At 35.8% G+C, this 126120-nt stretch overlaps 4 protein-coding genes across 5 annotated transcripts; 2 read left to right on the top strand and 2 right to left on the bottom strand.

Moving 5' to 3' along the window:
• Positions 1–27061: 27061 nt before the first annotated feature.
• LOC129261002 (uncharacterized) lies at positions 27062–43521 on the bottom strand. 2 transcript variants are annotated; one of them, XM_064114503.1, is made up of 13 exons: positions 43059–43521; positions 42229–42360; positions 41326–41541; positions 40373–40540; positions 39383–39493; positions 38666–38725; positions 37720–37876; positions 36900–37095; positions 35699–35777; positions 35213–35305; positions 31932–32004; positions 31092–31159; positions 27062–27771 (listed from the first exon to the last, which is right to left on the bottom strand). In XM_064114503.1, the coding sequence occupies exons 2-13, from the start codon at positions 42259–42261 to the stop codon at positions 27487–27489; spliced, it is 1539 nt and encodes a 512-aa protein (XP_063970573.1). In that variant the 5' UTR covers positions 42262–42360; positions 43059–43521; the 3' UTR covers positions 27062–27486. The 2 variants fall into 2 exon arrangements, with proteins under 2 accessions (XP_063970573.1, XP_054755002.2); XM_054899027.2 differs by having other exon boundaries at positions 43099–43521.
• Positions 43522–55541: 12020 nt separating this feature from the next.
• On the top strand, positions 55542–73726 carry LOC129261003 (transmembrane protein 185A-like). Its single transcript, XM_054899029.2, has 7 exons — positions 55542–55693; positions 62602–62778; positions 63579–63804; positions 64273–64356; positions 65259–65435; positions 65887–66010; positions 68402–73726. Exons 1-7 carry the CDS (start codon positions 55656–55658, stop codon positions 68611–68613), a joined length of 1038 nt encoding a protein of 345 aa, XP_054755004.1. The 5' UTR covers positions 55542–55655; the 3' UTR covers positions 68614–73726.
• A 1358-nt stretch (positions 73727–75084) lies between these two features.
• Positions 75085–87816, top strand: LOC129261004 (ras-related protein Rab-9A-like). The gene is made up of 2 exons (XM_054899030.2): positions 75085–75216; positions 84195–87816. Exon 2 carries the CDS (start codon positions 84396–84398, stop codon positions 85017–85019), a length of 624 nt encoding a protein of 207 aa, XP_054755005.1. The 5' UTR covers positions 75085–75216; positions 84195–84395; the 3' UTR covers positions 85020–87816.
• Positions 87817–96645: 8829 nt separating this feature from the next.
• LOC129261005 (uncharacterized aarF domain-containing protein kinase 2-like) lies at positions 96646–108215 on the bottom strand. The gene is made up of 10 exons (XM_054899031.2): positions 108112–108215; positions 107117–107893; positions 106758–106855; positions 105014–105160; positions 104278–104406; positions 103845–103952; positions 103104–103355; positions 101218–101346; positions 100051–100104; positions 96646–99347 (listed from the first exon to the last, which is right to left on the bottom strand). The coding sequence occupies exons 2-10, from the start codon at positions 107835–107837 to the stop codon at positions 99222–99224; spliced, it is 1764 nt and encodes a 587-aa protein (XP_054755006.2). The 5' UTR covers positions 107838–107893; positions 108112–108215; the 3' UTR covers positions 96646–99221.
• Positions 108216–126120: the final 17905 nt, after the last annotated feature.

The raw sequence follows: 126120 nt of genomic DNA, 5'->3' as shown, positions 1-126120 counted from the left end.
GTCATTTTGTACATGTATGTTATCAAGAAAGAGGAGTATTTCCGACCACCAAGCTTCCCTAATGTTTAGAAAGATACATGACCTACGTCCACCGAATGTCCATGTTTGAGCCCGAGTTTAATGTAAATATTAGATCCTAATCTCTGCTTTTTTTGGACAACCTTGATGATAGTTTTCTTCTTTTTTTTCTTTAATAGAACAAGAGAGAATGTTAAAAATGGATACCAGAGATTCAATATAGAAGGGATAGAGGCTTGGAGAGATATTGAGTTTATAAAGAGAGGTTATAAGATAAGAATAAGATAAATAGATCAGCAAGTCAGAGAAAAAGAGAAATCGGAGGATTCACAAGTCTGTTTCACAGGGTACTGTGAAACAGACTTGTGAATTGGTGATTTATTTTCTTTCTGAATTCAAGACATATGTGGCATAAATTTGAACATTTTCTGGAGATTAGCCAAAAACTACGTGAATCTTTTTTTTTCACTCCGCTGTTCGAAGAGGTCTGGCGCCCTCCACCGGAAAGCTCTGTTAAATTATCTATTATTATGTAGTACGGAATATTCCATGGAAGGGCAGATAAACTTGAAGAAAAAAAAATGTTTTTTTTTTATTCCTCTTATTCAAGTTTTTACGATGGCAATACATAAATAATTATTTTTAACAATATATTTGTTTTCAAATGAGCAATTAATAGAAAACACTTTATGAATATGAAACGCTCAATAGGGATTTAAAAACATCTAAATGGGTATCGAGTGTAGTCATTCTTTATGTATATAAATACATATAATCCATATATTTTCAATACGTAAAGCAGAGTTTTATTTTTTATTATTATGATCCTTGTCTAGATTATGTAATAAAGTGTAAATCAATAGAAATTAAGTAGGTGAACCCGTATGAAATTGGGTGTGTGTGTGTGGGGGGGGGGGGTGTAGGCCTATATGTATACGAGAGAAAGATACAGGGGATAGAAACAAATTATTGAAAGATCGGAGGAGATGGGGATTTCTCATTATTTCAAAAGTAAAATTGTGCAAATCAACACATCACATTTAGGCATACCAATGTTCTAAAAATTAAGACCCCTACTAAAACAATAAACATGAACTGAAGGAAAGTGTAGAGGTGAAAAGGCACCATTCTTCATAGGTAATAAATGGCGATGGGGCATTGATAGTCCTTCACAAGATTCTCGCGAAAAGATATTATAATTCAGAAGAAGTGAGCAAAGTGATAAAGGGGAGGGGAAATACCCAGAAAATAGAAATGATTTAAAATTGATATCAGAGTGTTGAGGAGTAACTTGATAGATTGTAAAATGAGCTTGCAATACAGGGGACAAACTTGTAGACCTGTTTAGCACATATCTTTCCCTGTGGATATTTACAACATGACTTTTCAACAAGCTTTGACCTATACGTAAAGCACAATATGATCCCAACTTTGGTATAGAAATACGACATGATTTTTCTTAATATGTGATAGGGGTAATAGTTCATACTATTTCCTCTTGGGATGGACACGATGAAGAGTCGATATAATGAAATACCTGCATTCGTCCCCTTTGTCGAATGTACTTTAAAATGAAAGGTGACAGTTTACGAATCAAGCCTATCACGATGACAGTTTAAGAGATGGAAACTTGGCATGCTACAACCATTGTCTCTGCTTTTGGATTGGTAATGTAATGATAGCTATGAATGTTCCCTAAGTTTCTTGATTTTTTGTAAATTGGAGGCTGATTCATTGGGGATTTAACCAGATGTTTACAGCAAACTGATTCTATGTATAAACAGACGCATGCACAATCAGATATATTCATTATTAAAAAAAATAAGATAAATTATTGAGTTTTGACTGACCAGTGAACCAACCCAAAGCTGTGAAAATAAATATTTTCCAGTTTTTCAACCATTTTGCCTTGTTACCACCCTAATATTCTCTTATCAAAATTCCGCGGAGAATAATTTACAATTTTAAGCACGCTACACTGCAGTGATACAAGTCTTCTTTTGTTTGAATAATTATGTTCAGTATACGTCAGGAATTTCACTTCTCTTACAACATTGTCGGAAATATTCACAAGTTGCCATAGATATTGACACTTGCTTACGCCTACTGATGGAAGGTTAGACAGTAAGCTCCCCCCCCCCCCCCCCGACTTATCCACACAAATCGTATTAAACAAAACTCATTTTTGTGAGTGTGTGTATTCATCATCATCATCATCGTTTTTGTCGATTTTTTTAAAGTACTGATGCACCCATATTAAAAAAAATAAAAACTGTATTCTAAAATATATTCTTTTAGTGTTAATAGACATTCTAAGGTCTATTGTTTCAGATGACACACACTGTAAAAACTGCGGTGTTAAAACTGACATCAGTTGGTGTTAATAGAGGACCACACCCCCAGGTGTTAAAATTACACCCTAGAGATTGAACATAACACCAAAGAGTGTAAATGTAACAACCAAAGGTGTTAACACCAATAGGTGTAAAACTAACACCACCAATTTAACACCGGTGTAAAATAACTGGTGTGGTCCTCTATGTACACCGGTTAACACCACAGTTTTTGCTGTGCGCATGAAAGACAAATTATCCAGGCTAGAACGAAAACTGTTAATGCATGTCCAGAGCGTCACACTCAACATGGTCAAAATGAATGAAGGATATTGGCACAATGCGAGCAGCCGTCTAGATTAAAAGTTCAAATCAAAAATATTAATTTGTCATTATTTAGGAGTTAATTATGCGCACATCATCATGATTGTATTCATATTTGCTTTTTTGCTCGAGTGAGTATTATTTTTTTTTTATGACCATGATTACCCTAAAGAAAAGAAATAAAGAATATGAATATGGATTTTACTAAATTTATAGCCCTTTTTCGTGTGAGCCTTTCATCGAGTAAGACTTTTAAAAGGCAGAGAAGTGTGAATAACTATTCGTATTGTAAAAAAATATATATTGCTTTTTTATGTAGATATTACAGGAATAATAATTAATAATTTGGAACTTTTCTTTTAGAATGAAATACTGGCATATTGATTTCGTTTGCCTAATTCGATTTTTTTTTTTTACTATTAACCAAAGATGTGGTGCCAATAGGCCACTGTCCAGAAAATGTCCTCTCCGAATTCGGCATGCATTGTATTTGTACGCATAGTTAGACAGGTAATTAAAAGATTGAACCCCTATAAAATCCACTATATAGGCGACCTCATGACTCATAGTTTTAATTAAATACCATTTTAATTGTTTGCACCCCGCCCCCCCCCCCCCCAAAAAAAAAAGCGAGGAAAATCAAAGTTAAAATGTTTTATAGTGAAATGAAAACGGCTTAATATTCGCTAATTGTAAAACAACCACTATCGTTCTTTTAAATGTCCTGCATATTTAGTAGCACAACATGCATCAGCTTTTATAAGAGTGAGACATTATACGCACATTATTATATTGTATTATTTCTAAACGCCAAATCTAAGAAGAAAAAAACAAATCGATAATTTGTAGAATGTGTTTTAAAATAGCTGTGTATCGACTCTCTTGCTTCGCTCAGTTCGCGATATCTCTCAATCATTCTTCCGACTAGTGCATGGTATCAAAAACTGCCCCCCCCCTCCTGTTCTAACCCCATTACGATATTAGTTATTTGCATGGTTTTTATTAGGCATTATCAGCAACATCATGAAGAATAATACAGGAATATGAGTATAGCAATGATCCTGGTGAGCATGTAAGGGGAAATAGTGTGACATGAGGCATTAATTTTCTTTCGTATAGAATTCAAGGTTGGAGTTAAAACAAGAATAATATTGTACCAGGGAAATATAACGAAATTAAATTTAGAAGGGATGAAAACTGTCTCACTCTCAACCATCTCATCTGCGCGGTAAGTGTAGTCGCCACTCACAAATCCGTGGTTCTACATTTGTTGCACAATCATTGACATATTTTTTTTCATTTACAAACAAAAAAAATCATTATAGCTTTACGATTGGTCAAACATATACCTTATAATCAATTGTTATCTTATTAGCTTATTAATCTGGTAGCATTTCAACATTTTGTATTTTTTAATTCAATTTAAATTTTCAATTTGTATGAGGAAACAAAATAGAGAATCCCGATAGTCGTCTTTCACCAATATAAAGATGAATTTCAAATTTCAGCTTTGCGCTCGCATCAATAAATAATTGTTTAGTTACATACCTATCTGCCTATCATGTGCATAAAAAGTGCTTAGAATGTCCAGTTAGGTCCTGATTTTTTTGCAGCTCGCGCTTCGGGCACTTTAATCTTTAAAAGGGCATCGACTAGTTTAAGATTTAGATAGCAGTATAACTAATACCCCCGTCACACTTATTCGAAATCAGCGGGAATCGGGCAGAACCAGCCGGAATGAAGAACTTTCAAAATTCGTGCCACATTCGGGAGGGAATTTGAAATTTTCACTACTTTTGCAAAAATGTCGTTCGAATACTAAGCACGTCCTTTGATCCCGCCTCGAATGATTCTTGCACATTCCGGGTGTATTGACTGTCGAATGCAGCTCGAATACAGTCGGAACACAGGAAGAATATTAAGAATGCTGTTAGAATGCAGCAAGAATATTTAGAATGCAGTCAGAGAGCAGTCAGAATGCACTTCGAATGTCGTTCGATATTTCTCCACTTCGAAAGTTTGGAACATGAGCAAAACATTCGGGCCGGTCACAAGAATGGACCCAAATGTCTGGAATGCACTCAAAATGCAGTCAGAATTTTTAGAATGCGCTTCGAATATCCAGGAATGTACCAAGAATTTTCATTCCGACGGCATTCCGGCTCATTCCGCCTCTAGTGTGACGGGGGTTTAAACAATTTATTGATGCGAGCGGAAAAAGTTTGAGATTGAGATCTAAAAACGGAATACTCTTTTTGTAATTGGGGAAAGAAAGAAAAAAAGAAAGGTATTAACTGAGGAGAGGGTAAAAAGAAGGAAAAATAAGAATAGATGAAGACGGGTCACGACTCTTTGAATAAAATGACGGGGGGAGGGGGGTCGAAGACTTTGAAAATAAATTGTTCATGTCAATTAATAAAAGTTGATAGAGCTTTAAAATATTCAATTTTAAGTCAATACACAAAACATATTCCATTTCAGACATAGAGCTTTCATTATTTTGTCTGATGCGCACTCGCATTATTTGAAATGTGAAAAGGAATTTAATTTCTTTTTGAACAAGCAAGAATACCATAGTGAACTTAAATTCGTAGACTGCTAGGTAAATCTGCAAAAGATTTCAGCCCGTGTTGATTCACCAACTTTCCATTTCATATTTTAGTAATAAATGACGGTATTTCACGACGAAGTGGAAATAGAAGATTTTGAATATGACGAAGAAACGGAAATATATCACTATCCTTGTCCGTGTGGTGACAGATTTGAGATAACAAAGGTTAGTGGAGGCTTCATTTTTGTTCGGTCCCATATTCTCAATTTGGTGTTATATGGCCACGCATGTCAAAGTCAAAGACAAGTGACAAAAGTCAGGTCGATCAACCAGTCCAGGCCCAGGGTTCCCCTCGCCCTTTTCTTTTCTTTTATTTTAATGTTGTATTTGATTAAAAATGTAGAACTAATACATCTATTATCTAGATTGGACTGTTTTTAAAGGGTGAATTTATTCACGTGGGCCCTGCGCTGCTGCAGTGCTGGCTGCTTTTTTTTTTCCTTTTCGAAAATATGAAGAAAAAAAAAAAAAAAAGATTTTAAAAGCCTTAAAGGCTTATGGAAATTCCATTAGATCTAGCTCCAAGTCATCATCAACAGTAGAGGCGCTGGTCAGAAAATTGGGATTGCCCTACCTTGAGGACTCCGTGATCATATTTTTTTAATGATTTTGATATTCAATTGTCATTTGATCACGAAGCCTTGAACCGCCTCCCATATAACTAAGTTATAAGAGACACATGTATTAAAGATTTCCCTAGGAAATCCATCACTGAAGATAGAAATAACGAAAACGTTTGATAATTATTATAATTATAATAATTATATTTAATCACGCATTAGATTTATTATTTGTTAAATAATAATTCTTATCTATAAATTGTTTTTCAAAACGGCATTTTTTAACATCGTTAATCGAAGGTACGTTATACATAAGCGGTTCAAGGTCAAGCCTATTGTATTTCCATTGTGTACAAATGGATCGAGCGATCTACACAAGATCAGTCTGGTAAGAAACCTCAAATTTTTTTACCTTTTTATTAACAAATTTTTGGAACCTTCATACGCATTAGGCGTATGAAGGTGTATAGATAAGTAAAATCACAAACATTTACGTGATTTCTATCTTCAAAGATGGATTTCCTAGGGAAATCCATCTTTGTTTACATGTGTCTCTTATATGTATATGGGATGGAGGCGGTTCAAGGCTTCGTATGAAAACATATCAGGTTTCATAACCAGATTATTGGAAGACGGCAAGTCGTGAAAAATAGACGGTGAAATGGGGGGAATTGAGGTCACTGAATCTATGTTTAGCACTCAGTCATAATCCCTGTAATTGCTGTCTATGACTATGTCCCGCAGGGGTAAGTGAAGAAAAAAAACTGTCCCATAAACAAGGACAATCTCAATTTATCAAGACATGATTTGTCTTGGTTTATGAAGATATCTTTGTTTTCTGGGACAATCCCAATTTTTGGACCAGTGCCTCTACTGATCAATCATCATCATCATTGACATCATCATCATCAATCGGGTTGTCTTGTCACCCCTACTATTTTTTTCTTATTTGTGTTATTAGGAAGCTCTATGTAATGGAGAAGAAGTTGCAACATGCCCAAGCTGCTCATTGATTCTAAAGGTTATTTATGACTTGGTAAGTATATACTACAGGATAACAGTCACTGGTTCACATTTTTAAGAGATTATCTGTAATAATCCATTCAACATCAAATATCATTTTTAAAATGAAATTGACAATTTTGATAATTGCAGAGAATCAAAATGAATGAATTAAAAATATATATATTAAAATTATTAAATATTAATCATTCTTTGAAAGTAAAAAATAGAATTCCAAAGAAGTGAAGAGAAGGCACTCATAGTTTAATTGAAAGATATCTTCAATTTTATTGTGACAATGAGCTTCTATTTCAGGACATGATCAAAAGCACCAGTGCTTGAGGGATGCTTTAACTGCAATACCCCCAGCCACCTCCATCATTCTATTTTTCAAGTTTTACACGATTTTTAATGTACAAAGGTAAGCGTGTATTTTTTTTTATTGCAGGAGGACTTCATGGAGGGAGAAGAAGTAGCTCCACCTTTGCAGAAAGGACTTGAAACGGTTTGACAGGAATTATTCTGAATAAGAATCTGCCGTCTGGATGACACAGGACCACTTAGATGGTATCGTTCATTGGGGGCTTTCTTTGGCTGATGATACTGGTTTTTCCTCAGTCTGAGATGAGACATAAATGGACATTGGATAACATCAGACAAAGACCAATTTGTTCGTGGTATTTTTGTTTGCCCATTCTTTTCGCTCATTCCCTATTTTCTATCAAAGCCTGCTTAAAGCATTAGTACAGGGTCAAGAATATGAATTTTATGGGTGTACAATCTTACAAAAGTTCATGAGCCATTTCCGCCATTGATTCTTTGTGAAAATTTACATTGTGATTAATTTATTCTGCCTCATTATTAAAATACACATATTTTCACCTTTCCTTTTATTGGATATTCGTTGTTTACTAAGTCTGTTCAATTAAGGTAGGGATATTAAAGTATATTACAACTTTGTTACAGATGTTTAATGTTATCGATGTTAACAAACTAATTTGCATTATAAAGCTAAAGCATCACTGGCCAACAATCATGGAATGCTATTGTTCCAATGAAGTGTAAGGGAAATAACGCAAGATTGCGAGTCTACTAACCAAAAGATGGGAGTTAGACTGCAGGTCCCTATGCTAATGAGCAAATGAGAATGATTTGTCGAAATCCTCTCGTGGCTGAATTCATCTCCCTGCAAAATCTCATGAATTGTGAGACTTTCTATCTCAAAGAATTTAAACACTTTTTCCTCAAGTAAAATTGATTATTTTTGTACCATAGGAAAGAGTAAATGGTACTCTTTTATATTGGTCATTTTTTTAAAATAAAATATTTTGATAAATAGTGAATTTCAGGTCTGAAAAGATGCCTCAAACAGAATTTTCTTCCTCTGTTTTCTCTTGCGAATTGTGCAAAACCTTTTTTTCCCCCAAATACTATGTAAATCATCAGAAAGCTCAAACTCTGTACTTTCTTACAATGTCACTCTTGATATATGTGGCACTTTTTAGATCGTCAAGAGCCAGCTTTTTCCATCAAGATACAAGACAAATTTTCTGAAATTTCTGAGTTGCATAAAATCCAGAATTCTGATTAGCTGAATAATGTTTTCATAACAGGAGCGAGTATTTTGAAGAGATTTTCAAATGGTGAGTGTGACCTTGGAGAGGCCCAGTGTCGAAACTGCTGGAATTTGTGTGAACTTGTGGTCTCTATGACCAATTAGAGCGCAGTATTCTTGTTTTTAAGCTGCTAAATGTACTTGGCCTATGAAAAGCTGGATGCTGACCCGTGTAAAATACATCTTCTTATAAAACCTATATCAGATTAAGCTTAGAGATCTTCAGCCTTATCATAAATATTGTGGGGTTGAAAATAATACAAGTCTTAAGGGGAAAATAAATGTTCAACTGAAGAAGGAACAGAAGCTCAGTCACACATCAAACAGAAGCAAACGGAGAGGAGAAGATGGAACTTAACTATGAAGACACGGGAACAAAATAATAAACTTAACTCGATGAAGTCTGGTAGTGCACTGCTTTATTTGCTGGGCTTCCTTGCCTCAGTAAAACTCATACAAATAAGCATATATTCAAATTACACAAAATCAACCAATGAAAATAAAGAGAATGGAGAAGCCAACTGAAAGTTGAAAAGTCTAATTCATAGAAATAACCAATAAGAGATAGAGGATGGAGATGAATAAGATGTTGGGATGATTACATAATAAGAATGTTGAACAAAAAGAATCAGATGTGGGAATGTAATGAATGAACACATCTGAATAGGAAAGGAATGACAGGAGAAGCAGGTTGAAAATCAAATGTAAATGGATGACAACAGAAGATGAAGAATGTAAGCAAAGCTGAACTAAATACCAAAGCTTGAACTATAAATAACTATTAAAGAAACCAAATGTCAAAATAACAGTCCTACAATACCACTTGGATAAAAGAAGCTACTTTTTGAGGACCTGCCGAATGACTGATGGTCAGGATGATGAATTGTAATGTTTGTCCGAGAATGACCCCACATCTTTTACTTACTGTTTTCTGATGTACTCTCACTTCAAACCTTAAAAACGTATCAAGGCTTTAATAAGGATCTTTAATTTTTATTAACTACACAGAATTGTGAGTTTCTACTTTACAATTTTCACAAAATTCCAGTAAAAGATTCATAACTGAATAGTAGATCTTTAATTTTCTTTAACACAATGTACATCTTTAGGATGATAATTACACTGATTTGTACTTTGCAATAGACAGTTGAAGAGGGAAATGTGTATCATGATGTGACTTTTTTGTTCAATTAGTGTTATGGCTCAATTTTTTATTTTGACCACAACTTCTCAAGTGCCTGTCTTCTTGATGGTATAACAACAGCTCAAATTTCATTCTAGTATCACATTATTTTTTTTCCAGATGTGTATGTGTGTGGTAAATGCAGGTTGATTTTACATGTACAGTGTATATTCCAAAAAATCTTCCATTGTTAAATTGAATATTGTCAATTAGTTTGAACAAACTGAATGTGAAAAGTTGTCAAGTTACGGTAGAACATGCATTGTATGGACAGAGGGTAAAGTAATTACAAACACATTAAATCATGAAGGAAAGTTTTGCTGTTTACCTTTGCACCATACAGGCGTTGTACATTTGTAGAGGGAGATGAAGCATTAAAATAACTTTAAAAACTCCTGAAAAATGTCTTTAGTGTAAGACTCACATTTACAAGAACATTGGACTAATTGCTTGACTTCCATTTGCTAAGCTCTAGTGAGCTCCATTCCTTTTGTGCAGTTGTCCCCCCAAATACGTGTGAATTGAATAAGTATTTGCCAGCTTTCACCTTTAATTGTTTTTTGGTGCTTTGATTTAGTTTTAATTCACTTCTTAGGCATGTACTTTGTCCTCTGGTGCGAGATATTTATCATGGCAATGAAATATAAAGTGATATATTGTGCAATTTTAAGTTAACTACCATGCTGTTTAAAGTTCATATTGTATTTCTTATTCTCAGTCCCCTACAGTTTTTAGGCATGCCTTTTGTGCTCTGGTGCAAGATAATTTATCATGGTAATGGAATATTACGTGATTGTGTAATTTGAAGTTAACTACCATGCTGATTAAAGTTCATTCTCATCCTTGATTTCCATTTTTTTTTACTAACAATCTCCAATAAATAGTCTCTTTTTACACTACTGGTTTAGCAGAGTACAAATTTTGAATTTTTCTATTTAAAATCGAATCTATGCATAGGAAATCTTGAGGTATTTAGCTACCTGACTTACTGTAAATGTGCATATTGTGTCAAGTTTTGGTCAGCCGAATTGCCATAATTTGACTTAAATCCCAATTACTTGGACACCATGTCAATGTAACAGCAGTATACAGTTTTTTTCAATCACTTCATAAAAATTCAGTTTGAATCGCTGTGGCGCTACAAAGACTCAGTGCATGTTTTACAGACATTAAGAATTGGTCCATACAGAATGGATTAAAGTTAAATGAACGTAAAACAGAATGTTTACACTTTGTGAGTAGGCATAGGACTTGTAGTCCGATTGGTGATATTTCTTTTGATGGTACTAATATAGAATGCTCTGCGGCTGCTAGAAACCTAGGGGTCATGTTTGATAATAATATGTCTCTAAAGACCCATGTGAACAACGTATGCAGATCTGCCTCGTTTGCATTGCATAAAATCGGCAGCATCCGTCAATTTCTTACAAAAAAGACCACCCAGAGGCTTGTTCAGGCACTGGTCATGTCTCGCATTGACTTTTGCAACAGTCTTCTGTATGGTCTACCTGATACACAGATTAACAAACTGCAGAGAATACAAAATTCAGCAGCTAGGCTTATTGCTAAATGTCGTTCACGTGAGTCTGTCACTCCACTGCTAAGGGAGCTTCATATGCTAAGGGTTCGTGAACGAATTGATTTTAAGATCCTCTTGCTTACTTTCCAATGTTTGATAAAATCAGCTCCAGTTTACCTTCAACAATTAATATCAGAATACTCACCCTCCCGCAACTTGCGCTCATGCAAAAAATCACTCTTAAAAGTTCCTGCCATCAACACCCAGTCTTATGGTTCCCGATCTTTTTGTTCAGCATCCCCTCAACTTTGGAACAACCTTCCTCAGAGCATAAAACAAGCAGACTCAACTGACAAATTCAAATCTATGTTAAAAACTCATCTTTTCGTTAAATAGATCATCCTTAGCATATGCGGCTTCAACTGTCTACTTTCAACTGTTAACATGTATAATTTGATTTTAGCTGAAATTTCTTGTCTTCCTATGTATTTTCCTTAAGCGCTTAGAGACATTCTTTGTGATAAGCGCTATATAAATGATGTTAATTATTATTATTATTATTATTATTAGAATTTCCAGTAAAATGTATGGTCTTAATACATAAGTAAAACCTACAAAAATAAATGTATACCATGGAGTATGATAAGTATTGAGTTATGCTGAAATGTCACAAATTGTGCCCCAATTATTGTCAAGTGTCCCTAATTTCTACCAGGTGTTCAGTAGATAGTGCAAGGAGCAGTGGCGTACCTAGGATTTTCCACAGGGGGGGGCAAAATCGGCCGCAAAAAAAAAAAAAAAAAAAAAAAATGTCTTCAATCAAAAATAAAGGTTATTGTTCCAGAAAAAAAATTGACAAGCAAAAAAAAAAAAAAAAAAAAAGGTCTTCAAGCTCGTCAGGGGGGCAATAAAGGTCTTTCAAGTTCGTCAGGGGGGGGCAGTGATGTGTACGGAAGACAAGAGTGTCTTCCGTACACTCTTGTCTAACTTGCAAGTAATTTAAATTACATGTAAATGAGTGTTAATAGAACAGGTTGCATTGCAAGCAAATATCTACATTATTCCAAGAGCACTATTGTATTTTAACAACACCTTGTCCCTTTTCGGATTTAATTGTGGCATCTCATTTGGTCTTTATGCCTTGTTTGATTGTTTGAAACAGAAAAATTCCAGCATAAACAGATAAATGACGATCCCATATAATCATGTTTCCGACACATCACATTATTGTCTACTGTGTTTACCATGCACTATAATTGCATTCTTTCGTACATCTTTCATCATTCCAAAGCAAAAATCTAGAGTGTTTCAATTACGGTCTGACATAAATACCTTTTTTTGTAGTTATATTGCATTCATTGATCAATTAGAATTGAATCGGTTTTAAAGTATATGTATAGGTGTATCGGAATCCCATGTTAATGAGGATCTCTTTGCTCTTTCAACGACTTCTTTTAAATCACTATTTGTATAACAATTGAGACGTTGTTATGTATATATTTGATCTCGTACCTTTTTTTTTTATTCACAGCAATGCCTGTATTGCCCTATTACATTATCAATCATTCATGTCTTGCTGACATAGAAGTAAATGCTTTTCTTTATGCATTCCAATCCCATTCACAGTTTGATGGCAATTTCCTATTTTTTTCTTTCTAACTCTGAGAGGCAAGAAACTTTCTATTCAAATTGAAAACGCCTGTTTATTCATGAACAATCACATTTTGCTCTTGATAATTGTATTTGTTGGAGTTTATGACTTTATAGATGGACTATCCCCTATTCACTGTATATACATATGGATATGCCTATGCAGAAGATAGGCCCGCTGTTAGTGAAGAATAGTATAATGTAAAGCACGTTAATCATTTAAGGCACTGTGATGTAATGAAATCGCCATACCGTCTGGAAAAAAATCCTTATTACCAGCTGTTAATTGTATTAAAAGGTTTAAAAAGTCATTTCAATTTCATATTATCTTTAAAACTTATTTTACCAAATATTGGACAAAGATATTTCAATATTTTCAAAGATCCATCATATAATTTATTTTAATGACAATAATGTAAGCACCAGCCCGAGTCTGTCAGATCGTCACACGTAAGTGAACATGTATAACACTTTCTTCAATGCTTCTGGCATACACCTTTACTTGCACTCACATGCACCATGCACCTCGGTTACTTCTTCAACGATTTCAAACAAAATCCTATTTATTCTTTTTCAATAGAGCAGATATATTAAACGGTGAAACCTTTTCTCCCCAGTGTAAATATTATACAGCCAGTGAATTTAATAAGGCTTTTCTTAAAGTAGCTCAAAGTGATATTCCCGACTACTTTAGTTTAATGCATTTAAATATAAGAAGTTTACCAAAAAACTTTGATACTTTCTGCGAATTTTTATCCACATTAAACACATTTCCATTTTCTATTATTGGTCTCACAGAGACATGGTTGCATTCAATGTCTCCTCCAATTTACAACATTGATAATTACAACTTCCTCCATACAGATCGAAAAGTTGGCAAGGGAGGAGGTGTCGCTCTCTATGTACAAAAAGATCTTAATTACAAAGTAAGACATGATATTGAACTTCAAAATATAGAATCCTTATTCATTGAAATTTCTAACGCTAAAAATAAGAATAAAATAATCGGTGTAATCTATAGACCCCCAACCAATAATGCTGATATATTTTTAAATGAATTGGAATCTAGTCTCGAATCAGTTTCTCGAGAAAACAAAAAAATCTATATCATGGGCGACTTTAACATTGATTTGTCCTCTCCCTATACTACAATAGGTCAACATTTTACTAATTTATTATCATCATTTGGATTACAACATCTCGTTAATAAACCAACTAGAATTTCTAACATATCAAATACAATACTTGATAATATTTTTTCTAATGCACTTGATAAAAATGATAATGGAATAATATACTATGATATTTCAGACCATCTGCCTATTTTTGCAATGTATCCAAATGATAAACGCCCTCACCAACCTAGGGACAAAGAAAACATAACCAGACGAAAAGAAACCCAACGTAATATAGAATCCCTGAAGGTAGATTTGGCTGAAGAAGATTGGCATGATATTTACCTAGAACAAAATGCAAATGACTCTTATGTAATATTCTTAAATAAACTTCTTTATTATTATGATAAAAACGTGCCATTACTAAGAGTTAAATCGAGCAAAAAGAAGAACAAACAACCGTGGGTTACACAAGGTATAATTAAATCCATATTTACTCGGAATAGACTTTATAAAATATCCATTAAATCGCCTACAATTCAAAACATAAATAAATATAAAAAATTCCGCAACAAATTAACTTCAGTTATCCGCCTAGCTCGCAAATCTTACTTTTCTGATAAAATTGAAAATAACAAAGATAATAAAAAATCATTATGGAAATCTGTAAATGAGATATTAGGTAAGAAAAAAGAAAGCTATGATAACATTAATTTCGTAGAAAATGGTCAACACTTGCGAAACCCAAGTGATGTTGCTAATGCCTTTAATAACTTCTTCAATAATATCGGTCCAAATTTAGCTTCAAAAATAGTATCTAATGATAATGACTTTTCGGAGTACTTAAACGACTTTCCGGAAAATTCTTTATTTTTTAATCCGACTAATACTCATGAGATCTTAGAAATTGTTAGGTCTTTGAAACCGACTAAATCTTCAGGGCATGATGGAATAAGTGTCTATTTATTAAAACAAATAATTCACTTTATAGCTTCACCGCTCATGCATATTTTTAACCTTTCTCTGTATCATGGCATTGTTCCCGATCCACTTAAGATTGCAAAAATAATACCAATATATAAGAAAGATGATCCATGTCTTACTTCCAACTACCGACCAATATCTTTATTACCGAGTATCTCTAAAATTCTTGAAAAAGTAGTTTACAAGCGATTGTATTCATTTTTTAACAATAATAATATATTAATTCCAAATCAATATGGTTTTAGAGAGAATCATTCAACCGATTATGCTATTTTACAATTATTCGACAAAATATCTGATTCTCTCTCTAAAAAAGAACACACTGTTGGGATTTTTATGGATCTATCGAAAGCATTCGATACAATGGATCACCGCATTTTACTTTGTAAATTAAAGAGATATGGAATCAGGGGGGTGGTTTTCACTTGGTTCAAAGATTATTTAAGTAATCGACGCCATTATGTTTCTTTCAAATCAAAAACATCCAATATTTGTACAATGAAATGTGGAGTACCACAAGGATCGATTTTAGGTCCCTTGCTATTTTTGATTTATATGAATGATATTGTAAATGCATCTCGAGAATTAACATACGTTTTATTTGCAGACGATACAAATGTCTTCTATTCCCACAAAGACTTAAATATACTCGTCCCGACACTTAATTTTGAATTAAAGAAATTATCAAAATGGTTTAAAGCTAATAAACTCTCCCTAAATATAAGCAAAACAAATTTTATGTATTTTAAACACATTCAAACTAAACATATGTTCCTTAATATATACATAGATGACATACCTATCATTGAAAAACAAGAAACCAAATTTTTAGGTGTATGGATTGACTCAAATTTAACGTGGAACAGTCACATTCACAATATTTGCATGATGGCATCCAGAGGAATAGGAATTTTGTTTAGATTAAAATATCATCTCTCCAAAAAATCATTATTTATGCTTTATAATTCGTTCGTTTTATCCCACTTATCTTACTGCAACTTAGTATGGGGGTATAGTAGTAAGGTAAAAATAGAAACGATTTTCCGTCTCCAAAAGAAAGCACTCCGCATATGTACTCATTCACATTTCATTGCACATACTGATCCAATATTTCACAACTTAAAGACATTGAAAATTGAAGATATTAACATTTATCAAACGGCCATATTTATGTTTAAATTTTCATCCAATATTATCCCGATTCCATTTCGCAATTTTTTTGTTTACAACAAAGACATTCACAAATATCCAACACGACATTCAACAGATCTTCACTTAACCAACCCAAGAATATTACTCGCTCATAAGACAATACGCCACCATGGCCCAGATATTTGGAATGCATTGCCACAGGATATTAAACAATGTACATCTCTCTATTCGTTTAAAGCTTCGTTGAAAAAATTTCTTATTTCTAAGTATACCTAATTTGATTCACCTGCACTCACCCACATGCACACACTTGCACTTTTTTTTACAATTTTTTCTACCAATATATATATATTTTTTAATCTTATATTTCGTGACGATCAATTTATCAAATATGATTTATGATGGTTTTCATGTAGCCCCCTCTCCTGGCTGCTATTGCTTCAAGCACCTCTGTGCTTATAATAGCTGGCCCCTGTATTTTACCGAACTATATCACATGCTTAGGTATGATTTAATTATCAGTCTTTTCTGTATTATTTACAATGTATCTCTTTAATTGTCACATTTAAATTGTATTCATTCAATTATGTGAACATGTTAATTTATCATTGATTTATGAATAAAATGCAGAAACTCCTGCAAAAAAAAAACAAAAAAAAATTTTGTATGGGTTGTGGCTCGTCAGGGTACGCTAGTGGCAAGGAGTCCTCGCATCTATTGTAAAGAAGAAGAACAAAATTTGTGTGACATGATCATGAAATCATGCTTCTTTCAACAAGTCTGTGTTTTCTGCTCTAGCTTGTTTCACAGCTTTCTTCATCTCATTTAATGATTATGTAATAAGTAATTTATTAACAAAGAGATTTGATGACTGAGTAAAACTGCATTGCGGCTGTTCAAATAGTTCTTTGGGTAGTACATATCTCTTTGTTTCCCCCCTCATATAAGCTGCAAATGGCACAAATTTTATAACTTTATAAAATTGTATATTATGAACTATTATGTATATTTTATATTGTCAAATAACTGTTGCCTTTTTAATTGATGGTAAATGCTACAGTATGTCAGACTTTGTCACAACTCTTTGATACAAGAGCCTTTTTTCAAGTAGTACTAGTAGTAGTGTAGTAAAAATATTTAAATATCCAGTTTTAATCTCTGATTAACGATGAGGGATGTGGAAACTTAACCTCTGCTTCCCCTCCAGACTCCCCCCCCCCAAAAAAAAAAAAAGATAATGTCATAAGTGATTTCTGTTTCAGTTTGCACATTCAGAATTAATGCTATTCCAGTAATGACTGTATCAACAATATACTTGACAATGTACTTTTCTTTATCATTGATATTTATTAAAGATATATTAAAGTGGAAATTTGAATAAATATGAGTGTTGCGGTATATTATTTTGAAAAAAAGCTGAATTCATATTTTTCTTATAATGCGTGTGAAAAGATGAGCAAGATACAGGTGAAATGAAAAGAAAGAAAGTTAGAATTAAGATTCATGTTTCTTTTAATCTCTGCTTAGGGTAAAAGCTCAACAGGAAAAGTAATATTTCTATAATACTAAACAATCAAAATTTCAATTCTTTTCAAGGGGAAAAGGGCCTCAGGTACCACTTTGAAAGGGGAGCACTATATAATAGGCAAAACTAAAAAAAAGGGAAGAAAAAAACTTACAGTTTCAATTTCACAAAGAAGCTACCAGCATCAAATGCTGGAAGGGGGACACCATGCCAACCCTAGCCCCTTGTTTTCTGATGTGGGAAGTGGTGCAATTTATCACTTTTCCCAGACACACTTTTTCCTATCTACGCCACAGAATAACTTGCCTTTCACATTGACAAGAGAAAGAGCCCTGGTCATGCCAATTAGCGACGATTAGTTTTGAACCTCTTAACTCAGCTTTTCGTGTAAGGTTTCTCCCTGTGATTGCACATGTTGAAGAGATGTTGTCAGGATTCAACCTTCTAGTGAAAGTGAAAACTTAAGTGGCCGATTGCATGAAAGGGTCTTTCCAAGGACAGTCTTTTGTGTCGCATATCTTTTAAGATGTGCTGTATACGGGATATTTCTGACACTTATGATAAATAAATAATATTTTAGCTAGCTTTAAAAGGTCAAGTCCACCTCACAAGAATTTTTATATAAATCAATAGAAAAAATCAGACAAGCATATTAAATGCTGAAAATTTCATCAAAATTGGACGTAAAATAAGCAAATTATGATATTTTGAATTTTCACTTATTTTTCACAAAATACATGTAGTTGCACAATTTAGTCATGTGCAAATGAGAATCAATGATTTCCCTCATTTTGTTTTTTATTGTTTGAATTACATAAATATTTCAATTTTTACAGATTTGACAATAAGGACCAACTTGACTGAACCATAAAATGTTAAATTATAAAACTTTGTTTCACAGGACAAAGGGGAGAAAATTAGAATATTTCATATTCCATATACATGTAACAATATACAAAAAAAATAGTGAGTGAGTGATGTCATCAGTTCCCTTATTTGCATACCAACTGGTACATGTATGTGCATAACTGTTTTGTGAAATTAAGCGAAACTTTAAAATGTCATAACTTTCTTATTTTACATCCGATTTTGATGAAATTTTCAGTGTTATGCTTGTTGGATTTTTCTCTTTTTATTCAAATCAATCGTTTGTTGGTATGGACTTGTCCTTTAAATAAATTTTTGCACAATTTCACAATATACATGTACAGTATCACACCATTTTATAACAAAGATTTTGTTTACTTTTAATGGATGAATGAAATATGTTAGCAGGTAAATTATTTAAAATGCGTTTACATGGTGCATTATAATAAATGGGCGATGAGGAAGACGGTTCTTGCCAAGACCCTTTCATGCAATCGCCCATGGTTTCCTTGAAAGTACATAAATCAGTTGCAAAAAAAATAAAAAACAATAATTAAGCTAATACTGAAATTGTCAGAGTATTCATTCAAAATTGGTTACAAGAAGGGATCAGAATAAGTTTTGGCGGACTTTCTTTCTCGCGCACCACGCGAAGATGATGTAGGAATTGACAATGTAGTTCCTATGGCATATAGTCTATTCTCAGAAGAAGACTTAATTGAGAGTGATGATTCACTTAACCCTGTACAACCCGCAGAGCGAACTGTTACTAGGGCTTATGCCAAGAAGATGGGAATTTCAGTCCCAGATTTGTTTCCAAAGAAACTTTCAGATACCAGACAATGTGAACAGACCCCAATAAATCCTAGCGAAATGTCACAGCAGACCACAAATGGCCCATTACCAATTACAAGGGATTTACCTAGATCTCAATCTCAGCATGACATTCCATATGGTCAGACTGAACTGAATAGTGACCCACCTGTTCAACCCAGGACTAGTAGACAGTGTAATGTTCAAGTCGAACCAAGATTAGTTGATAAAAAGAGAGAATCTTCTCTGGATGATAATTATAGGGAAGTACCAAGTGATTTGTACACACCTCCTAGACCCCTTACTACTAAAGTAAATAATGTAGTAGCCGGACATATTCCGAGACAACAAGAGGTAGATAAAATCATGGACGTAATCAAGAGAAAGATTATTAGGGATTACAATTTGCCAATTGATATGAGGACTTTGAAGACTGAACAGGAAACATCACCATTTTATAAGCCAGTCTGACTATTTGGCTTATGATATATTGCTGAGTGACAAGAAAGCAGCTAGAGCTGTACAGACCAAGTCAGAGCAATACATTTTGTGTGATGGTCTTTTGTTTCGTTTATTCTTTCATGACAATGACGACGATTACACCTTGCAACTTGCTATCCCAGAATCTTTGACAGACACAATCATATCACAGTATCATGACAATCTTCTTAGTAACCATCAAGGAACTATGCGTACGTACTTGACTGTCAGACGTAATTTCTATTTCCCAAATATGTTTGAGAGGATAAGTAATTATGTAAAGGCATGTCTTAGATGGCAACAGTTTCGTGGTAAACCAGACAAAGTCAGACCCTTTCATACTCGCGTCCCAGACTCATACCGCCCATTTGGTAGGATTAGCTTAGACTTTAAATCTATGCCAAATTCAATCACAGGCTACAAACATTTGATGATTGTATGTGATGAGATAACTCGATTTGTGATTTGTGCACCTTTGAAGACTTTAGACGCAGAGTCTATCTGTGAAGCTTTGATTCAGAAAGTTATCTGTGTATTCGTACCACCCTCTTGCATTGTAACTGATGCAGCCGCATCAATGACAGGCAAGTTATTGACATTGTTGTGTGATACACTTCAGATAGAGAAGAAAGTGATTAGCGTAGAGAATCATGGTAGTTTGCATGTTGAAAGACATATCCGTACACTTTCACAGTTCTTGAAAGTGAATTTGAACCAATTTGGAAATGATTGGGTTAGATATATTTCAACTACATGCTATGCTTACAATTCATTCTCCTCAGCCCAATTAGGGAATCATTGCCCTTATGAGTTAGTGTTCGGACGGGAACCTCCCAACTTGACTAACTTGACTTTCAATCCTATGAAAGGATTATCCCAGACCTATAAGGAATATGTAGATCATCTTAAGAAGAAATTTCAACAAATCTCTAGAACAATGCTTTCATTACAAAGGGAGCAACAAGACAGACAGAACTCAAACATTTCACAGAAGCTAAGTAAGAGCCCAATCCCTCAGTAGGACAATTAGTCTATTTGTACAAACCAAGCTCTTCTTCCCTGACAGCAAACTCTAAGAAAATTGCCGCTGAATGGTGTGGACCTTTGGTAATCCATGAGGTACTAGACAGAACTCACTATATTCTGGCTACACTAAAGGGAGAAATCCTGAGAGATGTGTTCAATTACAATAGGCTTAAACCCTGCTTTGTAAGAGCATCTAATGAAAGGAAAAATATCACTCACATCCAAAAGTTGAAACAAGCACTAGGCGAGAACAACCAAACACAGAATGACAAAGAAAGCTCTGAAAAAGAGACAGTACAATTCATCAATGAAAATGATGAAACTTTGTCAAAGTTTGATTGTGAACAAATCATGTGCTATCAACAAGCAGAACCAATAGATGAGTCTCTATACTTCATCTATGATAGATAACCAAGGTATAGCTACCCCTAGGAAACTGACACAGGACGAGTTAAGGAAACAAATTGACTTATTGTTGACTGCCCCTACTAGTGATACTATGACTCTTCATAGAGGACGATTTAAGTCAGGACACTTGCAAATTTTGGTTTCATTTGACAAATCACAGGTTGACAACAAACCTAGTAGACAAGTGAATTTTTGGTGGAATATAGATATGTACCCAGATCATGAACAGTTGATTCATAGGATTTTGTTTGATAGAATTAAACCAGTAACAGGCACTCCTAAGAGGATGTTGCAGAATTTGTTAATGTAATTTGATGTGTGAAATTGATAAAGGTTTATATCATGTATGAGTATTGGAGTTTTTCTCTTATGAACATACAAATTTAGTATGTATCAAGACATTGATAATTTGGCAGATGTGATAATTTGCTTTTAGATCATTATATACTGATTGTTTACAAGTTTAAATACACTTGTTGAAGAACCATTTTAAAGATTTATGACGTAGGAAAACTTTGTCTTATATGACTTATAACTTACACGAGTAAGATATGGATTATACAATATTCTGTGTTTACACTTCTTCATATGAAGTAAAATTGGTCTGGATTTGCACAGAGTGTATCCAATATCTTGAGCGCCCTCGTTTTATTCCAAAATCAAAAATTTTTAGATTGAAGATTATGGATCTATCTTCTGACAGAACAGTGAATTTCATATTTTGTGTTTTACGATTGTTGAATTGTATTATGTATACTTTGTTTAATTGAATGTATTGGCTTATATGATTTAATTTAAGAACTCTTTGGTTTAGTTGAGTTCAAATGTAGTCTTTTGTATGTAAGATAGTTTTTCAGGAATAGTGCATAAGTCTGCACATTATTGGAAACAGTTTTCTTTTATATTTTTATCGATGTATTTTCATACTGCATTGTGTGAGAGTTTGAGAGAAAGAGGAGGTAGAAGGTAAATTAAAAAGTTTCACAATATTATTATTTTGTTTTATATGAATTTTAATTGTTAACTCTATTGGACCATTATTTCAATATTTTTCTAAACAAATGTGGGAAAGCCATATTTTCTAATAAAAGGGGATGTTATGTGATGATAAGACATATCTCACATATTCAATAATATATCAATACATAATCAATACTTAATCAATGCTTCTGCAGGAAGTATAACAGGAAACTATATGTCTACCAATTCCAACTTTCTTAAGAAAGTATTACTCATCCATCTGTCAGCTAAACTTCTGACCACACACATTTTATGGGTTTGTTATTCACTACATTTCATGTTCTCCCTATAAGGTCAACTCCCCCAATTCAGAGTAAAGTTATGACGCACAGATTGTTTTGGTCAAGCGTCCAAGGTTGACCAACACCTGTTTGGTTGTAAAGAGTCTAGACCAGACCAATATAAAAGGGGTTCACTTCTGAACCCAAATCAGAATGCAGATTGCTTTACAGATTACTTTAGAGATTGTTCCAGCATACAGACAGCTACAGAAGAGTTTATATTTTATACTGCAGAATTTATATTATCTTCATCTTTAGAGTATAGTCACCATCAGACTTACTCATGTTCCTGTATTATTTGTTATCATCATCATCAACTTATTTATAATCTTCAATAAATGTATATATGAACTGTACAGGCTTTGTATTGCTTCGTCTCATTTAAGTCTGGTTGAAAGTAAAAGCGCAATCGATCCAACGACAACGCAACAATATTGCTGTACACATGCGTGACCAAAAAAACACATTTAAAGGGGTGGTTTTTTTCAGTTTTGGACGTGGGCTGCGCACGAAATCGTTAAGGGTATAAAAAACACCTATTTTCAAGAAAAAGGGTGGTTTTGAAAGACTGGTCAATGGTCAATCATGCCTCAAACATATTTGGGCAATTCCAAGCAAAAGTGGGCATTTTCCAAAAATTTATATTGGCTCTATTTCAAATCTGGATCAAATTTTTCGATCAAAACTCATATGGAATTTCATAAATACAAAAGGGGAACATAATTACCCACAATTTTTTTTCTTACTCATCTCCTTATAGGAGAATCCAAACTATACAAGAAATTCTATACATGGGACAACGTAGATTGATTTTTACTTAAAGGACAAGTCCATCCCAACAAAAAATTTATTTGAATGCAAAGAGAAAAATCCAACAAGCATAACACTGAAAATTTCATCAAAATCGGATGTAAAATAAGTTAAGACATTTTAAAGTTTCGCTTAATTTCACAAAACAGTTAATGCACATCCTGGTCGGTATGCAAATGAGGAGACTGATGACGTCATCCACTATTTCTTTTGTATTTTATTATAAATTATGGAATATTCTAATTTTCTCCACATTGTCAAGTGAAACAAGGATAATTCCTCCCTGAACATGTGGAATTAGCATCGTTTAATACTATATGGTTCAGTCAAGTTAGTCCATATTGTCAAATTTGTAAAAAATGAAATATTGTATAATTCAAAAAATGAAAAATAAAAGAAATAGATCAATAAAGATTGAAAGATAAAAAAAAAAGAATAGTTAATAGGCCTATTAATTTGTAATTACTAGGAAAGTTACACACACACAGCACATTATGGGCGCCAAGAAAGACGTTCCTTGCAAATGCAAATACCTGTAGTGACGAGCACTTTTATATAGTTTCCTCATTCGCTATCCATATGGTTACGTACATATTCCCTTTTGGCAAGCCATACCACTTCTGCCTCTTGTCATGGCTCACGGCCAAAGCCGAGTCACTGTGTAGCTTAGTTGTTGTTTTGAGTTGATTTCAAATGGATCCAACGCTGAAAGCGTATAGTGACCTGCAGAAGTAACATACCCCAGCAGAACAAACATGTACAGCCTCCAGCTAGGATCACAGAGCGCCCTGCAACGCAACGGCAGCTTCCCATCGCTTCAAGTTCTGAGCTCCAACCAGGCCTTCCAATCTCCAAGTACCTAGATATCCATTATTAAGTAGAGCTCGTAAAGCGACCAAGGACGTGTTTAAGAGAGGAGTTCGTGATGCGAAAAATGCAGGCAACATCAAGGTGCTTCATGAAATTTCACGAGAATATGGTGCCCCATTCAATGTAGTGGAGGACTGGATTTCCCATTTTAAAAGGAAGAGGAAAGGGAGGGCCGGACTGGAACCCGCTGCACATCTCATACGGTTTTCATGTCTGAATACATTGCCAATCATTCGGAAATGCAACAAGGGAGGAGAGGAAAACTAATGAAGAGGGCCCACAAGAAATGGAAGAGAATTAAAGGGACTCCAGATGAAGAAGTCTACAAAACAAAAGCTAATGAGCTACAAATGGCCATGAAAGGAAAGCCACTGACAGAAAAAGGCAAAAAAGACAGAGTAGCGAAAGTTCTAACTAAATTCAATAGTCTGGCAAATAAAGGCCAGAGTGTGGGATTGGAGACCCTAGTCCTCATGTCAAATGGACACGAGGTCCATGTCGTTGGCACGCCATAGGGATAAGGGCAGTATCCCGAGAGATGGAAGAAAGCTTTCACTGAAGCATCTGGAGAGGGGAGGAACCATTGCCAGCAAAAAATGACATTGAAACATGGGATATTCTGAGACAAAAAGTCATCCGGAAGTTTAACAAGGCATACAGGACATCCTTCAACCATGTCCGGAAGCATACAAACAGTTGGGTGGAAAACTCCGCGTGAATGGCCTCCCAAACGATATTGCCTTCAAGAAACCCTACTCATATGGTCGAACAGACTTATAAAAAATATTTTGGAGTACAAAAATTTGATGTTCTACTTGCTCTCGACATCTCAAGATGAAATAAGTATCGACTTGCCCTCGACATCTCAAGATGAAAGAAGTACTGACTTGCCCTTGAGAAGAAAAGTAAAGAAGATAAAAGAAAAAGAAAAGATAAAGAAAAGAATATGTAGTAGTGGAGGGCTGGATTTTTAAGAAGAGGAAAGGGAGGGCCGGACTGGAACCCGCTGCACATCTCATACGGTTTTCATGTCTGAATACAATGCCAATCATTTGGAAATGCAACAAGGGAGGAGAGGAAAACTAATGAAGAGGGCCCACAAGAAATGGAAGAGAATTAAAGGGACTCCAGATGAAGACAAAACAAAAGCTAATGAGCTACAAATGGCCATGAAAGGAAAGCTACTGACAGAAAAAGGCAAAAAAGACAGAGTAGCGAAAGTTCTAACTAAATTCAACAGTCTGGCAAATAAAGGCCAGAGTGTGGGATTGGAGACCCTAGTCCTCATGTCAAATGGACACGAGGTCCATGTCGTTGGCACGCCATAGGGATAAGGGCAGTATCCCGAGAGATGGAAGAAAGCTTTCACTGAAGCATCTGGAGAGGGGAGGAACCATTGCCAGCAAAAAATGACATTGAAACATGGGATATTCTGAGACAAAAAGTCATCCGGAAGTTTAACAAGGCATACAGGACATCCTTCAACCATGTCCGGAAGCATACAAACAGTTGGGTGGAAAACTCTGCATGAATGGCCTCCCAAACGATATTGCCTTCAAGAAACCCTACTCATATGGTCAAACAGACTTATAAAATATTTTGGAATACAAAAATTTGATGTTCTACTTGCTCTCGACATCTCAAGATGAAATATGTATCGACTTGCCCTCGACATCTCAAGATGAAAGAAGTACTGACTTGTCCTTGAGAAGAAAAGTAAAGAAGATAAAAGAAAAAGAAAAGATAAAGAAAAGAATATATCATACATGTATATGTAAATATACATGTATCCTTATCGGTACTGGAAAACATGAAAACATTCAAGAATGGAGAATAAACAAGGTTAGAGTGCGGTTTGATAACAATGGATAGATTAGTATGGACAAATATGGAGTAACCCAACAACAAAAAGCTAAGTGTGTAAGGAACTTAATGTGGCAGCAACTATCGAGCTACTTTACCCCGAGAACCTATCCATTTCTTTTTTCTTTGGGTTACCCAACATACGGGGCACATATAAGTGTTCATGGTCATAGCCTGAATCGGCAGTACATTAACACCTGCCCCATGATACTCAGGCACCTATCACACTGACTGTATCATTAGTCGCCCATCGACTGGCTTTCGGCAGATGCAGTAAGCATCGTTGGCGGGGCGGGAGCCACTAGATGTAGGCACCTCCTTATCTCGACATAATTTCATTCGATCATGATTCAACACCACGAGTGCTTTCATGTATTTGTACCAGGCCTTCCAATCTCCAAGTCCAAGTACCCAGAGATCCATTATTAATATTATCCACTGAAATTTTAATTTAAAAAATACATGTACATTTCAATAATGTTTATCTTGATTCTTTCATGATTTTTAAACATCTTTTAGATATGCTCTAAATAACAAAAATTCATTAATGAATCTATAATAAAAGAAGTTTTAGAAACGTGACATAATTAACAGTACAGTGCATCCATCGTCTCTCTCTGAGATGATAAAATAACAGAATCAAAATATAGAAATAAATGAATGCAAATATCAGCATTACATTTTTATACCAAACAGATAGGGGGCATGGATACAGACCAAAATAAATTACAAAATATTGTCACCAAAATTATTAATTTCATAACATCCTCACCAAAACAATTTTCAGATACGCACTCATAGAATACAGTAATAAACTGGAATAGTGAGCAATGTTTCGGGGGGCTTGAGCAGGCCTGCAAGTATTGCCGTGCTAATTCTATGCATATGCAGCAACTTTAAGATAGTGAAGAAATATACTTAACACATGAATACAAAGATTTCATGGATTGTACTTCATATACAGATGTATTGTCTATTGATTTATATACAGGATATGTAATGTAGATAGGTCGCTTTAACTGTATTGTTGAAAAAAAAAAAAAAAAAAATGATTGGTTGCTAAGCTGGTTGGTTGAATTTCCTTATGTGGCATAGGAAACAATAGTATACATTGGATAAACTATAGTATGCGCACTAGACTGTTGAATATGGTCTCATACTCAACAGCAAATTTTGTACAGGAGCCTATGGGATATTCGTCGGATTTCAGTCTTATTAAGGGATACGCTCTAAAACTGCACAGGCAATTGATGCAGACCAAAATATGCTAAAACACTCTATATAGATGATAATGCAACTTATCTAGAATCTATAATACCTGGCAATAAGCTATAACAAAATGCTCAGTGCCCCAATACAAGACTGGCGCAATGCTCTGCTGTCAGCAAACAGCTCTCAATGCATGTTGTGTCTCCAGTTTCAAAAAGTGAAGTCTACAAGGTCAAGTTCATGAAAATTTATAGATTGCTAGAAACAGGAGTCAGATTGGCAAAATCCAAATGGTTTGCAGCTCTAAAAGAGATGTTACTGTTCATATACGTTGTGATGAATTCTGGGAAATCTTTTCTTGTGACAAGCTCAAGGAAGATGTTTGCAGATACCCTCAATCTTCTGTGGCTGTCTGAAGAGGAAGTAGGTTTGTTATCAGCAAGGAAGGCTTGGATGAGATCAATGACAAGACGTCTTGTGACTGGTCGCTTGCTGTCTTCAAGGCAAGTCCCGTGACGTATCCATTGCCATACCTGAGAAAACAATTACAGAATAAAATGCAACTTGTTTGTACAGAATACCATATTCCTAACCATGTTAGATCTCACTCTTACATACCACTCCTGTGTAAGTGATACGGACCTATTTAAACTGTAGCAGAGATAATAGAATTGCAATATTGGTTGATTTCTTCAAAGCCAAACCAAAAACTTCCCCTTTTCACGAGTTTTATATTAATGAAACACTTCTGTATCAATTTGTTTTATGGAGGTAATAGGCTCCCCTGATTATCCTTTGCTCTGACTTGATTATATTTGTTTATCTAGTTAATTGTTGTTTCATGTTTTCACTTGCTATGTATTATTGTCATGCACAGTTGAGTATCCATACAGACAATGTGCAATATTTAAATTTATCATTACATATCATGGTTTCTCAGTGTCATGTCTCTATCCTCAACAAGGCCCTGTAACATAGAGAAGTACTATCAAGATTTACAATCAATTGTAATCTTCAGTGCATGATTTTATTATACTTCAAAGATCAGGAACACTTCTTTATATATCACAATTCAGGCCTCTACAAAAAAAAAATTCATCACTTGCCCTGTCGGGCAAGTGATAAAAAAATTTGCTTGCCCGATAGAAAAAACTGCTTGCCCGATTTTTTTTCAAAAATTCTTTTGCTCTTAATTATTCTTTTCTGTCCTGGCTGAACTTGATTTACTGGCGCTGCCCTTGGCATTTCTTTTTCTTGACTCTTGTTCAAGTTGTTCTGGTTGCCGATCAAGACGACAAAAGTCGCCTATTTCAGTCTGACGACTCATTGTTTATTTGGTTTGAAGTTGAAGCTGAATCCTGGCCAGGGTGACCAGATTTCACAAAATGAAATACGGGACAATCAACAAGAAAGAAGGCTACACAGTGTTAGACTTGTGAAAAAAATATACAGAACTGGAAGGGAGGGTGAACAAAAGAATGAAGGAGAGAACGAAAAGAGCTGAATTGAGAAGAAAGAAAAAATGAAGGGGAAAATGAAGGAAATAATAAAAAATATAAGAAAGTTCTAATAAAAGAAGGATGAGAGAGGGAATAAAAATAGATAAAAAGGTTTCCGTCATTCTTTGAATTGAATATAGAAAGAAAAAAAAAGAAAAGAAGGGAAGGGAAGATGAATAAATGTGTGAAAGTCAAAATAAAGAAGAGAAAGACAAAAATAAAGTAAGAAAAAAGGAGGAGGAAAGAAAGAATGAAGGAAAGAAAATGTTTCTTCATTCTTGGAAAGAAAGAAACAAAGAAAGAAAACAGGAAGGAAGGAGGGAAGGAATGAAGGGAGAAAGGGAAAGAAAGTATAAGGGAAAAGAATAAGGACAAAATGAAATAAATAATGAAAGAAAGAAAGGAGGAAAGAGAGTGAGGAAAGAATGAAGGGAGGCCAGAATGAAAAAAAAAGAAAATAATGGAAGGAGAGAAAGAATGAAAATAAAAACGAGTGGAAGAGAGAAGGAATGAAGGAAATAAAAAAAGGAAATGTAATAAAGAAGGCAAGTAAGAGAAAGAAGGAAAGAAAGAAAATGTACAGAGAGAGAGAAAGGATCAGGAAATAAAAATAGATATGTAACAAAAAAGGGCAAGAAGGAAGGATAGAAAAAAAAAAAAGAGGAAAAAGTTCAAACTTCAAGCAAATAAAAACAATCCAATCATATAACAAAAATCCTATTGATATTTGGTTTTTTTTTTTATATATTAAAAAAAAAAAAAAAAAAACTAAACTGTTTTAGAAATGAATAAAATACGGGACGTCTGGTCACCCTGGTCCTGGCCGAGTCAGTCTGAAGCTAGCATGCGTTCAGCGTGATCGCTCGTGTACGTCCGTACATGTACTGTAGCGCCGATGTATTAGAGCATGCGCTCAGAGAGCGAGAGAGGGGTTTCCCCAGCTAGCTCCTTCGTCGATTAGTAGCGCATGCGCACAGTGTAGTTTAGAAAGTAAGATGGCAGCCCCCAACGAACGGGACCGCTGCCGATAAATTGTCAGTAAATTGGCGCTGATTTGACATGTTTTCACTGTTTTTTGACTGGTATGACATTGTATGAGAGATAATTGGCTGATAATTGCAATTTATCAAAAATTATTAAACTTTACTGTCAATTTATCATTTTCATTTTCAAAACAACCACTTGCCCGATCAGGCAATTGACTTTGAAAAATGCTTGCCCGCACGTCATTTTCACTTGCCCCGGGCAAGCAGGCAAGCGGGTTTGTTGCACCCTGCACATATTCATGTTTTCAAGAGATTTCATTGGACATTTCAATAAAACTTATTATTCTAGATAAGCTGGAATTCAATTTCATCAAAAATTATCGTTGAGAAAATTCTATATCGATATCATGCTAAAAATATCTTACCGACATCGATAACTATCGACAAAAAAACATAATCAATATGCATTTTTTATGCATTATAGCGATGTCACATACTCGCGTTGGGCAAAATTTGTAACTGCCACTGCACCAAGAATGGTTTAAAATCAGCGTTCATTGGATGTAAATGACTACATAACATCTTTTTATAATATAAACATATTTAGCTGAGCATAAATATATCCTCACCTTTCACGTTATTAGCATTATTTTAGTGTTGGATGAAGTTTTGGGGCTTTTTTGACATTGTTCTGGGCAGTCAACGTCTTTCGCCAATCCGCCATTTTGATATTGTGCTGTACATCTTCGAATGTAGAGGGCAGCAACACATGGCTAGGCTGTGTGCTAGCTAGCTGCCTTCTACATTAGTTGGTACTTTGCTCAAATTGAGCTTGCGCTTGTGATGTTTTACGATTTTATTGAATGGAGACGAGTGCAGTCACAATGTTTGGATTGTCACAATCTCACCTCCACTTGGTTATAAAAATAGCGAAGTGGAGGTGAGATCGTGTTTTGTGGCTGGTATTTTGTAGAGATTTGGAGTAATTTCTGTTGCTGTTCTGTGCACTTTGAGGAAAAATACGTTTTCCGTGAGTTTCCATTTGAAAAGCCACTTTCAAAGGGCCGTTTCAGTGAATTCTGTGAAATCGCTGTGTCCCTACATAATTGCGGGTATTATCAACAACGAGAGAAAGGTTATCGATATCGCTAAGTGGCAAAAAACAAGCAATTATCGACAGGACTAGTGATAAAGACGTTATCATTAACAGCCCTACATCAAAATAACTATCTCATATATTTTTCAAATTCAGGAGTGTTTTCCTTCAGCTTAAAGTGTGACAAAAAATGCCAGAAGGAGGTAATAACATTGATCTTATAGGATTTAAATTTGGTCCATGATATCACTCTTGTGTACAAAGATACTGACCTGTGATCTTGATATTTCAGCTGTAGCAGAGTCTTCTACTGAACCAGAATGAGGAAAATGACCTCTACCTGAAAGCAGTATAAACACAGGACCATTACTTTCATATTCATAACAAATGTTAAATTATATCACATCTAAAGCGAGATAACCAGTGTAGGAAATAATAAGGGCTACGGGCAATTTTGACTCATGACTAAATTCCTAAAAAATTCATGCTTTGGGACGACCGTTCTTTCTAGAGTCGACCCAAGATCTGTAACAAACACTATCCAAGATTATTTAGAAATCAATATTCTAACTATGGCAGAATAACTATATTTGCTTTTAATGTATAATTGTTGTTGCCTCTCTAAAAAGGAAATGAAAGAAATAGCCCCAAAATTCTGCAATCGCCCAAATGTTAGCCCCCTAAAAAATAAAAACATTGCATCTGTTAAACAAATTAATTGATTATATATAAACACACGACTGCATAAAATAGCTTACCAGCACATTTAACATATATCAATGAGAATCAGAAATGGTTCTGTAACAAGTTAACTATAAATACAATTTTTTTTTCTCAATTATCTGAGGATTACATTGATGATAAAAGAGAAACAGAAACACATGACTTTCAATATATAAATTTTGACAAAGAAGATAAGGCTGTGAGAAATTCCCACGATGCAATGGCTTAGCAACGGAGCAAAAATAAGGATACAAGAGAAACCAAACACTATTATACTATTGATAATGGATGACAGACAGTTGGCAATCCTAGGAGCTCAAAAGAATCAAGGGCACACATGAGCTCAACTGTTACAAATTGTAAGAAAAAACAAGTTGATAGATTCTCACCTATAAGCCATGAATCTATGAAGAGGATTCCTACGGCAATGTTTGTCTTCAGTCCACTCAGTGTAACTCCTCCCTGCAGATATGAACAAACCAATAATGTAATATCAATCAAAACAGAAGACTAATGCTACCATTACACTGGTGAAACAGACTCCAAACTTATCAAGACTATCATGTTGCTTATAATGGCATACCATCTGTTGATTTGAAGTCAGTTTCCTTGGTGTGACTGTAGCGCTAATAATTTTTTTTTGCCTTATTTTATTTATTCTTTATTTTTCTTCCTTTCTTATTTTCCTTTTTTGATTTTTTCTTTCCCCTTTTCTCTCTTTCTTTCTTTTTTTCTTTACCTTTCTTCCTTCACTTTATTTTTTTGTAATCTTTTTATTTCTTCATTCCTTTTCTTTCTTTCATTCATTCTTTCGTCATTATGTGTTTGTTTTCTTTTATATTTATTAATTTTATTTGTTCCCTTTTTTCTTTCTTTCCTCCTTCCCTTATTTTTTTCCCCCTCATTTTTTTTCTGTCTCTTATAATTTCTTTCAATTTATTTTTTGGTTCTTGTTTTCTTTTTTTTTCACTCGTTCGTTTGCTCTTTCTTTCATTCTTTTTATTTTTGCTTTATGACACTAAATGTGTGCCTTATTTAGGCCTACTTTCTTCTTTCTTTCTTTATTCTATTTTATTTTTTTCGCTCATTCTTATTTCGTTCGTTCTTTATTTTCTCTTTCTTCGATTAATAAAAAAAAAATCCTTTTCTTTATTCTTTCCATTAATCTTTCTTCGTTTTCTTTTTTTTCATTCATTCTTCATTTTACCTGCCTTTTTATTTTCCCTTTCTTTTTCTTTCCTTCTTTGAATTTACCTTTCTTTTTATCCTTCTTTAGTTTTTAATATCTGTTTCGCCAGCGAAAAGATTGTTTGAATTTATATAATACCAATATTGGAAACATTAAATTATTTGAATTTATTTCCCTTCATTTATTTAGGATACCGTATAGAATGACATACGATTTTTGTTATGCAAATTAAGTCCACTTAGTGGAGTTCGGTGCATAGGTACGTTGACGTGTCGCACTCCATTTTCGAAAGGTTCAGGAGTCAGACGCCTGTATCGGCCTCCGCAGTTTGGGGGAAACTTTCTGTTGTTTAACGTGATTTAAACGTGGTTTTATGTCCCGCCAGAAAAGAGTAAGTCTTCTGGAATTCATTAAATCTTTGATATGTTTCATATTTTGTCTGACAAGTTAGATAAATTCAATTTATAGTGTCTCGATTTGCCCGGTTTAGGAATAAAAGCAGGACGTGTAGGTTTTTGACCCGGTTATCGGCCCGGTTCCCGGTTTCGGATTTCCGGTTTCCAGTTTTTGTCTAGATTCATTATAAATTATGCTAATTGAAAGCGTTGATCCACCAAAGTGAAATATTGTATCATTTGTATGATTTGTATTAAGAACTTAACATTTGTGAAATGAAAAGGAATATGATATTATGAATTTGATATAACAGAGCAAAATATTATTCGTATAAATAGATAAACATATGGACACTAAATCAAAACAAGTTTTGATCTAGAATCAAATCATTTCGGAATCAAATGAATGTTTAGCTTTATTGATGTATGAAGAAAAGTATTTGGTTATTGCGTTTATATTTACAAACGAAAAGACGTGTCGTATTTTAATTGCTGGCAAAGGAATTTAATGTAGTAGCCAATTGTTACTGTTTGTGAAAAGAAGTAGAAACCAATTCATATAAGCTTTGCCTTGTTATAATAAAGTAGAATTATGTATAATTATGTAAGATAAGCAGTCATCTAAATCAATATGTATAGCTAGACAGCAAATTGAGAGTTAAAGAAAGTTATGACTAATTTCAAGTAAAAGGATTGAAAGATCTCTGTTTATTATTTGAGCAAAAAGACGTGAATTATAATCATAATTGATTTCGATAACAATTCGGTTTCATACTAATTATGATTACATTGTTTTAAAAGACAATAGACAATGAGTGTTCATATGTGAAAACAATGAAATAATTACACGTGAAACAAGATGCTGTGTGATAACAATTTTATTTATAAACATGCTGTAAACTGAACCATGAAATCATTTATGTAAACAAAGACTTATTATTGTTTTATATTTTGTTCAAACAGATCGAATAAATATATGTTTCATTACGTTCTATATCGGTACGGCGGGATGTGACGGTTTGTGTTCCTTCTTTCGACTATCCAATATCCTTTCATCTTTTATCTTCTCTCTCTCATCTCTTTGTTTCTTTCTCTCTCTCTCTTTCTTTATTTCTTTGTTTCAACTTTCATTTTCCTTTTTTCTCTCTTCCTTCACTTTTTACATTTTTTTATTCCTTCTTTTTCTCTTTTTTATTTTTTACTTTCTTTCATTCGTTTTTTCTAACTTTTTGGGGTTCTTTATTCCTTCATTTTATCCTTTTTAATCTTTTTATTGTCCTTTTTCGTTTTTTTCCTTTACTTTCTTTCTTTCTTTATTTTGTGCACGTGACTCGAGATAATAATCAGTCATTGCATATAAAATTCCTATTTCGCGCAATGCGCCAGAAACAGTGTACGCGCAGCGCCCATGATATTCTCTTGACGCTTCTATTGGTTAAACTGCCAATATAAAGCGCATTTTGATTGGTAATATCTTAAAAATGGGCGTGTTGAACATTAGAAAGAGGCAGTCCTTACAGAGATATGAAGATTTTCAGAATACCGATTTGCAATGATTTTAGCGTCTTCTTATCTCATTGAGATAAGATAAAAGATAAGAACAAAGATAAGAACGTTTTCAGAATACCACCCCAGGATAGGATCTGAAAAACACACTCTGACAGGGTTTCCCATGTATAACCACTCACGATGTATGCTGCACGTTTATGGAGTTTTTGCACCGTATTGTAATTAGATTCAGATCTATACGACCACACATTTGAACAGATACATTGCCCGAGGGAGAACAAACCCTATGTATAATCGTTTAAGTTGTTCCACATTAAATATATGTTTGTTTCTTCTAATTAACCCAAGCTTTTGTTTCATTACTTTTACAAGCATTCATCCCTCCTTATCTGTTTTAGCCAACAAAATAAACTATTCAGTACAAATGAGCAGAAAAAACAGTATAACATAGGATATTAACAAGATCTTAATAGAGTCTGCATATCTACACACTGTAATGATATTAGGAGTAGCAGACAATTCACAACCATTCATTCATATCTGACATGAATAAAAAATGTTTTCATTTTGAACTTACTGATGGCATGAGAAGTAGATCCTTGGCTTGAACGTTGACATCTGACCTCAGAATGGCAAGTTGGTTAGGAGATGGGGCAAATTTAGCCCATAACTAGATTGGATGATTAAACAACAAAACAAAACATTTATCTTGACACCTGTTGAATCACAAATACCAAGTAATGAAATAAATAATATTCTTCAAACATTTAGACATCATACAACATCTAAAGTACAAATCATGCAGCCAAATGTTATTGTATGTATATATGAGAGTAAGGGGGGGTACCGTTAACACCAATCCCCAAGCATAAATTGAATAAACAAGAGCAAGATAATATAGTGAAAGTACATTTTCATTAGCATAATTTCACCTTTGAAATGCATATTAATGAACATATTGCTTTATACTTGCTTAAGGCAGCTTCAGCCAGGTTAAAACATATCATATTCATTTAATCTATTTTTCTTTAAAATAGGGTTAAAGTTTCCAATAAAGTAGTACCTGTTGCATGGGCTGTAGCAATCCAATATCATAAACCATGAAACCATCTACACCAGCTTTGATTTCACTCAATTTAGCTCTGAAATAATAAATATAAAACATAATCAAATGAGAAAATTAATATGTGCACTGTGTGATGTACATTACATTTTCATTATTTACCTTATAATCACTGGCTATCTGCGACCAACAAGAGTAGATGATCTTTACCTAGTGTATGGTATTGCCCCTCTCATCATATCCAAAAAGAGGTGTCAGTACAGGTGAAAAAACCAGCCAAGAAGATAACCCTCTTCATCCACTCTTCATATATGAACTTGCCAAAAAGAGACTCTAACCAAGACGTAGCTTTCTTCACTGGACTGAACCCCTTGATGGCTCTGCTCATAATCAAAGGGTCAACCTGTGGTGCAACCACCTCCAGTCTGTGACGCACAAAATGTCCTTTGGACCTAGCAAATCACTCCCACAGGTTCAAGTGACGAAAGGCCAACCTGGCTGTGTCTTGATCGCCTACGGACTGGAACAGGACGGTGCAAAGTCCTTATGCAAAAATGGGGCTACAGCATTGATGAAGACACTGGCTGCAAGTGTAGGGAAGATGAGACAATGCAACACCTTTTGGTCTGCCCCCCTCCTATCAGAGCCATACACTGCAGAAGATATGGAGTCTTTCAACATCAAAGCCAGATCTTACACCCTCCACTGGACAGCACTTGTGTAGTGACCCGAGAAGAAGAAGACCTTATAATGATTACATTGTTATTTTTACAGTTACATTATTTTTTTGGGCTTGATATATCACTGATTTCTGTATGCATAAAGATTTTTTTAATGATATAATGAACTTGTATATACCTACAAAAAAACTTTCTTCTGTTAAGTTACTTTTGATTGATGATTTACAGATGATTTTATTGGTAAGACGTAATTTTCAATACATAATTGTAAGGTCATCATTTGAACATAACAATTTTAATTTTTTTTATTCTATTACCAATGGAGTCAACTATATAAATAGCAAATGTTCTATTATTACAACATTACTGGTCTATATTATAAATTCATATTATCAAATCCTCTTAAGATAATTAAGAATCATTAAGCACATTATCACACACTACCATATACACATTAGACTACGGTAATACTTGGGCTTATTACATCATATATTTCAAAAAGAAATAATAGAATGCCTCACCTGCATGCCTTCTCGACTGCTGCATTGTATTCTAGGCCTTTCTTAGATGGAAGCAAGAGGGCGCTCATCCCACCAGTAGCAGTGCATCCTCGCTGGTGACAGGTCTTTATTGTCAAGGCCAGGTAGCTCTTCAAGAAGTGCCTCTCCATGTTCACATACTTGTGACGATCTGGAAGCACAAAATCTGGCCTATGACCTACAAGAGAATCAAATAAAGTGCTATACTTTCATATTGTTTTATAACAGTATATGAAGAACTGTTGCATGAAGAGAATTCAAGCTTAAAAAGTAGAAGTGGATAATATCTACTGGCATAAAGAGATTTCAAGAGTAATATAATATAATAAACAAGAGATTCTTTGAACATGAATCACATTATACTCATTGCATTTTCAATTTAAACACTTCTTTGATGAGCTCTGAGAAAAAATATTTTTGTTCAAGAACTACACTTCATACTCCCTTAAAAATGGAATTTATCAATTTCTCTCTTTTGGCGTCATGAATTTTGTTCATTGCAAGTATTATTTGCTATTGCTAGCATTCAGAAACAATTTTCATCAAAAGATGCTTAAAAATACCAGGGTTGTAACCAGTCACTAAATTTCTGGTCAAGTCAAATTCGAGACCAATCCATCAAGTCAATGTACAATTGTCAATGAGAACGAGTCGTAGAATACCGTTTGGATCACTGGTAGGTGACTAAATCATGACTTACATGTATACAACCCTGTCAAATCCTCTACAGCTGGTGTGCATGCAAATATATTATTCCTGAATTAAGAATGCCTCAAAATGCCAAACCATACATGAAACTTACCAAATTTATTGACAAATGAAGCAGAGTAGTCCCACAGGCCACAGTTGAGCCCTGCCGAATGCTTTCTCAGCTCATACAAGATCTCATGCATTTCAAAAGCTGCTAAGACATTCTCAATAAGGACTGTTGCTTTCACACAGCCCAGGGGAAGACCAAGCTATATGTAAGAAAAGAGAAAACAATGAATATATTTGTGGATGTGGAAGGGGAAGCTACAAACAAGGGGCGGGAAATTGGTTTTCAGGAAAAATTAATTATGGGATAGACATCGGATCAGACACTTTTTAAAAAGTTTTGTTTCAAATTACACCTCGGGAGAAAAAGTTACATTTTCTATTCATTTTTTAAAACAAATAATACTTAATATGATTGTGTTTAGAGGAGATGCAGAACACTCTAGGGTATTTACAATGGTGCAAGAAGCACAAGGCTTGCCAAGTGCTTTTGGCTCAAAATGGGAAATACCAGAGGTGCCTGCACATTAGCCAGCATTACAAGGTTAAACCCATGCATCATCTCTTTTTATAAAACGGGTCAACGATATGAATATATGGCAGAAAAATTTGTAAAAAATTTAAATGACTTGTAAGCAAGGTTGTGAATTTCCTTTATGACATCATCATTACTATGGCATAGAAGAAAGTAGATTTACATAAATAATGTCTTTCCACCATGAAGTCCTTGCCTCCAAAAGCCTCAGCATATGAAACCATGGACACTTTCTTTGTGTACAACTTTAGAAATATCATTTACAAATTTTCTGCTGTGCACTTGTTGCGCTGTGGTGCATATTACAACAAAAACAATGAGCACACAATTGACCCATTTATTTGTGTCAATGGGTATGATCTTTAATAATATGATTTATTTTTCTTCATTTCTTTGTAGGTAGGGAGAGAATGCCCTAATACCCAAACTGATTAAGTTTCTGCAGATTATATCTCACCTTCACCTCAGCCCATGTGAATATCTTGTCCCAGAGTCTGGCTTCTCTGTATCCTTCAATCTGTGATAAATTGACACAACGAAGTAAAATAATAAAATTTGTTTTATGAGACTAGACTTAAATTCCGACATTTTGAATGTCACTCATGCAACAGTGCAATTCTATAAAATATGTATGTCTTACCTCTATAACTCTGTCTCTGTTTTCTAGTTCTTAGGAATATTTGTAATACTCTCAAATGATCATGACGTGGGCAGTTTATGAAGTGAAGTAAGAATGGAGAAAAATAGGTGTTGGATAAACAAAAATGTTGATTATTGCAGTTTATCAAAATCATCTTAATATTAACTCTAAATAGACTGGGCTATTATGATGCCTAAGACTGGGGGGGGGGGGGCTGATTCATACTCATCTTAGAAGCAACTGAAAATACCTCCAACAAGGCTTCACATAATCCAAGGCAAGCCCATCATATCATCTAGGGCTATGACCACAGGTGCCATTTTCAACTGTCCAACACCCGACCCCCATCCCCCTTTCCCTCATACTTGCCTTCAAGATTTGTTCATTCCTTTAAAACATTTCTATTTCTGCTGTAATACAGTGATGAGTCCTATAGAAAAGTGGCCTTTCCCTATAAGCATATGGTAAGAATATCAAATCTTCGCCGACAAAATAACTATGATTGAAAAAAAATCAGAAAAAAAATGAAATTACCTTTGAAAGATAGAAGAAAGGTCCACAACCTTTGTCCAATAGAATCTTTGCATTGTGGTACATCAAGAGAGCAAAGTCAAAGAGTGGGCCTGGAACTACAACCCCATTTACCTGACAAAAGATGGATCAAGTTTGATATAAATGCAAATGTGAGGGTTTATGAATGAAACTTGCTCAGAGCCACTGCCACAAAACGTTATCAGATTCTACTTTCACACTAGTTCTATAGCCAAGCAAAAAAAAAGGGGGACACGAAATTTCATGATGGTGTAATGTCAATGTTTTTAAGACAGTAGCAGTATATACTGTACAGTGGTGCTCATAAGTTATTTAAAGTGTTCAAGTTCGTCATATTTTAGACATTTAATTGTGAAGTCATGTGATAAAATATTACATTCAATAAAGTTTGTTGCTCTGGGCTTACCGAACATTGTAGTGTTGTTGTCGACATTCAACATTCTACATGAAAGAGTTTTATTTTGTGGTGGGGTTCGCTAAAATTTTGAGCGCAACTATAGTCAACTGATAATCTATTAAAAAATGATTTTATTCCATTTTTCAGCTGGATAGTCACGTTGCTCACATATTGGAAAACATTCTGTGAAACACATTAGTATAAATCATATATTTTGAAAAACAGCATCCCTGAGGCATAGTTTATCAGTGTATCACTGAACAGATTATTAGTCAATTAATTCCAATAATACTCCATCATGATGAATAGGCCTACAATCAAACCTTCTTCACAAATTATTGAAATGTGGTCATTCATAGTGTCTGTGTGTGCTTTAAAATAAATATACATTGTTTATCATGTGTCAAATAAACAATCAATCTAAAAATATGTTATTATGATCTGTAATATACACACATATGTAGTTTGATGAAAGAGAATAATGTAAAGGTGGAACAAATACTTTCAATCCAATCCATTTCCAAAAAAATTGTCTCTTGATAATAAATGTGACAAAAAAGAGTCCCCTACTATACCATCATGTTTGGTTCTTCCATATTCCATGCTCTAGGTCTAAGCATCAGTATGGGTGCATGTTCAATGGAAGGTACGCCCGGTATCTGATTGTGGACTGCTCTGTATACGTTATAAAGGCCTCCAATCTGTGTGCGCCATGTCGGACAGTGGCCGTCATCAAAGTCGGTCTAGAAGAAATAACAGCATAATCCATTTAATATTCTACTTGTAGTAATATTGCTTGAGATCTATTAACCAGAGGGGGGGGGGGGGTTACAAACAGCACTCTTAAAACTTGTAGTCGGGGGCAGTATACAACATATGCTCAGGGAAAGCATGCTACTGTGCAGTCATCAGTTTTGCAAGTATGCATAAAATAAAAACTCTGGCAATTTTTTTTTTTCATTGCCGGAATTTTTTAGTAAGTTAACTGTTATGTGTCATTGGTATTATTTTGTTTGCCAGAGTTTTTGTTTATAAATTTGCCTTTGCCGGAGGTTTTTTTATGGCAAGTTTTAAGCAACAGGTCCCAAGGCTTTGAGCCAACTAAATTTTATAAAACAAACTGAATAATACCCTTGTTGTACATTATGAGGGTACTTCATTTTTCTAAGGTTCACGCTTTGCCTGATTTACTTCTCATAATTTTATTATGTTAGTGTACACACATTTTATTTTTCATTGTGTACTTATCAAATCACCAATGGCATTCATTTGATTTGATAGGTGACTGTATAATTCCAAACATTTGTTTAAAAAAAACAGTATTTCATATGTACACCAAAATCAGGGATGAAAACATTAATAAAAACAGTATCAATTTTTTTCTAGGAAAGCTGAAATAACAGTATATATTCACTTTTAATAGATACACATTCCTATGAGAATGCCAGACTTAGAATAATGGCTTTGTGAAACAATCTTTAACTTATCTTTCTAAAATGTTCATGGAGAATGGATTGGGGTAGTTTACCTGAATACCTTGAGCAGAGGACTGCAGGGATGTTGTAAAGTGCTCAATGTTTGCTGGGGACACATCACCAAGGTCTACATGCCTGTTGACAAGACATTTTGGTACAGGGTCTACAGTCCAAGACCCCTGTTGGATGTGCAGGGTGTCTGTTCTGAAGTCTGGTCGGGCATTCGTTGCGTCCACCTCTAACTTTCTCTGTTTCCTCTCTCTCAAGATCTGCCATGAAATAAAAATTGAAATGACTAAGTGCAAGATGTCCAAAGACAATACCTGTACATAAACATCAATAGTAATATGTGCAGGGAAAAGGGAGGGGAGTGTGTTGATGTTCTGTAACTTGAATACAGGTTTGCATATATTTTTTAGAAAAAATAATTTGTTTACCAAAAATAGGAGTGACAAGAAATCATCGATAAAGCGAAAAGAATATGATCAGGTAGATGAAACATGTTTTTATGTTCAGAAATAAGGAAGTATATATATACGATATGAAAAAGAAGATGGCAAAATATTTTTTTTTTTTTAAGAAGCAAACCACAACAGAAGAAGAGGTTCACAGTGAAATTAATTGCCTATATTTACAGCTATCCAAGAGGATTTCTCTTTAAATGTAAATTTTGTTAAAATTGTTAATGTTTACTTATGATATGAGCCACACTGTAAAATCTCGATCAAATTATAGGTCTCACTCAATTCCTTCCACATCTGACTATAAAGTAAAAATTAAATTCAACCACACACTGAACACCCCGGCCCCCCAAGTACTGGTGGCCTTTATGTGTGTTCATCTCCTATTTGATTCTGTCCGCTATTATCCTCTTGGGAAGGATTATATAGCATACCAACCAAATGTTTTGGAACTAAAAATTGCAACTATGTATGAATAAAGGAAGGAGATCTGACCTGATCTACTTTGCTGTTGAACTCTAGAACCATGTCAGCAACGAATCTGATGGCTTGCGGAGTTAGAAGAATTGAATATGCCTTCTCCTGACCACCGCAAGGAGGAAGCAATTCAACATCACTATTCAGCACCTGCAAAAAAGAGAAAAGAAATGGAAACATTTAAAGTTTTGTGGTGTCTTGTGACATCAAAATAATCTTGCTTGTGCAAGTACAGAGGGGCAGATCCAGGGGGTGGCGATATGCCTGAAATCTGAATGGCACATCCCGTAAATGGCGTAAAATGGCGACAGCGCGCAAATCGCACCATTTGCGCGCTGTCTCAAGCGAAAGAACATTGTCATTGAAATCAAGATGGCGACGTAAAAACGGTGGCAAGTTTTCCCCGTCTTTTCATAACATTTTTCTCGTTTTTTATTTATTTAAAAATGAAATCGATAGCGTAGAAATGTCAGAAATGAAGTTATATCCCATTTACATGATTTAGGGCTAGATCTTTTAGAAGGAAAGTAGAACTCTCGGGGGCGAAAGTTTCAGGTTTTTTGGCGCGGTACATGGAGATGAATGGGAAGGAATTCCTGGCTCCGTGGAGCTGGAGAGTAAACATACGGTAGTAACTGATTTTTACTCTCGACTAGGAGTTGGAGCCTCCTGCTCCTGGCCATGCACAATAGCGAGCCGTCTGTGTATGAACTATGACTAACGGTACCGAAATAAAAATTTAATTATAGGCCTACCGATTACCGGTACCGTATGTTAAAAATAAAAATCTCCTCGAAACAGACGGCTGCCAGCTGTCAAACTACAGCCCAAATACCATGAATACTGACCCTGCATTTTAATTTGTATAACTCTATACTTGCGGCGCACCTTTGACATGTTTTGTGCTGAGTGCGACTGGTCGATGACGATGCCGATGGTCTTCGCCTGGATGGACTCAGCCTTGATCACCCTGCTGCCCGCTGTTGCAAGCTTCACCGCCGGGTCCGGGGGAAATCCCCGGTCTGCCGGCCGCAGCTGGCGCTGGCTTGGCTGGACTCGGATCCTGTGGCGCGGCTGTGGCTGTGTGATGAGGCAGTCAGTGAAATAAATATGTTTCCGAATTACATCTAACGTTGAACGGAACGGACAGACGTTCTTATTGGTACATGCTTCATCTCCCCCAGTTTTTCTTCTTATAACTATATTTGGGGGATTAACTCAATATCCCTCCTATAAACACGCCCGTCGAAACTTCTACCGTCGCCACCAAATGGTAGAAATTAGCAGCAGATTATACCGTAGACGTAGTCCGTACGGTACCGTGTAACAACCATGGACCTATTTAGTCCATGGTGTTCAAAAAGAGGCTTGCGCCAAAATGGCAGAAATTAGAAATTTGATGATTAGAGTTTTTGCTAATCAGCAGGCTTCCTTTTAACCTTTTCATTATCTTCGCCATGATTTTCGAATTATGCTGTCAAATTTTATTTACAAATGTATTTATTTACTTGAATTATTTTGTTTTTTTATTAAAACTTCTTTAACCTTTGAATTTTCCTTCATAAGTAAGAAAAGAAGACTTTTGTCAACCCAAGGAAGAAGATTTGCGTTATTAATCATGTTAATTGGGAGAACTTGTAGTTATTCAAATCGTATTCTATAAGGTGAAAAAAATTACGTTATGGTACCTTTATAATAGAAAAACATGAATCCTATTTTCAAGGGGTCATTGATTCCTTGACCAAGTTTAATTAAGTGCCTGACAGGGCAAACAGGAAAGGATTCATGTCTTTCAATGGCAATGTATTGAGTAAATTTTTAAGGAGATAGATATGGCAGATCGGATAAAATGTATTTAAAAAGTTGTGAGCGAGCAAGCAAAAATTTCCACTTTTTTTAATATCCAATTCTGTGATAGATTTTGACAAAATATTTAGAAAATAAATCATATTTCACTTTCTATCTTTCCTTGTATTCCCTTTCCACTTTTTTATTGGGGGGGGGGTAACACCCCGAGCCCCCACCCATCTGTATGCCACTGTTCAAAAGCACCATAACCTTTAATTGTAACACACAATGGAAGGATTAAAAAAAATACACGCTTAATTCCCATACTTCGGTTAAAAAATTTTGTTTTTGCTTATAGAATGAATATTGAAAGCTAAAAGAGAACATATTAAAAAGAAACAACAGAACAATTCAGGCAAATAAACAGATTAGTCTCTGATAGTCTCTGATAATTTTAAAACACAGGCAACCATATACTTTCGCAACAAAGACTTAAGCAACAAGGACTAAGAAGAAACAAAGTGCGCACTCCCATTTCCTCCTCGGGTGGTTCCTGTAATAGGAACGTTGAGGAGTATCACCAAGAAGAAGAAGAAGTTTATTGTAGGCCTATTTTTAATTTATCATGTATTTTTTTTCTTCTTTTTTTCCTCAATATTTTTGTTAAGGAATCTGAACTTGGGGACCGAAAGTTCACCCTGACAAAAGTTAGATACGCCACGTATCGTATGCTCCTTAATTTACCTCTCAGTCATCTAATTTTAAGATCAATATGGGATCTTTAGTGAAATATAATTTCTCCTTTATATCTTTTGTTTCTCTTACTATACCCCCTTCTGGTTTTTCATCTCTTTATTTTTTGCCTTTCTTTCTGTCCCTGTTCATTTCGCCCCTTTTGACTCTTCTCCAGTTTCCTAACATTTCTGGCACATTATGAATATATCTGGGGCGTATACGCGTGGGTGTTATAGCACCAAAAAGGGAGAAATAGAAAGAGGAGGGAAGGGAGAAAAAATATATACGAGAAAATGTGGAGGAAATGATAATAAGACATATATAGGAATTTCGCAAATCAAGAATTTCATTTGCAGTGATCATTATCTATACTTCCCTTTAGAAAACTTATTACAAAATCCTGCCATTGTTTGCATTTATTTAATACTCTGTATCAATCATAATTGATGCATATTGTATCCAATTTATCCCTAAAATTGTGATAAGAAGGATTTAATAGGTATAAAATAAATTGAAAATGCATGTTTTTTATTACAAGACGTATCTTTTTTTTAAACAGTGCACACCTATATAGTTACCACTAATGCATATAGCATTTCCATTTATCTGAAAGCAAGATAAAAGAGCGTTGCAGATTAAATGCCTCCAGGCTCACGGGCATAGGTGCCGCGGCCGGGGATCGAACCCCGGACTTTCTATGTATAGCCAGGCCGCCTAGACCACTCGGCCACGGCCACTGGCGTAAATCCGTGTTGAGGGGTGGGGGGATGACTGAAATATTTTGGCATATTTTTGCAATCATGTTTTTAGATATGCAAGGAATTATCATTGATATGTCCACAGTGGCGTACCGTGGGTCACGGCATTGGGGGGCACCAGCAAATTTTTTTAATCACTGAGTGAGTGCGCTAGTGAGCGCGCGAAGCGCGCTCAGTTGCCAGTTATACTGACCTAATAGAGACATTAAGGACAATGTCATTATAAACGGATATGTATCTCACTGATCAAATAATGCGAGCGCGAAACGCGAGCTGAATTTTTTTTATATTCACACCTAAAAAGGGACATTATAATCAAATTTGTGTAATCATAATAGGTACCTGTCTCGCTTAACAATGCGAGCGCGAAGCGCGAGCAGAAAATTTAGATAATTCAGACCTGAAGTGGGGCATTCTAAGGTTTCTTTGTATGAATTAACTAGGACCATACGTATTTCATTAACCAAATGATGCGAGCGCGGAGCGCGAGCTGAAAATTTTTGATATTCAGATCAGGAGAAGGGACATTTTAAGGACTGATTTTAGGAATCATGAAGAGCAGACATATCTCACCAATCCACTAATGCGAACGTAATCACGGGCAGGAAATGTTTCATACATACGAAGACCTTAACATGGGGCAATCACTTTTTGAGTCATGAAAAAGAAGCATATGTCACTACATAAAACAATGATAACTCAATTGCTAGGAAATATATTTGGTTTATATTGACTTGAAAACGGGATGTTTTAGTACAACAGGATTATATATCTCGTTAAACAGACAATGCGAGCACCAGGAACAATGAAGACGTAGGCCCTGGGCAAATTATGTTTCATAAAGTTATGATAAAAATGTTTCTTATGTAATGTAACATAACATTATAATGAATAATATTTTCTTCTTTTCCACTACGTTTCTATTCCTTTCTCCTTCTTTTCTCCTTTTCCCCGTTTTTTTTTTTTTTTTGTCAGCCGATGGGAGGGGGATGTGCCCCCCATGCCCCGTAGTTACGCCACTGTATGTCCATATGGCAAACACCCCTCCAATATTATTATCTTTTTTACCCCATGATGGTTTAATGGTTTTATTAGAGATTACATTAACAAAATTTTGACATTCCATCTTATTCCCTTCCCAAAGACCCCAACATTGATGAATTGGAAGAAACGGGGGTTTCTCTTCAATGTTATAATAAGGACATAAGTATTTCGTTTGGAAATGGTGAACTGGCTCTTTGCATTTTATGATTCAATAATATTATTTTATATGTTAAGCGGTATTTTAAGAAGAATTTCACCAATAAAACAATTATCTCTTGTGATTTTTTTTCTTCATTTCTTTCGTAAAATGGGGGGGGGGGTGTTTGTACAGGCCATCTCCCCCTCCTCGAATAGTGGGGGGGATATATCCCCCCCACCCCCCCCCCCCCCGGATTTACGCCAGTGGCCACGGCACCTCCACGTATGTGAGTGAAGGATATCCCGATAGCGCAAGAACGATATCTTCCGAAGAGAGTGGCCTTTTTTGGTACTGAATCCGCCGGACTAGAACACGATCCGCCGGCGGATTTGGTGCCTAGAACAGTATCTGCCAGGCGCAGGATCCGCCGGTACACCAGCCGGATACGACGACGAAGTTAGAAAATAAGGAGCGGCTTGTTGATGCTTATTTTCGCCGAAATATGGCAAACTGCATGTGACAAAATTCAAAAACTAAAATTCAAAAACTAAAATTTAAGTACATGTACATTATAGCTTTGGTTTATTTTTAAATGAGGAATTTCGTAAGGGCTAACTCAATCATTCAAGCGTGAAGTGCGTGCTGATTTTTTAATCATTAAAGCCTTTGTTTTTTATAGGGCCTATAGATCTACAGTGCGTATAAAAAAAAGTTTACACTTTGAAAAAGCCCTGGGAATTCATAAATATACAACTTGTGGGTAATTTTTTCACATATCATCTTAGGTTTGGGTCTCATCTATCCAATGAAAGTAAAAGTTTTAACAGAATGTTACACTTGAGTGAGCACTGTCCATTTTTGTAAAGCTCGCAGAAATCTGTTTGCGCAGAAATGCTAGTTTTCACGCTGTGTCAAGGGGAAAGGGCGAAATCAAACTTACCCTGTGAAACATTTCTCATACATTTCCCTTGCACTTTTAGTCAATTTAAATAAAACAGATACATTCAAGCATTTTGTAACAATTTTGCCACCCAAATTGAAATTTTAACATTTAGTAAGCACAACCTTTACCCTTTTTGTGCCAGCTGGATCTGAGGACATAACTGAACCTGAACAAAAGTTTATATCAGACATCTCCAGCATTTTTTCACTGAGTTTTTATCATTTAAAGTGGGTTTACATTTCATTTTTTATGTAATACTTGTTTGTCCACACTTTTGCCAAGCTTGACAATGATAAACAAAATTAAAATCAAGCCTAAGCCATTTCATGTACTGAATCACAGCTCAGTGCAAAGCAAATATAGTCTCGATGGCCTCGGTGTGTGGGGGAGTGGGGTGGGGTGCAATGCACTCTTCAAAGTGTTTTGGGCAAGGAAACAAGTTTAAAAAGGTAAAAGATATCTTCAAATCAATTTTACTAGCTAAATTCCATGTTTTCTTCATGATTAAGGTATACTTTTATTTGCATAACTATTTCAAAGTTCTGCGCAATTCATTTTTCACTACATTTTCAAAAGTAAGTGGTGCTCGCTCAAGCGGAAATATTTTTCGACAGTTATATCGTCATTTGCTTAAATGGATCTGTACCAATGTTAAAATGTGGAAAAATCTTCAAGATATTACAAATGTATAATTTTACAGGATTTTTTCAAAGTGTAAACTTTTTTTTGATACGCACTGTATATACATCATATACAGCTGTTTTGATGATTTTAGAGAATTCTATCATATCGCTTATTCATACATTTTTCCTTTTCATTTTCTTTTTATTGTTCTTGGTAGTAGTTAAAGTTGGGGGGCTTGGGGGCATGATTAACCCCCCCCCCCCCGTGGCAGGGAATTTTTTCTGGGGGTCCTTGCTTTTTTCAGGGGGGCAACATTTTTTTCTGTGTGTGTCTATGTGTCACAAGGGCGGATCCGACTTTCGCCAATAGGGGGTTGGGCCTGAAATTATATCTTCACCTATATTTTCCCCGATCAGTCACTTCTTATCTTTATTCTTATAAAACAAGATAATTATTAATATGATATAATCTCATAAGCCCTATGTGCGAGCTCGAAGCGCGAGCGAATTTTTTTCAACTTTCATGTATTTTGTCCTGAAAATTTAACATTCTGGGCAATGTTTGGGATCCAGAAGAAGATGCGTATGTAACTAGATAATTAGCCTACTGCGAACGCCAAGCGCGAACAGAAATTTTAATAAATGTTCTAGCATGATCGAAACGGGACCGTTAAGGACTGTTTACAGTTACCCACAAAGACGGTACATATTTCAATAATGGGAGCGCGAAGCGCGAGCTAAGTTTTTTTGACATTCCGACCTTAAAAAATGGTCGTTCTATAAGCACTTTTTGTAATCACAATTGATGCGAGCGCGAGAGGAATAAAATTGAAAGCGGGACACTCTATTCATATTTTGTAAATCATGAATAGGATATGGTTATTGTTTATCATTAATAATGCGAGCGTGCAAGCGCGAGCAGACAATTATTGATATTCTGATCTGAAACTGGATAATTTAAACAATTAAAGAACATGCAGGCTATCGCGCATGTTTTAGAGATATAGAATCTGGGCATTCTGAATACATTTTTTAATCATGAAGATCAATAATGCAAGCGCGAGTTAAAAACATTAGATATTCCGATCTGAAAAGGTCAATTCAAACATTATTTCAAGCACTGTGTAGGAAAATTGTGAAGTGGATGTGGATCGCACTTAAAGGACAAGTCCACTTCAACAAAAAGTTGATTTGAATAAAAAGAGAAAAATCCAACAAGCATAACACTAAAAGTTTCATCAAAATCGGATGTAAAATAAGAAAGTTACGACATTTTAAAGCTTTGCTTAATTTCACAAAGCAGTTATATTCACATCCTCGTCGGTATGCAAATGAGGAGACTGATGACGTCATCCACTCACTATTTCTTTTGTATTTTATTATATGAAATACGAAATAGTCTGATTTTCTCCTCATCGTCAAGTGATACAACGATTAATTCCTCCCTGAACATGTGGAATTAGCATTGTTTAATGATATATGATTCAATCAAGTCGGTCCCTATGGTCATATCTGTAAAAAATGAAATATTGTATAATTCAAACAATAAAAAACAAAAGAAATAGTGAGTGATGGACATCATCGACTAACTCACCAAGTTGTGCATATCATTTTTTTGTGACAAATAAGCAAATTTTTAAAATGTCATAACTTTCTTATTTTATATCCGATTTTGATAAAATTTACAGCACTATGCTAATTTGATTTTTCTCTATTTATTCAAGTCAGCATTTACCTGGGGTGGACTTGACCTTTAATGAATGACATTTTTGTTATTATTTTTACAAAGAGCCGGTACATTCTAAGGACATTTTGTCATATATGATTATGACTATCTTCCTATTATTCCTAAGCTTGTCGATATTCCATTCTTAAAAGACCCAATTTAGTTATTAGGAATTCACGAAATAGTTATTTTCTTATTTTTATTTCTAATATGCGTATAATGACAGAGTGGAAGTTATTGTTTTTAACGCTTGAAAACTGGAAATTTTAAGCATTTGGTAATTATGAATACGCATTACAATGGATAATACATTTTAACAATTAATGCGAGCGCAAATCGCGAGCTATTTGAATTTTTTAATAAAATGTAATATGAAAAGGGGAGCTTATTGTTTGATTATAGAATTGATATACTGTATAGTACTCACCAATCGAAATGCGAGCGCGCAGCGTTAACTTATAGGCCTACGTTTGATGATCACATCTGAAAATTGATATTTTGAGCTCCATAGAGCAAGATATGAATCTCATCAAACAGGCAATTCTGGCGCGAAGCGCAAGCGAAATTTTATATAGTAACATGAAAGATTATTTTTTTGCAAGTCTTCTCCTCACATTATTTCATTCACTCGTCTTCCTCCTCTTATTTTCCTCTTCTTTTTTCCTTCTGTCTTTCTCCTTCTTTTTTCTTTTCTTCTTTCTCCTTTCTTTTTTTGCTTCGACAATTTTTTCAGGGGGGGGGCACCTGGGGGCACACCAAATCTCAGGGGGGCACGTGCCCCCCCCCCCGTAGCTATGCCACGCCGCCCCAAAAAATGAAAATTAGATACAGGTACAGAATAAACTTTTGATCTAATATAGCATTTAGACATAGGTGGGGCTTTTTTAAATAATCAGCTCCTCTGTGGGGGCTAGGCCTATATGGAACATTTTAGTTTCCAATATGAAACATGAAATGTTATACAGAACTAATGTAACGTCAATAATCAATTTCCGTATATGCGGAATTCTTATAGGCTAAATAACTGAAGTGAAAGGGAGCATCACAGTGCGTATAACGGAAAAGTACAGTGCAGTAAAAACGCTAGTTAAAGGTCAAGTCCACCCCCAAAATTTTTCGATTTGAATCAAAAGAGAAAAAAATCCAACAAACATAACACTGAAAGTTTCATCGAACTTCGGATACAAAATAAGAAATTTATGAAATTTTAAAGTTAAGTATGCAAATGCAAATGAGATAGCTGATGATGTCCCTCACTCACTATTTCTTTTGTTTTTTATTGTTTGAATTATACAATATTTTAATTTTTTTTAATTTGACAATAAATGGACCAATTAAACTGAAAAACAATGGTAATTCCAACTATACCTTCACATGACAGAGATGAGAAAATTAGAATATTTCAATTTTTTCATTGAATTTAGAAAATTTACAAAAGAAATAGTGAATGAATTATGTCATCAGTCGCCGGAATGTGCAAATAAATGTTTTTTTAAATTAAGCGAAATTTAAAAATGTCATAACATTTCTATGTTACATCCGATGTTGATGAAATTTTCAGTGCTATTCTAGTTAGATTTTTCTCTTTTTTATTCAAACCAATTTCTTGTTGGGGTGGACTTGTCCTTTAAAATGACTACGCGCTATTATGAACTTTTTAGTAGTTGTTTTAAAATCTTAAACAACAAAGTCTGGTTTAGATTATATAAGCATGCAGGAATATCGCACTGCTATATAGGGACACCCATGGAGGCTGCAGGGGGGGGGGGGCGATCGCCCCCATGCAACCTATGATGCATGGGCGTCCCTATATAGCTGTGCGATATTTCTGCAAAACTATTTTCATGACTATATAGTGAAAAGAAGAGGAACTTATTCGGAAAGAGGAGAAAAGCGAAGAAAAAAGGATTGAGAATATTAAGGAGAGTCAGTGCCCTAGCCTGGTGTTGCCCGATATGATCTCTCTTTAAAGGACAAGTCCACCCCAACAAAAAACTAATTTGAATAGAAATAGGAAAATCAAACAAGCATAATACTGAAAATTTCATCAAAATCGGATGTAAAATAAGAAAGTTATAACATTTTAAAATTTCGCTTAATTTCTCAAAACAGTTATATGCACATCATGTTTGGTATGCAAATGAGGAGACCGATGACATCACCCACTCACTATTTCTTTTGTACTTTATAATATGAATATTTTGATTTTCTCATCATTGTCATGTGAAACAAAGTTTTATTCCTCCCTGAACACGTGCGATCCATTATTTTAACATTTTGCGGTTCCAGCAAGGGGTTCCAATAAATTGTTATATTCGTAAAAATTGAAATATTGTATAATTCAAACAATAAAAAACAAAAGAAATATAGTGAGTGACTGACATCATCGACTCTCTCATACTCATTTGCATATCACTGAGTTGAGCATAGAACTGTTTTGTGAAAAATAAGTGAAACTTTAAAATGTCATAACTTTCTTTTACATCCGATTTTGATAAAGTTTTCAGCGTTATTCGATCATGTTTGATTTTTCATTATTTATTTAAATCAACTTTTTTTCGGGGGTGGACTTGACCTTTAATGTCATTTGTCATGTTTGTAATCTTACCTATATTTTCCAGCGTGAAAAGGCATGTGCGGCATATTGGAGCCCCGGGAATGGAGCCGCGGGGCCTTTGATTTTTTTTCTTCAGATAAAGTCACCGTGGTATACGTGTTACTCAAAGCGTACAGAAACATATATCTAATTGATTCCCCCCCCCCCCCCCCTCTGAGTGTCTCTCTTAGCATGTCCACAACCCCGGGTCTACAACACCCGCCCCCCCGGACCGGACCCGCCCACTTGCCCCCTCAAACCGTTTAGAGGCTCACTGGGGTGGCAAGGGGGCTTAATTCAATAGCTAGATTGCATGTACGTACAAGTCGATAACGTCAAACCATAATCGTTAAGGGGGAGACAAAAAAGTGTCATCCTACATTGATTTAATCTTATTGACCCCCGACCCTTAAAAAAAAGGAGGAACTGCATGAGATAAACGAGAGAAATAGAGTTAGGAGAGAAGGATTCGATGAGAGGGAGAGAGAGACAGAGGGGGAGACGGAGCTAGAGAGAGCGAGATGGTGGGGAGAGCTGGAGGAGGAGGAGGAGGGGGGGGGGGGGTACGGCTGGAGTGGATCAAGGGGACCGGGGGGGGGGGAGTGAGAGCTAGATTAGGGGAGAATATAGCCAGCAGTGGCGTTAATGAGCCAAATTTAAAAACAATAAAGTGGCGAGCAAGCAAAAATTTCAACATTGGCCAATTTTGTGATATATTATTTTGACATAATATCAAGAAAATTATCATATTTCACCCTTCTCTCCGTCCCTTTCTATTTTTTTCTTGGTCATATGAAATTTTTTGACCAGGGTAACCCGGCCCCCACCCCCCATTTCCACTGCAGCTAGAGCCGAGAATGATCGAGAGACAGAAAATTTTAAGTTGAATAGAAAGTATATAATAATAATACTTATAAAAATAATAATGAATGATGATAATAATAATACTAATAATACTACTACTACTACTATACTACTACTACTACTACTAATAATAATAACAATAATCCCTAAGGATTGAGATCGAGAGGATGTGGAACGCGAAGGCAGAGGTACCGGTCACGCCAGTCATCATTGGTCACTCAGGAATGGTGAAGAAATTAGGAATGGAAGCCTGCATAAACCAAGATCTCTCCTCACCTTCGGATACGTATGACATTCAGAAGGCACTGAGCTATCTTGGGTACAACCAGATTGATAAGAAATACTCTCGGACATTCAACCGCGTAGCCAGGATTTCATTTTGGAGGGGGCGGTAAATGCACGCAAAGCGCGCTCCCTAGGGTGTGTGTGCAGGGAGGGGGATTTTCCCCCTCCCGCGCGAAGCGCGAAGCTTTCGGTGTTTCATAAATTAAAATAAAAAGGAGCCGCCTCCCTTGTCTCTAGTACCTATATCAGCTCCAATTCATTTCACTATATTGTGATTTTGAACCTTGTTTTCAAAAGTGATTGTAAAACGAACAAAAAAGGGATGAAATGGAGGAAATTAAAATAATATTAACCCCGCGCAAAGCGCGGAAGCTAAAGCGTTTTATTTTTTTTTTGCAAAGAAAATGGTCCCGAGAAAAGGTTATTTTCTAAGTTATATTGAATACTTTCCTTGGAAAGATCAGATTTGATTACAAACAATTTAGCGACAGCTAGTGCATATCTTAACTCGCAAAACAGAGGAGAAGAAGGATATATGCCGGGAGGAAGATATTCCTCCCCGCGCAGAGCAATGAAACTCTGAAATTTCAAAGGGCGCGGACGTTTCATCAAATGCAGATATCTCTAATACCCCTGATCAGCTCTAATTCAATTAATTTTATAAGATTATTGAACTTCATTACAAGGAAAATAGTGCGCAAAAGTTGAAACTTCTGTGATTATTGAAATTATATAAAACAGGATGATGTATAATTTCTTTCACTTATCCTGATGCGCTTTACTTTGAATGATAAAGAAACTTAAGTGTCATTCAAAATTTCAAACTGAGGGCGCAAAACAGGACAGGAGATGAATGTGCAGGGAAATGACATGAAGTTGAATAGAATTTGATAAAAAAATATTGTACTTTTTTTATTTAATACGACGCGAATTTTATACCTTCCTCTTTTTAAATTAGGAACCTGTTTACCCCCAAATTATGGTTGTTTAGTAATGAGCTGAAAAGCGGGAGAAGTTGCCTATATGGAGGTGACGGCAGAAATTGAGATAAAGATTTTACCCGCCCGGAGCCGACCCGACCAGAAGTTGTGCGATCAATTAAAAAAAAAATTCATATACTTCGATCGGCCTAACCTTACTCTAATTCCATGCCCTAATGTATACATTTGAACTTTAACTGGCAAGAAACACATATATTAGCTGAGGTGGAAAAACAGGGTTAGAGAAAGGGTGAGGGAAACAAAGGAGAACTGCAATATTGTCATTTAACCGCGCGCAGCGCGGAAGCAAATTTCATATATAAATTTAGAGCAAGAGTCACGGAGTTTCTTTTTTGAGAAAAAATAAAAAGAAAAACCCACAAAGCTACCTTTCTTCCCTTTCCTCCCTTCGCTTTTCCTTTTCTCCTTTCCTTTTCCCTTCTTTTTTTTTTCTTTTTGGGGACGTTTTGGGGGGGGGGCGACCGCCCCCACCGCCCCCCCTGGCTACGCGCCTGCATGCGGACATTAGTAGTGTAAAGTTCCTAGTTGCATTTGAAATTACTTTGTGCTTTTTGTTAGAGCAAAGTTTATTCAAGAAAAAAATACGGACTTGATCCTGTTTAGAGGAAAAATAATAATAATGATATATAATAATAATGATAATAATAATAATGATGATGATGATTATGATAATAATAATAATACTAATATTGATGATAATAATAATGATAATAAATAAAATACCAATAATAAAATGTAGATCTAAAAAGAGGGCAGGAGCAGTTTTCCAGTCCATATAGCCTTCAACGTATCCACCTGCACATACCACTGACCTCTACGTACCAAATCCTTAGATTGGCAATGCAATGTTAAACAGGTTTCTGAATTTTCATGTTCAATTCGTGATCTTCGTTATTTGCGAATCGTCTTCGCATATCATACGCGCAGCAGTCAACTCAAAACAATGAATTTGAAGGGGTTATTCCAAGATTTCAATCCAAGGTACAGTATAATATTAAATGCTTCTCTTGTTGACCAAAGTGTGAATTCGATTACATAATACGCTTCTAAATTAGTAACTTGATATCGTACCTTCTAACGAGTTAATGGTAGATCTAATTTCTAAATTACTCCAACCAAGTTGAAGTTCAGCCCGGCCTCATCAGGATGCAGAAAGGTTGCTGCTGGCTGCTATCTGCCGGCGCGCCGCGACGGGGCACTTCGGGGGCCGGGGCGCGCCAGCGAATCGATCAGTGGTGTTACAAAAGATCAGCTACAGGCGTATCTATGCATGAGATTTTTGTGTGATTCGACGTGAGATCACTGCACTGGCATGTATAATAATGTGGGGATCGGCTTTGATTCATGTGTGAGAAAGAGATTTGAGGAGAACTCATAATTTATGAGCAAGACTCAGAGTCCTCAAATGCGGGAGTCTCGCACATACCGGGCTTGGCTTGGCAGACATGAAAATCATGAAAATTGAAATGAGTGACTGACATCATCATTTGCTTACAATAGACTAGAATCTTGGCCTAGTATCACTGAGTTTTGCATGTAGATCTACATGTAAGTGAAAATTAGCAAAATGGTAGCTTTAGTTTTATTTCTAGGTCTGATTTTGATGAAAATTATGCTTGTTTGATTTCCTTCATTCTTTATTCACTCCTTTTTCTTTCCTTTCTCCCCCCCCCCCTATTTTCTCCCCCACTTTTTTCTGTTCATTTGATTTATTTTGAAACATTTTTTTCCTGCATTCCTTCAATCCTTCATTCTTCTATTCATTCTTGACTTAAGTTTCTTTCCTTCTTTTTCTTTCCTTTTCTTTCCTACTTTCATTTAATGTTGTAAATCGGATCAAAAATCAGATCGAAAATCGGATCGGCAGTTAAGCTTCTAAAATCGAAATCGAATCGAAAATCGAATCGGCGATGTTTAAAAACAAAGGAATACATCAAAATGTTGTTCGCGGTCGCGCGCATCTTCCTGACAAAGTCACAAAGACGAATGCATTGGAATGGAAGTCGCCAACATGCGCGATCGTTTGGAACATGTTTTAAAGCCAGGGGTTTTGAGGTGTTATTGCTTTAAAATAAACCGAGTGATTTTTATTAGAAAGATAAACGAAAGACGCATCTTCCGAGCAAAGGCGCAAAGGAAAATAAAATGAAAATATTTCTCATAGATCACAGGTTAATGAACGATCGGCGGGACATCTTTTAGAAGTATTTTTAGGTGCTAGCGATTTAGAATTATTGGAATGATCTCTTACGACGCATCATCTTAAAGTCGCAAGTGCAATTAAAATGAAGTAGAAGACGCAAGCACGCACGATGATTTGAAATATGTTATTAAAATGTTTTGGGTAGCTAGCGTTTTCAAATCAATTTGAAGTTCACGGCGGGGTCCGCTATCACCACGAGGTTGAAGAGAAGATGTCTATCATCATAAAGGGGGTAAGAGAGTAGCGCAGTGAGCTCCGTCGGTAATACGACCTTTCAAAGTTCACGGCGGCATCCGCTATCACCACGAGATTGAAAATAAAATGTATATCATCATAAACGATGTAAGAGAGTAACGCAATAAGCTCCGTCAATAGTACAGTCTTTAAAAGTTTATGGCGGGGTCCGCTATCACCACGAGGTTGAAGAGAAGATTTATATCATTATAAACGGGGTTAGAGAGTAGCGCAGTGAGCTCCGTCGGTAATACGACCTTTCAAAGTTCACGGCGGCATCCGCTATCACCACGAGGTTGAAAATAAAATGTATATCATCATAAACGACGTAAGAGAGTAACTCAATAAGCTCCGTCAATAGTACAGTCTATAAAAGTTTATGGCGGTGTCCGCTATCCCACGAGGTTGAAGAGAAGATTTATATCATTATAAAGGGGGTAAGAGAGTAGTGCAGTGAGCTCCGTCGGTAATACGACCTTTCAAAGTTCACGGCAGCATCCGCTATCACCACGAGGTTGAAAATAAAATGTATATCATCATAAACGATGTAAGAGAGTAACGCAGTGAGCTCCGTCGGTAATACGACCTTTCAAAGTTCACGGCGGCATCCGCTATCACCACGAGGTTGAAAATAAAATGTATATCATCATAAACGATGTAAGAGAGTAACGCAATAAGCTCCGTCAATAGTACAATCTTTAAAAGTTTATGGCGGGGTCCGCTATCACCACGAGGTTGAAGAGAAGATTTATATCATTATAAACGGGGTTAGAGAGTAGCGCAGTGAGCTCCGTCGGTAATACGACCTTTCAAAGTTCACGGCGGCTTCCGCTATCACCACGAGGTTGAAAATAAAATGAATATCATCATAAACGATGTAAGAGAGTAACGCAGTGAGCTCCGTCGGTAATACGACCTTTCAAAGTTCACGGCGGCATCCGATATCACCACGAGGTTGAAAATAAAATGTATATCATCATAAACGATGTAAGAGAGTAACGCAATAAGCTCCGTCAATAGTACAGTCTTTAAAAGTTTATGGCGGGGTCCGCTATCACCACGAGGTTGAAAATAAAATGAATATCATCATAAACGATGTAAGAGAGTAACGCAATAAGCTCCGTCAATAGTACACTCTTTAAAAGTTTATGGCGGGGTCCGCTATCACCACGAGGTTGAAGAGAAGATTTATATCATTATATACGATGTAAGAGAGTAATGCAATGAGCTCCGTCAGTAGCACGATCTTTAAAAGTTCACGGCGGGGTCCGCTATCACCACGAGGTTGAAAATAAAATGTATATCATTATATACGATGTAAGAGAGTAATGCAATGAGCTCCGTCAGTAGCACGATCTTTAAAAGTTCACGGCGGGGTCCGCTATCACCACGAGGTTGAAAATAAAATGTATATCATCATAAACGATGTAAGAGAGTAACGCAATAAGCTCCGTCAATAGTACAGTCTTTAAAAGTTTATGGCGGGGTCCGCTATCACCACGAGGTTGAAGAGAAGATTTATATCATTATAAAGGGGGTAAGAGAGTAGCGCAGTTAGCTCCGTCGGTAATACGACCTTTCAAAGTTCACGGCGGCATCCGCTATCACCACGAGGTTGAAAATAAAATGAATATCATCATAAACGATGTAAGAGAGCAACCCAATAAGCTCCGTCAATAGTACAGTCTTTAAAAGTTTATGGCGGGGTCCGCTATCACCACGAGGTTGAAGAGAAGATTTATATCATTATATACGATGTAAGAGAGTAATGCAATGAGCTCCGTCAGTAGCACGATCTTTAAAAGTTCACGGCGGGGTCCGCTATCACCACGAGGTTGAAAATAAAATGTATATCATCATAAACGATGTAAGAGAGTAACGCAATAAGCTCCGTCAATAGTACAGTCTTTAAAAGTTTATGGCGGAGTCCGCTATCACCACGAGGTTGAAAATAAAATGAATATCATCATAAACGATGTAAGAGAGCAACGCAATAAGCTCCGTCAATAGTACAGTCTTTAAAAGTTTATGGCGGGGTCCGCTATCACCACGAGGTTGAAGAGAAGATTTATATCATTATAAAGGGGGTAAGAGAGTAGCGCAGTGAGCTCCGTCGGTAATACAACCTTTCAAAGTTCACGGCGGCATCCGCTATCACCACGAGGTTGAAAATAAAATGAATATCATCATAAACGATGTAAGAGAGCAACGCAATAAGCTCCGTCAATAGTACAGTCTTTAAAAGTTTATGGCGGGGTCCGCTATCACCACGAGGTTGAAGAGAAGATTTATATCATTATATACGATGTAAGAGAGTAATGCAATGAGCTCCGTCAGTAGCACGATCTTTAAAAGTTCACGGCGGGGTCCGCTATCACCACGAGGTTGAAAATAAATGTATATCATCATAAACGATGTAAGAGAGTAACGCAATAAGCTCCGTCAATAGTACAGTCTTTAAAAGTTTATGGCGGAGTCCGCTATCACCACGAGGTTGAAAATAAAATGAATATCATCATAAACGATGTAAGAGAGCAACGCAATAAGCTCCGTCAATAGTACAGTCTTTAAAAGTTTATGGCGGGGTCCGCTATCACCACGAGGTTGAAGAGAAGATTTATATCATTATATACGATGTAAGAGAGTAATGCAATGAGCTCCGTCAATAGTACAGTCTTTCAAACTTTATGGCGGGGTCCGCTATCACCACGAGGTTGAAGAGAAGATTTATATCATTATAAAGGGGGTAAGAGAGTAGCGCAGTGAGCTCCGTCGGTAATACGACCTTTCAAAGTTCACGGCGGCATCCGCTATCACCACGAGGTTGAAAATAAAATGTATATAATCATAAACGATGTAAGAGAGTAACGCAGTGAGCTCCGTCGGTAATACGACCTTTCAAAGTTTACGGCGGCATCCGCTATCACCATGAGTTGGAAGAGAAGATATCTATCCTCTTAAACATCGCCATAGATAATACCGCGTCTTTCTCCCTGAATAATGCGACCTCTAAATAGCTAGCACCTCAAAAACAATCTTGAAATATGTTCTGAGCGATCACGCACTGTAACCAGATCTACGCCGATTTTTTATTTTCGATTTTTTCCTTCAAGGGGCATGATCGAAGATCGGCAAGTGATTGCCGATTGTGGTGAAATCGAATGGAATCGGTTGCCGATTGCAAAATCGGTTACAAGCTTACTTTCATTCATTCTTTTTTTTCTTTCCTTCCCTTCTCCCTATTTTTTTTCAGTTTGTTCCTTTTTTTTCTTCTTTTTTTCTTTCCTGCATTCCTTCATTCTTTATTTTCTTTATTTTCTTTTCTTCTTTCTTTCCTGAACTTTTTTTTTCTTTATTTTCTCTTTCCTTTTTTTCCCCCTCATCTTTCTCCCATACTTTCCTTCATTCTTCTATTTATTCTTTCTTCAATTTTTTTTTCTCCTTTCCTTTTTTCTTTCCTTTCTTTCACCCCCTCCACCCTCTTTTCTCCTGTACTTTCTTCTGTTGGTACTTTTTTCTTTCCTGCATTCTTTTCATTCTTTATTATTTTTTTCTTTTCTTTCCTTCATCTTTTTTCTTTATTTTCTCTCTTTCTTTTTTTACCTCATCTTTCTCCAATACTTTCAGTCATTATTCTATTCTTTCTTTCCTTCTCTCTATTTTATTCCTTTTTCTTTCCTACTTTCATTCATTTTTTTATTTGCTTTTTCATTCCTTTTTCTTTCCTCTGCCCTTTCTTTTATTTCTCCTTTCTTTCTTTCTCTCCTTTCTTCTTTCAGTCACATTCCTTCAATTTTTCTCCCTTTCTTTTTTCAAAATGATCAAATGATCAACAATAGTTTTCAGTTAATGTTGCAACACCATAGAAGTCTACATGTACATGTGGACTACAGTATTTACCGATTGTAACATCAATCAGAGTTAAGAGAGAGCTGAATATTCTTCATTTTACTGATAGTTTTCAACTAAAAATAATTTCAAGGAATGATGGAAAATAGATGGCCATTTCATGGATTTAAAGATGTAAAATTTTAGCAATTTTTTGTACAATATTTTTAGTAATTTTTTTTTTTTTAAAGCAGGAGCGCGATATTTTGTAAACGTATTGACCCAGGCCTAGTTCACCACAGATTAATTAATAGCTACACAGCTATTGCATTTACAATTTTAAGAAAAATCTACAATTTATCATACATGTATTGAATTGATTTGAGCTCCTCAAGGAGAGCGATTGTGAGGAGCTCAATTGAGCTCTTCGAAAAAATAAGGAGAGCGATTTATTGAGCTCCACGAAAATAATAAAAACGTGAAGGACTGATGTAGACTATTATGTATGACTTTGCTTGATATTCAAGTGGGTTACATGTTGTAAAATCATGGAACAGAAATAAAACCTTTAATAAAAGAGCCCTCATGAGTCCACAATAGCCACCGCAAAATACATTAACGGTGACTATTCTTCAGGGGGGGGATCTAAAAATAGCCTTCGTGAAAAGAAAATTAATTTTTTGGTTAGTTGACTTGTCCTTTAACCTATGTGAGATCATGATGAATCCATGATGATGATGAGCCAAAACCTCTCACAACTGAATTGTTTTAAGTGAGAAGAGATGCTTGAGCTCTGCTGCAAAGTGTCCAGAATAATTTGGTTTGCTTAGCACTGTAAGCCGACTTTGTTTCCTTTTCTTTTACTTTCTTATAAGTTCTATATTTTCCTCTTTCCATTTTTTTTATTTTTGTCTTCCCTACATAGCAGAGGTCAGGTAAGACTATAGGCACGACAGCGGCTTTAATATTTGATAATAAATGAGGCCTGAGCCATCTCGATTATTTTGAAAATTGGTGGTCGACAGCTTTAATTCGATCGAACATCGATGCATCAAATTTTGAAGGCAGGAAAATCCAGTCTATTTTTTCGCTCCATTGATAGGCACGCACTGTGATGGTATGCACTGAGAGGGGGTAAGCGTTGCACAAGCAGATGACAGAGCAAAGTTCGTTTGTATTTTCCATGATCACAAAAAAGGAACCAATGCAGAATTCTTTTCAAAATATCTGAAACAATAATAATTGCAGATGACAACATACGTTTGAAATAAAATAATAAAAAAGACATGAATCACATAGAGTCGATTCAAACGATTCTCGGTCAGCTAACTAGCGCTCGCAGTCCAACCTCGCACACACTACAGCCCCGAAACGACAGGCATGCTTTCCGGCCAACAAGTGCTATACTAGCGGAGAGCACGTAACTTGCCTGAGATGTAGTTGGATCCAAAATGAGCTCCAATAGATGAGTAATTCCCTCCCCCCTCCCCTGAGTTCCTATGGCTGGGGTGCATAGTAGATCATACTGACACAGCATGACGACCTGTCTTAGCTTGCTGTAAGACAGCAAGAATTATTTCTGATCTTACATATTTTTAGTATAATTGTTTTATTGTATTTTCAGTAAATTCTTGGTGTACACATGTCTGATTATCTTCTCATTGGTGTTTGCACTGCGACTGGATGAGACGATACAATGTAGTTTTTGGCTGGTCTTCCTGCCCTTGTGGTTCTGGAAGAGTGTGGTGATCATGGGAGCCATTGTTGCAGGAGTCGTCTGGTGGAAGCATCCAGAATACAGGTAATCTATACAAGAATTAAAAGATACATGCTTCTTTGTTCAAAGTCAAATCCATCCCAATAATTAGTTTATATGAATCAAGAGAGATCAATCAAACAAGCCTCACACTGAAAGATTCTTTATTGGATGTACCAGTACATGTAATAAAGAGAGTTATCGTATTTCAAAGTTTTCCTGAATAATTTCACTTGTAGTATTGGGAAATTGTGCATTAATTGTTGAGTGGCGACCTCCGTCTATGGGAAGACACTGATGAATTCACAAGAAAATTTTGAAGAAATAAAACATGCTAATCCCACTTCTATAGATTGATTTCATTCATAAAACATTTGAATTGGAATATATAAGAAGAGATAAAATAACAATAATACCAAAACAATCAAAACAGGGCAAATTATTATTATCATGATAAATAGAAAATAGGAATAAGAGATAAGAGAAATGTTATCATTTTTGTTCACTACTAATTACATTTAGTGCATGTTTTTTGCTCTTGAAAATTCCCTGGATTAAAAACTCCATAGTTGATGATGGTTCTGTGGTTATGAACATGTACTAGTATGAGGTTTAAAAGTCTACATGTTTTTGCCTGATTTGGGGGCCCTGACAAATTCACATTTCAGTATTTTTCAGGCTTAATGTTGAACAGCACTATAGGGCACAGTTATGGTCCTGTCAGTCAAACTGACTGACATTCCTGATCAAGACTGTCGTTAATTAGTTTTTGTGCCATAACTGCAGTGCCAAATGAAAATATTCAGATTGAAAATCATATATTTTAAACTTATTTATATTTTCAGAGTCGAAGGGGAGGGCTATATCGATATGAAGGCAATCATCATTTGCCTGGCTCTCAACTCTCTACTCTTCATCTTTGAAATACTCACCTGTGATCAACTAGAAAGCGCTCATGCTTCCAAACCATGGAGACATCCTTGGCTTATTGTATTCATGCCTCTCTTCCTCACGTCACCTGTTTCCATTGCTGCCTGTGTATGGGGCTTCAAGCATGACAGAGGGCTTGAGGTAAGTCATTGCTTGTGTTCTTGTAAAAATTATTCCTAAAATTATTTTCAACATTCTTTTGCCACAAAGTACATGATTATACATATTGTAGCATGTCCCTGCTTTTCTTCTTTAAATTTGAGTGTAATAATCGTGGGTTTTTGATAGGTTGACTTCCTACAATTCCTACACAAATGATTACACTGAATGCTAGAAAAACTCGCCTTGAAGTATAACCAGTGTAGAGCACAAATCGATAGTACTTTTAATATATTTTTCAAGAAAGAATTTAGATTAGATATAAAGCAATGTTTTCAACTGATATAATGAGAAAATTATAATAAGGTAGATCTATCTCAATTCTGAAGTTACACTGACACAAAATAAATCAATATGATCACAGAACAACAAACAAACAGAAAAGTAGAGTTTAATGGGCATATTTCATTATGTAATAACTGTGCACTGTGTTTTTTTTTCTCCTAACAGCTGGAAGCGATGTGTTCTATCAATATTCTACAATTCATTTTCATTGCCCTCAAGCTGGATGAAATTATAACATGGAGATGGGGAGTAAGTATTATTTAAATAATAACAAAGCCCCTTCTTACAAAGAGTGACGATTGATCCGATCAATCGTAACTCTATGGAGTGTCATAATTTTTCTACAAAAAATTTGCACAAATTTCCTTTGTATGCAAAGAGAAGCGCAGTGAATTTTCAAGAAAACAATGAATGCATGAATATTCATAATAGCTCAAAAATATTTTGAACAAACATGCATGATAGATGTTGACGTTGCTGGCCGTCCATAGTTGCAATAGATCGGATCAATCGTATCTCTTTGTAAGACGGGGCCCTGAGGTTTGAATTATTCTGCTGTAATCATATTTGTTCAAAATCTTTTATGCTGTATTTGCAAACATATAGAGACCGTGTTTGTTTGTGGAGTTAAAAACGTCTGTAAATATCTTTTCTCCCTTTTTTTTCTACCTCAAAAATTGAAAAAGGAGCTTATTTTGTCTTGTTAAAGCAATAGCTTCATCACTCTACTGGATTTTTTCTTCATATAATTTTTTAAGGGCATACTCCTTTTTTCAGGCTGCATCCACCCATGCTTTAACATTTTACTCTCCTGCTCAATAATTACTAAACACTTGAGTGTTTGTTTGATAAATAAGAATTATTTGCAGGCCGAGATAAAGAAAATGCATTATATGAATATAGATATGAATAATGATATGAATTGACAGTGTAGAAAAAATAAATTTGGTACGAAAAGGAAAAAAATACAGATATTTGTCTTCTATTCTTTGTATGATCAAATGGAGGAGTGATGTGACCACATGTGAGTTATATATTTATAGGAGATATAGGCATATTCATCTGGTTTACTTTTAATCCATTTTTCTCACCAAGTGAGGACTCATTCTTGGAGTCTGCTAACTTAACAATTCTATCCGATCACGTGACAGGTTGTATTCATACCTCTGTGGATCCTGACCTGTTTGATGTGTCTCATCGTCCTTTACTACGTCATCTGGTCATTACTTATCCTACGTGCTACAGAGCTGATGGCAGAACAAAGAAGAGCTAACTTCATGACAGCAGTCACTGCTGTATCACTAGTAGCACCGCTCTTAACATTTGAGGTAAGGAATTCAGTGTGCCACTGACTGTTCGAATCCATTGTCCTGCATCTTGTGAAGATTTCATGCTTGATTTGTAATAACATGGATTGAACTCTTCATCATACAATATATTTTACAAATTAAATACATGTACATTTTTTTTAAAAGTAATTAGGAATTTGATTTAAACTTTCTATTATGGTAAGCTACTTTTCCATTTATGTTTATGTCCATAGAAACCTTTATTTTTTGTAAGAGGAGCAATGAGATACATTATTACTCATACTGTGAACCCCTCATTTTTTATGTATTTATAAATGCTTTCCAACATCCATGGATCTTTTGATGGACAGCTCTATTTTGTGATGTCGGGGACTTACAGACATCTGTTCTGTGCTGTGTATTATTTTCCCATCATTTTTTCAGTGGTAATTATCTTTGTTTTCTAAATCCCCTATTCTTTTGCCCACAGATTTTGTTAGTCAATAGGTTAGATGGCATCAATGATTACCCGGTGTCTGTGGTGTTTTGTCCTTTGTACATCTCTTTACTTGTCTTGCTGCCTACTGCCTTTGGTCAAAGAGGTGGAAATCAATGTGAGTATACAGAAATATTTACCAATCTGTGAAAAAGTGATAGCATATGAAATAGATTTTAAGCCAAGTTAATCAGAGTGATAATACAGTGCAGTTCATTAATATAAAATGCCTTTTACTGTGTGAGTAGAAGTACTCCTAATCCCTAGCTTGACTTTGATGTATCTGACAAATACGTATGAGGGAGCCTTCTTTCTATTTGTATCTTTCCATTTTTGAAAAATTATCTTCTTCTTTTTATTTATCTTAAATCATATGTTTGCCTTTTCAAATAATTAAAAAAGTCATTCAAAATTTTGAAAAGTCATGTCAAGACACTTGTGAGTTTTTTCATTCATTGTTTTATTATTCCTCCACCTGCCATAGGTGGTTTTAGGAGGCAATATATTTTCAATCATACACCCATCTTTCCAATTTTCATTCTCTTCATAACTTAAGAAAAATTGAAGGATCAGCTTTAAACTTGGTCAAAGTTATAGGAGTGATGATAATGATGATGATGCGATGAGTTTGGGGAGTATCATCAAAGGTCACAGAGTTTATTATACATTTTGTTCTTGTGAACCGTGCAACTAATCAACATGTAGGGGTGATGATGCTCTGCATAAAGAGTTGGCTGTAATAAAGTCCAAGGTCAAAGTTCACAGAGGATGTTACATTCATTTTTGGTGTAGAGCTAGACCAAGTGGATATTACACCAAATTGACTTAAGAAACATAGTTGGTTTTCAGACAAAATGAGCATAGCCTTAAAATGTTAAAGGAGAATGAAACTCTTGGAGCAAGTTAGCTTTTGTGAAAGCAGAAAAATCAAAGAATAAGATCAACAAAACTTTGAGTAAAATAGGAGTAGCAATAAAAGAGTTATGAGCATTTGAATGTCGAGATCACTAATGCTATGGAGATCCTCCCATTGGCAATGCGACCAAGATCTGTGATGTCACACACGTACAACTCTCCCATTTGGACACTGAAAATATACCCCAAAACATCTCTTTTTGCCCATTCTAATCATATGACAAACGATTCATCAATGATATAATGTTGTGAAACCTCTGTACTTGTCATCTCATAAAGAGAACACCTCACCTTGTGATAGACTCTATAAAAGTGAGAATATAAGTGAAATAAGTACTAAAGTAATGAGGGAGTTGTACGTGTGTGATATCACAGATCTTGGTCGCATTGCCGTTGGGAGGATCTACACGGCACTAGTGATCTCAATATTCGAATGCTCATAACTTTCTTATTATTCATTCAATCTTCCTCAAACTTTCAACAATATGTTTCTTTGATTTTTCTCTTTGATATGGATTCAGCTGGTTTCAAGGGTTTCATTCTCCTTTAAGTGAGATAAGTTGCAATAGACCTAATGAATATCTGGGGAGCGTTTCATGAAAGGACTTGTCGGACGTTTTATCTGACAAGTCCCACTTTATCCGACAGTTACCATAGTAACAGTACCTCTCAGCCAATCAACATCAGAGAAAGATGTCAGATCTGCCAACTTGTCGGATGAAAATGTTGATGAAACACTCCCCAGAGAAACTGGTCATATAGATGGAATGCAAAGAAGTTTCCATAAAATGGGAAGAGACCAAACAGACATTAAGATAAAAATTGATATAAATAAAAAAGAATGTTTTATATAATATTTTGCTGTAAAGATATTTTCACAAGTTTTTATTTATGAAGTATATGAGTTGTTATCACAATTCTGGTGCTGCGGATGTGCAGAAATGATTATACAGTGCATCCCAGAAAAAAGGGCACCGAGACTCACATGATTTGGTTTTCAAAGGGAAACAAATTATGATATTGTATCTACATCATCATGCAAATCAACGATTCTTCTATATTTTGATACCTATTATGAGACGAACACTTCATGCATTGATGAGCAAGACGAGTTCGAAATTTTAGTGTCAAAATCAGGTTGCGCAGAAAAGTTGAACAAGAATGGTTCCTGATACAACGACCGTGCTTATTCGACGAGTGGCTCATGAGCATTATTTTTGTATTCTTTGTTCAGTTTCTCTCACTGATCCCTGAGATAAGAGTGGATTCAGATTCACACAGGAGTTTCTGGGCAAATTATTTCTGACATGCCTCAATATTTATTGTATGTAATCTGCCATGTGCAAACGATTTGCTAAGATGTTGGTCTCATATGAACGATGAGATTCCACTCTTACCATAAATATCAAATTTATAGTAGAAACATTTATTAATTGTGAAATCTGTCTCTGAAAACGGGTTTCCGTTTTTGTGGTATGCACTGTATATATTCATGTATAGTATACAAAAGTGAAAACTTGGGTGAAGAAGGACATACAAAATGTATACAATTAAGTACTTTCAATTCACTGTAATATTTTTCATCCTGACACAGGGTGGTTTGGTATCAGGAAAGATTTCTGCTCTTTTCTGCTTGGAACCTGTCCGTTCCTTCAAGAGTATGGCAACATTGAAATCAACATCCATAGAGGTGACCAGGTGCCGGAGGAGGAGGAAATCGAGAGAGATATCTATACACATTCCAAACAAGCTATGCTAGATTATAAAATTGTTATGCCTGTTATATCAATTGACACACCTGACTAAGGTCAAGCCGCTATTCTACCATTGTATGAAAGTTGTACAAAAGTTATGTTCAGTGTATTTAAAAATTTAACACAGTAAGTCAGTATAGTTGGTACTTCTATATTTATTCCCGTAGTCATTGTTGAACTTCCACCCCAGTCATATCATTTGGCCATGAATTATCAGGGTTATTTTCACAAAGAGTTTGATTGTGACAGTATTAAGATTAATAATGTTCACTATGGTAATCACATTGACGTTTACAAATTAGCATGTGTCCTATGAACATTATATGACCGATGTGATGATGTGTTAAATAATGTTTACAACTAAGAATTCAAGTGCAATCCTGAGTCACACTTCGCTCTTTGTGAAACAGTCTCAAAGTTTTAGCCAGTTGGGATATTGTGTTTCAGTAATATCTCCCCAAAATGATAATGAGTATCTTATGAAAAACAGGAGTCTTGTTATTTTTCAGGTGTATCCCCATGCAAGTTTGGTTCCGGGGTAAATTTGGTAACAAACAGCTTTGGCTTTGCTTTTAATGTTATTTTCATTGGTTGTTTGACCTGGTTGTTTGGCAGTCCTATTTTGGTTGAAAATAAACAAGGTTATGACTGGGGTACTACATATAGACCCATTACCCTACATTAGTTTGCACATGCTGGTTCATGTATGCATCAAGACAGTAGAAGTCTTTTCAGACATGACATGGCGAAGCTCAGCAACATTTTTTTTTGTGTATAAAGTCAATGGGATACAAGGCATTAAAGAAATTCTGCAGAGGCATATGTGCCCCCCCCCCCCCTTTTGATCATGATCAATTTTCTGACCAATCAAAATATTTAGAATTGTGTGCATTGACTAGCAAAAATCATCATGATGCATAATGAAAGAATGAATGCATTATGATATCATTATCAAAAGATTAATAACATCCAAACAGAAGTATTATGCCATGAGTTTTCCACCCAATTTTGAACCCTTTTATTAAAGACAAGTTTCTTTGCGTTAGCGGTGTGATCTGTTTCCCCATATCTGAATACTATTGAAAATGTTGCTGAGCTCTGTAGCATATCTGTATGAGACTTGAGGAAATTATTTATTACTCTATCTTCATATCTGTAATGTACAGGTGTAATAAAGTAACAGTGTGGAGATATAGGATATTTGAATAATTGTTTCTTTTAGTTGAATCGTAACATTTGATCAATAGTTGTACTGTGGTAGGCAGAATAAATATTCAATTACAGCTTGTCATTACGAAGCTTTGTTATTCCAAATTAATCCACAGGTTCAATATTCCAAAGGTTCACTTTTCCAAAGATTATGGGTTAACATTACAACAGTCTTATTTGATAGATACTGAATTTTGATTCATATTTTATATAATTTTGTTCACATGTATGAAATAATACACTGAAGAAAAATGAAATCAAATTTGTGCAGACACTATCAATATATAGTCATGTGTCATGAGGTCACCTACTTTTGCATTACCTGGTGATTTTCGCTTTTGCGTCGCCTGTTAAAGAGAAATTCCAGTAGTTGCAGTAAACACTGATTTCATGAGAAAGTCTGTAAAACCAGGCTTAATTGTCAGTATATCATTGAGGATCTAGATCTGGTACAGTTACATAAACTGAACTTTGTGAAATCTTGAAATCTACGCTGAAAAATGTTCAGACTGAACTTCCCCAACACAGATAAGCGCACGTGGGACAGTGTATAATTATTGCTTTGAGCGTCGGGCCCGACGCTCTACCCGAATCCTGTGCTTATTTGCTGATTTCTCAGCAATTACACAATTTCTTCCAGAATCCTTTGGCACATGCGTTTTATTTATACAAACAGACACTTTGGTGGTCATTTCATTGGATTCTGTACGAACTCATTTTGATATCGTTACCAAAACTAGCACTTACCTTTAACTTCACAAGTCTCTCACTTACACCCGATGATAGTAAAAGTATATATTTTCTGAAAGGAATTCAAAGGATATTGCTCAATGAACCCAAATGTGCACTCAGAAATAGCAATAGGTGTATTAAAGGCCAAAGTGTTAAATTGTAATTTTGACAATTTTTCTATTTCTTTTTCGATCTTTTTGGCCTTTTCTTTTTTTGTCAATGACATTGCCGAACTTATTTTTCAATCAATTAACAGTAAAGAAGAATATTCTAGCTTTTATTTGATAACAAATTTGTAGTTGGAAGTCAAGTTTTCACAAAATTTTAATGTTTTACCCCAAATAGCACAAAACATTGAGAATCCCCATTGACTTTGTACAGATGGCACCGCTTCCGGCACCACCCCTGGCACTCCGTGTTTATAGATGTGTAAGTCAAGTTCTATTTATCCTAGAGCAATGAAACTTTATAGATTATTAGCCAATGGATTCAACTTTAAAGGGGAATCCAACCCAAATAAAAACTTTTTTTATAAGGAAAAGAAAAATCAGACAAGTTGATAGGTAAAAGTTTGAACAATATTGGACAAACAACAAGAAAGTTATGAATTTTTAAAAGTTGTAAATATTGGTAATCACTATACCCATGGAGACTTTAAATTGGCCGCATATGGGATGTCATAGTGATGTAAGGCAAGGACGAAGTTTTATTTCAAATTAAATTTTTCTTTCATGAGGACATAAAACAATATACTACCTGGGTTATATTTAGATTACTGCCCCAGGGGAATGGGTACTTAATGAAAAAACCACAAATCCCTGATAATAAAGTACATGGCCTATGGGAAAGTTGTCCTTGCCTCTTGTCATAATTTACTTACTCAGTTGCCAATTTGAAATCTACATAGTATTAGTGATCTCAATTTTAAAGCAGCTATAACTTTCTTATTGCTTGACCGATTTCTTTCAAAATTTCGCTATTCTGTTTAATTTATTTTTCTCCTTCTCAACACAACATTTTATGGCCAAGGCTGGATTCCCCTTTAAACTGATACCAAACTTTATGGCATAGCTCCTTTGGTTTTGAAAATATTTAGGAATAACTCAACAAATTAACCAAAATATGTAACAGCACAACCCCTTTTGGTGGGCAACCTCATGACACATAGCCATATATATGACTGAAATATCATCATTTATTGAATCTCCTGAGGAGATTAATATAACACCTGTTAGCGTGTGGGATGATATGAAGATGTTTCCTGCCACTTTATATTTCAATATTTTGAAGCACTGAATAATGATTTTGGGGCGAAATATTTATAACATTTAGCAGACAGGTGACAAGTGGAACCTTGCAACTCAGATTTTTTAAAAGTCTTATCAATGTTAAGGTTATTCCAATGGTTGGTCAGTCCAAATTAGAAATAAGGTTGGTTATTCCAATGGATTGATAGTCCGAAAGTGAAGGTGATGTTTGTATGGTTCATTACCTATTTTCATGGTAGTGAATGTTATTCCATTTTGTACTATCGAACATTCGGAATAACAAATCTCATATATTCTATTGTTGGATTAATAAACCTTTGGAATGATACCACAAATTTTCAGACAACATACCCTTTGTTCATTTTCAAACTAATGAACATTTTGGCTGCAATTTGCATGCTTTGGAATAACGAGCATTCAGAATAATGAACATCGGCCATATATACACCCGCGATATGCATTGAATGTGCCTTTGGATTGTGCATTTCATAAGTGAACATAAAACTGGTGCTTTTTAAATTAATGATTCTTTATTTTCATCAAACAGTGGTCACCCTTTCCTCTCCATTTCTGAATTTCTAATTGGACCTGTATCCATTTGTGTGCAAATTACTTTCAAAATATAATCTTCACCTGCCTGATAGGAAAATCTTCATCAGTGAAAGGTTATTGTAATTGGCTAGACATGGTTATTTATTTATATATTTACCAAGCTACATGTAGTTCATTTTGTTAACATAACAAATTTATAAATTTATGATTTATATTAGCTTATTGATTATTTTCTTATTCATTTTATCTACGTTAAATGATTTTCAATTGATGTATTTATTTGATGCATCATTTGTTCATTTGTATTTTCTGGTATGAGTTATTGCAATCTTTTTTTTATTTGTGTTTTGTAAACAGATGGTTGATGGGGAGGGGGTGTTATGGAAAACCTGGTTTGCATTCCATATATCTTAAAACTTATCTACCTGTACCATTCTATGATAGTGCATAAACATTTGCTCTGGTGACCATTGCTCCGCTGTAAATTCCACGCACTAATGGAATGACCAACTTCAACCATGGCATTAACACTATACCCTATCGGATCCTAATCCTAACCCTAAAGTAAAACCCTATTGCAACTCTATACCCTAGACCATGTAGACCGAAAAATCAGTCTATTTCAGTCAGGATATGCTCCGCTGAGACCTCGTCTGGCTTCGTGGTATTCCCTCAATAGGAGGAGGACTAAAGAAAAATCTGAAAATGTTGAAAAACACTCCTCCGAAGCAGCGGAATTTTCAGTCTACCCCCTCTAGCCCTACATCTTGGACGAAATAAAGCTCAAAGCAAATCTGTCACCGAATAAACAACTACTTATTCGTCATTCTGACCATAATCTATGAATTGAGTGCCAAATGTTCTTTTTTATTTGAAACTCTGTATTTTTGTATATGTGTTTCTTATTAAGATAAACCAGGGTGTAGAATACAGGACATAATGTTTATTGCAAAGAGGACATCAGATGACGGTTGAAATTATTACCTAATTATTTTTGTTGCCTATTTCAAAACCTGCATCTTTTCCTTCTCTCAATGGCCTTCTACTTTCTCATGAGAACTTGATTACTGGATATTTACGGTATCCAGAAAAAAGTTGAATTCACATGGTATTAAAAAATACTGTTATTTTTATTGATTTACCTCAATGCTAATTTAGTTTTATTGTAATTCATTCAATTCTGAATTTAATTTTCAAATTTATTCAGTTGGCAACTGCATTCATGATACTTGATAATTACTCTTATAATTTGAATGTACATGGGGGGCATTATATTGGTTTACTGCACTATTAATGTGAAATTATAATTGATATGTACATTGATTTATTGTGTTTGTTAGCAGAAATTCAACCTGAAATCCTGCCCATATGTATAAATATTAAATGAACATTTCCTATACAAATCTGTATTTGTACTCCTTTTTTTGTGTTTGTTTGTTTCTTGAGTTATCTATGACTCGGACTTGAATAGACATGGCAAAAGGGTACAAAAATCTGTTTGCTGCCAATCTATCTATCATGTGCACCAAATATATATATCGTAAGGAGTTATATGAATATGACAAAATCTCTCATCAGGATTTTGCTGTCAGTTTTATTTTAAAAAAAGGTCAAGGCCAATCCAATAAAAGTTTGACTTTATTTTAAGAAATAAAGATAAATCCAACATATGTCATCAATATCAGAGATGAAACAAGAAAGTTGTATTTATTATTTTTTGTTGCTTATTTTCACAATACAGCTATGCTTGATACAGGGGATATGTAAATTATAGATAGCTGGTGTCATGTACACACTCACTTGCTGTTTCCCTTTTGAATATTTCCATGTTAATATATGATATTAGGAAAGCTCTTCATTGACATGACAAAGCAATTCCACTTGTATTTATTTTTGTGAGGGAAAAAATGAATATTTCTCATAAAATACCTGTGATCTAATGAGTGAGTGCATGTTATTATTGGGTTCCTTCATTTATGTATGTGCATATACAGCTAGTTCGTGAAATACAACTCGAATAAAAATGTTTTTAGAGGAAAAAGAAAAATCAGACAAGTCAATAAAAAGGTGGAGGTTAAATACTGGACAAACATTAAGAGAGTTATGAATTTTCAAAAGTTGTAAAACTGGTAATCAACTTACCCATGGATACTTATAATTGGCCACAGTGGTATGCCATAGAAAGGATTATCCAATGGCTAAAATGTTAGTTTTTCAAAATTTTGAATCTGAATTATATTTTTCTATCATGAGGCCAAAAAAAAATATGCTAACTTGGTTATATTTTGATTAATGTAACAGGGAATAGTTATTTAGGAGAAAACCACAATCCCTTATCATAATAAGGGAAGGGGGGGGGGGTGTACCACTTGGCAATTTGAAATCTAATTTACGTAGTCTTAGTAATCTCAATTTTTGAAACATTTATAACCTAATAGCTTGTCCGATTTTTCCACTAAAGTGGATTTTTCTCAAACTTCCACCATTCTGTTTTATTTATTTCTCTCCTCTCTCACACATTTTAACACTTACCAAAAAATTGGGATTGAGTGATGAAGCAATTAAGCCCATTTTTTTCTTTCATTCTCCGAAAAAAATTATTTATATGTTTATTCTGATATCAATGATGTAAATATTTTGTCAAGTGTTTTATACTACGCGTATAATCATGGTAAACCTCGTGATAGGCTCCTTTAATTAAATATTGTTAAAAATAATCATGTGATATCATCATGATCATACCGTACGTACCGTACCGGTACACATTCGCGGTATACGGTACGAAGTTAAAGACTAAGTTACGTGTACTGTCGACCTAGGCTACCCTGCAGTCCGCTGACTCACCCATAATTTGCCAGATGCATTTATTTTGGAACAGGATTGGCGATTTGATGGTAAGTTTATTATTTTTAACTATCTAGAAATAAGGCAATACTTCTTATGCATCGAAATTGATGCTACGTAAATTTGAGTCAATTTGTTATTAGGAGGCGTAGCCGTAGCCGTAGGCCGTAGGCTTTGCCATGGCCTGTGTACAGTGTAGTCCCGTCTGTGTTTTTTTATGTTTGGAAAGAACGTTGTATGGTAGTAGTGGATCGTATTACCGAACACTTTTCATGAATTCAATCATATCAAACACTTCATACTCATAAAATTCACCAAACTTTCACCATAAATACACAATTACCTACAAAATATAAATATGTAAAAAATTTGCCGAAATCGTTTTTCCATTTCACGATATTATTATTAGCTTCCAATCGGACCCCTCTTGATCTCTTCGCATGTGATTGTGAATTATTTTGGTCACTTGAAAGGTATCGTATTACCGAACGTGTGTTTTCTATGGGAAAAGTTGAGAAAACAACAAAATCACTGATAAGCTATTTTGACCATATTTTATTATTTTTAGAATATTGAGACTGAATATATGTTTTTGACTTTTTGACCATTTTTCATTATCTTTCTATTCAAGTTTCCTTTGGAAGGACGTTGCAAAGCCCGCCAAAGTTTTGACTCTTTAGTTTGAGCGTAGGAAATTATTTTCTGACGCGTACGATGGCGATGCACGCGTTCGGTAATACCATGCACCTATTACAACTGGACATTCAACGAATCCCCTCCGTCACCGCTAATCCTTTTATAAACAGAGCGCTGGCAGCTGACGCCCATCAAGTTGGTCGTAAAACACGCTGTCACTGACAGTAGAGGCGCATGGCCAATATTGGAGACTGTCTCCAATGTGGGAGATTATCTCCAATATCAGAGACTTTTGTAAAGAATTTGGGTATCCAATTTCAGAGACAGTCTCCAGTTTTGGAGTCCAATTTCCTTTGTTTACATTTGCTGCAAAAGGATTACCTTGGCGACAAATAAAAATGTGATAAGCAGATTCCTCATGAAAAGGTACCCCTTTTCACCGTCTACTTAAAAAATCACCGTCTACTTTTATTTTGATAAGGAATTTTGTTGTCAATCACACACAAAACAAATGGGCTTCTGACCTCAGTGAGACAAAATTTTGGGTGGAAAAAATCATACTTTTTTTGGTGTTGTTTCTTTTGTCCGGCTTTTGCAAAGCAAGTCTCCAATGTGGGAGATTGTCTCCCCTATTGGAGAGAGTCTCCCATATTGGCCGTGCGCCTCTACTGACTGATGCACAGCGGAAATCAATCAGGCCTTAAATTTCGTCAGAAAAAAAGTGAAAAGAAGGATGAAAGAAATAAAGGAAAAAAAAAAGGTTTCCTTTATTCTTTGAAATAAATAGAGAAAAAGAAAAAAAAAAGAAGGGAAGATTAATGAATGTTTGAAAGAAAAATAGAGTTAGAAAAAAAGGATGAAAGAATGAATGAAGGAAAAAATCTTTCCTTCATTCTTTGAAAGAAAGAAGAAAAACAGGAAGGGAGGAAGGAAGGAATAGCAAAAAAGGAAAAAAAGAAAATAAAGAATGAAAGAGAGGTAGGAAAGAATGAAAAAAAGAAAGAAAATAATGGAAGGAGAGAAAGAATGAAAAGGAGAGGAAGAGAGAAGGAAGTACAGAAAAAAATTTAGGAAAGAAAGAATGAAGGAAAAAGGAAAGTAAGAGAAAGAAGGAAGGAAAGAAAAAAATGAGGGACTTAAAGAAGGAAAGAATGAAGAAAATAAAATGAACACATAAAGGAAGGAATGCTAGGAAATGATAAGAAACAAAGATAGATGGAATGGAAAAAGTAATTCAGGAAGGATAGGATGAAGAAAGAAGGAATGGAAAAAAAGAAAGAAAAATCAGGAAGTAAAGAAAGAACAAAGGGGGAAAAGGGAAGGAAAGAATAAAGTGAAGAGAGAATGAAAGCAAGAAAGGAATGGAAGAAGAAAAGAAGAAAGAAGGGACGACAGAAATGAAAAGAAAAAGGAGAGGAAGGGGCAAAGAAAATTATAAGGAAAGAAAGAAAAAAGAAGGAAAGTAAGAAAAGGAAGGAAAGAAAGAAAAATGAACAGAGAGAGAGAGAGAAAGGATCAGGAAAGAAAGCTAGGAAAGACTGAAAATAAAGATACTAGTAGATGGAACAAAAAAGGCGAGAAGGAAGGATATAAGGATGAAGAAAGAATGATAGAAAAGAAATAAAAATGAAGGGAAGAAAGAGGGGGAAAAAGTTAAAACTTCAAGCAAACAAAGAAAAATGTAATCATCTAACAATAATCTTACTGATATTTGGGGTTTTTAAAATATATTTTAAAAACTGTTAGAAAACGAAAATGTTTTAGAAATGAATAAAATATCAAAGGTGAAACATGACGGCATCACATGTACACAGGCATCTCTTCCCATTACAAGTTCGCACCGATAACAAAGAAGACGCAAAACAAAAGGTAAAACAACTCGATCTACCGATCTAGTAATAAAAACTCAAAAACTAGCTCCTCCCATTACATCACCAAATCAGTAATCTGAGAATAATTTCCCTCCGAGTTGTGATTATTTGGGTGGAAAAACTGTTAATCAACCAAGTATTGTTCACTCTGATTCCATTGTCTGCCAAAGTACCACTGTGATCCTGCATGCCTGCGCTGCCACACACAGGCAGGCCATGCCACGTGGTGGAGCAGCTAGTACATGTATGTATGCTGACTTTGCGTGTGTGTTTGTGTGTAGATCACATAATTTAGCGCAATCTGGCTTGCAATTTGAATTGAGGGAAGTTGTTAACTTTGTTTTTTCTCTCTCTCTTCAGTATTTTTGCTTGTGAAATATGGGAGAACTTTGTAAACTTCAATCTCACAGTGAAAAAGGGCACGTCGGCCAGCTTAAAAAAAGGGCACGGCCTTTTTGGACGTGAACTGTTCTTTTTTTTTAGGGCATCACGGCCAGTTATAGGGGCATCGACGGCCAGGCCGTCGATTAATTTAAGGCCTGTCAATTGTGTGCTGCTCCTACACATTGCGATGTTGTTCGTTCACTTTATCAAAAGCAACACACAGCAGCGAACATTAGCGCTATGAATATGATCGCAGAAACAAGAAAACAGGCGTGCATAAACTTATTTTTTACGTACATCGCTAACAACCGCTCACAAAATGCATTGACATCACCGTGCAGATCAGTATATCTAGTGCAAAAAAGCACTCAGAATTTGATGGAGAAATGTGCGGAAAGACGTTAAAAATGAATCTTTTTCGGACAGTATTGATGTCGATAGTCGCACTTATTTCATTTGGGCGTAAAATTCCAGAGGATTGGTGAAATTTAATAGGATTTTTTCTAATGATCAGACGACAATTGCACAATATTGACAGCATGAAATAATGTATTGAAACCCGGAAATAAATTGCGCATTGCATTATAGCTAATGCAGGGACTCTCCCTAATCGCTGCAATCGAGCTTACATGACCGCATCTGGTCGAAAGAGGGCCAGAGATCGGGCGGTGACTGTCAATGTCCGAGAAGGGATTGAGTAAACAATCGCCCCGGGCACTCGTCTTAAAAAAAGTGCAAAGAGAAAGTTAACTGTGTGACAGCAATTTTGACAGCTGGAAACAGGTGGTGGCCATAAAATGCTCTCGTTGAATGTCCATTTGTAATAGGTCCATGGTAATACTAATACAAGGCCGGTTGGTAATACAATCACTATACTCGTAGGTTGTTTGGACTTTTGGATTCTAAAGTTAGCTCGAGGGTCGAATCTTGAAACTGCACTTATTTTTAGGCAAGGTACAACTTGAGTTTTCCAAGTTTAAGCCCAGGAGGGGATGGAATAAGAAGTGTTCAAAGAGAAATGATAAATAGAGGAAGGAGAATAAAAAGCTAAACAGAAGGACAAGTCAAGAGAGCTTTGCATTTTGGCCAGCGTAGTCAACGTTAATAAAGAGAAAGTATAGGGGGGGGCATGTGTAAGATTGATCTATGTCTGCACACCTACAACTAAGATTAAACATGAATTTCTTTTTATCCACTAAAATTTTCAGATAATAATGTTCCTTACATTGTAATGAGTAGTCGGTGTGCCAATAATCTCATTAAAAAAACTGACAGAGTATACACTAACCCAGGGAGCAAAAACCTGACACAAAATGGTGAAAAATATTGAATTTCAGGCACTTCAAAATCGACGCAGATTATATCAGGTGTATATTTAACCCAGGGAGTTCAGGCCGGAGCCCAGGATCTCGTCTGTGTAATACTAGGCAGACATATACTCTCCAAAATGGGGTAGAATGGGGTCGCAATAGCACTCCAAATAAAAGGGGGAAAATAAATTACACAGACGAGTCCTGGGCTCCGGCCCGAGCTCCCTGGGTTAAATATACACCTGATATAATCTGCGTCGATTTTGAAGTGCCTGAAATTCAATATTTTTCACCATTTTGTGTCAGGTTTTTGTCTCACCTGCATAGCAGAGTGAGACTATTATAGGCGCCGCTTTTCCGACGTCGGCGGCGTCAACACCAAATCTTAACCTGAGGTTAAGTTTTTGAAATGACAGCATAACTTAGAAAGTATATGGACCTAGTTCATGAAACTTGGCCATAAGGTTAATCAAGTATTACTGAACATCCTGCCTGAGTTTCATGTCACATGACCAAGGTCAAAGGTCATTTTAGGGTCAATGAACTTAGACCATGTTGGGGGAATCAACATCAAAATCTTAACCTAAGGTTAAGTTTTTGAAATGTCATCATAACTTAGAAAATATATGGACCTAGTTCATGAAACTTATACATAAGGTTAATCAAGTATCACTGAATATCCTGCATGAGTTTCACGTCACATGACCAAGGTCAAAGGTCATTTAGGGTCAATGAACTTTGGCCGAATTGGGGGTATCTGTTGAATTACCATCATAACTTTGAAAGTTTATGGATCTGATTCATGAAACTTAGACATAATAGTAATCAAGTATTACTGAACATTCTGTGCAAGTTTCAGGTCACATGATCAAGGTCAAAGGTCATTTAGGGTCAATGAACTTTGGCCAAATTGGGGTATTTGTTGAATTACAGCCATAAATTTGAAAGTGTGTTGGTCTAGTTCATAAAACTTGGACATAAGAGTAATCAAGTATCACTGAACATCCTGTGCACATTTTAGGTCACATGACCAAGGTCAAAGGTCAATGAACTTTGGCCATAATGGGGGTATCTGTTGAATTACCATCATAACTTTGAAAGTTGATGGATCTGACTCTTGAAACTTGGACATAAGACTAATCAAGTATCACTGAACATCCTGTGTGAGTTTCAGGTCACATGATCAAGGTCAAAGGTCATGTAAGGTCAAAGAACTTGGGCCACGTTGGGGGTATTTGTTGAATTGCCATCATATCTCTATAAGTGTATTGGTCTAGTTCATAACACGTGGAAATAAGAGTAACCAAGTATCACTGAACATCTTGTGCGAGTTCTAGTAGTTTTCAAAATCAGCACTGCTGCTATATTGAATCGCGTGATGCAGGTGAGACGGCCAGAGGCATTCCACTTGTTTAATCAATAGACTGTCTTTACATGTATGTATTGCAGATGTAAATTTTGCGTTTATGTGTCTTTTATAAGAATCTTGCAGATACACGACTCTTCAGTTCTAAAGAAGAACTTGGATCAGACAGAGACTTGTCGGAAGAGAGGTTCAGGAGAAGGATGTAGAATGTTGATAAGGAGTGAGAGAGAAGAGATGTAGATGAAGGAGAATAAGAAGATCAAGAAAGGAGCAGTAGCTCCAGCTAGGAGGACATTAGTCTGTATACGAACCTCACATTAGTGTGAGTCAGAGTGGGATAAGGAATGGGTATATAGGATATAGAGGAAGGAAAATAAGGTAAAGAAGGAGAATTGGAGTCAGGAAAGGAGGTGGAATAAATTGAAGAGAAAGAAGAATAGGAAGTGGAAGGAGGAGACTGGAATAAGAAGTGGAGAGAAAGGAGAAGTAGATGAAGGAGATAAGAGGTGCAAGGAGGTGAAGTGGAGAGAAAGGAGAAGTAGATTTTGAGGAAGGAGAACAAGGAGAGGAAGGATTAGGAAGAAGATTGACAAATCGATAAAATTAATTAAATTGAGAGGAAGGATTGGGAATAAGATTGACAAATTAATAAAATTTAACTAAAGTAAGAGTTGACATAGTCTAGAGATAAATGAAACATGAGTTAAAGCACTTTGTCTGGACAAGATGGCTATTTGGGAAACTTGCAATCAATATTTCATTGATCTATTGAAATTATCATCATACAACATTACAAAGCACAAATATTCACAATTATTTTCTAAACTTAATGCATGACTTTTGAGAAAATTCAGAGCAATAGACGATGTTTTTATCTGCTCAAGTGTTTCTAGCTGACAGTATCCAAATATAAGAGCATCTTGAAATTCTAATGTCACCAGGGTATTTTATGCCATTTGTTTTAATGGAATGAAGTGTTGATATAAAGTGTTTGGATCTTGTTACTTTTCATTTCATCAGCATTAATAATGGCACTGTCAAAAATAGAGGTTTTAGGGTTAACTGGGCTAGCTATCTTGACCAATTTACAGTCATGTACATTTCTCTGAATTTGGTTAGTGGAAGGGAAAATGTAGTTCATGAGAAACCTATAAAGTGATTGTGCATCAGAGTTGGTTTGAAGATGATTGAGTAATAGTGTCTGAAGTACTAGAAGAGTAAAATTGGTAACATATTCCTGTTGATTTTTTTTGCAAGATGTCAGAAACTAAGGGAAAACTAAAATTCAGCTAGACATATAATAGATCCATGAGTGCATGCAGCATCAGCTGGGGTTCCAGAGATCTTCTACATGTAGCTTAATACCAGTGCAGACTTGCAATTACTGTCATTTTCTTTAAAATATTATTTATCAAAGAGAAAATTAGTATAAAAATATTAGATTTGTATTACCTTACATGTACATCTATGAAGCCTGGTGACAAAGGTACATGTATTTCAGTTTCACAATTGTTTATGGTTTTGCTCTAAAATCCATATTAGTGTCATGTTAAATTCTAATGCCAGTTGTATAAAGGGATATGAATGTACATTGCTATTGCCCATCCATGTCCCAACAAAGAATTTGGATTACAGCATAAAGCAAAACTAAAAAGTATAAAATGAATGAATGAAAGAGTTTATTACCAATAAAACAAACAAGATAAAATACATATAACAGAGATGAGTTGTATTACATTTGTTGGGTAAAAGGAATCTACGGAAATAGCAAGTTCTGCTAGTGAGATGTAGACCCTTTGTTAGACTGTTTACTATATAAACACACTTGAAGTATTTAGCATGATATAGCATGAAATAATACAACTAGAAATATCTTATACAACGTGAATAATTATATCTTACGGTTAGGTGCTTTCGGATAAAACTGAATACATATAAGTAAATTAAGCGCATTGTATAAGACAATCTTACGTGGAATACAAACTATAAACAAAGTAAATAAAATATAATATTATATCAATATTCTTGTATGAAGCTTTTTTTAAGCTCTGTGCGAAAAGACTGGACACTTTTTAGCTGTTTTGCATTCTCTGGAAATCTCTGGAAGATTATTTCAGATTTGCGATCCCATGAAAGAAATTGAGGTTTTACCGTGTTCTGTTTTCACTCTAGGCAAAAGTAAAATTTTTGACTCTTTTTGTCTTGTACTATAACAATTTTCAAAAAAATTATAATATTCGTACACTGATTGGGGAAGTTTGTTATACATGAGCCTATAAATGAATGAAATCCTGGATTACTGTAGTGACCATCTGTATAAAAGGACCACTTGTCAACATAAAGACTACAAGACATAGTTTGCTTTCCATAGAACAGTATACAAATATATTATATGACACCTAGATAGATCCTTGCGATTTGATTGGTTGTTTGATATCGTTCATTCAGCCCATTTTGCAATGACGTCCTCAACCGTGCAATTTTGTATCCATTCATCGTGCAAATTTGGATCCATACGATTTTGTCCATTGCACGCGCGCACCGAGACAAATAAATACGCATGTTGTAATGACGTAACAATCAACAGACCGAACTCGCACTGCATGAGCATGTTTTGCATCAAAATTCATAAATTTCACATGAAAAAAAAAAAATATTTTTATGTGTCATATAAACCAAATAATGAATGTTTTTTTCATTCGTGCAATGGACAGAATACTTCATTCGGTGAAAGATGAAATAATGATCCATTCAACTCGGCTGCGCCTCGTTGAATGGATCATTTCATCTTCCACCTCATGAAGTATTCTGTCCATTGCACTCATAAACATTCATTATTTGTATACTATATGACACTCGAGGATCTGGCTAAAACTATTCACATCGATGGATCATGGAACATCAATGGTACCCTTCTCCCAAGGGCTTGAGATGCGCACAATGACTAGTGCGGAAAAACGTATAGTTCCTTTTTTACCTAGGGAAAAAACGGACTATGCGTCATAATGCGGACTAATAAATGTCATTCCTATCAAAACTATTCGTTTCTCCTTAGTGTGCACTCTCAATGCAACAATCAAGGGATAATAATCATCTTAATTGAAACATGCATTAGTGAGCCTATCCACAAAGACCATAGTATCTCTTTATATAAATTTGAAATTAGCTGGAACACACATACTCTGTAGCAACCTTGCCATGAGATACCTGCCCTACATGTAGTCAATGGGTTTACATATCAATGGGTAAATGCCCAGTGCTCAAAATTACTCTAAAATTCTTTTAAAGGGTTATTTCCAGTATTTAACTCCATTCAAGTAGTATCAAAGTATGAAGAACATTAGACGAATTTTTCTGCATGTTATGGTAAATATGCATGAAGTTGACATTTGGGATATATCAAACTAGCTCCTTGTATTTCTGCAATTAAATTATGTTTCTGTTTGTTTTGTGTTTTATAGGTTCAGCTACAGAGAACCTTTGAGGGTTAGAGGACAGTGTACCATCATTTCTACAAAGATTGGCCCAGCAGATGAACATAACCATATGAGGATTATGAATTATGGAAATTGAAAGATTCCCATGGTAGACACTGGATTGTGTAATTCATTGATCCATTTTATCTACATATATGTGCAATGTCTTATTGAGAACACCTGAAGATGGCTGGAAGTCGACCAATGCTTCTCAAAGTTGTCATCCTTGGGGATGGGGGTGTCGGTAAAAGTTCTCTCATGAATCGCTTTGTGAGTAACAAGTTTGAGCAGGAATCCTTCCATACCATTGGGGTAGAGTTCTTGAACAAAGACATCGTTGTGGAAGGAGAGACCTTCACTGTTCAGATATGGGACACAGCAGGACAGGAGCGTTTCAAGAGCCTGAGGACACCATTCTACAGAGGTTCTGACTGCTGCATGCTGACGTACGGCGTGGACGACAGACAAAGCTTTCACAACTTAACCATGTGGAAGAAGGAGTTCTTGTACTATGCGGACATTGCTGACGGAGAAAACTTTCCATTTGTTCTCCTCGGCAACAAAGTTGATGTGGAGTCAGAAAAGCGACAGGTGGGTGTGGATGAAGCAAAGCAGTGGTGTGCAGACAATGGCGGTGTGCCTTATTATGAGACTAGCGCCAAGACGGCGGTCAATGTAGAAGAAGCATTCATTGCAGCAGTTCGGAGGGTGGTTGAGCTTGATCGCAAGAATGATGTCAGAGATGATGTCAATCCTATCAACTTGAATCAGAAGCCTAGCAATGCTCACAAGAGGTCAGATTGTTGTTAAAGCTTATGTTGATGGTTTTCAAAATAACCATGTATAAATGTAAACAGAGTGTATCAAGATTTATGCATATTGTTTGTTTCCCTAGTTCAAGAGTGTACAGTTATGATCTTTAGTTCTTTTGTAATACATTCTCTGGCATGTTATTTACAAGAAATACATTATTCAAGAGTATGATGGCTATGTGTCAAATTAAACGTAGCTCTGAATATTTAATCAACGAAACATGACTAATTCCATGTACATGTATATTTATACCTGTGATTTATTTGGAGATGTGCAAAGTAGCAGCATTTCTTTTTTTAAAAGAAAATCTCTGCCTGCTTGAATATTTTTGTCATGTTACATGAGTTTTAGAGTACATGGTTGTGTTTTACTTAAAGGGGAATGAAACCTTTGGAACAAGTAGGCTTGTGTCAAAACAGAAAAATCAAAGGATAAGAATAAAGAACGTTTGAGAAAAATCGGAAAAATAATGAGAAAGTTATGAGCATTTGAAATAATATTGCAATCACTAATGCTATGGAGATCCTCCTATTGGCAATGCGACAAGGATGTGTGATGTCACTCACATGTGAACAACTTTTCCTTTGATGGACTACAGCAGCGCTTCTCAACCCTTTTTTCCTCAAGGCCCACTTTGACTCTCAATTTTATTTCGAGGCCCACCTACCAAAATTTTAAGAAGGCGATACGACTACTTGTCTCGACTCAAAGATACGCGTAACTTTCAGTGGCCCCCAAATATTGTACAACCAGGACAACATAACAACTTAACAAAATGCTGAATATCTGCAACATTCGACACACATTGCTTTTGGTTTTGCATCACTGCCAGTCATGATGAATCCAAATTTAATGTATTCAGTGAGACTTTTCAATAGTAGATTTATTTCCTTCCTCGCCATTTTAAATCGCTTTAAGAAAGGTCAGTTTTGATGAAAGTATGTTTCTTGAAATTTGGACGTAAAGCTGTGACAAAAGCACGTTCGAAACAAACAGTTCAAGAACTAAACTACATTCGCAAAGGTCGGGTAAATGGGCGACAATTAACTACATTCTCCACAATACATGGTGAGGTTCACGTCAAAGATCGAAACCATCACATAATTAATGTGTATGCATATTGCAACATGCATATTCAGTTTTATTCAAAAACAGGGTAGTTCTTTCAGAGTCCAAAGGCCTGCTTTACAAGAGCCCTGTTGACATAGAAAGATTTACAAAATAAATAAAATACAATTAATATAAAGTAACAACAAAAACAGTACAATGCTATCACATTAAATGAATTTTGTTACCTAAGCATGCTTTAGCTTTGTTTGACCCACGTAGACCGATCAAATAAGTCATAATTATTCGGACTTTCGGACAGGTCCAGGTCTGTGAAATATACTATAGTTTTTCCCATATTTTTTTCGTCCTCTGGAGCCTCTCGCGGCCCACCGTTTGAGAAGCGCTGGACTACAGTATAAAATACCCCCCAAATGTCTCTTTTTGCTTTTTCTTATGGTGATACAAACTCTTTATCCATGATGTACTCTTTAAAAATCTGTATTTCATGCCCTCCTATAGAAAGAACACATGATCTACCGATAGATATGATAAAAGAGGCAGTTTAAGTGAAATATATAATAAAGTAATGGGGAGAGTTGTTCACAAGTGACATCAGATCACTAATCTTTGTCGCATTGCCAATGTGAGGATCTCCATAGCACTAGTGATCGCAATATTCAAATGCCCATAACTATCTCATTATTTGTCTGATTTTTCTCAAACTTTCGTTGATCTGTTTGTTTGATTTTTCTATTTTCACACAAGCTATCATGTTCCAAAGGTTTCATTCTCCTTTAATTACCCCATTCAAAGACTACCGGTACTTGAATTTGAATGGATTTGATTACATGTATAACCACGGCAATACTGATCTGTCTATAAAGATTACTTTAAACAATCAAATAAAAGAAATTTATTTGGCCTCATATGGCATGCATTTATTTAATGAGAATATATAAGCAAGGATATATAGTTACTTAAGATCATTCCTAAAGCTGGTAAAAATATACTGGAACAACTCATACATCTCTCATTGTTTCCATATTTCCCTTTTATTTGTCATAATAAGTCAGATACAGTGAATCTTGAAATTGGCAAAAGAGTAGATTTCCTTCTTCAGTCATTCAAAATTTACTGTGCAGCCAGTTTTGTAGCCTTTTATGTCTACTTGTCACAGATTTTTAAAGATATGGAATGCATAAATAATTTGAATTTTTGTGAAAAAATACTTTAATGACAACTTCCGAATGAAATTATTTGCTATTAACTTAGAATTTCATATCAGTTTTATAATCTTGATATGAATATATGTACTTTACAGTTTTCACATTTTTTTACTAAGACTTTGTAGAAGGAATTACATGTACTATTGAGTGTTGAATAAGGCCAATTCCGTATGGAGGGAAAAGAGACAATTTTTTTTACTCGGAATCTAATTTTAAACTAATAAAAAGAAAAGAAAATGAAACAAAACAATACATACATGAATTTCTATTATAATCTTAAGTTAAAAACATTTCATGCATGAGTGGGTAAAAACTGGGTATTAAGGCAAAATGATCATTTTTTAATGTCAAATTGTCATTTTCAGAATTAAAAACTTTGTTTTTCTTTTGAACATTCAAATGGTGTGGTTGGTTATCAACTGCCATTTGATTACTATAAAGGGTAACTTATATATAAATTCCCTCTCACTCTCTGTTTCACCATAAACTGAAACAAATACACTTTCCAATATACATACAAAAAAAAATTGAAAACTGTCTTTTATAGTCCCGTAGTACTATTTTCTAATTTATGTACCGGTATAAAATAAAATATGGATATGTTCAGAAATTTATCAAAAGGAAATTGATATACATGTAGAAGTAAATAGTTACTGTACATGGACTTTACATTCCATTTTATATAATTTTTGTCGATACATTTTATGAAAGAGGCATATACATTAAACTTTTCTTTCACAATCTCCCCCCCCCCCACCTCCCCTCAACATCGTATCTAGCCTTTCTCACACTCATGATACATTGTTCTGTAATTCTACAATCTATGTACCTTTAAAGAGTATTGTACTACTACTCTAATTAATAAGCAGTAGAGACTTTGTGTACAAATGTATGTGAATGTGACTCCAGATGCATTAAGTTTTAGCATTGTTTCTATGTGATCATTGTTCAAAGTCAAAATCTGAAATACATTCAAATCACTCATCTTTGGGTTCTATATGTATGTATTATTTAGTTTGTTAGACTCACACTATATCAATTTGTTAATTCATTAATTCATATTATTTGCATGTGTTGAACATTGTTGGAATGGAGTATAATGAGTGAGGTAACAAATATGATGACTCTGTTGAACCACTGTTCATCTGTAATCTTTTCAGAATGACAGATTTCTGAACAGTTCATTTTACACATACAGCATATGAAAGACATGTACATGTATGTTAAACATACATTTTGTAGAGACATTTTTTTTCTTCTATTATTTCTCTTCCTAGAAATGCAGTTCGTTTTACATGCCAAGTTGTCTCTCAGAGAGGGTTTACTGTACATGTATGTTAATGTGAAGTACTTAATAGTACACTGTTAGCCATACTAAATTGTGAAGTATAACAAAAAGTTGAGGGGAAAATGCATTCATTGATGGAGCAACATTATAGAAATGTGAAAAGAAAAATACTCAATACTGACTCAATCATTGCAGAGCATCTGTATTTTGGTCACTGTTACAAAAATACTGCAATTTCATTTTGAGGTTTTCGTGAATCAGTGGTTTTTAATTTTTGATAAGGTTTGATTAACTATGGGGATATTTATATAATATTGACTGGCCTTGAGGGGAACATGAAATAAATCGCCCGCAACAGAATCATATTGGCCCGAGTCTTTAGACTACTACACGAGGGCAATATGATTCTTTTAAGGGCAACATATTTGATATTTCCTGAAAGAAGCGTCAGTCAATATTATGACCTAAGGCTGTACAGTGTGTAATTCAGGCTATTATTTAGAACAATTTATATGCCTGTTTGTTTATCACTACTTCTGATTTCAGGTTATTCACAAACTTAGCAAAGCAATCCTTCCTAAGCAATTGTGACGTAAATTGTTACCTTGCAGTCGGGCATCATGCATGGCGTGCACGTACACTTGACGCATGAAACTTGCACTTGGGTTTGTGTATGCACTGGCCGGGACGCGCATTATCTACAATGCATTGGTTCATAAACTGGTTCCAGCCAGATTTCACAATACTGAAATTAGCTATCAAAATCGGCTCCTACTGCGCAAGTGCACTACCAGAAATATGGCCAATATTGCCCTCTGTTTTTGTAAAGGATTCCTATGGGCAAAGCCCGGGGAGGGCAACATGGCAAATGCTTACCTTGTTGTCTCAGATTGAAAGTAGCGAGTGAAATATATTTATTTATCTGCTAAAATGCCTTGTATAGGTAATAATTTGCATTAATTAATTTCACCATACATTGTACATATTCAGAAAAGAGTCCAATGACAAACCATGGCACTAAATTCACACTTGTTGATGTGGTTGGAGTATAATATTAGCCACATATAAATAAAATAATTTATATGGAAGATAAAAAGTTGCAGTATTTAAGACAAGAATACCGGTGATCATTGTAGACTACAACATGTACGGTAGTATAATATTGTTTCCTTATTTAGGTAGAATATCGTGAAAAAAGGTGTCGCTCTCCTGGTGCCCTCACATTAAAACTATTATAGCTGAAACTGTTGGGCTGGCAATTTCCTTTGGAAATATTGGGTCAATTACTATTTCTAGCAATTCCGTTGCTCTTCAGGAAACAGTCACAATCACTCAAGACAGTTTGCTACATTATTCAGATTCACAACCAGAAGTTAATATTAAATTGATTTATTCAAAATAATTTATATAAACAGTGAACTAAATTATAACAGCAAGCATGAGTTTAGTGCCCTGTAACAAAAGCATGTATTGGACCTTATCTTATTATACATGTATGAAGTTTTTAATGCATTAAGTTTGTATAAACCATGTTTGAAACTACAGATTCCAAACCACACGGCTATATGTGTATTTGCTGTCAACTACATGTTCAAACATGATCAGTATTGTCATATTCTGCATCTATGTGTATTAGGTCATTTTACGTACCAATGTGTATTTATGTGAAATGTTTTCTACATGAAATGGACATTTTTTATGGAAGTATCCACAATCACTTGATGGTGCAAATTTGATGAGTGAATAAAGCCACCTAAATAATTGAAAATGTTCTGTTATAGAAAGTTAACTCTCTAAGACACAAACTTTTGTTATGATCTTTATCATGTGGATATAGATGCTACCATTAATGCATGCATTATGATCTGACCAATTTCATTTAATGGAAATCTGTATGTAGCATTAAAATGCATATTAATTTAATGTACAACTATACATATATATATCATAGCTGTATTAAAAATGAAATTAATATAAATACATTTATGTCATATATGTGTCAAATGCTGAAAGAGAAAAATAGTCCTGTATAATATATTACCGTAAAAAGATAAGTTGTTTTGCTTACTTTACTTTTATAAATAACATTTTCTTGTTTCACAAATCATGCTCATTAAATCAAACTCGAGAATACGATGAAATTGTTTAAGTTTTCATTTCATTCTTTTATTGTACATCTTTTGTGCTTCTAGGGCATGTTATGAACATGGTGATTTCATTTCAATTTTATCAAGGCACAAATTGAAATGCCTTGGATGACATTTTAATTGAAAAAAGAGAGCAGTAGATGTACGTTAATATAGATACAGATAATTTCCTTTGAAAAAAACCTTTATAATATATGCAGGGAGCTAGAAGTTGTCATTGAGTACATAAATCTCAAATGTAAAAATTCCATTGAATTAGACAAAGTATTCAAGATTCTTCATGAACATCAAATCATAATTGCAATAAATGCACACACAATACATGTTTGTATCCATTTGGGAGTGAGGTACACTTACACTGAGTGATATTATGAATACACAATGAAATCACAGATAAAAAGCCTGATATAAAAAAGTCATATTTAATATTTTCCTGAGATTTTCTACAATCATCCAAAGAAAACTAACTCCTTGATAGGTCAACATTAAAACCATGGTAAAAACACCTATTCTGAAATCAATTGGAAGAGCAGAAAGAGTGCTAGGTGCATTCTCTCACGAAGTAAAATTAACAATATATCATTACAAAACCAGGGTTGTCGCCACAAAGGACAAGTCCACCCAACAAAAAGTTGATTTGAATAAAAAGAGAAAAATCATACTTGTAAGCAAAACACTGACAATTTTATTGAAATCGGATGTTAATGAAGTTATGACATTTTAAAGTTTTGCTTATTTTTTCACAAAACAGTTTAATCACAACTCGGTGACAGGCAAATGAGAGAGTTGATGATGTCCCTCGCTCACATTTTCTTTTGTATCTTTGTTTGAATTACACAAATTTTTACTGATTTGACAATAAGGACCAAATTGACTGAACCATAAAATGTCAAAACAATGGTAATTCCACAGGTTCAGAGAGGAATAAAACTTTGTTTTACAGGAAAATGAGAGAATTAGAATATTTCACACAATAAAATACAAAATAGTGAGTGAACGATGTCATCAAACCCCTCATTTGCATATGCATTAAACTGTTTTGTGAAACTAAGCAAACTTAAAAAAAGTCATAACTTTCTTTATTTTAAATCAATTTTGATGATATTTTCAGTGTTATGCTTGATTTGATTTTTCTCCTTTTATTCAAATAAACTTTTTGTTGGGGTGGACTTGTCCTTTAAATTGGTGGGAATTTTATTGTCCAACACCTTGCCTAGGAAGGTTCACGAGAAGGAAAAAAGGGGCAGTTTTCAGGGCTCTAACATTAAAAATACAATCACTCTCTTTGTCAGAGTGAAAAAATAGTGCCAGCAGGCAGGTGGGTGTGGAATTGCATCAAGTAATTTGAGTACCAGCCAGTAATTTGAAGATGAGGAAGTTTATGACTGGCCGGCCTGATAAACATTGGTTAGTCATGAAAATTGATAAATGCAAAGTAAATTACAAAAAACAAAAGAACAATACAGAGTTGTTTTGACCCACAAAGTTTAGACTACACATATGTATTCAAAATTTACAAATGATACACATACCTCATCTGTACATCAAGTTTCTCAATTTTTTTTTTTGTATGTAAACATGCTGTAGACAAGATAAACAAGTTCATAATCTATAGAGCAAATATACTTTGCCATTCATTCTTTAATGAAAAAAAAACACCATGCAATTACACTTGACTATACAGCTATATCAGTAAAACAAACAATTGCACTTTAATTGAAATCATACCAATAGATCGAGGAGAACCCATTCTTAGTACGTACAAATTTGAGTATGTCAGTCTAGTACTGTACATATTTCTGTGGTGAACTTCTATCTCATTTTAATGGTTTATTAGACAACATTAACTTATCAATGTACTTTGAACCCTTATCAAATATATGGTGGAAAAGAAACTATAAAAAGAGGAAGTGTGATTACATGTGACGTAGTAATATCAAAGATTCCTAATATAAATATTGACTGGTTGGTTGAAACTATTTCCAAAGGTAATTTTGATAGAAAATGCATGGTGGGGTGGCGTAGGTAAAAGAGACTAGGTATGGAATTTGTTATACTTCTTAGTAGATTATACAGTGTGTCCCACAAATTGAACCCTGGATCCCAAGTTATAATTTAAGGCAAATATATAACATCATAAAATTTATTTATTCTTCTTTATTTTCATACCCAATATGATATTAAGAGTTAATGCATAGATGAGCAAGAAGGGTTTTAAATTTCAATGAAAAACCAAGAGGAGCAGAAAAATTGGGCAAGATTTCTTAAGGATATGACAAAAGAGTGTAAAAAAAAATGGGTCATTGGCATATCTTTTTCATTCTTATTTCCCCAATCTCGAAATGACAATTGATTCAGACCAAAGCTTCTGCAAAACCATGTCTCTCATGTCTCAGTATGTACGGTTTGTGGCATGTCTTGTGTCGAGAATAAAAAATGAGAGATTTTACCTTTAATACAAGACATCAAATAAATTTTTTATGAAAAAATATTTAATGATTGTAATATTCATAGACATGCTCTTCATAAAAAACTACTGTAATAGCTCCTTTTAACACACCTTTTTGCACACATTTGATTTCAATTATTATTATTATTATTCAATGTAATAGTTAATTCGTTGGGAGATAATAAACAAATAAGTTATTCATTTGTCTCCAATGATATACCATGAGGGTAACACACATAACCGCTGTGTGAACTTATGTTTATTTTTATTAATACATATCATTTTTAATAAATATATCATTTTTTCCAGCTGCGTATGCACCATCTACATAAAAAACAACCTCAACATATGGCTTGCACCCCTATTTTCAACCAAAAGCTGAGCCAGTATGCCCACTGCAAGCCAAAGTGCCTCTATGTGACAGAATAGCCAATCAAGAGGCCATGTTGTTGGCATTTCTAGCAGAAAAATCTCTGCCATTCACTTTGGCACCTGAACTAATTGACTTAGGGAAGAAACTTGCACATGATCCCAAAGCTCTCAACCAGTTATCTATGGATTGTAACACAGCATCGTACAAGATGCAATATGGATTGGCAAAAACGTTTCAAGAAGAATTTATAAAGGATCTTTAGGAAAATGTGTTCTCAATGAATATAGATGAAGCAACAACTCAAAACAACAAAAAGGTACTGTTTTGGTGAGTTACTATACCCCATCATTAAATAAAGTTGTAATTTATCATTTCACTTCACTGAGTTTGCTTGTAGCCAATAGTGAAACACTGGAGAGGGAGATCAACTCTCTGCTGCAACTACACAACATTCCTTGGACAAATGTGATGTCAGTACCACTAGACTCTTGTAATGTCATGAGGGGGACAAAGAGTGGATTAGAAACCTGCTTAAGGACAAACCATGCTCCCCACCTGCTTGATATAGATGGGGATTGCTGTCACCATGTTCACAATGCATCTAAGCATTTCTCAAACGCATTTGATCATTATCTGGAGGGACTGTTCACATCAATATTAAATGATTTTAAATGGTCTCCAGATCTCCGCAAGTACCTCGAAGAGCTGTGTGACATCCTTGGTGTGAAGTTCACAGTACCAGAAAGATATGTCCCTACATGCTGGCTCAGTGTATATGATGTGGCCGTAGACACACTGACAATGTTTCAGGCTTATACAGTCTTGTACATTGCTTTTATGCCAATGTCAGATCGTCAGCACTATTCCCACTTGGTGAAAGGTGTCAACACATCCAAGGAGATTGGAGAGAAGGCAACAGAAACTATCAAAGCCACCACAGCCTGAGAGCAAAGAAGTTGACCAGAGGAAAGAAAGAATCACACAGAAGTTATTTATGAAGCGGAGTTATACAACATTACTTCTTTACTTCTACTCAAATGTTCTTCCTCTCCTGAAGAAGTTTGTTGTGTTCTTTCAGAAGAGGGAGACCCAGATACATAAACTACTCGATGAAATTACCAATCTGGCTAGGGATTTTTATACCTGCTTTGTTAAGCCAGAAGCACTCAAAGACAGAGTCAGCACTGTGGACATCGATTCTTCACTGCTCCCTGCAGAGGACATGTTTGTTGGACATGAAGCAACAAAGATCATGAAGAAGGACAAGGAGGTGAAGAAAGCCTTTCTTTCTAAAGTTAAGTCATCCTACATTGCTGCAGGCAAGTGTTTGCAATCAAAACTCCCATTGAAGAACAGACTACTAATTCATCTGTCTGCAATAGACCTGATAGTAAAAGGTCATTCTAAAGCTCTCAAATGTATGAAGGCTCTTCCGGAACTAGTAACGAATGTCCTAGCAGAGAACGAGGTTGATCAATATCTCTTGGAAGTTCAGAAATACGGCATGTCAATGAGAAGCTCCCAGAAGCAGCAGTGGACACAAGACTAGACAGCTGGTGGGAGGAAGTAGCAGCAATTAATTACCCTTTGTTGTGGAAGATGATCAGGGCATTAATGAGTTGTTTCCACGGGCCTCAAGTGGAAGTGTCTTTTAGTATGATGGGGACCACAATTTCCTCCAAAACAGCTTCAATAGATATCGAGACATTTGATGCTGTACAATCTGTACAGAATGCATTGAAGGCCTGTGGGAAAAAGGCAACATCCTACTTCAGTAGGAAAGACATGAAGCATGATCCAGTTGACAAGAGGCTCGTCAAGAAAATCAGAAGTGCTCATCGTTCCTATGTTGCATTGTTACAAGCAAGGAGGGAAAAGATAGCTGCGAAGAAAGCCAATTTGGAACTGGAGCATAAGACTGTTGTGGCAAAGAGTAAAGCTAAGGAGCAGAATATGGCAGTGTCTCTGAAGGCAAGAAAGAGGCATAAAGAAGCTATGATGAGTAGGTTAAGGCGAAAGTGGAGGTATCAGGTAAATTCACATTGTGTAGTGTTCTTGTTGTTTACATGGACAATACATGTGGTTAAAACTAACAAAAGATTCAAGCCCAAATTTCCCCTCCAGGTATGCACAAAATTGCACCATTTAAAGTACCAAAATGTAAAAAGTCCCTCCCACACCCTCACCCCATGGTCGCTTCGCTCCCTCGGGCTTGTTCGCTACGCTCCCTCACTTAAGTATGTCTATTTTTTCTAAGAGTGAATATCACCCCTGCATACGCTTCTGTGACTAGAGCTCCCAAATCTCGCATTCAAAGCCGCAACGTAGCAGGATGTGAACATTGTGGGCAACCAAATAACCGGGCACCTTTCTGCCGTCATTGAGCCCCTCTCCAATGCCACCAGTGTGTACAGATTGGACACCAGATAAGATTCTGCCCCTATTACCAGAATGATGGCCAAGAAGGGAGCACATCTGATCTTAGCAATGGATCAAATGAGGATGATCAAACGATTCACTCTGTGTTACATTGTTATAGTTATGCCAACCTGAAAAGCATAGACCTAATTGCCAGAAGTGTTCGGAACAAAATTGATAAAATCCGTATTATGATTCATTCTGAAAAGTAAGACATCTTATTTTCTAATGAAACATATCTGTGTGTTGATATGTTCTGATAATTTCAGTCTTAAGAAAGGCTAGGAATGGACATATTGCTTATAGTCTTATAAAAAGGATAGAAATGGACATAGTGCTTATAATAATAAGTAATTCACAAACCAGACCTAAGGTAGTGTGAATTATCAACAGTGTTGTGGGTCTCCAGGCCGCAAAATCTTACTCGGCCTCGAGGACGGAGGTTAATCCATGGCCTCGGACGCAATCCTCGCGTCAAGGCCGGGTCGAGACCTGGAGAATTTTAGGGTGTGCGAATCCGGGGTGCAAATGCTGAATGTTGTCAGTTTCTCAAAATATTATTAAAACTATGAGAGAGAGGGGGAGAGAAGGGTTGACTGTTGAGTACGCCCTTCCACCTGTATGAGTACGCCCTTTTTTTCTTACTTTCTTTTGTCTTTCTATTTTGTTCTTGATGTCAAAGCCAATTGATGTAGCACAGCTGCACTGCATGCATGCGGCACTGACAGTGATGTGACGTAGACTCGACTTTGCAATGTACATGCTAGGACTGTAAGAAAAAATTTCTTGCACGTGCACCATTACGTAAATCTCTTGGTATTCTCATTTTAACATTTCTGTTCAACATTTTTTTTGGGGGGGGGTCTTCAAAATAAATTTAAATAACTTTTTTTTTTTCATTCTTATTTTTATTTGATTTATTGATTGTGAAAATGAAAAATTACCATAAAACCCTGGCAATTGTTGCTGCGATTATTTGTCAATACTACATATTCAACAACTATGCGCATATTGCAAGAGCGCCCTGGTGGAGATAACAGAAAAAGCAGAGACACGTTGATTAAAGCCGATGGTCACTAACTACAAACTACCGTCTAAATTCATCATTTGTCGAGTCACTAATCTTGTCACAGGACCCATGAACTACTAATACATACCAACCATTTCAATGGCGATGAGGGGTAAGTGGCTAAAAGGATTGTGACTGTTTTGACCAGATTCTGAACTCAAAGTCAAATATTGCGACTGTAAATCAGCAGGTGCGGTACGAGCAACCATGGCTGTGCACCAGGCTATGGCCCCCAGGGCTACGGGGAGACAACGCTGCTATACCAGTGATAAGCAATATCACTTCGTGACCAGTCAGTGAGTACAGTATACTGCATGCTCATAACACATACTAACCAGTAGATGGAAACAAGTGAACATTGAGAAACAATCAACCAATCAAACTTAGGCCAAATCATGACTACTCCATTCAGTATGCCAACATTACCTCCATTTGTGGAAACAGAAGTAAATTGAGGCCCGCAGTGGACCAAATGCCAAGAAATGGCTGTCCAGATTCGAGATGCTTATGATTGCACTAGACATCACAGATTCTAAGAGAAATTTAGCTGACACTATGGATCATTATCATCTTTAAGGTTGTCAAGAATTAGCGAGTTGCACTTTGGGATCGTCGTCAGAGACATCACAGACAAAGACGATTGCCAGTACAATTCCAGGAAATCATATGTCCACATAGATGGCAACTGGAGGAGGAGTTTCTTAAGATCAAGCCCAAAACTTTTGTATATACATATAGTTTACGTTCCATGAGAAACCTTTTAGTTATAAACTTCTAGAGTTTAGTTCTTTGTAGGACCATTTGGAAACTCAGCATTTTTATTATTGTGATTAGTTAATTTACAACTGCCACTCGGAACAGAACTCAAAGTTTTGGACAATATTTTACAGCCTATGATATATGTGAAATAAACTGCAAGACTACTAGCGGAAATTTATTATTTTGAAGAACTTTTATCTACTATATACCCAGTTGAACTCAGTTATTAAAAACCAAGGACTCAGTTTTTCTTCAAAAATCAATATTTCAATATGGAAAAAAAAAAATTAAAACAAAGGGGTGAATGTAATGTATCGCATGTTGCAAGAGCGCCCCCGTTAGAGATAACAGAAAAAAAGGAGATACGTTCATTAAAGCTGATGGTCTGTATCTACAAACTACCGTCTAAATTCATCATTTGTCAAGTTTGTCACAGAACCCATGAACTACTAAAACATACCAACCATATTTCACTAATAACATGCGCTGCAAGCTATCTAATTCATGCACGTTTGTTGTATTGGAAAATTCGGCATTGTACTTGTCCACAGGTGGGTCAGCCTTGGCCTCAGACACAACACTGATTATAAAGACAACCTTTGTCTCTTGTAAAAAGAAACATCAAATATATAAGTAGAATTGTGGAGGGCTTTATGTACTCCTGTCCCTCCCTTTCTAATTTTGGCTTGTCGGGATGATCATGTATGTGTGTTGTGTGAATGATGTCTGTTCACTGTGTTTTGGAGAGTGTGGTCTTGTGTGACGGAGGGGAGTGCATGATCTCTCTTAAAAAGTTCAAACCAAAAATTGGAAAAAGGTAGCTTTTGTACCCTTCTCCTTCAAAGGATTATAACTCTGTGACCCCCTGACAATGTTGATACACACAGGGTGTCAATTAAAATTTGATGGGTTACTCAGGATTGTAATATATAAATCACAATAACATTCCATGCATTATTGATAAATCTGACCTTTGAAGTTTGGTTACCCTTTTTTCAGAAACACCCTGGAGAAGACCTAATGATTAAGCAACAGAAAATATTTGAATGCGGTATAAAAATTACCATGCTTATTTAATTTAGTGAAAAACAGGAATGTCAGGAAACATGATTTTTTTTTCTTTGGCATCTTACAGTATGAATGCTGTAATTAGTAACAAATAAATTTGTCATCATTCTAGAGGACATATATTACTATACAACAGGGTCAAAAAGTTGCTCTCTGGAAGAGGAATAAGGAAGTTACGGGATATATAGAGTTGATGTTTTTAAAGATGGCTATGGCATATTGCTGGTATGTCAACAAGGACAACACAAACACTATCATTCTCCCTGAATTTAATGCTGGGATATAGTACTCATCTAAATCTCTTATATAACAATATAGCTGCATTTGATGGTGGATTTGGTATCGACTATTATCACCTCCCTAGTAGCACTGGCTTTGCTGCTTCAAGAATATCAAGATGTGGATCAAGGGAGCGACCGAGTCCTTCTAAGACCATGATGGCAAGGATGATGGATGCAAAATTACTCTCTAACTTCACCTGGTTATGGAGAGAGTAAAGAGAAAATGAAAATTTAATTTGTATCAGCTCTTCATATTTGTACCAAAGCTAACGGTAGATTCATCTCTTTCCACAATGCTATCATCATGCAGTCACAACAAAGGACAAATACTGTAATTGATGAACCCTTTCCATCAATCCAACAATACTGTGAACCTTCTTTTGTCTCTCTGAAAGCAGAATTGAAATCTAAGTCAATTCTTTTTTTTCTAAAAATATAACACAAAACATATGGAACAATTTGTAAACAAAAGATAAAATGAAATGACGTTGGGGACTACATAAACAAAGCCACAGAATAGGTTTGGTGTAATGCACTGCATAAAGGAATTAAACACTACACTAATATTGGCCTGCCCCCCAAGCCTTCTGTAACTAACAGAAGGCACAAAGGACTATTGTTCCATAAAAGTATCAATAAATGTATTTACACTCATTGACTCAACCAGGGGTGCCGCCATGATACTTTGATAGAGGGGCATGACCACTTAATTATTACGTCAGAAGGAAAAATATAGTGTTTCACAACCCTGGCCTCTGATTTTATACTCCACTTTCTCCCCCCCCCCCCCTTTGACTGAAAATTATAGTCAGGGGTGGGGGAGGAACAACCCCACTGCCCCTGCTCTCGATCAATAATCTCCTTGTCGAATATAAAATGTTTGAACACTATTTTATTTACCTTGTGATGAATCATAAGTGCAAAGAGTTCCCTCAACAGCTGGCCTACTTGCATCTGTTATAAACAATGAATCACAATGATAATCAATGAACTAATGAACTAATCAATCAACAGATCAATCATTGGAAATAATCATTGGGGATACCTTTTTCTTTCAAAAAATCTTCAATGAAAAATACTTGTATAACATTTGATCATCATGATGGAGATATGACAAACTATAAAACAAAGTTGATTTATTTCTACTCTATTTTATATAAAATTTAGTACAAGAAACATCAGTGATAAAAAAAGCATGGCCTGATTTGCTGATTAAGACAATCTCTCTTGCTAAATAGGCGGTGACCGCCTAGAGTTTGCTCAATCTCAAGATTTTAGCCCGATCGGCCCTCTTCACGATTATTCTCGAGATACAAGAAACCCCATCTCCACCAGCGCAAGAGCAATTCGTGCTTGAGCGAGGCATCGATGCATTAAGATGTGACGCCGTGAATAAATAACCCAGAGTGCGTCTGCACCTGCGAATTAGCGGGATAATTTATAAATAGCGTGTTATTTTGCAAATAATCCTAAGTTGACTTGGGATTCCAATCTCGACATTAATCCAGCGAACTATCCTGATGATTGTGCATCTCCATTACAAATAATCCCGAGATTGTTCAGATCGGGATAATTTGCCGAATCAGAAATAGCACGATTATTTGAAAACTCGGGCTGATGCAGACTGCCCTAATGAGTTCTTTTTATCTTAAAGATAAACCTTAATGATCACTAAATGATCAGAATTCAACGAAATGACCACCCACGTATAATAATGCATAATATATATTACATGCCAAATGAATTGGAAGATGAGTGATTGATCAGTAATTAGCAGAATCGTCATGGCATTTTGACAGCAAACCAGCCTTGTCCAAGCTATAAATGCATGTGCACATGTGTGCTAATTTGTGTTGGCAGTTTTCAGCATGATTATTATTCACAAGTTTCAGTATTTTAAAATGATTGGCTTGCCTAAACTGCATCCGAACTTTCTACATCTAGACCTATGATATGATGAAAACCTACAGCAACTAATTAAATTTTGCTTTGAAATGAACCTGCTTACATTTGTTATTAATATTACAGCAAATAAATCAATATTAAGAAGGAAAATGACAGAGATACCTTGCTCAGTTGAAGAGTTTGCTCATGAGCCTTCTCTACCAATGCAGACATGTCATCTTTAAATTTCTCCACATCTTTGCATTCATTCGAAGATGCATGTTCAACAAACAATTCTGCAACAACATCTCCCTGCAAACCATAAATCATAATAACAATAATAACATTATGTCCTTATATAGCACATATCATGTTATTATATAACATAGATCTGCTTCAAAAGGAATTCAAAATCATTACACTGGCTTTAGCCCAGCAGTCATTTACAATGCAAAATTATGTCAAGGAATTAATTCCTAACAATTTAAACCGAAAAACAAAACAAAATAAAGACATTTAAAGGCAAGTTCCTTGACATTTCATAACAGAGCTATATCTATATGTTAAAGATGGTGATATTGATAAACAGAATGGAATGGAATAATGATCAACCAACAATACAATACTCTCCACAATCAATATTTTTTTTTAGTTGCTACATTATACTCCCTTTCAATCTATATTTAGAGTTAAATATATAAAAGAATGCATTCATAGGGGAATAAAATTGTGACTTTAATGGAATACACTTGCATGAAAACTCAATGGCCCAAATTCACAAAGGTGGTTTTTAAAACCATCGGTTGAACCCATGCCTGGTTTATGCAGATATTCTGTATGAATTACATTTTTTTACCACGTATATTAACCCTAAAATGGCTGGGGGGGGGTTGAATCAACCCCCCCCCTCAACATTTTCTGCGATCATTCCGCCGCGGGAAATTTTTTGACCGCGCCACTCACAGAGTTTATACTTTTAAGTCTCGCGCATCTTTTGAGACCAAATTTACAGCGCTCGTGTACGCGATTCCGAAATTACGCAACATTTTGTAAGTGCATGTCAGACCAAAAATTGTTCCAAAACGTGATTTTGTGTACAAAGTCAATGCAAATTGAGTTTTCTCATCTTATTCATAAAGGTATGATTATTTTTACTTTAAACAGCTGAAAGCAATTGATTTTAGCATAATTATGCTTCAAAAAGATTGTGCAATAAATCTGGTGAAAAAAAACAAAGAAAAACAAAAGGTTGAAAAACAATAAAATACATAAGAAATTCATAAAACAATAAAATACATAAGAAATTGATTTCAAAACCGAAGTTTTTTTCAATTGCCATTGTTAAAAATGCTACAAAGAATTTTTTTACTAAAAATTAGCATTCTAGGAGCTTTATTTAGTGAATTAGAGCAAAAAGTATGATTTATGCATAAATTAGCATAATTAATTCATATAAAATAAAATCTCATTATTTTGGAAAATTTTACCATACAGCCTTGTAGATTACATCGCACACTACCAGCGTGCAAATTTTTGTCGCACTCGCGCGATCGGCGGCCGAGATCTCAGGGGGGGGTTGAATCAACCCCCCCCCCGGCCACAGAACAGCCAAAAAAGCCCGGCCTAGTTCGGGTTAAAATATGTCCAATGCTGATGCGCGCTTTTGTCACAGTGCGCCAGAGTTACCTGTTGCCGTGGTTATCCACGCTATTTTATTCATGAGCCCACTGTTTTGAATTAATGAGTCCACTCTTCAAACAGTGGACTCATGAATAATATAGCGTATTTAACCATGGCAACAGGCGTCAATTTGGCTCATTGTGACAAAGGTGCGTATCAGTATTGGACACTTATACGCGGTAAATAAGCGTAATTTATACAGGAAATCTACATAAACCATGGGTTCAACCGATGATTTTAAAAACCACCTTGGTGAATTCGGGCCATTGATGTAAATATCGGAATAAAGGTGCATTGGAAAACAAAATCATTCTGCATATCATGCCCTTCATATGTCATGAAAATATTCAAAGAAGTTTCATGGGATTCCACTGTATCTTGGCCAATACCTTGCAAAGTACTATTGCAGTAAAAACTTGGTAGAAGTTGTTGAAATCCCTCTCCTCTAGATGCGATGTGATACCGGTGTCTAGGAGAACTAACTTCAGTGGATTTGTAGTGTGCTTGAGGTAGACTTGGAACTCTGTAATATGATCATGAAAGTCTACAGTCCTACTGGGTTGGTCCAGGGCCTCCTCTACACCCTGGACTAGGATGTTCCCAGGGTGAAGATCTGCATGCACAAAGTTATCCACAAAGATCTGGGTGGAAGAAGAAAAAGGGAGGGGGTTCTAAGACATGAATGGCATATCTAAAGCACTATTTTTTCAATAACACTAAATTATCAGTGATCATCTGTAAACATTACTTTGTTTGAGCACAATACAAAAGGCTAAAAGTTAAAGATTTTTTTTTTTGTTTTCTTCAAAGTTATATTAAACCTTCACAAGTCCATGTAGATTCCACTTCCAAATTGACTACATTCAAAATATATTTCAGGAGCAGTCAAAAATCAAGTGCAAAGATAACTGCTGAAATTAACAGTGCTAATAAAAAAATTGTATTCTCAAATGCAACTTGCAGATAAACTCATGAGCCTTCATATGTTGAGACATTACATTTTAATCTTCAGAGCCTGTCAAAATATTCAAAATAATACAAAATATTTTTATGAATTTATTCACATTTCAACCACATTCTATCATTTACATTTGCATTGTTGATGTATATGTGTATTCTATACCACTTACCATCTTTAAAATCACATCCACTCCCATTTTTGCTAGAATCTTCTTGATCCCTTTCTCATCAAGGTTGTCAGGATCATGTGATATAAAGGTTGAAATACTCTGACCACTCTAGTAAAAAAAAATATATTATTTCAAACAGATAAAACATTATTTCTTCATCATCCTCAACAAATCAATAGACATTTTTTTAACATATTGAACCATAGAAACTATCTCTGACAACATAAAACTTGCTAGAGGCTAGTTATGATGATCTATACAAACTGGATTTAAAGTATTAAATTTTACTTTTAATATTAAAATCATTGGTACACCGTAGGTCCCAATGAAAAAAAACAACATGCTAGATAAATAAACCAGTCTATTACTAAACAGAATATTCTCTTTTATATTGTTTTCTCCATCAATCCAAATTCAAAGGATGCTCCCTTACCTCAAATGTTTCAACTAGGATATCTTCTGTGACAAACGGCCAGACTGGTTGAGGTACTTTTATATGAGGCACTTTGGAAAAGTTTTGATGAAATTTGTCTAGATTTTCTGCTTCTAATTTAAGGTTTATCTAGAAGAGAATAAAGAAAAAAAAATGAAATTGAAACATTGTTCTTTGTCCATTGAGTTCTTTCTTTGAAAATGATCAATAATGATTATTCAAAATAAGTATAATGCTGAAGATATCATAAAAAATTGGATGTAAAGTAGAAACTTATGACATTTCAAAGCTTTGTGTATTTTCACAAAACATAAGCACAACACAAATGCTATGCAAATGAGAATGCCGATGACATCACACAATCAGTTTTTTTATAAGTACATAGAAAATTTCAAGTTTTTGCACATTTGGCAATAAGAAACCTCTTTATTTAATCAAATTAAGTTACAATTATTTAAGTTCAACATGTTCAGGGAGGAATCAAACTTTGTTTCACATTAAGAATAAAAATCCATATTTTACGTTTTATTTGTATACCGGCCAGGACGTGCAAACTAAAGCAAAATTCTAAATGTGATTACTTTGTTATTTTACATCCCATGTTGATTAGATTATCAGCCTATTAGTTTGATGTTTCTATTTTTATTCAAAGTAACATTTGTTGGGGTGGACTTCCCCTATAGAAACAAGAAATGTATCCGAATGCATCACAATTAGTGAAAGCTTGTCGACATACCTGATTTTTCACGAGAGATTCAAACTCATCCACCAGGTCAACAGGGCTGAGCCAGTGTAGACCAGGAATAAGATTAAGAATTCTAGCAAATACATGGATAATCCTCAGATCTAGATGAACACACTCATAGATACCAGGATGGAGGACCTGTAGGGGATGAGGTTTGAGTACAAATAATTTGTGTTAAACATGGATAAATATGTGTAATTCAGGGGAAAAACTACATGGGGGCATGGACAATTTTGCCCCTGAAATGAAAGAGCACTAGAAAATAGATTTCATGAACTAGGTCCATATACTTCCTAAGTTATGATGACATTTCAAAAACTTAACCTTGGTTAAGATTTCAATGTTGACGATGCTGCTGCCGTCAGAAAAGCGGCGCCTATACATATATGTAGTCTCATTCTGCTATGCAGGCGAGACAAAAAACCCTGGGAAAAATCTCAATTTACTGGAATGTTTAAAGCTTATCCAGTGTTGCAGATTTAGGCAGTAAGTTGTGAAAAGTAGCCCCTGAAAAATGGAAAATTAATAATTTTGCCTGGTATTTTCAGTAGGCATATCAGACCTTCCTCTGACTTAAAGGAATGGATTCTGGAAGGACATACTATCTGCTCAACTATGTTCTTGATAGTACCAATAATTGACCTTTCTTGAAAATGTTTTAATAATTGAGAGAAAGATTTCGAGTCTGTTCCAGAGCATTGGAAATTTTAAACTTGATGAAGTCCATCAATTGTGAAGAACTTGTTATAAAGTAAAGAAAACCAAAGGAAAATCTCCTTATAGCAATTTTGCCAAGTCCCTGAGATTCCCCACCTACCTACATGTACAAGAAATGTATTTTAATTTATCAGTGTGTGTTACTGTATGAATCGGCTAATGGCTGTAAATTCTGCTCAGTTTGTTCAATACAAATCGGAATTCACATAAATGCAATAGACGCTCCTCTTCATTAAATTAATTTGCCAAGATACAGGACATGCTCTTATCAACTTAACATTCGTTTTACATATTCAAGAAAGTGGAACAATTTATATGCAGTCTTAAGACAAGACTTATGAAAAACTGATGTCCTGTCCCTAGACTAAGTGATTTGCTTAGTTTGATTAATTGTTTCATTTGATATAATGCATACAAATTTGCCTTTTTTTGTTGTTTTGGTAAACATGTACAGTACTTTGTATGAAAGCTTTTTTTTCTTCCCAGTCCTTTTTTTAAAATTATGTCTTTACTGTCTTTAGTTTACAGTGCAATCGTCACAAACTTTGCTTATTGAGTTGCTACCTCCAATGTATTATCACTTTTAGAATTGTATTAATGTTTACACCTTTAAAAATAAATGTTGACTTGAACTGAATTTAAAAAAGGGAAGACATAAAAATGGGAAATAGTGGGGCCAGGGGCCCGTTGAAGAAAGAGTTGCAATCAATCGCAACTCTAAAAATCATGCGCAACTTGATTTTCAACCAATCAACAGCGTGCATTTGGGACTTGCGATTGATTTTTTGGCTGGCGTTTAAACGCAACTCTATCTGCAACGGGCCCCAGCTCTGGCAAGATACAGTAAATAAATTAGTTGTAGCTTAGATAATGTACAAATTCACTAAACATTTATTCACTAAAGCATCGTAACATTTTAAATACAGGGTCGTTACATTATGAAATTTGAATTTATTCTTTGTCTTTTGACTTGCATTCAAAGAAACCTTCATCAAATTGAATTATATTGAACACTGACCTTGACAGCAACAGGAATCCACTCTCCTTCATCCCTGACTGGATCTAATAGTCTCATCCTCCAATCTCTAAGTCCCTTATCTCTGCCTTCCATAATAGCTACATAGAGACAGAAATTAAGTCTTCCTTTAGCAAGTTCATCCACTGATTAAATGGACTTCCACAAAATTTAAACACATTACAGGAAATAATTCATTCTTTTATTGTTTTAAAATAAATGTGAAACAGCTTTCTTGCACTTTATATGAACTTTCAATTTTATTTCTTTCTATTTTCATTCTCAGAATTAAATTTTGATTTACGAATTGAAAACCAATTATGAATTCAGCTTAATTTTACCATTCATTAGAGGATAATTACCTTTGTAGACATCTAGCCTCATATATGCCTTATGAACTTGTCCTACACATCCTGAGTACACAGTTTCATTGCCAGATTCCAACCTAAAGATATCTTTCCATAACATGCCAAATGCATGTTCCAAAGCCTTTTCTGTGTATTCCAAGGAATGGCTCGGAGCATTGCGGTGTAGCTTGGAGAGTTGGTCACAAAAGTCCTGAGGAAAGATGTCTCTTCTGGTACTGGCCCACTGTCCAAGCTTGATGAAGGTGGGTCCAGAGAGTTCAACAGATCGCAGGAGAGCACGCAGCCAAACGGCCTGTAGCCTGTCTGGGAACAGGTGTACAAGCGGGTAGGAGAAGAGGAGTGGTCCAAAGAGGATGGAATTACGGATGTAGCGGAGGGACACAAGGACACATTGAACAAGATTTGATGAAAGAATCACAGCAACGTGATGCCAGAGTCGTAGCTGTCCAACTAATAATGATTTGATAGAATGAACTCTACCAGACTGTGAAACAATAGGATGCTCTAGAATTGCCTCTTGACATGATGCTCTTCCTATTGTAAAATGTGGCAAGTGTCTATATGATGCTACACCAATGAAAGCCCAGCATACTGATAAAGCGATAGGTTTGGTGGAACGACATTTCAGAGAAGGTAGATGTTTAAGTACTGTCAGGTGAAGGGGTCGTATTCTTCCAAGTTGAAAAGAAATGCGCGATATGTGATGAATGATCATCTTTGATGCGTGGCCAAATTAAATGATCAATGGAATTTTCAAACACATACCAAGACCTGGAAGGGAATGAAATAGATGTAATCAAAGAGAAATCATCTCATGCACTGTCAGATTTAAAGAGTATAGCTAAAAATAACCAGCAATTTGACTGAAAAGGTATCATACAGCTTAAGCCAATGCTGCAGCTATCACCACCCAGTAATCCTTGAAACAGTAATTTAAAGTAAAGTAACTTCAATGAATATTACAATTCTAGAGCGAAGAGATGACTTACATACAAAATACTGCAAATGGCATTGGCTTGAAAGGTCAAGTGCATCCCAACAAACAGATCTTTAAACAAGAGTGTCACTAAGGCGAGCACATAATAGGCCCACCTGTAAAGCAGAAAATGGAGTTATTGGTCTAGCAAGAAAAGTGGAAGGTGGCGACTTCACCTTTGACTGTCTGACCTCAAAATCAATAGAATTCCTAGGGATCTATGCTAGTATCATACACACCAAATTATATGAGCCTAGGTTAAGTTAAACTAAAGTTATCCCGTTTACAAAGACTTCAGAAGGGTAAGATGAAAACATGTCAGTGTGACCTTGACCTTTGGACCTCAAAATCAAAAGGCTTCCTGGGATCCATGCTACAGTATCATACACACCAAATTATATGAGCCTAGGTTAAGTAAAACTGAAGTTTTTGCAGTTACAAGGACTGCAGCAGGGTAAGGTGAAAACATGTCACTGTGACCCTGACCTTTGACCTTCTGACCTCAAAATCGATAGGCTTTTTGGGATCCATGCTAGTATCATACACACCAAATTATGTGAGCCTATGTTAAGTTGAACTGAAGTTATCGCGTTTACAAGACTTCAGAAGGGTAAGATGAAAACATGTCCCTATGACCTTGACCTTTTGACCTCAAAATCAAAAGGCTTCCTGGGATCCATGCTAGTATCATACACACCAAATAATATGAGCCTAGGTTAAGTTAAACTGAAGTTATCACATTTACAAGGACTTCAGAAGGGTAAGATGAAAACATGTCACTGTGACCTTGACCTTTTGACCTCAAAATCAAAAGGCTTCATGGGATCCATGCTAGTATCATACACACAAAACTATATGAGCCTAGGTTAAGTTAAACTGAAAATATCGCATTTACAAGGAAAAGTTAACAGACGGACGGACATCGAGCGTGATACCATAATACGTCCCGTCGAGACAGGCGTATAATAAAAATGAAAAAAATGAAAATGTAATCAAAATCAGACATAAGAGAATGAAATTGTGCTTTTCATTTTTGCATAAGAAATGTAGTATATATGTAAATGCACACCACTAAAACTTTGGGAAGAAGGGGAAGAGAAAGAGAAGGGAGGGTAAGGATGGGGAAAATGTGGAAGAGGAGGAATCAAAAGAGGAGAAATTATCTCCTCCTTCATGGCTTTAAAGATAAAATGGATTATAATATTTTTGGTCTTTTTATTTAGATATTTTTTGAAGAAATTTTGATAGACGGGTCAATATACGACCAAAAATACCCTTACCCGGAACATATTGCAACAAATGATTTTTCAACGGTTTTGTACTATTTGACCTTCAGAAATAACATACTAAAAATCTACCAAAATCCGCGTCCGGGAAAGTGGTTATTTTCAAGATGGCCGCCATTCACTGAAAATAGATACAACTGACTAATTATCCACCCTAGAGCCCTATTTCGATTCATATTCCATGGTGTAGGGGGTAAAACATTGTTGACACAGGCTATAGTGAATTATAAGTCCTCCAGTGTACCTGGCAAATCCAAGATGGCGCCCAAAATGGCTGACATAGGCTGAAAATCCACAATCATCTAAGTGGCCTAATTTTGTTTTTATTTAATGGTTTTAAGGGTAAAGTAGTACATTGGAACAAGTTACAAGGACAGCCAGTGGTCTGGTGTGTCCAAAAATCCAAGATGGTGTCCAAAAATCCAAGATGGCTTCAAAAATGGAGTTTAAAATGCTTGTTGTTAATTGAAATGGACATAATTCATTTCATATCCGCCTGGATCATAATGATTTTGGGGTCTAGACCATGTTTTCAATGGTCAAATAAGACATTAGGACAAGTTCCAAGGATAGTCAGTGGTCCAGTATGTTAAAAAATCCAGGATGGCTTCCAAAAATGGAGTTAAAAATTGCTGTTGCTACTTTATAAAAAACCCAACGTAGTTTGCTCAATATCCAGAAATATTATTTTTTTTTTCTATACCATGGTTAAATGGGTCAAATAATACATTGGGACAAGTTATAAGAAAAGTCTGTGGTCTGGTATGTGCAAAAATCCGCAATGGATTCCAAAAATTGATTCTGAAATGGCTGGTAATACTTAAAGGTCAAGTCCACCCCAGAAAAATGTTGATTTGAATAAATAGAGAAAAATCAAACTAGCAGAACGCTGAAAATTTCATCCAAATTGGATGTAGAATAAGAAAGTTATGGCATTTTAAAGTTTTCGTTATTTTTCACAAAAAAGTTATATGCACAACTCAGTGACATGCAGATGAGTCAGTCGATGATGTCCATCACTCACTATTTCTTTTGTTTTTTATTGTTTGAATTAGACAATATTTCATTTTTTACAGATTTGACAATCAGGACCAACTTGACTGAACCATATAGTATTAATCAATGCTAATTCCACATGTTCATAGAGGAATTAATCATTGTTTCACTTGACAATGAGGGGAAAATCAGAATATTTCATATTTCATAAAATAAAATACAAAAGAAATAGTGAGTGGATGACGTCATCAGTCTCCTCATTTGCATACCGACCAGGATGTACATATAACTGTTTCGTGAAATTAAGCGAAACTTTAAAATGTCATAACTTTCTTATTTTACATCCGATTTTGATGAAATTTTCAGTGTTATGCTTGTTGGATTTTTCTCTTTTTATTCAGATCAACTTTTTGTTGGGGTGGACTTGTCCTTTAAAGCTGACACTGCTCATTTCATTTTGGCCTGGGAATTGTGATTTTGATGTCTAAACCACTGGTTTCAAGGGTCAAATAATATATAAGGATAAGTTACAAGGACTGGTCTGGTATGACCAAAAATCCAGTATGGCTTCCAAAAATTGATTTTAAAATGGCTGCTGATACTAAAAAGTGGCATAGCTCATTTTATATCCACCTGTGAGATATGATTTCGGTGTCTAAACTATGATTCCAAGGGTCAAATTATATATTAGGACAAGTTACAATGATAGTTAGTGGTCTAGTATGTCTGAAATTCCAAGATGGCTTCCAAAAATGGAGTAAAAAATATCTGATGTTACTTATAAAAGGACATAGTTTGTTCAATGTCTGTCTGGGTAATATGAGTTTGGTGTCTAAACCATGGTTTAAAGGGTCAAGTAATACACTAGTGTAAGTGACAAGACCAGTCAGTTGTCTGGATGTTAAAAAATCCAAGATGACTTTTAAAAAAAATGGGATGTAAATTGACTGTTATTACTTTAAAGTATACATAGTTTATTAGAAATACACATTGGTAGTATAATTTTGGTGTCTACACTAGAGTTTAAAGGGTCAAGTAACAAATTGGGTTAAGTTGAAGGACAGTCAGGTGTCAGGTATGTCCAAAAATCGAAGATAGCTGTAAAAATGGGGGTCTTAAATGACTGTTGTTACTTAAAAGTGGATATAGAACATTACAAAATACACCTTGGGGATATTATTTTGGTGTCTACACTAGGGTTTCAAGGGTCAAAAAATACTTTGGGACTGGTTACCATGATATGCAGTTATCCATTTTGCATTAAAATCCAAATTGGCTACAAAAAATGGGTTCTAAAGTCACTGCTGTTACTTAAAAATGGACATAGTTCATACAACATCCAACTGTGAGACTGAGAAATAATCTTGGTGCCTATACTTAAATGCATGGGGATAAGTTATCATATTGTTTCATGAGTTGGTAACACACAGCACCCATTTTGATGAAATTCTAGAATCCACCATGGATTTTTTTTGACAAAATGGAATACTGTAAACCATCCTTGTTACTTGTCCGAATGTATTATTTGACCTTTCATACCACAATTACGACACAACCACTACGGTATTTCTTACAGATAGATATTATAGAACTCTGACCATTATTGAGTGATATGAGTTGTTTTAGATGCCTTTTTTGAAAACCCTCTTGGATTTTTCATAGCAATGTAACCAGCTCAAACGTATTATTTTAACCATGAAACCATAGTGTGGACACCGAAATCATATCTCCTCGGTGGATTTTAAATGAACTATGTCCATTTTTAAAGTAACAGCAGTCATTTTAGACTTCGATTTTTGGAAGCCATCCTGAATTTTCGACATACTGGACCGCTGACTTTCCTTGTAACTAATTTTCTGACTTTTAAAACCATGGTATAGACATCAAAATCATATGCCCTTGACGGATATCACATGAACTATGTCCATTTGTAAATTCCAGCGGCTAATTTAAATACTATTTTTTAAGCCACCGTGGACTTTTGGACATACTTGACCACCCAACGTCTTTGTAAATTATCCCAATGTATTATTTGACCCATTTAACCATGGTATAGGCACAAAAATCATATTCCCGGATATTGAACAAAATATGTTGGATTTTTTAGGTGGCAGCAGCATTTTTTTACTCCATTTTTGGAAGCCATCTTGGATTTTTTAACATACCGGACCACTGACTGTCCTTGTAACTCGTCCCAATGTATTATTTGACCATTGAAACTATGGTCTAGACACCAAAACCATATCTCCCCGGTGGATATGATAAGAGCTATGTCCATTTTAGGTATTAAAAGCCATTTTAAACTCCATTTTGGAAGCCATCTTGGATTTTTAGACACAACAGACTACTGGCTGTAACTTGTCCTGGTGTACTGCTTCATCATTAAAACCATTGAATCGAAACCAAATTAAAGCCACTTAAGTAAGTTATAGATGAATTGTGGATTTTTTAGTCTACGGCAGCCATTTTGGGCGCCATCTTGGATTTTCCTGGTACCCTGGGGGCCGTTTCATAAAGCTGTTCGTAAGTTAAGAGCGACTTTAAGAACGACTGGTGATCCTGTCTTACGCGCAAAACCATCGCTAATGAATATACCATTCGCCATAAGAAAGGATCACCAGTCGTCCTTAAAGTCGCTCTTAACTTACAAACAGCTTTATGAAACACCCACCAGGAGTGGTAATATTCACTCTAACTTGTATCAATAAATTCTTTTACCAACTGGACCATGGAATTTGAACCGAAAGAGGATTCTAGGGTAGATAATGAGTGAGTACTATCAATTTTCAGTGAATGGCGGCCATCTTGGACGCCATCTTAAAAATAACTACTTTCCCGTATGCAGATTTTGGTAGATTTTTTATAGTATGTTATTCCTGAGGTCAAATACTGCCAGAAACAGTTTAAAAATCATTTGTTGCAATTTGTTCCGGGTCAAACCGTATATTGACCCGTCTAGGAGGTGAATTTATATTTTATTGTAATATGTCAACAGGCCTTAAATTTTGTCATTTTTAGGGCAAGGCCAGTTTGGCCTTGAAATACCTCATATTTTTTAGGGCACCAAGGCCACTACAAAGGGAACCAAGGCCAAAATATTTTTCCAAGAAGGGCATCAAAGGCCACTTTTGTTCAGTATCCTTTTTTTTTAGATGTCAAATGTACTTAATCTTGTACAGGGTGCTACATAACCTTTTTTATTTCTAAATAGTTAGAAAATACTAGCCCGAATATATATTTCACTTGCCCCCCAAAAAAATATTTCAAAACAAGATTTTACCGTTCAAAGGAAAGAATTGCTGTTCTATGGACATGTACCATTGCCTTTTTCCTCTTTTTAACATGAACTGATGTACCTTGTATTTGTAAAAATTGTATTTTTGTTTTCAAAGTGATTTTATCTTGCCGGCCATGACCGAAATAAGTGTGTTGATATGCCATTAATTTGAATGATTTCCTCTCTCATATATTTTCATGTACTTTTGTGACCATGGCACAAAAAAAAAGGGAATCACTGAAAATAATTATATAAGAAAGAAAGAAATGAAGAAAGAAAGAAAAATATAAAGAAAGGAAAAAAAAGAGAAAGAAAAGGAAAGGAATGGAGGGTGAACAAATGGGTGAAATAAAGAATGAAGGAGAGAAAGAAAAGAGATGAATGGAGAAGAAAGGAAGAAAAATGAAGAAGAAAAAAGAAAAACAGTGAAAAGAAAGAAAGTTGGAATAAAAGAAGGATGAAAGAAATAATAAAGGAAAGAAAAAAAGGTTTCCTTCATTCTTTGAAATAACTAAAAAAGAAAAATGAAAGAAAAAGAAAGGAAGGGATGATGAATGAATGTTTGAAAGAAAAAAGGAGAGAAAGAAAAAAAAAAGAGAGTAAGAAAAAAACGGAGGATGAATGAAGGAAAGAAAAATGTTTCCTTCATTCTTTGAGAAAAAGAAAAAAAGAAACAAGAAAAACAGGAAGGGAGGAAGGAAGGGAATAGCAAAAAGGAAAAAAAAGAAAATAACGGATGAAGTAAAGGGTGAAAGAGAGGAATCAGAGAATGAAAAAAGAAAGAAAATAATGGAAGGAGAGAAAAAACAAAAAGAAAAGGGAGAGGAAGGGAAAAGGAAGCAAAGAAAATTTTAAGAAAAGAAAGAATGAAGGAAATTAAAAAAATGAAATTAAAAAAAAAGAAGGAAAGTAAGAGAAATAAGGAAAAAAAACAATGAGGGACATGTAAAGGAGGAAAGAATGAAGAAAATAAATGAACACAGAAAAAAAGGAAGGAAAGCTAGGAAATAATAAGAATTAAAGATAGATGGAATGGAAAAGGGAATTCAGAAAAGATAGGATGAAGAAAGTAGGAATGGGAAAAAGATAAGAAAAATCAGGAAGGAAGATAAAAAGAATAAGCGAAAGGAAAAGAAAAGAAAAGCAATGAAAGGAAGGAAAGAATGAAGTGAAGAGAGAGTGAAAGCAAGAAAAGAATGAAAGTAGGAAAGAGGAAAGAGGGAATGACAGAAAGAATTAAAAGAAAAAAGGAGAGGAAGGGAGCAAAAAAAATTAAGGAAAGAAAGAAAGGAAATAAAAGAAGGAAAGTAAGAAAAGGAAGGAAGGAAAGAACAAAAAATGAACAGAGAGAGAGAGAGAAAGGATCAGGAAAGAAAGCTAGGAAAGATTTGAAATAAGATAGAACCAAAAAAAAAAGCAAGCAGGAAGGATAGAAGAAAGGATGAAGAAAAAAGGATAGAAAAGAAAGAAAAATGAAAGAAAGAAATGAAGAAAGAATAAAGGAGGAAAAAAATTTCAAACTTCAAGCAAACAAAACAAATGTAATCATCTAACAAAAATCCTACTGATATTTGTTTTTTTTTATATGTTTAAAAATTGTTAGAAAAGTAAAATGTTTTAGAAACGAATAAAATTTCTCAGTGAAACATTTCAAACTTAAAAATTAGGTGAAACATCGAGGCATCACACGTACACAGGCTAGGCATCTCTCTTCCCATTGTCGTGTCTTCTTGTTATCGGTGCGAACACAGTCACCGATAACAAGAAGACTCAAAACAAAACACTCCGATCTAGTAAGGAAAACTCAATAACTTGCTCCTCCGATTACATCACCAAATCATTAATCTGAGAATCCATATACATGTAATTATAAAAATTTCCTGCCAATTTTGTGATTTTGTTGGAAAAACTGTTAATCATGTCAGATTGTTCACTTCGATTCAGAGTTTGCAAATCTCCTCCGATCATGCAAGGCAGGCCAGGCCACGTGCAGCAGCTAGTACAATAACATGTACAATGTATGCTGACTTTGCGTGTGTGTGTGTCTGTGTGTAGATCAAGGAAATTCACGGAAAATGGCTTGCAGTTTGAATTGAGGGAAGTTGTTAACTAAGCCTGAGTCGAATCGATTTTAAAATCGATGTTCGATCGATGTCATCGAACGCCGGTGCAGATTTTGCAAAATCGGTGCATCGAAAAAAAAAAAAAAATACGTCGGCTGGCCGATTCATTTGGTTCACACAATCAGACATCAAAATAAACAGTAATATCCAACTTGACTACTACTTACTTCATTTATATTGCCCCCAAAATGAAACCGATTGTGTAATTATGATGCCTATTCACCATTAATTTGAAGTTTATTTTGACCATAGTTCTAGTCTTACTCGTCTGCCCGGCTCGTCTGCTTGTGCCGAGATAATTTATGCACGATGAATTTATGAATGGAAGTCGCCATTCATCGTGCATGCGCAGTACCGTACTGTCAATCAAATCAGAAAATGGCCGGAAAATTGATGCGATCAACGTAAAGTATATCTTGCTTTTCATGAACAATATTAATATCATGACCATAGAACATGATTTAATCGTAATATTTAACAATAATTTGCATATGATAATCATTAATATGAACTTAGAGCTTGATGTGAAACGTTTGTATTTCGTTTAAATTTTCAATGGCGGACATCACATGACGATCGACTTGAGTGAGTGCACTTGTCTAAGAAAATAATTATCACGTTAGGATTGATTATCGAACATTGTCAACATGTAGAAACTCTCTTGAAGATCATAATATCACCATATAATAATATTTTACATGACAAAACAGAGAAAAATTACGTTTGATTTTTTTCCCATCAATATGAAGCTTGTTTGTGCCCAACTTTGGGCTCTGATTTCATGAATGGAAAATATGTCAGACGTCATCGAACGCGCATGCGCATTGTGCTTCTTTTCTCGGAGCCGGAGCTCGGAGAAGTCCAGAGATGGAATAAAAAATAAAAATAATGCCAGTATAATACTATTAATTCTTCCATATGAACATAACATACTTTGCTGACATCGTCAATACTTTTAGTATGGCCATAAAATCTTATTAAATCGTAATTATTTAACATCCAATAATAATTTATATTAATTTAGAGCTCGATCCAAGAATTCGTATTTATTTCGATCACAAAGCTCTTGTGTCTAAAAAAAATGGATTATCATTATCAGGATTAAATCTCGAACATCGCCAGAACTCATATTCCACAATCTTTCCTCACAATCGTTATATCAGCATTGAATACCAATTCAAATGACCATCCAGAGAAAATTACGTATTTATTCCCATCAATTTATTTGGAGCTAATTTTGGATCTAACTACCCCGCCAACTACACAATCTCAGGCAAGTTACAACGCTCTCCCCGCTGTTTGCACTTGTTAGATGGCGCTGGCAAGCACGCCTGTCGTTTCGGGAGAGTGAGTGTACGGGGCTGGTGTGTGCGAGTCTGGACTGCGAATGCTAGTTGACCGAAAATCATTCGGATCGACTCTGCGTGATTCATGTCTTTAATATTGTTTCATTTTAAACTTATATCTTATCATCTGCAGATATCATTGTTGAAGATATTTTGGGAAGAATTCTGCATTGCTCCCCGGCCTTTTTTGTGTTTTGTGATCATGGAAAATACAAACGAACTTTGCTCTGTCATTTGCTTTTGCAACGCTCACCCGGCCAGCGCAGACCGTCAGTGCATGTAGTGCATGCATAGCGCATGCATCGACGGCCGGCCGGAGCCAAAAAAAGACTCGATTTTCCCCGCCTTCAAATTTCGATGCATCGATGTTCGATCGAATTAAAGCTGTCGAACACCGGTTTTCAAAATAATCGATATGACTCAGGCTTATTGTTAACTTTGTTTTTTCCCCGGGGGGGGGGGGGCACTCAGTATATAATGCATAGTGGGTATGTGCCGCGGAGGGGACCCCTATTTTTACACTCAAATTTCCGTTCCAAGGCATATCATTTTTTCTTATCGAGAAAAAGAAGAAATAAATCCGCTCCAAGGCTTCGCATATTTTCCGCTACGCCGTTCTGGTCGCATTGTTCTGCTACAATGAGCGGCAATTTTGGTGAAAAGCGGCCGCAGAGCGCTGTCCGACCATGCCTAGCGCCTCTGCGCTAGCGCAACCGGCGCCCGTGCCGCTGGGCTAGCTGCATGCACTTTTCATAGGGATGCATACGCACTCACACGCAGGGACCCGTTCCGAGGACCCCCGTTTTCACAAACATTTGTAGTTCCGAAGCCTGTTCCGAGGACCCTCCTTTTTACAATAAGCCCGCTCCAAGGCCCCCGTTTTTTGGTCTCGCCCGCGGCACATATCCACTACTTTTTTGGTTGAGTGCCCCCCCCCCCCGGGTTTTTTCTCTCTCTCTTCTGTATTTTTGCTTGTGAAATATGGGAGAACTTTGTAAACTGTAATCTTACACTGTCACTGAGAAAGGGCATGACCAGTTTTGAAAAAAGGGCACATCAGCCAGTTAGAAAAAAGGGCACGGCTGTTTTGGCTGTGAATTGATCATTTTTTGTAAGGGCATCCAGCCAGTTATAGGGGCTTTGACGGCCTGGCCGTCGATTAATTTATGGCTTATGCCCTGCACCTCCGGCCTCCTCCAACATCACTCGTTATATCTCCATGTGTGGCAAAATAAGGGTGTCAATGTTTGGCTTATTTTCTCCTTTTCTTTGGGACAAATCGTATCGAGTGGACCTTAGGAAGTTCCTAATTTAGCAACACTGATATGTGTTGCTGCCCTCTACGTTCGTTGCATACAATGTTTTGAAATCGGCCGTGAATGATACGTGTGAGGAATTTGATACTGGCCCAAAATCACCAATTTTGAGGATAACCGGAGGATGGAAACGGAGTGAAATACGGGTGTAGAGTAAGATATTAAGTCAATCATCTTTTTCGTTATATTTGTTTTGTTTAATTTTTACGATTATCACGATTGCCATCCCACCTTTGTGACTCGGTATATCCAAAATGGTTCACGGTCCTGATGTTCGGGTAGGTGGAGCGGTAGTGAAGTGGAGTGGAGCCTGCACGAACATCGCCCGAGGTAACCATAGTCCTACCTGCACCTGTAGATTCCCCACAGCCACAGGCAGGATGGTTGCAGTTGCACTTGCAGTTGCACTTGCACTTGCAGTGAATAAGTGTCCAACATCAATTCAACGCAACGTGGCTAAAGTTCGTTGACCTTAAATATGACCTTTTTTTTGTCTTGACCTTAGTCATGTGACCTGAAACTTGCACAGGACGTTTGCTGATACCTGATTGCTCTTATATCTAAGTAAAAAATAACTCGGTGAATCATTTGGGATCTTGCTTGAGCTCCTCCGCCGCCTTACCCCGGCCGCCCGGCCCTGATCGCGGGGGCGGAGCTCTGACATCACCATACACGAAAAGCAGCACATGGGACACACTTGCAGTGTTGCACTAACGTTAGACTCTAGAGTTCGCGCGGCAATCTCTCTTTCGAAACCAGAATTAACAATACCACTACGGAACAAATATCAAAATATATTAAACATTATCAAAATAAATACGGGTCTATATCTAACGATATTAATAAATTAATATGAAATTTCTTTTACCGAATTATAACGTTAGAAAATTAACGATGGATGCCATCCAGCTCAGTCCACGAGATCGAGAAAAATGGAAGGGTGCCTGGATCTTAGACTAGAAAATAATGTGTGTCAAATCCATAGAGATGTATATCTCTATTGTCAAATCAAACTGGGCGTTGTGGCATGCGCCTGTAATCCAAGCTATGTGGGGGAGATACAAATTGATGCAGAGGTTCGAGGTTCGAGCCCTGGTCTCGTCTTTCGGATGGTGACGTTAAAGGTCGGTCCCAAACGTAAACAATCATATCTGAGTGATAAACGTCTGACAAAACTCAAATACACACACACACACACATAAAAAAAAATAGGAATTCAGAATTAAGTGTGGTCTAATATTAGTTTTTGTGAACTTGATAAATCATACTGCATGGCATATTGTACATAGCTCGGCTTACCATTAAACGCTAAAGAGGGTGCTCATTACCACTGGCGTCAGCGCAGAGGATCGCATGGGGACAATTGTTGCACCCCCCCCCCCCCCCCAAAAAAAAAGGAAAACCCTCGATCTGCGCTGCCGCTGACGGGCCATGCACATGACCAGCCATGAAATCCATGATTTGAATAATGTGCAATAACGGGCAGTTTCCCCCATAAAGGCCCTACATTTTGACCCCCCAAAAAAAATTTATGGGGGATATATATAGGGACAAGGTCAAACTTGGTCCCTGGATCCACCACTGGCCTATGGGCAATTATAAAGTAAACTCAATTTTTTTTGGGGGGCGGGGTCAAATATTGAATGTATATTTTCAAATATTTTATTGTTAATTAGACCCTCAAATAAGACCCTTATTTGTGGAAATATCCCCTTGTCAATTATCATCTTATGTTAGTCAGATTTATCATGTGTAACTGCGCAATATAGACCCACTAACCTGAAAATTTCCTCAAAATAAAACGATAATTGAGAAGGGGGTTTGTTACCATATAATGTGTTTTTAAAAAAAAGTGAAAGGCCTATTCGAATTTCTTGTGCTGATATACAAAGATTATTAATTGACATTCTAAAAAATTACCTGAATAAGAAAGAGTAGTGCCAAAACGAGCAGAGGCAAAAATGACAGAGATAGAAATGGCAGCTATAGCTATAGAGTTCGATATCATTAGTGAAAAAAGGAATGATAAAAATTACTCTTACAAAAGATGCTATCTTATAAGATTTTTTCTACCATTATAGGCCTATACTGTTATAAGGGAGAGGGGGGTCCCCCCACATCCTCCACCCGCTTGGTCGCTTCATTTCCCTCGCCGAGAATCTTACACTGTCAAAAATTTGTGCCCCTCATAATTTTGCTACCTCCTGCGAGCCTGAACGTACTTCACGCCTTGCCCCCCCCCTCCCCCCCCCAAAAAAAAAATATATAATAATGATTAAAAAAAATAGAAAGATATAGAAGGGGCCGGGAAGGGAACAGGGGGGAGGAGAGAAAGAAAAGGAAGAGGGGAGTGCCGACAAAAAAAAAGAATACACATATTTAAGGGAAAAGAGGGAAAGGGAGAGAGATTAGAAAGGAAGAGGGAGGGGAGGGGGAGAGAGGGGGCGGAAAAAAGGAAGACGGGGATCGAAGAAAAGGAAGGACAAAGATAATTTAGAAGGAAAGGGAAAGGGGAGGTGATAAGCAAGGGTGAATAGAGAGAGAAAAAAGGAAATGAAATGGAGAAGGAATGAATAGAAAGATAAAGACTGAGAGAAAAAGAAAATGAAATGAAGGGAAAGTGAGGAAGAAATGCCATGAAGCTAGGAAAGAGAGAGAAAAAAAAGAGGATGATTAAGGGGATAGGGGAAAGAAAAGAAGGGTCGGGAAAAGTATTAAAAAAAATGAAAGGAAATCAAATGGAAGAGGGAAGAAAAGGAAAATGAAAGAGAGAAAAAGAGTGAAACGGCAAAGAAAAAAGAAAAGAAGTGGGAAAGAGAGGAAAGAGGGAGGCAAAGACTAGGAATTGGGGAAAGCTCAAGAAACAGAGAAGAAATGGAAGGGGATGGAGAGAAAGTGAAAGAAGATGATATACAATCGAAAAAAAAACATAAAGGAAATTATAAAAAGAGGGATCTCGGTCGTGTCCCCTATATTGGAGGCAAAACATTACATCACTTTTAAGTCGGCTACTTATTCACTGACACAGCCCATCAGACCTGGATTATGTAGTGCACTTCAAACAGGTCTTATCATAAAGGTAATCCGAACCCGGGGCTATATGATAGAGCAATGTCATGATCAATGTCGTTTTATATTGATGGAATAATTATTCTCACTATGAATGAACGCCTATTAAAGACGACATCACTTTGGACATTTTTTTTTTTGCATGCGCCGCTGATGAAACTATATACAACAGGGGCCGCGGAACGGTTTTCAAAGTGGGGGGGGGGGGGCTGAGCCAAAAGTGGGGGGGGCTGACCATGCATAAAATCACAATCATAATGGTAATTTTTACGTTTCATTTGTACATGGTTTTGGAAAAAAGTGGGGGGCTGAAGCCCCCCCCCCCCCCAGCCCCCCCCCCCCCCCCCGATCTACACAAGGTATGCCTATAAATGCAAATGCCGTATGGAGTCCTAATTTGTACCTGAGGTTGAAAAACTTCCATTCGAACAAAGATTGATTCAACTTAAATTCCCTATTTTACATACTGCCGTGCGCGAGGGGATAATTTATGATTGAAAAATTATTTCATAGATATGACCATGGGGTAGGCCTATATTGCCAGATCTGGGCCAGGTGCATGCACCTACCAGAGGTCCATGGCCCTGGGAAGCGGGGGTGCTGCGTGTATTATTTTGCATAGGCAGCCCCCCCCCCCAGGAATTATAATAATAATAATAATAATAATAGCCAATTTTTATAGAGCGCTTTTCCCAGAATGGCTCAAAGCGCGTTACAGCATATTATTACCTGAATTCTGAAAGGTGTGAAAAAAGGAAGAAATGTAACCAAAATAATGACCTTAATTTTGTACAGAGGACCTTTTGGGGACGAAACAATGACCTTCCTTTTGGAATGAACCCCGCCATTTTCTTTTCTTGCTTGTTAAATTGACCTTCATTTTTGAACTTTTTTTAAGTTTTTTTTTTTTTGCTTTTCAAATTTACATCAGCACCTCCAGTCAAAAAATCGTTCCCAGCTAGGGCACTTCAGAGGTCATGATAAAAAAAACCTATTTTTCCAAAGATCAGTCACTGAGAAACGTAAGTAATATTTTATAAGAATTGAAAAACCTTGGAAAAGTCTCAGTAATGAATTAGTAAATGCATCCAGTGCATGTCTGCAACTTCGATAATGGAATGGACAAATTAGTATTGGAGATGCTGTGAACCAGTGAAGTTCAAGTTTGACACTGACCCACCAGGACATGATCCAGTCAACCTCAAGAGGAGAAAGAATTTGGAGCTGATCACACGTCTTCACGACTTCGTTCATTATCGTCCATTACGGTCCATAAGTAAGTAAATAGGGAGGAGATCAATTCAATAATGTATATGATAATCAAAATGCGATGGAATTAATACAATGGTGTACAATGAACATGATTATTAATAACTTGAAAATGATTGGCTGCTGATGTATAAGACCCTGGTTTGTCCAGACAGGCAGCATATTAAAGAAATTCATAGGAGTAGCTATAGATGCATGGATTTTTTTTTTTTTTTTTAAGAAATCGGATTGGCCTAATCCAGCAACAAAACCAATGAATGTGAATAAAAAAACGCTGGTCAATCCTCCAAAATGTACATCTGCAACGGTCAATCTTCTAAAAAATGTACATTTGCAACATCGTTAAATATTGGGCATGCGGCAAACATATCGATTTGCTCTGCCCAATAATATTGACAAGATGAAAATTTATGAATAAATTGCAAAAATGTGTTAAAAAACATCTGAAAATGCAAATAATCACAATCATATGGTAGTTTTTACGTTTTTGTACACGGTTTTGGAAAAAAAAATGGGAGGCTGAAGCCCAGCCCCCCCCCCCCGCTTCCGCGGCCCCTTTATAATTTGGTGCAGAGCGCACCAAAAATTTTGGACATTGTCTCTATACCCCTTCTCGCCATCCGAAGATGTATCGACACTCGATTCTTGACTCTTAACTCTTTGTTTTAAATCATAGCCTCAATCAGGGAGTACCGTATGTAGCGATAGAGTCATTTTCTAAAAAAAACATAATAATATGCACGGCCGGTAATCCCAGGGGGGACAGGGGGACGCGTTCCTCTACTCAAAATAGTCGGGGGACACAATATCAAAATTAATGTCCCCCTATTATTTTTTGTCTTTTAAGATGGATTTAAGAAATAGGCATAGGCCTACATCATTCAACAACGAAATAAAACATGTATTTTGGACGAGATGACTTATACATTTGGGGTGATAACCTTTTTTTTTTGCTTGTCGAATTTTCCAGTCACTGGTCCAAGCGAGACGTAAGTCGCGGATCCTGCTAAAAGTGTCAAAGTTGCGACGATTTTGAGCATTTTGAACGTCAAAAAATCTTTCCTAAGCTATAGAGGGTTCCCACCATTGGCGGCGGAAGCGAAAAATTTTAGGGGGGACCACAAAATTTAGTTGACAAGCAAAAAAAAAAAAAAAATGTTATCAACCTAAAATTTTAGGGGGGACGCAGCAAAAAAAAATTGACAAGCAAAAAAAAAAAAAAAAAAAAAAAAGTCCCCATCCCCCCGCTTCCGCCGCCTATGGTTCCCATAAGCAGCCATATTGGAGGACAAACAATAAAAACCTGTGCATCAGACTATGAAAAGTCATGGTTTTGCTATGTCGATCCTCCATCAGGGAACCTCTAATGTAATGACAGCTTACCTGAGATGAAGGGGGGGGGGGGGGGGGGAGGTTGTCTGTCCTGATCGATAGTTAAGGGTTGGAATGAGAGTTCACTTGAGATAGTTAGGGGGTATATTGAGCAGTGTCCCGGATTTAGGGGGGTCTCCAAGGCAGGAAAAGCCTGAGTGGGGGCCCCCACAGTGTTATATAGGGTAAGCCTATGCTTGTTCCCTCCCTTTGAAAGCACCCTACCCTCGTATCTCATGTCTGACACTGGCGTAAATCCCGGGGGGATGGGGGGGATATACCCCCCCCACTTTTCGAGGAGGGGGGGATGGCCTGTACAATCATCCCCCCCCCCCACTTTTTACGAAAGAAATTAAAAAAAATCACAAGAGATAATTGTTTTATTGGTGAAAATTCTTCCTAAAATACCGCTTAACAAATAAAACAATATTATTGAATCATAAAATGCAAATAAAGAGCCAGTTCACCATTTCCAAACGAAATACTTATGTCCTTATTATAACATTGAAGAGAAACCCCCGTTTCTTCCAATTCATCAATGTTGGGGTCTTTGGGAAGGGATTAAGATGGAATGTCAAAAAAAATTGAATGTAATCTCTAATAAAACCATTAAACCATCATGGGGTAAAAAAATAATAATATTGGAGGGGTATTTGCCATATGGACATACAGTGGCGTAACTACGGGGGGGGGGGGGGGGGCATGGGAGGCACATGCTCACCCCATCGGCTGACAAAAAAACCCCGGGGAAATGGGGAAAAAGATAAAAGAGGGAGAAAGGAAAAGAAACGTAGTGGGAAAGAAGAAAGTATTATTCATTATAATGTTATATTATATTATAATTATGTTATGTTACATTACATAAGAAACATTTTTATCATAACTTTATGAAACATAAGGGCCTACGTCTTCATTGTTCCTGGTGCTCGCATTGTCTGTTCAACGATAATCCTGTTGTACTAAAACATCCCGTTTTCAAGTCAATATAAACCAAATATATTTCCTAGCACTTGAGTTATCATTGTTTTATGTAGTGACATAGGCCTATGCTTCTTTTACATGACTCAAAAAGTGATTGTATATATAAAAACATTTCCTGTCCGTGATTACGTTCGCATTAATTAGTGGATTGGTGATGTCTGCTCTTCATGAATTCCTAAAATCAGTCCTTAAAATGTCCCTTTTTCTGATCTGAATATCAAAAATGTTCAGCTCGCGCTTCGCACTCGCATTATTTGGTTAATGAAATACGTATGGTCCAAGTTAATTCCTACAAAGAAACCTTAGAATGCCCCACTTCAGGTCTGAATTATCTAACTTATCTAAATTTTCTGCTCGCGCCTCACGCTCGCAATATTTGATTAGTGAGATGCGTATGATAATCATGATTGCAATGACTACAAAAAGTGTTTCATGTGTTCAGATGTAATTCTACTAAAATCAGCAAGCGCTTGGCACTCGCATGACTATGGTGAGATATGCATACTCTTAATGGATTCCTAAAATATATTCCTTAAAATCTCGCTGTTTGGGGTCAAAATATACGAAAATTTCAGCTCGCGCTTCGCGCTCGCATTGTTTAGCGAGACAGGTAACTATCATGATTACGCAAATTTGATTATAATGTCCCTTTTTAGGTGTGAATATTAAAAAAATTCAGCTCGCGCTTCGCGCTCGCATAATTTGATCAGTGAGATACATATCCGTTTAATGACATTGTCCTTAAAATGTCTCTATTAGGTCAGAATAACTAGCAACTGAGCGCGCTTCGCGCGCTCACTCAGTGATTCAAAGATTTTGCTGGTGCCCCCACAATGCCGTGACCCACGGTACGCCACTTCGGACATATCAATTACAATTCCTTGCATATCTAAAAACATGATTGCAAAAAAAAAAGCCAAAATATTTCAGTCATCCCCCCCCCACCCCTCAACACGGATCTACGCCAGTGCTGCTAAAATTTCTGAAC

Source organism: Lytechinus pictus, unplaced genomic scaffold, assembly GCF_037042905.1.
Source record: "Lytechinus pictus isolate F3 Inbred unplaced genomic scaffold, Lp3.0 scaffold_19, whole genome shotgun sequence".
Classification (NCBI taxonomy): domain Eukaryota; kingdom Metazoa; phylum Echinodermata; class Echinoidea; order Temnopleuroida; family Toxopneustidae; genus Lytechinus; species Lytechinus pictus.
Note: the sequence above shows the minus strand (reverse complement) of the source record. Positions and strands in the feature narration are given on the sequence as shown.

Coding starts and splice junctions, on each gene's coding strand:
- LOC129261002 (XM_054899027.2), bottom strand. Junction 38,726..39,382: donor CTTTCTTCTATCTTTCAAAG/GTAATTTCATTT, acceptor AATTTATCACAG/ATTGAAGGATACAGAGAAGC. Junction 37,096..37,719: donor TTCATTTGTCAATAAATTTG/GTAAGTTTCATG, acceptor ATTCTCTTGTAG/GTCATAGGCCAGATTTTGTG.
- LOC129261003 (XM_054899029.2), top strand. CDS start 55,656: ATGAATTTGAAGGGGTTATTCCAAGATTTCAATCCAAG. Junction 64,357..65,258: donor TTATAACATGGAGATGGGGA/GTAAGTATTATT, acceptor ATCACGTGACAG/GTTGTATTCATACCTCTGTG. Junction 65,436..65,886: donor CACCGCTCTTAACATTTGAG/GTAAGGAATTCA, acceptor TTTTGCCCACAG/ATTTTGTTAGTCAATAGGTT.
- LOC129261004 (XM_054899030.2), top strand. CDS start 84,396: ATGGCTGGAAGTCGACCAATGCTTCTCAAAGTTGTCATCCTTGGGGAT.
- LOC129261005 (XM_054899031.2), bottom strand. CDS start 107,837: ATGATCATTCATCACATATCGCGCATTTCTTTTCAACTTGGAAGAATA. Junction 101,347..103,103: donor CTGCAATAGTACTTTGCAAG/GTATTGGCCAAG, acceptor TATGGTTTGCAG/GGAGATGTTGTTGCAGAATT. Junction 99,348..100,050: donor CACTTATGATTCATCACAAG/GTAAATAAAATA, acceptor CTCCATAACCAG/GTGAAGTTAGAGAGTAATTT.